Source organism: Podarcis gaigeae (genome assembly GCF_964106915.1).
Source record: "Podarcis gaigeae genome assembly, chromosome: 8".
NCBI classification, from domain to species: domain Eukaryota; kingdom Metazoa; phylum Chordata; class Lepidosauria; order Squamata; family Lacertidae; genus Podarcis; species Podarcis gaigeae.
In genome coordinates, this window is record NC_139684.1 from 74,040,249 (window position 1) to 74,163,171 (window position 122,923).

Sequence of the window (122,923 nt, forward strand, 5' to 3'; positions counted from 1 at the left end):
CAGTTCTCATACTTCCCGTAAAATACCCTTTCTCATCATTCCACACATTCTGCAAATACAAAACAGACTGAGACAGAATACAGATTCTGTGTGTCAGAAGAGTTTATTTTGATCATGAATTTCACCAATAGTGAAAAAGAAAACCCAGGAGGCCTGAGCCCCTCCTCTCACCATAAGCTGTAAATATATTCTGCTGGTACCGTGAATGGTGGAATTGACAAGGAGGAGATCTTTCCTCTCTCCTGACTAGCCTTTGAGGTCAATCTGCTTTGAGCCATCAGAGCATTTGGTTACAATATAACGTAAGATAAGATGGTCAAATTTAATCTTTTTTCCATTAAGGGCGCACACGTCTTCAGTTGCACAGCCTTTGAGTTTCAAAGTCTTAAAGAAAACTAATAAATCTGGGAAATGAAAAGCATAAGGTTTTCATGAGTTCTTTATTAGGTCCATGGGGATAGGGAAGAACATGAATATAAAAGCTTAATGTGTTTGGAACCAACACATGGTATGATTAATCTGTCAGCAAACTATCACTAGTGCCTGCCTTAGGAACTTTAACCTGTTAGCCAATGAAGCCCAGCAGGTGGCTAAATTTGTCGCTTTTACCAAAGCTATACCCAATTGCCTTACACCAACAACACATCACATATGATATGTGTCAGGTAGATCTGCTGCTACTGAGGAACAACCGGGAGCCTTGAAAGCCACTCTGAATTGCTGCTTGAGAAGCAGGACTTGCAATCACAGTCAATAGGCTGAACTCCTTGTTGCTGTCAGTGCAAATCAGCTGAGTGGCACCAACAGGAAGCTGTGCTGGCATCAGGATCCAAGAACTAATTTCTGAGGAAAAATGAATAGTTGTGCACTGGCAGAATGTTTCTTTCTCCCAGCCTCCTTTTTAAAAAACCTTTGGCCAAGGTGTGTGGTGAGACACAGTCCTCCTGGACCAGCACTCAATGGTTCATACTGCTGCGCGGAGGAGCAGTCATGTGCCGGCTGGTTCTGCACCTTCCCTTGTATCCCTCTGCCCTGTTGCCCCTTGCGCATTAGAGGGAAAGGGTGTGCTGTAAGGAGCCTGTTGTACTTGTTTATGCTCCCCGCACAATGCAAAACCCTATCCCTGAGTGAGTCTGCCCCCTCTAGTTCTTACCTAATTATAACAGGTGTAGATTGGAACCCAAAGCAGAATAGAAACTTACTTGTCAGCTGGAAATCCAAGCTTGCACTAGCTTGTATTAGAAATAAGTAGAAATTACCAAAACCTTCTACTAGAAGCCAGACTATAAATGATTTCTACACATTAAACCAATGCTTTCTGTACTTCAGAAATGCAAGGCAGGACAGCGCTGTCTGGGCCTACACCCTCCCTTGTATCCCTTGAGGAGCCTACTGTGCCTTCGTAAACACCCCACACAATGCAAAACCCTACCCATGAGTGAGCCTGTCCCCTCTAGTTCTTAAGTAATTTTAGCGGGGGTAGATTGGAACCCAAAACAGGACTAGAGCATCCTCCTTTTCCTCAGAGAAAGAAATCAAAGCTATATACACATAACACATATAGAAAGCAAACAAAGATTAGTCATTGCTTTTCTGGCAGTGACAAAGAAACAGAGGAGCAGATTTTCTTGGCTGATTGGAAATAATACTCACATGAAGCCGTGGAAGAAAAGTCAATGCACTTGGTCTCATTGCCAAGGCAGCTGACAGTCCCCTGACTTGCGCAATTGGGAGTGTGTCCAAAATCGGTGAGGCCGAAGCAGGCTGGGCACTCTAAACCATTGGGGGAAAGATCCTCACGAGGTGGAACTACCAAAGTAAAAACCTACAGTGAGTATATGGATGCACTTCCTCTCCCCTTCTCTTTATTGTTAACTTTATTTCATTTTTTTCATGGTTTCTAGTAACTTCTAACCATAGCTGGAAGTGCTACCTCCATATTGTACTCTATATTTGCCATCAGCTTTGCAGAACAGTAACATCAGCTGAGCGTCTATAAATAATGATTTTGTGTTTCACCTTTTGTCAGGTATGCTCATTTTCATTGTTTTTTCCGGAGTTCTTACTTTGTACAGTGGTACCTCGGGTTACAGATGCGTCAGATTACAGACGCTTCAGGTTACAGACTCCGCTAACCCAGAAATAGTACCTCGGGTTAAGAACTTTGCTTCAGGATGAGAACAGAAATCGTGTGGTGTCAGCGGGAGGCCTCATTAGCTAAAGTGGTGTTTCAGGTTAAGAACAGTTTCAGGTTAAGAATGGACCTCCAGAATGAATTAAGTTCTTAACCCGAGGTACCACTGTATGTGGTGATCTAGCAAGCTATTTGAAGCTACAGTGGGCTGCATTCTCTTAGAAGTAATCTCCTGTCTCTGTCTATGGGTGCAAGCAAGTAGTTGGCAGACCCAGAACCCAAATTTGGTAGAGCTATGTCCAGATTTTCCAGATTTTTTCCACATCCATGCCTCCAGCCCCAGCCCTTACGTGTGTGAAGTTTGACTGATCATCTACTTCATCCATTCCAGATTCATCATAGAGTCATGGAACTGTTGAGCTGGAAGGGACCCTAAGCGTCATCTAGTCCACCCCTGTAATTCAGGATACCCAACTAAAGCATCCAGGACAGATGGCCATCCAATCTGCTTCAAAACCTCCAATAAGGTGATTCCACACTGTCCTGATTAAGACCATTCCACTGTAAAGCAGCTCTTGCTGTCAGAAAGTTTTACCTGAAGATGCTATACTTTGCCTGTAACTGGGTGGAAGTCAAATGACGGGTTAAAAAGCCATTAAGTTTCAGAGACGCAGATACTTACCATACAGAGGTTCTTTATTACACTTCTCTGTTCCGCAGCAGAAGACCTTCATCTGGAGGTATCTACCATTGGCTGAAGTTAAACTGTAATCACCTGAGTGGCAATATTTAGAATCATCACATCCCCAGAAAGTTGCCACTTTATACTTTGAAACTGCAAAGAACAAAAGGAAACAAATCACAAGACCTGTGAGAATTCTGATTAATTCCTTCCAAATGTATTTATTTTTAATGATGCTTCCTATTAACTAAATTGTTTACTCTTCCATGATAAACTGCGTAATGCACAGTTCTTGAATCAATAGATGAACCTAACCACCCTGTCCTGAACCAGCTGCATAATCAGGGTACCCCATTAGAAGGGTATTGATGGAAGTCTCCGTTCCCAGCAATGTCCTTATCACGTCAAGTCAATCTGGGTAGATTGGTGCCTTGTGAGAGGCCATATTTAATGACATGACCCTGTTGTGGTTTCAGCCCTCTAGCAGAAGACTGGAATGGATTTACAACCAATGCCTGAGCCAAAATTCTACCTACACCTGTAATCAATAAAGTTGTGGCCATTTTTAATCTAGATCATTTTCTGCGTGAGTTCATTCTATCACACCTCACACAGGGGAGGGTGGCACTGCGACTGGTACCAAAACCATGTAGAGCACATTGTGCTCTTTAGAAAAAAGTTGGTATTTAACTGCAAATTATAATTAATAAATTATATTCATTTACACATGAACATGGGGTGAACAAGAGTAATTGAAAAGTTTCAGCTCACGTATATTGTTATCCAGAACACCAGAAACACAGATTTGATTAGAGAATCGATTAGAGTAACAGGGCACAGATGAATTTCTTTTGCATGAAGTTGCATTACGAGGACAGTAGGAACAATTCAGAGATGTCACTGTGTAAAGGAGACAGAGGTTAGTGCAGGAGATTTCCTGAGATGGTAACGAGTTTAATGGTACATTGGGTGGAGATGGAAAGTAAGTCTATATAAAACATGAGAACCCCACATGCAATTATATCAAATATATTTCAGATTTATACATTAAATTTATGAAGGCAAATGCATGTTGATCACCCTAGTGCTGTTTTATAGAATCATAGAATCATAGAGTTGGAAGAGACCACAAGGGCCATCGAGTCTAACCCCCTGCCAAGTTGTTTTACAAACAAGCCAAAATACTTTAAAGTGGGAGAAGGTGTCAATTTCCTAAGGAGATGGCAGACAAGCGGGTAAATATGTTTTAAACTGGAAGGCTGTCACTTTGATAGTAATGATTGGTGCCAATGCAACATTCCCTTCCCAGTAATTAGGAACAGAATCTTGATGTGTGTTGATTGTTTTATGTAGTGAACTGTCGTGTGATTTTTGGATGAAGGGCGGTATACAAATTTAATAAGTAATAAATAAAAAGTAAATTTTGGGCTCTTCTCTCTTTTGCAATGGGGCCTCAAAAATTATTTGGAGGTGTTCAGTACATACTGTCAATTAGAAAATGTATCTATAAATTACTCTAAGAGCAAGATTAAGCAAGATTAAGATTTTGGCTGTTGTCTTTGTCCATGGAGTTTTCTTGGCAGGGATACTGAAGTGGCTTGCTGGTTCCTGCTCCAGGTGGATCACGTTTGGTCAAAACTCTCCACTATGACCTGTCCATCTTGGGTGGCCTTGCACGGCATAGCTCATAGCTTCTCTGAGTTATTCAAGTCCCTTCGCCACAGCATAGACTGCAAGAAGATCAAACCTCTCCATTCTGAAGGAAATCAGCCCTGAGTGCTCACTGGAAGGACAGATCGTGAAGCTGAGGCTCCAATACTTTGGCCACCTCACGAGAAGAGAAGACTCCCTGGAAAAGACCCTGAAGTTGGGAAAGATGGAGGGCACAAGGAGAAGGGGACGACAGAGGACGAGATGGTTGGACAGTGTTCTCGAAGCCACCAGCATGAGTTTGACCAATCTGCGGGAGGCAGTGGAAGACAGGAGTGCCTGGTGTGCTCTGGTTCATGGGGTCACGAAGAGTTGGACACGACTAAACGGCTAAACAACAACAACAACAACAACAAGATTTTTGGCAAAAGCAGTCCTAGGTATAAATGGAGTTTAGATCAGCATGCTATAGAACAAACCTGCTCATGAAATCCCTACGTATCCTGTTTGGTTAAACTCATCTTGGAAGTGTCAGATGGACACAATGAAATTCAAACACAGAAAACCATATGGGAATTGATGAAGTTCTATCACAAGAAGGGAGGGCAGCTGAATGAACCTGTCTTAAATATATTTGATTGCAAAGTGCTTACTAGAATGCTCTGTGGTATTGAATAAAACCATTTTGAAGCTAAACTCTCTCCCATCAGTAATATCAACAGTTATTTGTACAGAATCCAGGTGGCCAACCAATAAGGCAAGAGATGATTGCACTCAGTTCAGATTACTACTCTTTTTCAGACCTGACCTCTTCATTGACCTTTATTCACTTATACTAGAATTATTTATTTATTTATTTATTTATTTATACCCCGCCCATCTGGCTGGATTTCCCCAGCCACTCTGGGTGGCTTCCAACACAATATTAAAATACAGTAATGCATCAAACATTAAAAGCTTCCCTAAACCGGGCTGCCATATTATGGTTAGTCATATTCCTCCATCACATAAATACATGTTTGGAATAGGCTATACTTGGCTGTTATGGCTTAAGTGCTTAAACCTTTGAGTTGACTCTCTCCTACTTTCCTTGTAACACAGATGTCCTTACACTCCATTATGCTCATGTATTTTACTCACTCTCCTTCCATCCCCAGGAGTAAACATTTTCAGTGTCATCGAAAGATGATTAAAAGAATCCAATTCTGCTGGTTCCTACTTACCTGGAGAAAGCAGGGCCAAGAGGAGGCAGGTGCTCAGAAGTGCTTTCTGCATTCTTGAAAGATTTGGAGGCTCAGAGCAGGGATGTACCAAGGCAGAGAACTGATGCTGCTAGAGTCTTACATGGAGATATTTAAAGACTATAAATTCATGATGTGGGCAACTCTTGGAAATAAATGGTTCAGTGAGGTCTGGGAGTGGGTACTGTGTGTTTGCCAGGAAGACACAGAGGGACACAGAGAAATTCAAAGCTCTGTGTCAAAATTGGCTGATTTATTCATCTTTGAGTTCCATTAGCTGTTGCCAGACACTTCTCAGAATTCTTTTTCTATATAATTATTTTTTCAATTTACTCATAACTCATATTAGCTTTATATTACATGGATGCCCTGAAATGGATATACAGCCAGTGCCTGAGCCCAAATTCCACCTACACCATTTGTAATCCAGATCATTGTCTGCGTAAGTTCATTCTATTGCACCACACAGTACTCACTACACAGGGGAGGGGGGAATTGCAGACCTCAGGTGTATCGCCTTCACATGGGGTTGCATTATGATGACAGTAGGAGTATTTCAGAGTCCTCACTGCATTAAAGTGATAGAAATCGATGCAGGAGTTTTTGTGAGATGGTTATGAACTTAATAGTATATTGGATGGAGATGGAACAGTAAGTCTATATAAAACATGAAAGCCCCACATGCAAGTATGTCAAATATATTTCAGATTTATCCTTCAAATTTTAAATTTAAATATGAGAAAAATCAGAATAGCAAGAGTTAAAATACTAAAACAGATTAAAATTGCAAAAACTTTCTAAGCATCTCAGTAGACTTCTCTAAACAAGAATGTTTTTAGTACGTGCTGAGCAGAATACAGTGAGTGCCCCTGACTGTTCTCAGTGCTAGAGAAAGTACTATCAAGAAGTTATTAGGAAGTTACTGGGTCCTTGGTGGACAAAGCAATATACTGGCTATGAAATACCATTGCTGCCTTTCCTATAACTTGGTGTGAGCTCTAATTTGGTTCACAGAAGCATTAAAAACCCCACACACAATAAAAAACTTCCATGACCCAAATCAAAGGACAGCTAAAGACTCAAGGTATGGCAAAGGTGACTGCTTAAGTAGCCAAGCTCGGTAGAGCTTGAGGGAATTGAACAGGGATGGGGACACCATGGTATGCACTGAATATTGGACTATGGAGCCAAAGTTATTACTGAGACCTATTAAAATCACTATTAGAATGTGGAACATTGTTTCTCCTTGTTCCAATTGCATCAGATTGTTGGGAAGGAGACAGGATACTGTACTTTGAGTCATCTGATCTGTTTGGTGAGACTGTACTGAATTGGACCAAACTTGTCATTTATGCCTCCTTCAAATCCCATCTTCAGTGCCATCCTTATCCATATGTCTAAGACAGAATCTGGAGAGATCGGTTGGCTTTTAATTGCAGATAAAATGGAGAATACTCTATTCCAAAGGTTTTTAATATGGGGCATGATCACCACACAAGGATAAATGAACCAGGTTTTCCACAGCTGTTCAAACATGAAGGGGAAAGGGAGGATTTAAATTTTGCCAACCAGACTGGCATCCAGTGCCAGTGGAAGATGACCTTGAGTGTGGTTTCCTGTAAGTGAGCAGAGATAATTTAAGGAGGGGAGGGGTCCAGGTACCTGTTGGGATATGAGTACAACGCAACTGCAAACAAGCAGTTTGATGTTGACATCACATGATGTGACTAGTCCTGGGAAAGAATGTACCAGGAAGTTCTTATCAGGACGGTTCACAGGGATTTGTTCTGTGTGTAATATGAGACCTTCCTGTTGCGCATGTGAAGGAAGTCTTACTGAGTTGCTTGGAGGAGACTGAACTAAACGGACATGTTTTTGTACAGATGTAAAGACAGAAATAAACTATAGATGATGTAGACTTTCTGACTTTCTTCTTTCTCCTGCTGGTATGCAAGGAGCAAAAGGGGTGTGCATCTTCCACGCTGGGAAATGTCGCCTATCAAGATCTCCCTGGACTTGCCGGGATGCCAGCCAGGGTAGATCACCGGTAAACAAGCCCCAGGAACCTGAGAGGGGGGCCAGCCTCTCCCGAGGGGGCTAGTTTTCCAACAGTACCCTCCCATTTGTGCTATTCAGTTATGTGGTCTAATTCTGATTCCCATACAATTTCAAGGCCTCTAGCATTCCCCGCTTCATGATCTACTAGATTGCTGTGTATTAGGGAAGTGGTACCCTTCGCGTCATATGCTAGATTTCTGCATGAGGATTCAAACAAGTTAAGTGTATGTAGGTGTATGTATGCAAGTGTATGTATGCAAAAGAATGTGCCTGAGTGACTTGAAACCAGGTACAGTGGTACCTCGGGTTAAGTACTTAATTTGTTCCAGAGGTCTGTTCTTAACCTGAAACTGTTCTTAACCTGAAGCACCACTTTAGCTAATGGGGCCTCCTGCTGCCGCCGCGCCGCTGGAGCACAATTTCTGTTCTTATCCTGAAGCAAAGTTCTTAACCTGAAGCACTATTTCTGGGTTAGCAGAGTCTGTAACCTGAAGTGTATGTAACCTGAAGCGTATGTAACCTGAGGTACCACTGTAGTATGAATGCCTTTTAATTTACCTTGCAGTTCCTCTTTGGAGATTGCTTTGGGAAAGAGGCCACGGATTGTGTAAATGCCCACATCTTCCCTCCACATGTCCACCAGGTCCCATTCAGTTAATATTTCTGCCACGTTTGGGTTGCAGATTTTGTTCACAGATTGGTGCCTAATTTGGTCCTTGGTTTCATCTCTGCAATTACTGAAGTCTCCACCTATTGTAGTTTGTCTTCTTTTAAAATTGTTCTAATTTTGTGAGTAGTTTCCAGAGAAAGCATTCTTGTGCTGAGTTGGGTGAATATAGATATGTGATGGTGAATGGACGGCTGCCTGTGACACCACAAACAAAGAGGTATCTTCCCTTTGGGACTTCCAAACTTCCCCCAACACTCAGAGGGCCATGCTTGCTTATCAGGATAGCAACTTCCCAAGTTTTTCCAGAATCAGGAATTTGTAGTTGCTTGCCTAGCCAGCATCCTTTGAGATAGGCAGCTTTTTGGTTCTTGCATTGATGTGTCTCCTGCAGGAGAACAATGTCTGGATCAGGGCTTTTTTTCAGCTGGAACTCACCATAAATCAGTTTTGGCACCTCTCAGGTGGGCACCATTGCCATTCTAAGAGAACTGTAAAGTCTGATTGGGAATGTACTATACAAACTTAATGGGCAGGTCTGTATTTTAAGGTATATATGTATCAATTGGTTATCACTGTACTTTAATTGTGCATCTATGCATATTCTGCAGTATCCATAGAATATTTTTTATCTGCTTTTTGGTTGAAATGACCAAGATGGTTTCAACAACAACAACAAAACTTGGATGGAACTGAATTGACTATCAAATACCCATTCTCTTCACTCCACACATTCTACACCTATAAAACATACAGATATATTAATGCAGATGTTATGTGCCAAAACCGTTTATTTTGATCATGAATTTCACCAATTGTGAAAAAGAGAACCCAGGAGGCCAGAGAATCTACTCATATCACTAGGCTCCAATATTCTTCTGTGGAATTCAAAAGGAGGAGACTTTTCCTTTCCCCTATCTACCCTTCATGGTCATTCTGCTTTGAGGAGTTTTCAGGATCGTAGCATTTGGCTTCATATGCTTTTAATATAATTATTTTATATTTTAAAAGTTTTCCTCGAAAGGCACACAAGTCTTCAGATGCACAGCCTTGGAATGTCAGTTTCCATGTGAACGTCCAATCTGGGAAATTAAAAATCATAAGGTTTGCATGAGTTTAGATTATGATGGTTATTTAAACTCATTGTGCTTAGAACCAACCCACTATATGATTAATATGGCTACCAGATATCCTTGGTGCATGCCTTAGAAACCTTACCCTGTGAGCAAAATTAAACCTAGCAGTTGTCCTAATTTCACCCTTTTGCCAATTCCAAATCACTTGCCTTCAACTGACGTTCTACTACATCAGATATGTGGCCCGTAAATTCACTGCTACAGCGAAACAACTGGGATTTTTTTGAAAACCACTCTGAATTGCTGCTTGAGAAGCAGGGCTTGTAGACATAGCCAAGGAGCTGGACCCCTTGTTGAAAGAAAGGTACGGTCCTTAAAAAGTTGGTTATATTGTTTATGTATGCTACCATCGCAGCCAGAATTTTGTATGCACAGTTCCAACAAAAGTGGAGTGGGCTTTAAAACTATTGGTTTTAAACTACCGTATTTTCCGCTCTATAGGACACACTTTTTCCCCTCTAAAAATTAAGGGGAAATGTGTGTGCATTCTATGGAGCGAATACAGGCTCCTTGGCTTCAGCGATAGCAACGCGAAGCCTCCAAAGCGCAGAGGGAGCACTCCCTCCGCACTCCGGAGGCTTCACATTGCTTTCGCTGAAGCCTGGAGAGCGAGAGGGGTTGGTGCGCACCGACCCCTCTCGCTCTCCAGGCTTCAGGGATAGCCGCCTGAAGCCTTCAGAGTACAGCGCAAGTTCCCGCTGCTCTCCGCAGGCTTCGGGTTCCTTTCGCTGAAGCCAGGAGAGTCTTGCTCCGGAGGCTTCAGGATGCCTTCTGCTGAAGCACACCAACCCCTCTCGCTCTCCAGGCTTCAAAGATAGCCGCCTGAAGCCTCCGGAGACTTTGGGTTCCTTTCGCTGAAGGGTAGGTGCCCCTTCAGCTAAGAGGGAGGAGAAATGGAAGAGGCTCCATTTCTCCTGCCACTTCACTGAAGGGTCGCTGCACAGAGAGGGGGAGATTTTTTTTTTCTTGTTCTCCTCCTCTAAAACAAGGTGCGTCCTATGGTCGGGTGTGTCCTATAGAGCGGAAAATAAGGTATATGAAATGGACAGCAAAAAATAAGATGACCAAACTAGCATTGCATCAGGTGCAACCCAAAGGCTACACTCAGATGACACTTCTTTTCCTTTTCCCAATATTTCCTTATCATCTGTTAATTTTTGCATTTTAAGTGATCTTTCACACAACATAAAAGCCAGATCTAGTGGAATCTAGCAGATGTTTAGCACTAATTTAGCACTAATCTCCATGATAATTGTTTCCAGAAAAGAAATCCCTCAGCAGTCATGTTGACTCAAAATTGCCTGGCACCCTCGGGTACAATGGAGGACACTGCCCTGTTGCCGGTGTTGATGTAAGAGTCAGCTGTCAGTCAGCTTTTGTACATGGATTAGGAGGCCAATCTTATCTTGCCCTTTGCCTCAGGCAGCAAAATGCCTGGGGACAGTCCCGTGAATGACTGAGAAAAATGCATTCATCTCTATCTATAGCTATAGGTGTTATGTGGAACTAAGATGGAGACATAAGAATTATCTTGGAAACAGAAGAAATATCTTTTGTTTCAGAGCAAGAAACAAATTTGCTTTTCAGTAGTGGCAATGTGAAAATAACCTAGTAGCAGCTGGGATACTGCAAGTGTTCCTGTAGGACTATATTGGTATTGCACAAATGCCCTTTAGCATCCCAAATGGGTCCTGATGTGGTGACATGACTGCTGAGATTATGAATGTCTATTGTCCATTTGGACTCCAGGACCCAACATTTGCCCCACAGAGTAGAATGCCTGTGCTTGATCAGTGCCTGTGAGATGACCAATGAACCGCACATTAAAGATACTATTGGAGGCAAGGATTCCTTTTTTTAAAAAAAAGTCTTGTCCAAACCACCACCAGCTCTTCAGAGTGTCTGAGACCTTCTTCAAGTCAAGCAGATGGTCCCCAGTCCCTCACCATTCATTTGACAAGAGAGGGGTTTTTTTTTAAAAAAAATTAAAATCTGATTTATTTATTGTGAATTTTGCAAGTAATATACCCCAAAATGTGGAGACACATGGACAATTGTCCTAGACACGGAAAAGGATGTGTTCTGTGTTCGGCAGAAATGGTTAGTTGTTAAATATCGCTGAAGAGGCCGTACCCCTGGGGAAGTTCAAGCAGGGCAGAAGACAGCTTTTCAGAAGTGACGTTGCGGAAACAGGCATCTCCCAGAGCCCCTTCCATCTCCAAAACATCAGCACTGTGCATTGTCCAAACAGGCTCCAGGACCGTTGAGCTTGTTTCAGAGAGCAGAATGCCTGTTATGGTGGGCACGGCCCAGCAAATATCTCATTACAAGACCCTGCTATCTGCTGGTGTGACGGACCAAGGGAACTTTATTTGCTCTGCAGTTGTCATGGTGCTTCTTCTGCTGGGGTTATTTGGGTGGCTGCCTTTTTCTGGGCTGAGACCAAGTGCATGTACCACCATAGGTTGACTATAGCTAGAAAAGAAACAGAAAAAGTAGAGGCCTTTAACCACCTGCCTACTTCCTTTAAAGCAGGTGTGGCAAAACCTTTGCCCTCCAGCTGTTGCTGAGCTACCACTGCCCATCATCCCTGTCTACAATTCCCCAGAGTGGGTTAACAACCAATCCTTCATCCCAGGGAATTCTGGGAATTGCAGCTCTGTGAGGGGAACAGGGGGGTCTCCTCCCAGGAACCTGAACAAACGACAATTCCCAGGGTTCTTTGGGAGAAGTCACAACTGCTTCTCCCAAGTGCTTTAAATGTACAGTGCAGATGTGGACTAAACGCTATCTGTGTATGCCAAAGGCAGAAATCCCAAAGCCTGTCCCTTGCACTGATAATGCTTATTTATTTGGGATCCTTTGGCGTGGGTCTTTTTTTAAGCCACAACAAATGCTTTGAAAATATTCTGCCCTCCCTCCTCGTTTAAGGGCAATTTAACTTGGTGTGCACATTAGCATGTGGAGCTTGCAGAATTTTGCCCTGACATTCCTGTCCACCTGGCATTGCTTGACTACACAGCTCTGGATTCTAGCTTAAATGAGACCTCGGTCTGCTTTAGATTGTTGGACCAGACTACTGAGTTCACCATCTCACTCCACACCCTCTGGCCTGCCAGGGTATATTTACCTAAGGCGAAGAACAGAACAAAGACAAAGCAACCAAGGAAGAAATCCTGGCATGGCGACAGGAGCACAGCATCATCTACTGAAGTTCTGAGCTTTGTGTATATAATCACTAGAGCAGTCAGCATGCAGATTGCTGCAGGCAAAGAAGAGAGTATTAGGGTTGTGGTGTCCTTCATGATCCCCTAACAGCTTATCCCCGCCTTCCCCAACCCAGGGCTCTCCAGATGTCATTGGACTACAACTCCCATCAGCCCCAGACAGCATGGCCAGTAGTCAGGGAGATAATGATAGGAGCCGTACTCCAACACATCTGAGGGGCATCAGGTTGGGGGATGCTGGGAGCATTACAAGCCTTTAAATTCCCCTCCATGCATTATATAGGGGAAGTTTCAGGAGGGAGGAAATGGGAAATGGCACCTGATAGTATTATTGGGATAGTTCTTTGGTCACCATTCCTGAAAACAAAAATTGGCTCAGACTGGAGGGATCTGCTCTTTTGCAGTGAGCACAGAAGCAGATTTCTGGTGGTTCCCTCATTGCGAGAAGCAAAGCTACAGGGAACCAGGCAGAGGGCCTTCTCTTGGTAGTGTGGAACACCCTCCCACCAGATGTCAAAGAGATAAACAACTACCTAACATTTAGAAGACATCTGAAGGCAGCCCTGTTCAGCCCTGTTTTTAATGGGTGACTATTATTCATCTACTACCCTGTTGTTTACTGGGTCTCAACCGTCCTCTATCAACTGTAAGGTTTCCTTTCCTCTCCCCCCGCGCCGTCGCTGATTCTCCAGGGCATTTTTTGGTTTGTTTTTGTTTAGTGCCAAGCCTAAATAAAATGTCTTTAAAGCTCAAACACTCACTCACTGTACGTGTGTGCAATATGGTGTAGTCATTAGAGTGCTCGACTAGGACCTGAGAGGCAAGGGTTCAAATCCTACCTCAGCCATGAAGGCCGCTGGGTGACCTTGGATCAGGTCACCGTCTCTCAGCCCAAACTACCTCACAGGGTTGCCGTGATAATTAATTGCAAAAGTTGAGAACTAGGAGCTCCCCTACCCTCCAACATTTCTCCAATGAAAATAGGGACAACCTATTCCATAATAACAATAATATTATTATTTATACCCTACTCATCTGAATGGGTTGCCCCAGCCACTCTGGGTGGCTTCCAATATATATATATAAACATAATAAAAGGTTAAATATTAAAAAATCTTCCCTATACAGGGCTGCCTTCAGATGTCTTCTAAAGGTTGTAGAGTTACTTGTCTACTTGGCTTGGGGGGTTGCATAACTCCATACCCTCCAACATTTCTGCAATGAAAATAAGGAAGACCTAAGGAAATGTGGGACGGACGTGGGTGGTGCTGTGAGTTAAACCACAGAGCCTAGGACTTGCTGATTAGAAGGTTGGCGGTTCGAATCCCCACAAAGGGGTGAGCTCTCGTTGCTTAGTCCCTGCTCCTGTTAACCTAGCAGTTCGAAAGCACATCAAAAGTGCAAGTAGATAAATAGGTACCGCTCCAGCAGGAAGGTAAACAGCATTTCCGTGCACTGCTCTGGTTCGCCAGAAGCGGCTTAGTCATGCTGGCCACATGACCCGGAAGCTGTATGCCGGCTCCCTCCCGATAAAGTGAGATGAGTGCCGCAATCCCAGAGTCGTCCGCGACTAGACCTAATGGTCAGGGGTCCCTTTACCTTTTAAGGAAATGTGGGACATTCTGGGATCAGATCAGAAACCGAGACGGCTTCTGTAAATCTGGGACTGTCCCAGGAGAATAGGGACACTTGGAGGGTCTGAGCTCTTTGGAGGAAAGGTGGGATGCAAATGCAACAATAATGAATAAAATCTACAGCTGTAATATAAAGGCATCCTGTTACTCTACCACCCTTCGTAGGTGTATGGCGTATACATAATACCTGCAATGAGGTTAGTCACAAACGACATCATGGCTTTGTCAGTATTCTCTTTCAAACAGTGAGAAAAAGAAGTCCACGATGTGATCAAGGCCGTTAAACCACAGCCAATGGCTATTATCAAAAGGGCCCGTACAACAAATAGATATGCTAAAGGAAAGAGAAAATAACAAGTCTTACTATAATGTGTCATTCTACTGAGAGAAAAGAGTTTCAGACTACGACCTGGGCAGCGGTCTCCACCCAGCCATGACCTTGGGCCAGTGCTCTCTCTCATTGTCCCCTTGACAGGGTCCTTGTGAGGCTAAAAACGGGGAGTGTGGAAACAACTATGTCAGGATCGGGGAATTTGTGGTCCTCCAGCTGCTGGTGGTGTCCCAACTCCCCATCATGATGGTGGAAGTTGTCGTTCAGCAACATCTGGAAAGCCAAAGGTTTGCCATACCTGGGTTAACTCCACAAAGCCCCATAGCCCTGACCTGGGCATTTACAGTTCCGCAAGAACACCAGCCATTGGCCAGGCTAGTCAAGGAATTTGTTTGTTTTTCATTCAGTTCAGGCTTTTGTCTAGAAAGACGGTTCTTTTTGCTCAGACCTATGGGTAAAAAGGGGACGCGGGTGGCGCTGTGGGTTAAACCACAGAGCCTAGGGCTTGCTGATCAGAAGGTCAGAGGTTCGATTCCCCGCGATGGGGTGAGCTCCCATTGTTTGGTCCCTGCTCCTGCCAACCTAGCAGTTTGAAAGCACGTCAAAGTGCAAGTAGATAAATAGATACCGCTCCAGCGGGAAGGTAAACAGTGTTTCCGTGCGCTGCTCTGGTTCTCCAGAAGCCACTTAGTCATGCTGGCCACATGACCCGGAAGCTGTATGCCAGCTCCCTCGACCAATAAAGTGAGATGAGCGCTGCAACCCCAGAGTCGGTTACGACTGGACCTAATGGTCAGGGGTCCCTTTACCTTTTTATGGGTAAAAAGCTTCCCCCTAAGAAAGTAGCTCAGTTTTCACTAACTGGAAGCTGATCTTATGATGAGCACCTGTGTTACCTCATCTAGGTGGGTACCTCAAGTCCACAATGGCAGTTTGATAATTCCTCAGTTGTGAGATAACACACTTCCTTTAAAGTTCTGAAAAGCCAAATCCTTCTGAAAAACTACATCCTACAGCCTGATTGGCTAGGAAGACAGACCAGTTGTTAGGCCAAATTCTGGAAAGTTACTCATATCCCTTTCTTTGGTGCCTCTCATTTTCCTTGACTGACACCTGGGCTATAGCAAATATTATAAAATGTCAGCAGCGATCCCTCCTCTAGAAGGAAGCCTGGCTCAGAAAGGGCTGGTGCCAGTGTGATGTAGTGGTTAGGGTGTAGGACTAGGATCTGGGAGACCAGGATTCAAATCCTGTCTTAGCCATGAAATCCACTGGATTGCCACATTGCATAATTTAGGCAGATTGTATAACTGCAACATCCCCGATTGTAACTCATTTGGCCAAGGACACTAAGCGATGTGAACACAAGTTGTGCCTCTTACCTGACCTTGCAGAAACGAGGCCACATTTTTTCTGAAAGCAATAAGTCCAAACCCCCATAGTAAAATTGTTTGTCTCTGCAGAATAGTCCAGCCAGTAGGGAGATATGGTGATGATTATAAGCACCAGGAAGTTGACACAGCCGGCACCATAGTGTAGTTTTTTGTAGAAACCAGGCCGGAGCTTGAAGAACTGCAGAGGGAGGGAGAGGAAAGCTCAAGATCAGAATAGTAACTGGCACTGGTTCTTCAAAGCACTTGACATATGTGATGGAGAGGGACATGTGCAGAGGAGGGTGACCAGGATGATAAAAGGTCTGGAAAACAAGCCTTCAATGAGGAGCGTTTGAAGGACTTGGACATGCTTAGCCTTGAGAAGACTGAGAAGTGATATGATAGCCATCTTTAAAAACGATACCCTGAGACCTCTGGGTATAGGGCAGTATATAAATTCAATAATAAATATCTATAGATAGATAGATAGATATAGATATAGAGATAGAGATATAGATATATCTGAAGGGCTGTCACAAGAAGTGCTGTGAGATTCAAGGCCCCTTCCAGCCATTTCTTTACTGAGGTGGCCTGTAAACAGGAACCCACTGCCTTGGCAATCTTACCTCTTCTGTTGTGTCAGCTTCCATGTCAAATCCACTCCCTGTTCCATGGTTTTCTCTTCATGCTTCTTTCAAAAGGGATCTAGAAGGGTTCTCCCCCAGCTCTTCCAGAGATCTTAGATGATCGATTGTTTCCCCTTAGGGATTCCTCCCCCTTCTCACTACTGCACACACATAAAGTAAAGGCTGAAAAATATTTTCAATGTAGGCAGGTCACATGCGCATCAAACTTACTAGGTCTAACACATCCTCAAAACACACTCCCCACTCTGCGACCAGGGTTATAACTAGTGCTGTTTTTCTAGAAAAAGAGGTGCTAGAACCCATCACCATAAATGCCTCCCTTGTTATAAGGACAATGGTGCCCACCTGAGAGGTGCTGGAACTGAGTTCTGGCGAGTTCCAGCTGAAAAAAGCCCTGGTTATAAGCAACCTTACATGCCTCTAGTCAACAGAGGAAGGGGTTGAGTGTGACAAGTAGGGGGGAAATGCACTTTGTGGTTCCCCACCAAACTCTGGCCCTTCCTCTCTCCTGCATGAAGCAGCCATGAGAAACTAGCTGCCATCATGCAGGTTTAGAATCCCAAGCCATCATTGTAAGTAAGAATAAACAGTGAGTAAAGAACCTTTCTTCCCCCTTTATCAATGGGATCTTTGTGTGTTTTATTTTATATTCTTAAAGCAGTGCGTGTATGAGACATAATACGCAACATAATGGGTGATGGCTACATCTGGCTTCCAAGCTCTTAACTCTGCTCTAAAATAGAAAGCAATTTTATTTTTTAAACCCAAGAATTTCAATCTTGCATCTTCAGCCCACAGCCCACAACCCAATGTCTCTGCTTACTCCAAAAATGCCCATTCCACTCCCTAGCAAGGCAGGTTTCTTGATCGCAAAGAGGCTGTTGAATATGTTCAGGCAAATGCACTTACAAGGCCTCTCTGATAACCCATTATGTTGCTTTCCAGGTGGGGCAGAGATGCTGTATAAGCTGTTATACTTAATATTTCTAGGGTTCTTGTTATCCTGGAAATGTCCTGTGGCTCAGGGCTGCAGTAAGCAGGGGAGCAGAAACACAAAGACACACCCCCCCCCCCCGCAACACACTCTTGCTTTTGGTTTCACCACAATTGAGCCTGAAAAAAAGAAAGCTTCAACTATCTCCCATTCCAGCCATGCTCTCTACGGTCCTCTTTGTTTGCACTCCTCTCTTGTCATGACCCTAACAACAAAATGGCCGCCCAGCTTCCAAGAGTCTTGGCTTCCAACTGCCATGGAATCTTTCCTCCGTCCAGGGAAAGAGTCTTGAGGAGAGAGACCAGAGCAGCTGATTTTCATTTGTTCCTCAGGAGAAATTCATATTAAAATAGTGATTGACATAAGGGTTTTTAAAAATAACGATGACAAAACGGGCGGGGGAGGGATGTGCCAATTGCTGCAGAAGTGTGGAGAACTGAAATTTTCATTTATTTATTGTGTTTACATCCCCAATGTTTTCTCCAAGGAGCTCGAGGTGGCATACATGGCTCTCCCCCTCCTCATTTAATCTCTGCAACAACCCTGTGAGGTAGGTTGGACTTAGAGGCAATGACTGGCTCAATGTCACTCAGTGAGCTTCATAGCTGAGTGAGGATTATGAACTTTCAGATCTTAGTCAAACACTCCAACCACTAAACCGTACTGGCTATATGTCAGGAAATTCAAGCCCTTCTCAGCAGAAGCTGGCAACAATCCCAGGCACCCGGCTTGATTCCCTGTTGACCTCCCTGGCTGCATTCCCCAGCAGGCGCAGGCAAGGTCTCGATCGGTGATTCTTCTCAAACGTGAGAAGAACACACCCCTCTTTCCTGCCCCCCCCCCCAGGCAGGGGAAAGAGATAGACAGAAACGTATTTACATGCTTTTATTTCTGTCTTTGCAGCGTTACAAAAAACATGACTGCTCTCTCCAAACTCCAGCAGTGTTGTGACAAACACTTCCTGTACAGCACATATTACACTCTGAGGTAATTCCGGTGCTTCGCACTGTTTCCCACGGGCAGTCTCAACATTCCCATCATGTTTACTTTTCAAGCTAGGACTTTGCAGCAGCATTGCTTCATTATCGTAACACTATAAACTGGTAAATACGAGGAAACTGAGATAACTGGAATGGGCAGGTTCTTACATTCCTCCTGTTGGGAGGTAGTTGGGGGCTGTCCTGGCCATGAGACGTCACTACATCCAGCAAAACCAGGTGCAAACATGGATGGGACTGGTGGTATGAGGCAGGCGTGGTTGGGGGAGCAGCCTGGAGATGGCAACATCCAGATGTCAACTGTTTTTATTATTTTATTTTATTTTTCAATGTTGCTGGGTAAAAGTGATGTGGGTAAAAAGTGAGAGCAAAGTAATCAGCTGTTCCGGGAAGATGTGGAGGCCACCAGGTTGGCCAAGGCAGACCATCCTAAACCATTATCCAATCATTTTCCAGGGCCCAATGTTTAGCTCTGAAAGGGAAACGTCTGTGGTTGTAGATATGGACTATGGTCTACAATTGCAGCTCTGTGTGGTGGGGTGTACTCTTCTCTGGGGATATTTCCACACACAACCTCTCCTCTGCTGAAGTGAAGCCCAAATGCCGCAGCAGACTCTGTACGCCTGGAAAAGAGGGAAAGAGCAGCTCATAATGAATCGTCCTGCAACTTGGCTGTTTCACGGTGCATTTTTTTTTTTTTTTGTAACTAGTAAAGATGCCCAGGTACAGTGTCACCAAAGTAGTTTCAGGTGAGCACCAACAACTTCAGCCAACCCACCCATGTTAAAGGATGCTACCATGCTGAAATTGTGAGTCATAGCTCAGTGTGCAAACACTCAACAATCCTGCAAAAATATTCAGCATCCCCCAGCTGAAAAGTGGTGGAGGGGAAGTCCCATCTGTAGCCACCGAGAGTCACTGCCCGAGGGGAGAAAAAGCACTGAGTCAGCATAAGGTCGTTATGGGTTCCTATTGTGCATAGTGTCATCTTTCCTAAAGGTAAAGGTAAAGGTAAAGGTAAAGGGACCCCTGACCATTAGGTCCAGTCGTGACCAACTCTGGGGTTGCGGCGCTCATCTCGCTTTATTGGCCGAGGGAGCTGGCGTACAGCTTCCGGGTCGTGTGGCCAGCATGACTAAGTCGCTTCTGGCGAACCAGAGCAGCACATGGAAACGCCGTTTACCTTCCCGCCGGAGTGGTACCTATTTATCTACTTGCACTTTGACGTCTTTCAAACTGCTAGGTTGGCAGGAGCAGGCACTGAGCAATGGGAGCCCACCCCATTCACGGGGATTCGAACCACCGACCTTCTGATTGGCAAGTCCTAGGCTCTGTGGTTTAATCCACAGTGCCACCCGCGTCCCTGTCATCTTTCCTAGGAATGCTGGAAAAAAACAAGCAACCTTTGCTTTGAAAAAGGTTATGGGAACCTATTTATCCCATACTAATGATACTGCTGGTGATGTGTTTGTTTTGAAAGCTTCAACAAATCAAGGACCGCTTTAATGCTCATCAATCTCTGCTCTTCGAACTGGCCAGCGTGGTAACATTCTGCTCAGTGAACAACTCATTGTGGAAACAGGGAAACAGAATCTACAAGTCACTTCCATTTATATTGCAGTTTCAATAGGGAGCCTAGAGAAAGGTGGGCTTTTCCCTACTGAGAGTTCTATGCAGACGACCCCTTGGAAGTTTGATCTCTTTCTGTCTAATTGATTACTCTTTAAATTACTGACATGGCAAACCAAAACCCTGTTATCTTCAATAGCAATGAGGAAGCAGATGGTAAAGCAAGAACTTCCTTTTGGTATGTAAATTCATCTCTATTCTTTTTATGTATTTCATGCTGTTTGTATCAAGTGACATGTGGGACTGGTCAGTTTCAGATACTCTCTGTTTCTAAATTTCCCCATTTCCACTTTTCTTCAAGAAGTCTGCCTGAAAATCTGCATACGTTTTCACAGAACAAGATGCCCTTTCACCTTGCTGCATCTTATTATGGTGCCCTTGTCTAGACTAGCACTCCAATAACAACAACATGAAAAATAACAACAACATCAATGCACAAATTCAGTTTCTCACTCCCACAAATTATGTGGAGTCCCTTGCATTTGGGGAAATCCCAGGGGTCAGCACACCCTGGGAAATCTACCTTCATGATCATGTCAGGTGAGAATGTAGACTAGATCTCCTAGACTCCCAGCTTCACCTACATCCCATTCCTTCCTACGTGAGCCATGGTCCCATTGTGTGTACTCACCCAAGAGAAAGCACAAGATGCAGACAAAGCAAGCTAGGAAGAAACCGCAGAAAGGTGTGAGGCGAGTGCCATCTGTATCTACTTCGGTTCTAAGCTTCATGTCTGTAATCACCAGAGAGCACGCCAGGATGATTCCTGCAGGCAAAGGGAAAGAGGCGTTGGAGTGATGCGTGTCCCTCCTTGCCTTTGGAGCCTGGTTTCTCTTTCTGTCCCTGTTCATCTCCTCCACTCTTCCCACATTCCACCATCTTCAGCTGACCAGAGGTCTCCCTTGCCATTAAGCAATCCCGCCCATTATTCCATGCTGCCGTGTTGCTGCTGGTTGTCAGGACTTCAAAGCACTATGCAGGACTCTCTTCAAGCACCCAACTGGCTGGTTGTCAGAGTTTGTAAAGGGCTGTGTGAGGTGCTGTTCACAGTGCTTTGCAAATCCTTTGTTGGCTCTGCACCATCTTTACCTGCACACCTGATTTCATATATGCATGCAATTCCAAAGTTCATGTAATCAAAATCATCACACGTCTGTCCAAGACGCCATTCCCACCTTCCACTGCTGTTTCCTCATCAAATGTTGTAAATTATAAACACCAGTGGAGTAAAGACCTGTCTTACTTGTTGTTTGTGATGCTCTAGGTATGCAGCTAGCACAATATAAATATAACTGTCATAATGTACAGTGGTACCTCAGGTTACGTATGCTTCTGGTTACAGACTCCACTAGCCCAGAAATAGTACCTCGGGTTAAGAACTTTGCTTCAGGACGAGAACAGAAATCATGCTCCAGCAGTGCAGTAGCAGCAGGAGGTCCCATTAGCTAAAGTGGTGCTTCAGGTTAAGAACAGTTTCAGGTTAAGAATGGACCTCCAGAACGAATTAAGTACTTAACCCGAGGTACCACTGTACTTTGATCTGTTATCATTACTATGGACATCAAGCACTGTGTACATTTACAGCCAGTGTGGTATAGTGGTTAGAGTGTCAGACTGGGACCTGGGAGACCAGAGTTCAGTTCTCCACTCAGCCATGAAGCTCACTGGGTTCCCTTGGGCCAGTCACTGTCTCTCGGCCTAACCCACCTCACAGGGTTGTTGTGGGGATTAAATGAGGATTGGGGAGAACCATGTACACCCCCTTGAGCTCCTTGGAGGAAAAGAAGTGGGATATAGGTGCAATAAATAAATAAAATAAATACATTGTAAGAATGTATTTTATCACTATAATCAAGAACATCAGCCAATGTGTACATTGACTGAATTAAATTAACAAGGTTTATTTAATGTTTCATTAAAAATAGAAATTCTGTGCTCAGATGATCCTGATCAAGGATTCAAATGACCTCTCCTGACCTCTATATATTATGCCAATGGTGCAGAATCGCACATTTCCTCTGATTTAGTATGCTTTATTTTTGTTTTGTTAGGAGCAAGATGCTCTTTGAGGCACTGAAGGCATACATCACAGTAAATGGTGTTCATCTCTCCCTGGCCACAGGTTTCTGAGGTTTCAGAGGCAGTGCCACATGCTTTCAAGCATACCTGTGCTGAAGTTAGCCAGAGAAGAAATCAGGGCTTCACATATCTGCACGGTTGCAAGGCGAGAGAGGAGATCCCGTGATGAAACCACAGCAATTAAACTCATAAGGACAGCTAATATTGAAAGGATCTGAGTAGCCTCCATATATCCTGGAAGGATTTAAACACACACACACACACACACACACACACACACACACACAAATTATTAAATATTAAACTTCCTTAGACTAACTCAGGCATTGGTGACTCACCAGTGGCCCTCTGGTTGTCACTGGACTGCAACTCCCATCAGCCCTTGCCAGCCTGGGCAATGACCAGGAATGATAAGAGCTGTAGCCCAGCAACCTCTGGAGGACCACATGTTCCTCACCCCATTTCTGCCCCAACTAGAATTTTGTGTGTCCAAGACCTTCTGCATCTTCCTTCCTATATTTTTGGAGATTTGTTCCAAGCAGTATCACTCCATTATAATACTGAAAGGTACTCCTTTCCAATACCCAGAGCCAACCTACCCATGAGACAAGGTGAGCTGACTGCCTCAGGGAGAAGAATCCCTTCCCACCTTGCCCCTGATGTAGACCTTGCCTCACCCCTCTTCCCTGGCAGGGAGGCGAGCACCATTTTGGGGACCACCTCAGGTTCCAAAATGTCTTGGGCCACCCTCCAACATCTCATTTCAGATCATTGGCTTTGACCATCGTGCTGAGGTCCTGAGCCTTTCCCCCAAATGATATGTCCCTGGCGAGTGTTTTATTATTTCATGATTAATATCTGTCGCGTAAAGCAATTCTTCTTGTCTCAGAGAGAATTACATTTTTTTTTAAAAAAGCAGTGAATGTCAAATTGAAATGCACAAAAGATTTTTTAAATTAAAAAATACCTAAAAATACTCATCCTGCAACAACTAAAAAAGGCCACATCTGATCCCAGCCCAGCTAAAGGATGGACACCAATTAAGAGCAAAATGTCTTTGCTAACTGGATGTTCTGCCTTTCCATATAAAATGTGCAAAGCAGCAAACAAGAAAATGCATAGTGAAAGATAACCAATCAAAAGCAACAATAAACCTGTCAGCAATAGCTCAATGAGAGCTCCACTTCGTTCGGAGGAGATGGAGGTGTTTTTTGTTGGGATCATGATGGAGAAAAAAGAGTCTGGCCTCTCCTGTCTGCATGCTGTGGCTCTGGTGGGAGTTGCTCCCCACAACATCTGTTTACTTATTTAGAATACTTCCATCTCCCCTGCATTGCCCCCAAAGGCTCTCAAGTGGCTTTCAAAATATTTTCATGATAAAAACCATATTCAAGTCTAGTATCAAGAAGAGGAGTAACAAGGTGTCTCTATAGTGCCAGAATTATCCAAGTGGCATTTTTCTGTTCTCTCTCTTTGTCTTCCCTGGTTGATGGCCTTTGACTTCTGCCTACTGGGTAGCAGAGCCCCCACGAATCATCTCTAAGAAAATAGATCAACTGGATCTTGCTCATGATGGAGGCACATGTTACCCTGCTGCTGGATGAAGTGCTAGATGGAAGGGAGAAAAATCCCAGTGTGTCTCCTACCTACAATGGTCCGACCCTAAATTTGGCAAAGTAGTAGAAATGTGCAGACTACAGTATGCAGTTTAAAACATGCATTAATTTGCTCAGTTGGTTGTTGTTTTTGTGGTGATGATAGTGTTGCTAACATAGCATAATTTCAGCTTAGCATACTGCACCATTTATAGCCCTGATAATCAATTAACAATTACCCATTTGGCCCAGGAACTCCCCACCCATCCCCAATATTAACCAAGCATGCCACTTACCATTTATGACAAAAATGGCATCACATCCTAACTGATCACATATGGTCCACCATCCCAACATTAAATATTGAGCATCTTCATAATGATGCCATAGCATTAAGGGAGATCCTATGACAATTACGAGCAAGGTGAGGTTGATGCAGCACAAAGTAAAGTATGTCTTTTCCCGGAACGTTGCCTGGCAGATCTTGAGGAGGACCTGCAGAAAGGGGGAGGGAGTCCAGCATCATCAAGCATCCTTAAAATAGTAAGACATCACATTGATATGTCAGAGCAGGTGTGGGGAACTGCCCTGCTCTGGTAATAGGAAGGAGGTGATAAAACAATGCAGGTTGCTTGTTTCAGTACCATGGAGACCTCCTAGTGAGCAATGTACTCTAATAAGGCTTGGGATGGTGACACTCCAGTCCACGTAGTCTAGGCTACGTCTCCTTTTGAACAACTAGAGTCTCTTAAAGGATCAGCCCTCTGGCCTGATGAATGGCACATCTCCTGCACTCCATAGGCTCCTACCAGATGTGTTCTCTGTGCCATTGGACCTGCAAGGTGGTTTGGGAGGTGCTCATAGGAACAAAGGAAGCTCCCTTATACGGAATGAGACTATTTGGTCCATTTCAGTAGAGAATGGTCCATTTGAAAGAATGGGGAAATGCCCAACAAACCTCAGTCTGCTCTCAGAAAATCCTCACATGCCTGCCTTCTTACTTCGAACCAGTTGAGAGGGTAGTACTATCTGTCAGTTTCCAGGCCTTCCTTAGTTTTCGTGTTTACCCTTGTAGAACATAACTTGGGAAGCCGATGGGGACAAAACTAGCATTAGTTGGCTCTGCTCTGGGATTCTTCTGAACAGAGTTCCACCTGCCCTAACTGCACTACACATTTGAAGCAATATCATGTCGCCTTAAACATACACAGCTTCCTCCCGGCAGAGGGCCTTCTCAGTAGTGGCACCCGCCGTGTGGAACGCCCTCCCATCAGGTGTCAAGGAAGTAAACAACTGTCTGATTTTAGAAGACATCTGAAGGCAGCCCTGTTTAGGGAAGTTTTTAATGTTTGATCTTTTATTTTTTATTTTTTTCAAATCCTGTTGGAAGCCACCCAGAGTGGCTGGGGAAACCCAGCTGGATGGGTGGGGAATATATTATTATTATTATTATTATTATTATTATTATTATTATTATTATTACTCCTCCAAAGGATCCTAGCAGCTGTGGTTTGCTAAGCGCGTTGAGAGATGTTAGGAAAACCCCTTTCCTCCCCATGCAGACATACAGTTTTCAGAGTTCCCTGGAAGAAGGATTGATTGTTAAACCCCGCCAAAGTGTTGGACCCTCCGCTCCTGGAAAAGGATGCCAACTGCCTGTGCTTCCCTGTTCATTTTCCACACATTTGTCCCTAGGAGAAAGGGGTAAAGAGGAAGGAGAGGGGGGGATGACTGGAAGGCAGAGGGGCAAGAACTATATGGAACTTAAGAACACAAGAGGAGCCTCTTGGATCAGGCCACTAGCTCATCTACACAAGCATAATGTTCTCTCAGTGGCCAACCAGATACCTGAGGGAAACATTCAAACAGGACCCAAGAACAAGAGCCCTCTCCTCTCCCACAGTTTCCAGCTACTAGTATTCAGAAGCATTACTGCCGCTGGAAAAAAGTTTGTGAATAAAGGAGCAGCTTGCCGGAGTCTTGCCTACTCTGTCTTCTTGACCAGATGCAAGATACAAAATGATTTGGTAGCATATTCTTGGGTCTGTGGATTGGGATGTACCTTATTGCTCAGTATCATCTCTCCCTATAGTTGGTTCTGTCCTTCAGCATCAGATCACAGGAACACTGTCTCCTTTCCTCTGTGCTGCTCATCTAGCAAGCATGATTCTGGGTGGTTTCCTTGTCTGCCTTTGTGATATTTCCAATGATGTCACACACACCTCTTTCTGCCTAGACCTAACAATCCCCAGCTCCCATGGGAACAATGAAAGTCATGTTTTAATAGCAATGTACTAGCTGTCCTGAGGGACGCAGATGGCGCTGTGGGTTAAACCACAGAGCCTCTGGTGCTTGCTGAACGGAAGATTGGCAGTTCAAATCCCTGCGACAGGGTGAGCTCCTCTTGCTCTGTTCCAGCTCCTGCCAGCCTAGCAGCTCAAAAGTATACCAGTGGAAGTAGATAAATAGGTACCACTGCAATGGGAAGGTAAACAGTGTTTCCATGCGCTCTAGTTTCCATCACAGTGTTCAGTTGTGCTAGAAGCGGTTTAGTCATGCTGGCCACATGACCCGGAAAGCTGTCTGTGGACAAATACTGGCTCTCCTGGCCTGAAAGAGAGATGAGCGCCGCAACCCCATAGTTGCCTTTGACTGGACTCAACTGTCCAGGGGTCCTTTACCTTTTACTAGCTGTCCTACACAAAGTTTCTTCTTTAGAATGAAAGAAGCCTCTGATTTCATACCACAGGTAGCCAATGTGGTGATTTTAGCACTCAGAAGGGTCTGTTGGCAGTCTTTCAGATATTTGGGGCCTCATTTAAGACTTTAAATATCCATGTGAGCACCTTGAATTGGGCCTGGAAACTCTTCTCATCTCTTCCTCTCCTCTCCCCCCCCCCTCCAAATGCCAGAATAAGCCTCCCTTGTAGCCATTGCTTGGCTGCAGAATTATACTACAAAATTCAGATAAATACATGTTTTAAAGGATGGCTGTGTTCCTGCTCACATATCATTGTGCAAAAGGCAAGTGAGGTAAGCTTGCCTCTAACTGCGAATTGAATCAAATTTCTCCCTCATGTTCACCAGACTAAAAATAGTGCAAAGTTGTCCAGAAATATGGGAATCTATCAATTCCAGTTTCTCTCAATTTCTTATTCACATTTCCACATCTGTATGTGATTTTAAAAAAACCCACAAAAACAAACAAAATGTTTCCGCATGAAACATGGGAAATCCTCCTGAAAATTGTGTTTGCTTCATAGTTTCTTCGTAGTTGCAATTTTACCAAATTATTAACATTATTTCAAGCAGCTTCCGACTATATAATACATGTTCTTCTACCATTCTATCTAACATAAGCATTTTGATGCACACTTTGCCCCTCTACACACACTTACTTCTGTACCCATTGTGGGTTTGGAGTCATATTACAAACTTCAGAGAAGAGCAAATTTCAAAGGATAGCTGTGTTTCAGTTCATGTACTGATTTGGAAAGTGAATTGTTCATGCTGAAAACTGAACTGACTTTCTCCCTCATCCCTAGCCAGAAGTGAACATTTGGAGAGGTGTGGGCTTTTGAATAAAATTAACGCAGAGACAAAACTAGCCACGAGAAAGTGAATAATAAAGTGAGTGTGCAGATTGAGAAACATCCATTCGACAAACAGTTTATTTTTAATGCTGGTATGTGTATCTTGCTGAAGTCCTTCAACATCTCCAGTGACTCTGTTAAGTGACATCACCACACAGAATTTAATTTTCCAGACAGGCTCCAGGAACTGGTATGTGGCTTATGGAGAAGAATGCCTGCGATGATGGGTACAGCCCAAAGACTGCACAGGAGGTATCATGTGATCCAACAGTGATGCACTTTGAACCCACGGCTGGTGTTATTTAGATCTTCATTATTTTATTTCGAAAGAACCACCTCCTGTGCTGCAGCAGACTCAGGGTTCCTGGGTGCAGGGAGAGTAGAAAATTTAAAAAAAACCATCACTAGTCTGGCAAGACTGCTGTTCAGAATCCACTAAGCAAGTAATAACAATAATTTTAGATTTTCAGCTATATGATTAGATTTATTTAGCAAGCAAAGGTGTCAGAGCTTCAATTCTCAGAGCGACTTAACAGCCCATCCCTCTTCCCAGAGAACTCTGGGAATTGCAGCACTGTGCAAGGGTCTCCTTACAACTCCCAGCACCCTTAACAAAGCTTGCTGAACAGGTGTTGCTCACCAGGGGTGCCAACTTGAAAAAAATAATGGGGGACCCAGGTAAGCCCCACCCCACATAATCAATCACAAGATGACACACCATTTGAATGGCAATGACCACCAACTTTGCAGGGGCCTGGATTCCTCAAATATTTTATTGTGGGGGTTGAAGGGACCTCACCCCCTAGGAGTGCCATAGCTGCTGTGCCGCTCACTGCTGGTGGGCAACGCCAAGTCTCCTGCAGCTCTCCCTTCTGACGGCTCCTAATCATAAAAGTGAGCTTGTGCCAGTCAAGTCTTCACGTAGTGGGCTGCCCTCTGAAAAGTAAGGTGCCTGGCAGGGTTGGAGTGCCCTGTTTTGCCGCCTAATGTGAAATGGGAAGGTGCAGCCAGTGTGGTGTAGTGGTTAAGAGCAGTAGACTCGTAATCTGGTGAACCAGGTTCACTTCCCCGCTCCTCCACATGCAGCTGCTGGTGGACCTTGGGCTAGTCACACTTCTCTGAAGTCTCTCAGCCCCACTCACCTCACAGAGTGTTTGTTGTGGGGGAGGAAGGGAAAAGAGATTGTTAGCCACTCTGAGACTCCTTCGGGTAGTGATAAAGCAGGATATCAAATCCAAACTACTACTACTACTACTACTACTACTACTCTTCTTCTTCTTCTTCTTCTTCTTCTTCTTCTTCTTCTTCTTCTTCTTCTTCTTCTTCTTCTTCTTCTTCTTCTGTTGCTCCCACTGCTGCCCCCTTTACCTGGGCATAGCTGTCAACCTTCCCTTTTTTTGGTGGGAAATTCCCTTATTCCAGCTCTGTTTCCCACTGCTTCCTGCTGCTATTCCAGATTGTTAGATATCCCGTAGACTGTCCCTGGGACAGGTGAGGCTGCTGATCCCTTATTTTCAAATCTGAAAGTTGACAGCTATGTACCTGGGTGTCACGGTGGCTCCCACAATGACCACAATGGCAGCAGGATTGCGAGATCTTGCAGGGTAACTGCCATTTCTCTGCTGCCTGTGGGGTGCCCACTGCATGGGTGAGCCACTCCTGTGTATGGGCTCTACTTACCTAAGAGGAAACACAGGAAGCAGGCAAAGCACCCTGCGAAGAATCCCAGGTATGGTGCTGCATGAGTCCCATCTGAATCAACCTCAATTGCAAGCTTGCAGTATGTAACCACTAAAGAACAGAGCAGGAAGAAACCTGCAGGCAGAAGGAGGACAAAAAAAGGCTTTGTGATGATCCCATTCTCCTTTCCCTCTTCTTCTGGATGCTTTAATTTTATTTTCAGAATTATCTGGTATGGACACCTTAAACATACATATCCATCAATAGTTGACATAAGGTTTCCAAACACCCAAGATCAACTTAAAATCACATATAGTCAGCCCTATACTCCATGGCTGAGCAACCTTTGGCCCTCCAGATGTTTCTGGACAGCAACTTCCATCAACCTCAACCACTGGCTATGCAGGCTGGGGCTGATGGGAGCTGGTGTCCAACAATGTGTGGACACAGATACTTGACCCCTGCCCTACTCTCACTTTCTTGAGAGTAAGTCCCATGGACCTTAGTAGGCTTTATTCTCAGCAAACATGAATATGATTGCATGAGCAATGCACATATAACAACAACAACAACTTTCTTATTTATACCCTGCCCGTCTGGCTGTGTTGCCCCAGCTACTCTGGGCATCCCTGTCAGTGATAAAGGGAGGAGGAGGAGGAGGAGGAGGGGAAATTGCTTGACATAATGGCCTTCATGAGCCCTGGGAATTTAGAGGCTACTTGCCTCCTGCTTTCCAAGCCAAGTGTGGGGTACCTTTGCTGCTTCCACCCAGATGTTGCCAAACTGAAGTTCTCATCATCCCTGCTTATTGGTCATGATTGGTGGGGCTGTTAGGAGTTGTAATTCAGCAGTATCTGGAAGGATAAAAGCTCCCCACAACTGCTCTAGGGAAAGACTATCACTCAGGGAGGAGGCCTCACCGTATGGCACAGGATTCCTGTCCCCTTTCACATTTGCTCCCTTTTGCAGTGTTTACAGTTGGTCCTTTCTCTTCAGTCCTGAATCAACACTCTTCCAAGGCTCACTGCTCTGTGATTTTTAGCTGGTTTGTGGGGGGGGGGGAGGTCAGGAGTGCTGTTCTATCATATATTGCTATTATGGCTTACACAATACCTGCGCTGAAGTGGGCCACAGAAGAAAGCAGGCTTTCGGATACCACCTTTCTCATGACCTGAGCAAGAAGCTCCCATGACAAAAAAAGGGCAACGAAATCACTAATTAAGGCTAGTATCAAAAGGAGACGGACCACATGCAGATATTCTAGAGGAAGTGAAAGGAGGGGGAAAGAATTAATGATATATAAAGCTGCCTTATACCATATCGGGTTACTTAGAGTTGGAGCAGTGCAGGGCTTTAGGCCATATGCAAAGCACACATTTAAAGCAATATCATAAACAGTGATGGCTTCTGGGAGAGAATTTTGGGAGCCATTGTTTGTTAAGGGTGCTAAAAGTTGTTAGGAGACGCTTATTCCCCTCACAAAACTACAATTCCGAGAGCAATTGCTCTGCCCAGGGAAATCCAGGAATTATAGTTTTGTGTGGGGAATAGGGCTCTCTCCTGACATCTCTAAGCACCCTTAACAAACTGGAGCACCCAGAATTCTTTGGGGGATGTCATCACTGTCTAAAGTGGTGTCACATACCCTCCAACACTTCTCCAATGAAAAGAGAGGTGTTCCCTCCAAACGTTTCTCCGATGAAAATAGGGATATCCTATTCCCTACCCTCCAACACTTCTCTGATGAAAATGGGGATATCCTAAGGAAAAACGGGATACTCTGGGATCAAATCAGAACCTGGGATGGCTTCTGTAAATCTGGGGCTGTCCCTGGAAAATAGGGGCACTTGGAAAGTCTGGTGTCATAGTATTTTTAATGTGTGGTGTGAACATAGCCTAGGAGTGGACAGGTGAGGGTTCGAGTCAACATTCAGCTATGAAGCTCTCTCACTGCTTCATCTCACATATCCTGTGGTGTCCAGTGGACGCTCGGGTTGTGAACGTGATCCATGCGGGTTGCACGTTCGCAACCCACAGCGTCCGCAACCCACAGCGGCGCGTCTGTGCACACGCAGGTTGTGATTCAGCGTGTCTGCGCATGTGCAAAGCACAATTTAGAGCTTCTGTGCATGCGCGACTGCCAAAACCCGGAAGTAACCCGTTCTGGTACTTCCAGGTTTCGGCGGTCCACAACCTGAAGCATCTGTAACCCGAGGTATGACTGTACTGGTAAATTCTGAATTGCAGGAGCTAATAATGAGATACCCTGTAGCCACACCCCCAAGGAAGGTCCAAAAACACATCTGGGTCCAAAAACACAGCAAACCTCCCCCCACCCCCAGCTCAAAGAGCATCAGTACTATTATAGCATGATAGCCAGTTTCTTGTGAACCTCACATCCTCAATCCCCTGCAATTTACATGGAACAGAATGTATACAGCCCCGATCATTCCTAACTCATTTGTCCTGGGACTCAAGAAAATGGAAACCAGTCTTGTGTCTCTCACCATTGACGGGGAGAAAAACGTCATCACACTCTAGCTGATGGTTGCATATGGCCCACAATCCGAAAACAAAATAGCCGTCCACATAGTCGTGTCGGAGCCATAAGGGAGTCGCCATGACATTCACGAGCAGCATGAAGTTGATAAAGCACAAGGTGCAGTAGGTGCTTCTGTAGAAGGATGCTGAGCATATCTTGGCAAGGATCTGAGGAAGGAGGAAAGCCCACATCAAGCCATCCTAAGAGAACAGTAAGGCTTTCGTGGTGGCGATTGGTACAATGATGGAGAGCATTTATTATTTTGATGGGAGGCACCCAAAGTGGCTGGGGCCACTCTGGCAGATAAAGTTGACGGATTATGCCGAAATGGCAAAAATGACCGGAAGAATCAGAAATCAGGAAGACCAAAATTTTAAGAAAGAATGGGGGAAATTTATAATTTATCTATAATACCATTGTAAACAGTGAAAATTGTTAGTAGGATTGGAATAACACTTGTAGATTAATGGTGAATTTTGGATGTAACAGAGATGCAAAAGATTTGGATTATTATAAAAGGTGCAGGAGGAAATGACTAACAATAGGACCCACAAAGCAGAGGAGGGAAGTCCAGGAGATTCTTTGGAATCTTGTTTTTAAGTTGTATGTGGGATATGTGATTGTAAAACTGTAATTTGAAAAACCAAATAAATAAATTAAAAACAAAACAAAACTGAGTGGCTGGGACGACCCAGTCAGATGGGTGGCTAATAATAATAATAATAATAATAATAATAATTTGTTGATAGACTGGCTGACTGACAGATAGACAGACAGAGAGATAGAGTTTTAATTCTAATAATGTCTAATAGCTTTTTAATGACTGTTTTCAATATATGCTTTTAGCTGTTTCTATTTTATCTGTAAGTCACCTTGAGTCCCTTCTGAATAAAGAAGGGATATCAAGATGATGGTATCCCTCTCCTGCTGTTGCATCCTTACTGTAGCCCTTTCCAACTTTGTATTTCAGACTCGTGTCTCTTGAGAACTGCAGTACAGGTGGGGGCAACATTTGGTTTTCCAGAAGTTGCTGAACTATAACTCCCATCAGCCCCAGCTAGTGTGGCCATTCAGCAATACCCAGAGTGCCAAAGGTCCCTCACTCCTGACCCCATAGGAAGAATGAGAGGGTGGTGAGAGAAAGAGAAGGGAGGAGAGATCAAAAGGAAGCAAGAGGCGGAAGAAAGAATACATGAACGATAAAGGAACCGTTTGTTTGTGTCCGAGCCTTGCCTACTGTGCTTACCAGGGGCAAGAAAGCAGGCAATCTGGCAATGGATCTTTGGATCCTATGTATTGTCAGACACTTCTTAGTCACTATCATCTCTGCCAGGAGTTGTTACGGATCTTTGGCATCGGAGAATAAACAACTGGTTTGAGGCCTCCTTCGCTCTGTGCTGGTCACCTAGCAACCACCACCTGATGTTTCCATGCCTGCCTTTGTGATGTTTCCAGTGATGTCACACACATTCTGCAGAAGCGGATTTAGGGGAGCATGACTGGTTCTCCCACACTGGGTGCTGAGCCGAGAAGGTGCCGCAGGGGGTGCCGCAACAATGGCTTAGAATGGAAGGCGAGAACCAGGGGACACTGAATTTTGGTGTTGCATACGGCGCTGCTGAAATTTGAAGAGGTCCACCACTGCATTCCACACGTCACCTCTCTTCCTGCTTGTTCCTGGCGTTCCCCAGCTTCCATGGAAGCAACTGAAGTCATTTATATATATATTTATGTTATATTAGTATGCTATTCCATGAGCCTATTGGCCACGATACAGCTACGTGGTGCCAAGTGACCTCCATCTATTTATTTGTTTATATGCATTTATAAACCACTTGATTATTAAATCTCTGTGTGGTGTACAAGGCTGCTGCAATTCTGCAAAAGCATAAAAACATGGAGCTGGATGCATAATCCACTGTCTCAAAAAACTCAGGTTCTGGTGCTCACCTACTGGAATGATACAGAGAAGACTAGCAGGAAACTCAGGTTTCTGATTTAAGGACCAAGCAGGTTCCCAGTCCTTCCTGTTGCGAATATATGCTCACAAATGTCTGGGGAGTGCCTAGAAAGGTCTCATGAACCATAGGAGCTGCTCAGCTTGTGCATTTGATACATCTGAAGTAGCAGTTAAATATCTGAAAGACCATATACATCCCTTACTGACTGTCTCAGGCATTAAGCTCTGCAATGGGGGTTTATTTGGTAGTTGCATCACCCTTAGAAGGGCAGAGAATAGCAGCCCAAAGAGGACTTCCTCCATGACATCCCCTAAATTGTGGAAATCTCTCTTATTGGAGGGGATCCAGCATCTTCAGGATACAGTTTCTGGCACATGCTTAAGGTGAACAATTTAAAAATTAATATTTTGTTTTTCATGACCCACCTGAATTTATGTTGTTGTGTTCCATCTTGGAACGGTATTGTGTGTTTTAAAATTGCAGTGATTTTTATCCATTTCAAAATCGCGTTTTGTGTTTGCTGTCACCCACCCTGGCAATGTGGGGATAATAAAGCTTATCAACCAATCATATGCTTACATTACTTAGACCAGGGATCTAAGCAGCCATGGACACAAATAATGCCAACTCTGTCCCTATATCTGCTCTGGCAACACACATTACAGGACCTAACCATGTCGCCCATAGCATCAGGGGGTTCGTTCGCTTGCTTATCTTCACAGATCACCCCCCGAAAGAGGAAATGTATCACCAGGACAAATGAGGACACAAATCGGCAGAAGTCTGGCACACACCAATTTATATGTACAGCTGCAAACTTAGAAATCATGGCTATCAGTTAAGTAGAGTCATAATGTGTCCTATTGGAGTGAGTAAGACCAGGTGATCTGTGTGCCTGCTCAGCCTGAAACTTCAAGGTCTTTCCTGCATCTCCCCCTTTTGATGGTTCTTTATCTCTAAACCAGACTTGGGTTGGGCAGTCCTTCAAATAGACGGCACCTTCAAATGGAGGACCGTCCAATGAAAAGTAGGACACCTGGACATCATTGCCATAGGCTATGGCTCTAGTCTCTTTTTCCCTTGGTAATGTCTACCATTACAAAACGTGTGGCGTGAAACCATTACAAAACATGTGACTGAAATTGACGGACTTTGCAGAATTGGATAAATTTACAGGGAATATTCGATATTTTCGAGACCAGAAGTTCATCGAGAACTGGGGAAAATTTACACATTATCTGAAAAGTATATGTGATGAGCAGACAACGCTTGTAGGTTTTCAAGATGTTCTGTGAAAATATAAGGAATATTGAAAAAAAGGGAATAAGATCGGGGAGGTTATAATTTAAAGGCAACAGAAAAATTAGAAATGTGTAAACAAAAGAAAAGATTAAAACGGAAGATTGGCAGAGAAACTGAGGGAAGTCAGAAAAGAAGACTATGTAACAAATTTCGAAAATGGTTGTATAAATTTGTATTTGAAAATGAATAAAAATATTTTTAAAAAAAACATGTGGCGTGGCATGGGACTACCATGGAGAGAATTTCCTGGCCATACTTAATCAAGCAAGGTTGAGATATGGCATCACATGTTTTCAGTTTTGACACCATCAAAAGGAGCCAAGCTTGATCCCCATTCACAAGTTGCTCCATCACCCACCCACCACTAAAGCATAGGGCCAGCTGGTGCCCGTGGGGTCTAGTAGGGCAGAAGGCAAGGAGACCGACATTAGTTGGCGCCAGAACCAATGACAGCCAGAGCCAACTCACTCTAATTTTGCTCCCGTTCTTCTGCCTGCTAAGTTCTACAAGGGCAACACTGAGCTTGAGGGCGAGGAAGCTGACAGGCAGTTCCACCCACCTGAACTGGTTGCACATACAAAGGTAAACAGGCGGGGACTGGCTGAGGGCACACTGAGATTGGCAGGGCAGTGGCCCATTTACTCAACTGGGCCAGCCTCCCCTGCAAAGCTGTCATATTGAGGGTTGGGTCTGGGTGTGGGGAGGGGGCTGAGGATGGAGTATGGCCTGGAAAGAGTCCCCAGGGGCATATAAGGAGGCCTGGAGGGTCAAAACTGGGCCACTGACTACCACCCCTACACTTGTGGAGAGAAGTTCTTCTGAGAGCCAGGTGGGTGAAGAAGGTTCTATGGCAGTTACCGACATTTGGAACCTGGCTAGGAGATTCCAGAAAGCTGAGCCGAGCTGGGGATGTTCTACAGAAGAAGGGGTGCGTCCCACTGAGCTTGTTGCTGTGGCCAGAGGAACTGCTGGCCGCAGAGGGTGAAAGCAAGCATCTAAGAAGCAAGCCTGAGTCACGTACATGGGAAACAGAGGACTGGTAAGTGGAGAGGAACCAGAAAAATAGCCACAGCGGGAAACAGATGCATGACAAGGATAGATACTTTTTTAGAATAGCCCTCCTCACACGTGTACCCATAGAGGTCTTCCCAGGTACCCCTACAGCAGGGATTACCAACTGCCACAGGTGGGAAAAGGTAAATATCATCTCAAAAATCCACTATGCAGGAGAATTGGCTTCAGGATGGTGATGTCAGAGCGAGGGCAGTAGAAGGAAGTCCTTGCTCTGCCTTCATTCTGGACATCATCTGCACAGGAAGAAAAGCTTTGGCTTCTGCTCTGTTTTTATCCAGTGCTAAAATCTCTCTGCTGAAAGCTGAACCCAAGTTTCCTTTGGTTGTGTCTCTTGACAGGGCCTCTGCTGTGTTTGTGACTCTTTCCCACCGCTTAAAGATGCATTTTACGAAGAAAAGTAAGTATGAACAGCACAAAAGATTTTGACGGAGACATCTCCATTTATTTAATGTGCCTACTATTTAATATGAGTTAGATACAGAAGTGTAGAAAGAAATAGATCTTATGATAAAATAAGAATAATTTTATTAATTATACCCCACTCGTCTGCCTGGGTTTCCCCAGCCACTCTGGGCAGCTTCCAGCACATAAAAAAACATAATTAAAAAGCTAAACATTAAAAACTTCCCAATACAGGGCTGCCTTCAGATGTCTTCTAAAAGTTGTGTAGCTCTTTATCTCCTTGACATTTGATGGGAGGGTGCTCCCTGGACAGGGTGCCACTATCTGTCTGTCTGTCTGTCTGTCTGTCTATCCTATCTCTATGACTTCATCTGCGTTATTCATTTAAAGCAGTGCCATGACACTTTAAGCAGCAATGGCTCCCCCCCAAAGAACCCTGGGAAGTAGCACCTTATGTATGCATAGCAGATATCCTGCCATTAATCTACAGCCCGTCCTTGAGTGCTTTTGCCTGGCTGGAATGTGCTCTTCAGCTGGGACCATGCCTCTTGTTTGTCTGGAGAGAGGCGAATGGCCTTTGTATATATGCAAACCACTGACTCTTGGGTGACTTCAGCGCAGCCTCCTATAAAGAGTTAAGTACAATACCTGTTGCTTTGCCTACTTTTGCCTCAGTTCCTGTCCACCTTTGCTACGTGGTCCCTGGAGAATTGTCTATGGGGAAATGAGACTCTTGTTGTAGGCCCCTTTGATCTTGGAGGAAAGCTTGGTGGGAAACAACAGGAGGAAGCAGCCCAGATAGCAGTTTCAGCCCCTCACCAGCAGCAACCTGAGGCCAGAGCAATGGAACAGAAATGAGCAGATGGTCAGGGGCTACATCTGGGAGCTCTTGGAGGAAACTGATTTTCTAGATCTATTTCAGTTGAGATTTAGGCCTGATTTAGAAACAGAAACTGCTGTGTTTGCCCTTTATGATAAACTCTCATGGGAAAAAGACAGGGGAGATGTGCTCCTGTTAATTATCATCAAACCTCTCAATGGCTTTTGGAGCAACTGTCTGAGTTAGGCCTGGGAGCCACTGCTTGGTGGTGGTTCTGGTCTTACTTGAGTGGTCATTTTCAGAGGGTGATGCTCGGGGAGAGCTGTTCAGCCCCATAGAGCCTTCAATTTGGGCTTCCTCGGGGTTTGATTTTATTCCCCTATGCTCTTTAACATCTACATGAAACTGCTAAGTGGGGTCATCTGGAGGTATGGAGTATTTTGCCAGCAATATGCTGATGACACACAGCTCTGCTTATCCTTTACATCTGCAGGTACTTGGACCCTTGTCTTGCCTTGGTAATGGACTGGATGAGAGCCAATAAACTGAAGCTCAATCCAGATAAGGCTGAGGCACCATTACTGGGTGGTTCCCTAGACCAGATGAATGGGAAGTTGCTTGCTCTTGATAGGGTTACACTCCCTGTGAAGGATCGGGTATGCAGCTTGAATCCTTTGCTCAAGCATGCTGGTTATATGAGACTGGTGACCCTACAGATTTTTATTTTTTTTTTAGTTCGATTTATATTTACAAATTCCAGAGCAGTTCACAAGTCACGCTGTCACAAATAGAACATCATCATCGTCATCATATGAGCAGACCTTTCCAGAGAGGATGCAAGACTCTTCTTTTCCATAATGAAGGTGCCTGGTGCCTAATATCCTAGTATAGGATTCTATGCTGGCATTGGATGTTAGCACACTATTTAGAATACTGCTGCCTGCTTGTGTTTTTGATGTGGATGTTTGGAATTTAATGTTTTCACGAACCACGTTTTATGGATGCTGGTGCTTCTGGCTTGTTAGACGGGGGATAAAACATCTCACTCCCATCACCCCTTCCCATCCCACCTCCCGGCAGAAGTCAACTTTTCTGAAGATAGCCATTTGTCCTTCCGGTACAAGTTCTTCATCAGAATATTCAGCTGCGTTGGCCTGGCCAGTTTGTTTATCAGTCTTCTCTCTCCGTCCTGGATTGAGATCTTCCACAAGGATTTCGTCACCAATTTGGGCCTCTGGAACATATGCATAAGCAGAAGATGCAAGAGAATTAGGCTGAACTCAAGTAAGGCAGCCCCCTTCCCTCCCTGCCTCCCTCCATCTTTCCCCACCCCGGCAGTGCACCTGGGGGTTGGTCTTTGAATTTTGGCAACCCATGTCAAGGATTGGGGAAATGTGTTGCCAGGTCCGACCCTACCAGTGAATGGCAAGGGAGGAGGTGGAGTGGGAAAGTGATGTAGGGTGGGGCTATGGGCACTCCTGCACCCCCTAAGTCAGGGTGGTCCACTATGCAGTCCTGAAGGCCTGTTTTGGCAGGCCGGCAAAAGCTTAGTTTACCAGCACCGACTATAAACGGCCTTGGGTGCCTGAGCACCCACAAACTAATGTGGGTGTTCAACATCCACACCATGGGGTGTCCAATGTGACTTCCAGTGCCTTGCAAAGCACCAAATGTCACATCTGAGGCCTCATGGGTGTCAGGAATGTGCCCCCCCCCCCCGAGCGCAGCAGAAGAGTTAGCCTCAGAAATTGAGCTGAGTGAGCAAGGGGCTGCCTCTGGGGATGAGAGCTGTCTGTCAGAGTTTAGAGAAGACAGCCTGCCCCCCCCTCCTTCCCAGAGAACAAGCTGTTAGCTCCCAAAGAGAGAAAGAGCAGGAAGTCGGCCCAAGTGTTGCCAGGCAACCAGCAGATAAGCCAGAGTCGGAGGCTGTGTCTTCTGGGGAAGAGATAGGCCGGTCATGCAGTCCCCATATGAGGAGGTTGGAAAGAATCAGAGAGCAACAGAAGGGAAGGAGAAGAAAGGCGGGATTTTGGCATCCTTCCTTTTGGGGGAGGGACGATGAGTCAGACTGAGCAACTAAGGTTAATGAGAGCAGGCAGAACGCCATGCTCTGGATGTGTTTTTCTTGTAAATAAACTGACAAAGAGTCCTTACTGCTTAACAGGCTGCTTGCCTGCCAGATATCATTATAATGGGGGCCCCAGGTGCTGCTGCAGTGCATGCAACGTGACGCAAGTTGATGCCCTTGGCTTAGTGTTTTCCCCACTTTGGGAACAAGGTGGTAGGTCTCTAGGACCCCGTCAGTGTCTCCCACTTCCTTCCCAAAGCCTGGTACCACAATTAGTCCACCCGCCGTGTGACACGGCAGTGTGTGGCCTGCAGGTCTGAAGTACCCTTGTGGCCCACTTGGTATGAAAAGTTGGACCGCTCTGCCCTAAGGGGTAGTCAAGAACACTTTCCTATTACCAGTGTTGAAGGAAGATTGAGGTGCCCGCCTGATTGGCACACAGGAGCGGGATGCCATCTTGTCCTTTGCCTCAGGTAGCAAAATTTCTTGGGCCAACACCATTGTCAGGGAGTAGCTGGAAGATGAGGAGTGGTTGGAGGCTTCAGCCAGGGAATTCCCAAGGGAAACTCAAGAGGAGGAGTGCTCAGAGCCAGGAGGTTAGTAGTGGAACACTGGGGAAAGTTCAGAGGGAGGGAACTGGGAGAAGGGGCTGGATGCTGAGGGGGGCAATAGGGTTTAGTGAGCAGGGAGAGCCTGTGACAAGCAGAAGTTCAGACTCCAAGGCTGCTGAAGAATCCCAGGAATTGCCATCTCCTGCTGCAGCAAGCCCCTATCCCCCCCTGGTCTCCAAGAACATGCAGAATAATGAGAGCAAAACAGTGGCCAGAGGTGTGCAGACACAGTTTGAGACAGCTTGGAAAACATATGGGAAAAGAGGAGCCTTAGAAAGGGTGAAAGGCAGGGCCCTTCAGCCCTGGCAACTGTCCATAGAGGCAAGACCTGCTGGGAAGGGTTGCTGAGTTGTCTGCCATTTCCTTGAATAAAGAGTTAACTTCACTGACAATTGACTCTGCCTCTTCCTGCTGATGTGCTTGGCTGACTCCAGCCCTGGCACCTGTGTACTTGCACAATCTCCCTTAAAAATGCTTTTCTGTGCTCATTCTTTGGTTGCAGAACAGTGCTGCAAAATTCACAGGAGTGGGGATTGTAAAGGACAGTTGTGTTTCAGATTCCACGCTGGCTTGAGGAGTGTGCGTGAGGGAGCTCCTCATTAAGATGCAAATAAATTTGAATGACACCCCCCCCTTCCCTACTGTTCTGTAATGCTAAGAACCGATTCTCTCGCACATCTGTCTTTCAGCATCACTCACCTTTGATTCTCCCCAGACATCCTCCTTGTCATCAGAATCTTGATGTCAATCAGCACATTGTTTGGCTTGGTGGCAGCTGCCTGCGCATTGCTGTCCAGCACCAGCTTAAGGCTATCCAGGTGGCCAGCTGTCACTAATTTATGCACAGGTACTGCTCTCTCTGCAAGGCTGATTATTTGCCCTTAGCATTTGTGCAATACTTCAGTTCTACTATGCCCACGTTGCATTATTGTGATCTTTACAGCTCCCCTGTTAAGTAAGTGAGCATTATTCAGTGCTGGGATGACCCTCCCAGTTTTATTGCCTCGTAATTGCTGCACTCCCCATAGCCTTGGATGTGATAGAACTAATGTCTCAGGGCCATTGGTTACAGCCCCACATTGGGCAAAATATTCCTTCATTGCAGAGGGTTGGATTAGATGGCCCTCATGGCCCCTTCCAATTCTACAATTCCATGATTCTATGTTTTATTTCCCAGTTTATATAACACCCAAGTAAGGCTTTAAAGTTTCACCAGCCTCTTCAGCAGGCAAAGAGGGAAGGAAAAGTTGCAAACGTCTAGCTTGTTTGCAGCTTAACTCCCCTTACTTGATCTGCTAGTGAGAGTGTAAGTAGGATGTTGCAGTTAGGCTATTAGGAAATTTATACAAATAGGATATTAGCAGACAGAGGGAAAGCAAAGAATTATTGTAGAGGAAACAAGGAGATAGAGAACTTTTTTCAGTTCAAAGGCCACTGAGGTCCAAAGTATTGCTGGGAGGGCAGGTAAGCCTTGCCCGCAAAATCAATCACAAGACATATATACACTCATCATTTGAATGGCAAAGGCTATCAACTTATTTGGGGGGGGGGGACTGTCCCCCTCCAATATTTTATGGGGGGGGGCAAAGGGACCACAGCTCCTATGCTTCTGGGCAGTCTTCCAGGAACCCCATGCCAGTGGTGGGCACTGCCCTCTGGTGTCACATTTCAATGACGCATTATGAACGTTAAAGGCAGACCGTAATGTGTCCGTCTGCATTATGAAACCCATTCCTTAACGCTTCCTTAGCGTTATAAACCATGAGTGTAGATCTGCCCTCACAATTCTCTATCCTCCAGCCAGGCGAGCAAGAAGCACGGTCAGAGTTCAAAAATGCATTCCAGCCAGGCAATTGCATTCAAGGAGGGTGTGAAACAGTGTCAATAAGGGGTGTCCTGGGGAGGGGGCAGATGGAGAGGCCTGGAGGGATGCTGTTGGCCTCCAGGCCTGAGTGAAATGTTAAATGTGGGCCGAGGATCTTCAGTGCATTGAATAGCATACTGCAGGGTACGGCAACTCCCTGCAGGAGAAGGGTTTTTGTCAGGGCTTTCTGCTGAGTGCTCTTTTTTCGTACCCACAGGAATCATTTCCCTGGTCACCATGGTGTTGTACGGCACGTCAATCTCACCCAACAGCATCTTGGGCAGCCCAATCCCTCATACGACCTCTCCAAAATATCTCTCCTGGTCCTTTGGGATAGGCTGCTTGGCCAGCTTCCTGTTCCTGACAAACAGTGAGTTTTCCTTTTGCGCCCTGATATACGGGGGATGCAGAAAGGAGGAGGGAGACAGAAGGGAGGGAGAGGAGAAAAGAGAAGGAGCCGGCTGCTGAAGCCATGCCATGCTTGGCTCAGTATTTTGCCGCTGTGCTTTCTAGATGTTGAAGGGACTCTGCCCCACCCCAAAAATATTGGGAAGGAGCTGGCATCCCAGGGGGCTAGAAATTCTTTAAAAATATTTAACAGCTTAAAAGCATAGGCACAAAGTCCCAAAAGCCGCGGCAACAAAACTACTGCAGCAGCAGCAGCAGCAGGCACTCTCCTGGACCAACCCTGCGCAAACCGCCTTGCTCTGAAGGACCCCAGCCTTGCCTCAGAGCGAGCCAGAGGGGAGGAGGAGCCTGAGGCTGAAGGCATGGCAAATGGTACCCACATGTTAGTGGCTGCAAAAGTGTTAACAAGGGGAACAGCCAAGCAGGAGCCAGGGCAGTGGGGAAGAGGACAGGGGTTGGTTCTGAAGGGACATGTGCAGAGCCAGTACATCCATGAAGCAAGTTTAGGCGACCGCCTCGAGCAACAGGATCCACTGGGGCAGCAGATCCAACCGCCAAGGAATACGGTGGCAGCAACAGCTGTGGCACACTCCTTAGAGGCCAGATCTGCTGCCACTTGATGAATAGGCGGTGTGGCTGGTCTCCTCTTACTCTTGTTCCTAATGTAGACCTTCGTTTCTCCCTTGTTCTTGATGTGAATCTTCACTCACCCCTTCTTCCCTGGCTGGGGGCGGGAGGCACCTCAGGTTTGCCTCAGGTGCCAAACGCCTTGGGCCAGCCCTGGCCACATGCGAAAGCCAGCAAGTGAGTGGAGAGCCTGGGGGCCATATTTTACACCCAGCCATTGCCTCAGTTTGCTAGAGCTGGACTTGCATGCGTCGATGGGGGGGGGGGGTGATGACTACAAGCACATAGCTCTGGTGCTGAAAAGCTTGCACTGGCCGTGCATAGATGACCGGGCCTGCTTCAAGACACTTGCACTGATTTACAAGGCCTCTAGCATCTTGGGTATAGTATAGTCTGCCCTTATACCCCTTCTTGATCACTAAGATCTTTGAGGAGTCTCTGTCATGGCTGACATGGCTCAGATATACAGCTTGACACTAACTGCAAATGATGTATTCAGTGTTGTGGGCTGAAACCTGTGGAACTCCCTCCCACCTGACATTAAGATACAGACCCCTCTTTGCTGAACTTCAGGCCCATGGCAATGGGCTTCTTATTCCAGGAGTCATTTTAAGGTAGTGTTTGGTTTTATGATAGCTTTTTTTTATTTTTTATTTTCTGGGTCTCTGTTTGGTTTCTTGCTTAGAAATGCTAATGATTAATGAAATAATAAATAAGTCTACCAACAACTTGTGTTCTCCCCAATCTCCCCCACCCACCCTGCCTCAAACAGTACTCCTGTTCATCCTGATAGAACTTGAGGGAAACAACAGCACGCATGATGACCTCGAGCCAAAAAAACGTCGCCTGATCTTGGTCACATAGAAGAGTGCAGAAGCACATCGGACTTGAACCAATCTAGAATGTCCACATTTAAGGATTCTGATGCAGGAGTTTTTTCTCCCCCCCATCGCTGAAGAAATACCGTGGAAGGAATATCCAAAAAATCTTGTTATATCAGAATGCAGGGGTTTTTTTCCCTAAAAAAGAAGATTTTTATTTATATATTTTTTTTAATTAAGGATGCAGAGTGCAAGAAAGAAAACCAAGCAAGAATAACCATATGCTTCTTGCACATCCTGCCTGGATCCACAATGGTGTGAACAGGGAATCCCAACATAAAGCAGAGTCACAAGATCCGAAATTTACTGTAACAGGAAAGGGCCAGGAGGCCAACCAACTTCTTCAAACCCCAAGTGTGCCATTCAGCTATTATTATTTTTTACTGAGAGCTGAACCATTGAAACGAACATCCACGTGGGGACTAAGGGTCCTGTGTTCTGTATTCCTAGGCACAGGTCTGGGCTTTCCGGGTCCGAGTCCAAGGACTTTATTTGCTTGTTTATTTTTGATGAAAACAATTACAATTTGGTGGTAAAGATTGAGTTTACCTGAGGAGAGAGGCAGTGCAAGGGTGAGAGGTAGGTATCATTGAGCCCAAACTTTGGTTCCTTAATTTCGATGCATTTACTTTGAAAATTTGTTCCATACAAACCCACTGCTATGAAATTTAGATTTGGTAAAGATGCTAACATGGAATGCAAAAAGTTGTGTGTGCATCTCTCTCTCTCTCTCTTTTAATGTTCCGACACCTAACTTTTTCCATTCTCCTGGGGTGGACTTTGATAATGTAGCGCCCTGTGCAAGGCTAAAATCTCTGAACCAGAGGTGGGTGGAGATGGTGGAGGGGCGATTTGCAGCCCAAGGCTGATGTGGTTGCAGCTCTTGGAGCCCAGCCACCGAGGGGGAATCTCAGTAGTCAGTGGGGGGGGGGGCAGCTTTATTGCAGATATTACAGATGACTCCTTTTGGAACATTGTCCAGACCCATCAGATATTACTCAAAACTCTATTTGCAGAACTTTCTTCAAAACAGAACAGAAAAAACAGTAAATGGTATATCAAAATAATTCCACACGATATCTTGCGCAGGTCCAGCACATATTCAGCATCTGGGGGGGGGGGGGAGAGATAATTCCAAACAGAGCCAGTGTGGTGTAGTGTTAAGAGCAGTAAACTTGTAATCTGGTGAACCAGGTTCAATTCCCCGCTCCTCCACATGCAGCTGCTGGGTGACCTTGGGCTAGTCACACCTCTCTGAAGTCTCTCAGCCCCACTCACCTCACAGAGTGTTTGTTGTGGGGGAGGAAGGGAAAGGAGAATGTTAGCCGCTTTGAGACTCCTTTGGGTAGTGATAAAGCGGGATATCAAATCCAAACTACTACTACTACTATTCTTCTTCTTCTTCTTCTTCTTCTTCTTCTTCTTCTTCTTCTTCTTCTTCTTCTTCTTCTTCTTCTTCTTCTTCTTCTTCTTCTTCTATAACCAATAGTCTCTCTCCTTACAGTCTCCATTTTGCTTGGAGCCATTTCCTCTCCCTTCAGGGGACTCGTTTACACATCCTTACTCCCACAGAGCCTGAGAAACAGATTCAGCCACCGCCCTTCCAAGATTGAGAACTTGCAATTCAATAGCCTCTTATGTGATCTAAGGTTAAACACTCATGTCAGAGCTACCAGAGAACAATAACAGTTAATTATCAATGCATCAAGAAGTTCAGATATCACTTAGTATACTCCAGTGGCATTTCCCCATGTTACACCTTTTCAGCAATACACAACAATTATATTTAACAGGAATTTTTTTTGGGGGGGGGATTATAGAGTGTTCTTTGACACATTCCTTTACAAATTTCTGGGGTGCTTTTTGCACCCCCTGGGCTCAGTGCTTCATGTGGGGGAACCAGTAACACTGCCCAAATCTGCCTCTCGTTAATTCTTCTGTGGATCAGGCCACAGTTATCTCTGGGAAGTGTGGGAAGTGTGGGGGACAGGACAAAAAAAGAAAGAAGTAGATATGGGACAGAATCTACAAGTGGATTCATGGACCTTTGAAGTGTCAGGCATGGCTTTAGCCCAAACGTAGAAGAGTTTTCCTGCACAGCAAAGAAGCTAGTTGAGGTGGAAATGACTAGTCAGCTAGACTCAGAATAACTATTTACAGGATTTATTAAAAGGAAAAAGAAACCAGCAGAGTCTCTGCATACAAAACAAAGTAAAATAAATCCTTTCTTTCTCTCTCTCTCTCTCTCTCTCTTAACCATACACAGCACTCCTACTCCTAACACACCTAACACAAACTGTGCTAGCATTCCTAGATAACAGAGTTGAGTGCTGGTCATTAACCAATCAGAGTAAGTAGTTTCTAGGTCAAGCAGACCTTGGCTTTCTGCCAAGAGTAAATTGACACTGCCTTGAGTTAATTGTGTGAAGCCAGAATCTGTAAGTTTTCATGAGAATCAATTAACAGAAACTGAACATGGATATGCCCACACACTGTCTCCTAAAGGCACAATTCCCCCCCCCCCCCGATCTGCACTGTAAGGTTTCCCGATTGAACAAAGAGGCCCAATCTGGCTGTTTGCCTTGGAGACATTGGCCAACCCTCGGCAGCCTTCAACTGAGTTTTCCCATTTCCTCAATATGCCTGTTAAGGATTCGTGTGTGTGAACTTATTTACTCAACATTTCCAAACTTCACCTCAGCTTTTGCATGGATTTCAAAGCTACAGCAACACCTAATGGTCGCAGCGGTGGAAACACACTAGTGTGGGTATGGCAAGGTCAGGGTGTCCACGTAAGGCTAAGCAGTGATGTGGTGAGGCACCAAAACCGACAGATGAGCCCATATCTATGCACTGCCCCCCATTCAGGGCACATGGTGTTGAAACTTTGCGGTCCCAAAACTGTCTTAACTGAGGGCAGTGTGCGTGATTGTTAACCAAAGAGATACAGCACAGTAATAGGCCCGATAGGAAAGTCTGTGGCCACATCCATGCCATACATTTAAAGTGTGTGATTTCCCCACCACCGTAAAGAATCCTGGGAATGGCAGTGTGTTAAGATTACTGGAAAATGCAGCACTGCAAGGGGTAAACTACAGGTCCTAGGAATATTTGGGAGAAGCCATGTGCTTTAAATGTGTACACCATCTGTGCCAGATCTCTCCCCTGAGTGGTGATGCACTGAACTGAAGGGGGCATGGCTATGTCCAACCAGCCTGGCCACTGGAATCTCTAGGACAGGAAGTGGGTCTGAAATGCTTCCTCTCTCAATTGAGTTGTGCTTGAGCATCATGGTCTTTTTGTATCCTTGGCTGGCCTGGCCACTTTGTACCCTTGGCTAGGCCTGGCCACTTGATCCTGCCTCCTGGCTTTGGTGCTTTGCTCACTGATTTCTGGCTTGTCCCACAGTTCCTGGTTGCCAGTTTCTGGCTCCCCTCTGATGGCTATCTCTAACCAAGCCTCGGCAACATGCCACAGTGCTCTGGAAAGAAGCGTCAGTCCTTCATTCCAGACATGTGGTATGCGTCATTTCTGTTATTACAGTGGCACCTCGGGTTACAGACGCTTCAGGTTACAGACTCCGCTAACCCAGAAATAGTACCTCAGGTTAAGAACTTTGCTTCAGGATGAGAACAGAAATTGTGTGGCGGCAGCAGGAGGCCCCATTAGCTAAAGTGGTACCTCAGATTAAGAACAGTTTCACGTTAAGAACGGACCTCCGGAACGAATTAAGTTCTTAACCCGAGGTACCACTGTACATCTGTTGATACAGCACTCCACTTCAGGGAGTTACACAGATCTCTGCCCTGAGGAGTTTACAATCTAAAATATATGGGCATGAGGGTGGGGGGGAGAGATGAAGCAAGATCAGCACACTGCTTAATGAGGAAAGTCACTCTCCATGTGCTAACAAGCACTAAATAGAAATATTCATATTTAGAGCAGGCAAGGGACATGTGGAAGGAGGCTTTGCATATTGCTGGTCTACTGGGTTGAAGGAGTTCAGTGAGTCCGAAAACCACACTCACATGATATATTTAAAACATTATGATACCACTTCAAGCAGTCGGGGAAGAACAGTCAAAGAATTCTGGGAGTGGTAGTTTGTTAAGGGATCTGAGAGTTGTCAGGAGACCCCTGTTCAGGACCTCAGGACCTAAACAACCACCTTTCCCTATACAAACTATTATCTGTTATCTAAGGCCCCTCTCTAAGTTCCCACACCCAAAGGGGTTCAGATGGTAGCAACAGGAGACTGGGCCTTTTCTGTGGTGGCTCTCCAACTGGAATACTCTCCCCCAAGAGGCTCACCTGGTATCATCATTACATGTATTTACGTGCCAGGCAAAAACATTCAGCCTTACCCAAGCCTTTTGGTCATTAAATAATCTCTGGCCTGTTAAAGCTAAGCGAGGGGCCAGCTATTATGGTAATTTTTTTATTATGCTGTCTGTTATTTATTATGCTTTTTTATTGTGCTCCATAAAATACGTTCTTAATGTTGTACACTGCCTTGGGATCTTTTGATAAAGGCTGGTATATAAATTGAGTGGTTGTTGTTGTTGTTGTTGTTGTTGTTGTTGTTGTTATTCTCCCCCATCACAGAGCTACCATTCCCAGAGTTCTCTGTGAAGAGATATTGATTGTTAAACCATTCTGAGAACTGTAGCTCTGTGAGAGAAATACAGTGGTACCTCAGGTTAAGTACTTAATTCATTCCGGAGGTCCGTTCTTAACCTGAAACTATTTTTAACCTGAAGCACCACTTTAGCTAATGGGGCCTCCAGCTGCTGCTGCACCACTGGAGCACGATTTCTGTTCTCGTCCTGAAGCAAAGTTCTTAACCTGAAGCACTATTTCTGGGTTAGCGGAGTCTGTAACCTGAAGCATATGTAACCTGAAGCGTATGTAACCCGAAGTACCACTGTAGAAATCCCCTGAGAACTCTCAGCACCCTTAAAAAAATTACAGCTCCCAGAATTCTTTGGGGGGAAGCAATGACTTTAAAGTGCTATCGTGGTGCCTTAAATGTATGGTGTGAAGATGGTCTAAAAGCCCTTGCACCCTATCAGCGAAGATGCACCCACCCATTAGATAGTTAAGTCAGGCCTGCTTGGCCAACAGAAACCCTACTGATGGCTATGGGATGTTCCACGGTAGTCAAGGTAACCAAGAAGCAAACGATGGAACTAGGAGTGGGATTTGACTCTAAAGAGAAGGCTTTTAAAGAGGATTCCAGGTTGTGAGCTTTTCATAAATCGAGAGGAGGCAAGGGTAGATTGCCATTTCTGGCTATGTTGAGAAATCCTGTCATGAAACCACTGTTCAAAATGGGATCCGCTTAGAGAAAGCAAGTGCCAAAATAGAGGGAAGCCCCCAGACCTACTGACAGAGCTATGGGGTGGAACGAAGTCTTGGCTACAGGGTTCACAGTCTTCACTATCCTTTTGCTTGTCTGTGCTGTCATGGATCACCACTGGATCCTAGTCGAGACCAAGATGCAGAATTACTACAGCGGCATTTGGAAAGTCTGTATCAAGCAGGTGTGCTCTGATCTCATTGCCGCTTCACGTAAGTTTCCCACACCTGCGGACAGCCCCAGATTCTTTTCCTCAGGAATTGGTCATTCAGAGGTTCACCTATAAAGAAGGATATAAAAACCCACCTTTTCCCCATCCTACCTTGTGCTATTTTTTTTAGAAAAAGAGGCCCCAGAGCTCACCACAAACTTCTCCTTAGTTCTCTTAGAATGGCAATTGTGCTCACCTGAGAGATATGGCAGCAGAGCTCCTGGGAGTTCTAGCTGGGGAAAAAGCCCTGCCTATATCACAGCTGAATTGTAAAAGATAAATAATGCCACTAGTGTGGGGTTGGACGAGTGGATTTCCTAAATGCAGAATCTGAGAGAGAGGTGGGGGGGGGCTTGCAATACCTTCCAATGTGGCCCTCTAAGTCTCACAGTCTGGCCCTCAGCAGTCTCCTTAGAACACACCTCTCAGTGGCCCTGCTGTGCCTCTCGAGTGTTTTTCACCTGACAGGAACATGTCCTTGAAATGTGGCAATACCTCTTGCTTGTTGGGATAGAGAGGGGTGATTGTTGGTCTTACTGTGTGGGGAAGCTGGCCTAACTGCGCAAAGGTGAAACTTCGATAGTTGCTCAGAAGGGAGTGAGCTTTCAGTCTGAAAAAGGGTTCCTTCTATAAAAGGTACATTTCCTTGATGGAGAATTTGGGTTTGGGAAGAGACATGGGAGTGTGTGTTTGTGTGTGTGTGTGTGTGTGTTGTGTATGAGAGAGAGAAGGTGACCATGGAAGAGCCTCGGTATTTCCCCACCTCTAATAAGTCTTCCTTTGTTTTCTGTTCCACCACTGCAGCCAATGTCTATGGTGCCCGGACGCTCCTGATCTTAGCCCTTTTCTGTGGAATTGTTGGGGCCTCATTTATGACGTTCACTTACCGCTACTCCTCCCCTTTCACAATATACCGCTACCTGGTTGCTGCAATGGGATCTTTGATTGCAGGTATATATATATATAAAGAAGTAGAAGAATGTTGCATTTCAGGACACATACAGAATGAGCTTACATTAAGTCAGTCCATCTGTAACCTGATTGGGGTGGGCAGACAGCAGGTGGGAATGCTAGGTCATTTGTGTGGGAATGGGGTGATGGTTATTGTTTTGCTACTTTGTTTTAATGATTTACTTGTTTTTATCCTGTATTTTTGGGATGCGGGTGGCACTGTGGTCTAAACCACAGAGCCTTGTGCTTGCCGATCAGAAGGTCGGCAGTTCGAATCCCTGCAATGGGGTGAGCTCCCGTTGCTTGGTCCCAGCTGCTGCCCACCTAGCAGTTCGAAAGCATGTCGAAGTGCAAGTAGATAAATAGGTACCGCTCCGGCGGGAAGGTAAACAGTGTTTCCGTGCACTGCTCTGGTTTGGTAGAAGGGGCTTAGTCATGCTGGTCACATGACCTGGAAGCTGTACGCCAGCTCTCTTGGCCAATAAAGCGAGATGAACACCACAAACCCAGAGTTGTCCACGACTGGACCTAACAGTCAGGGGTCCCTTTACCTTTATCCTGTATTTTATTCTGTGAACTGCCCTGAGATGTTATGATTAAGGGTGGTATATTAATATTAATAATAATAATAATTTTCAGTAGAGCAGCAAGGACTTCTGCCTTCTGGTGGGAGAAATGAAGAGCATGAGATGTGCCAGTGAGAGGACTTTCTGAACTCCAAGGACCCTCAGCCAGTGCCCAACTCAGCTGACCACTGACACTAGGCTTGGGGCGATCAACAGTCAAGCTCTCTCCCAAAGGAGCTCACCCACTTTCTTTCTCTCTCTCTCTCTCTCTCTCTCTCTCTCTCTCTCTCTCTCTCTCTCTCTCTTTTAGCTGGGGAACCGCAGATAACCTCCTGGCAAAGCCCAAGTTCCTCAGGGCACAGTTTGGTTTGGTTCAGGGGGCCCAAACCAAAAACTGGCCTAAAAAGTAGAAGCTAGATTGTTGCAGTTCTGCTGTCTCTCTTAAAACATTACAGGGGACCACACACTAAATTCCTCCTTGTGTTTTCCCTCCAGCTGCCTTGGTGTTCTTAGCTCTGAGCATTTACACCATCCGTATCTCCACACACTCCATCAGCAGAACAGGCAATATCACATACCTGTGGTCTTTTTACATGGCCTGGACCTCCTGCCCTTCCTTCATTTTAAGCGGTGAGTCAGGAGGGAGAAGATATTCTGTCCGATTTGCATTTAAGGACAACTCTTGTCAGAATTTTGTGACGCAGTTCTTCAGCCAAACAACATTGATAAAAAAAAAATGCATATATATTTGGAGAAAGTGTGCATTAAAATGGATATATTAGTGAAAATGATACATAAAAAAGGCATTGTATTAGGAGAAAATGCTTGCAAACAACAACAGCACCATGTTAACTGCATACAAAATGTGTTTATTAAGATAAATTTGCCCTATAGTATTGAAGAATTTGCATTAGGATTTTTATTTTATTTTTTACTGCAAATTGCTGCAGAAATGTGGAGACCTGAATGTCACATTGGAAAAAACGAGAAACTGAGAAGAAACCAGTTGACTGATACTTCCATCCCTAGTGGTGAGGGAAGAGGATAGTGTTTTAGGCTGCTTGTAGTGTGGTACGTTGGGGAGGAATAATAAGAAACTGGCTGCTCTGAGTGCTTAAACTGGGAAGGAGTTGCCATGCAAGTTTCTGTACCCAATACAAGCTATGCATCCAGCTCCTGTGTCTTGTGGACCTGCTGTCTTGGCAGTTCTAAAACCCTGTTCCTGTTGGAGATAAGCAGTGTCCAGTGCACAGCGGAATGATGAAAAGTATGTGCCAACATGCTCTATATTACCTTATTTACACTTCAAAGCTGGTAATTTACAGAAAAACATTTTCCCTCTGCCGGAGCAGAGAAAGGCATCCTCTCTCCTCTAAAGCACGGAGAGAATCAGACTGAACTGCAAAGAACAGTGAAAAACAGGAAACCAGTGTACGTCACATCCAGTCTCCTGTCCCGTGAGAAAACCCAACAGCACTTGACTGTGGAATGTAAACATTGTCTTGTGACAAGCACTTCGCTGCTCAGTGAAGGAAGCAGAAACCAACATCCTCCCCCTTTCTGTGAACATCACTGGGCAGCGTGTTCGTACAATATCAGTACAAACCCAACTTCTGCATATAGGTACAGTGTTGATCCCTTGATACAATCTTGGACAATACATCAGCAGGAATTTCATTACCTGGCATATAGGACACCGTTACGAGTCCCTTTTGAATACGTTCCCTAGCATGTTGCAACTTAATTGCAAGTGCTTCGTGCTTTGCTTACAACCTTCAGAATTCAGCAAAGCCAAACATGCTTTGTTGTCCTGGTAAACCTGGATTGGACATTTGACAGGAATTTTCATGTCTTTGCACAATTGTAACAACCATTCACAATCCTTAAGTGAATAAGACAGTGCATTCAGTTCAGCTTCACAAGTACTTAAGCTAACTGTTGTTTGCTTCTTGCATGACCAATCAAATAGACCCTGATTGTACTTATAGCAAACTCCAGACGTACTTTTCCTGTCTGTAGTGTCACTTCCAAAACTTGCATCTGCAAATATCTCAAGACCACCAGACTTCTGATTGTTAAATCTCAGTCTGTAATGCATAGTGCCTTTCAAATACCGCGCTATGCGTTTCAGAGCTTTCCAATCCTTAACAGTAGGATTGTTGACTTGTCTGCTTAGCAAATTACAGCTAACAGCAATGTCAGGTCTTGAACATCTGGCAATGAAGTTTAGCTTGCCTAGCACACTTCTGTACAGTGTAGTATCAGAAAATGCTTCTCCAGTGTCATCTACCTGATAACCTGTTATCATCGGTGTGTCCACAGGGTTAGCATCCATCAGGTTTAGTTTGCTTAACACATCAGCAATTTTACGTGACTGGTGTACTAGAATGTTACCATCTTGATCTCTCTCTATTTCCAGAGATAGGTAGTTGTTTACCTCACCAAGATCTTTCATGTCAAAGTGCTCTTTCAATTGAGCTAGGGCATTATTGTACATTGTGACATCCTTCCAAAAGAATAAAAGATCATCAACATAAAACAAACAATACAGTTTCTTTTGCCCCTCCTCTTTGACAAATACACATGGATCAGCTTTCCCTTGCTTAAAACCTAGAGAAAACAATACTTCAGTGAGTTTTGTGTGCCAACACCGTGCACTTTGTTTGAGACCATAAAGGGACTTCTTCAGAGCACAAACAAATCCCTGTTTTACCTGTACGCCATCAGGTGGAAGCATATAAAGTGATTCACCTAGAGATCCGTACAGAAAAGCTGTATTCACATCATGGTGACTAATGTGTAGATTCTCCTCTGCAGCTAGCTTGAGCATAAGCCTAATGCTCTCATACCTCACGGTGGGTGAGTAGGTCTCATGATAGTCTTCACCTGGTACCTGTGCAAAACCTCTGGCTACCAATCTGGCTTTGTGTCTGACTATCTTGCCATTTTGATCTGTCTTCGCTTTGAAGACCCATTTGCTTCCAAGCAGTTTCATTCCTGGAACTACTGGAACAAGATCCCATGTTTTGTTCCTTTCCAAGGAATCAAGCTCAGCCTTCATGGCATTTAACCATGGCTCAGCTTCCTTTGAATCCAAATCCTGGATTTCTTGGAAACTTGAAGGTTCAAACACCTTCTTGGAGCTTTTAACAGCTGTTACTGCTATCTTAGCAAACTCATCAGCAAATCTCTTTGGAGGTCTGCCTTTTGTTGCTCTCTGTGACCTGCGAATTAGCCTTAAGTCTTCAACACTCTCCTCTTCCTTCTTAGGAGAAAAGTGACCTATTGTGAACAATGGTTCCTCTAATTCTTGATCAGAGCTTTCAGAGGGTCGCATAGAGGCTTTCGCACTCTTGAAATCCTCTGAATCACCCGATTCAGTTTCAGACTCAGACTCAGAACCTTCATCAGTGGGTGTGGGTTGTTGCGGTTGCTTTTGACTATCCTCAGTCTCATCACTGTCATCAGGATAACATTGGAAAATTCCCACATTCTCCCCCCACTTGGCATTGTACTCAACACTTCTTGTGAGCTTAATTGTCTTAGAGTCAGTCATCATTATTCTGTAAGACCCTTTCTGATAACCTAGAAAGATACCATGCAATCCACGCTTGTCTAACTTGGAGCTTTGTGGTGAGTGAACCCACATGTCTGAACCAAAAATTTTCATGTGTTTGATGTATGGCTTCTTGCCAAACATCTTCTCATAGGGGGTACAACCAATCGCTGAAGATAACCTGCGATTATAACTGTAAGTGAAACATGAGAGAGCTTCGGCCCAATAACTCTCTGGAAGATTGGCATCATGCAGCAAGGTTTTTAACCCTTGAAGCAATGTCTGATTTGCTCGTTCCGCAAGTCCATTCTGCCATGGCGAGCGAGGACTAGACAAATCGTGTTGAATTCCTTTCTCAGTCAGAAAAGCTTCAAACTGCTGAGAAGTGAATTCTCCCCCGCGATCAGTGAAAAGAATCTTTACCTTCTTACCATGCACATTTTCCAACCAAGCACAGAATTCCTTGAACCTTGGAAAAGCCTCTGATTTCTGCTTGAGATTGTACACATAAATATACCTGGAAAATGCATCAATGAGAACCATGAAGTACCTGTTTCCACCCAAAGAGGGCGCTAGTGGTCCAACCAAATCAGCATGAACAACCTGGTATGGTTCTGTAGCTTGCCTACTAGACACCTTACCTTTCGCAGCCATTTTTACCTTGTTTGCTGCGCATGCCTTGCACTTCATGTGGTACCTGCAGGGTTTAATAGTCATACCTTCAACCAAGGCAGGCATTTTAGATACTGCCTCAAAATGCAAATGACCAAATTTTCGATGAAAATCGTGAATACATTCTGCATGCAAACTTTTGTTAGAACCTGCAATGCAACAAGTGTCATCCTGCACAACATCATCAAAATACAAAACATACAAACGATCAACATATTCAGCATGCAATACATAATCATTTTTCTTTGTGATGATGCACCTTTTGTTCTTAAAGGAAACGTCAATTTTCCGCTCATTCAGCTGTCCAACGCTGAGCAGATTATGTTTGGCATCTGGCACATAAAACACATCCTGTATCGATAAGTCCAAACTGTGAAGAACAACAGTTCCGTAGCCTTTACTGGGAATTGTGTGGTCATCCGCCTGGTGAATCGCACCTTCCTGCGGTGTAAAAGACACGAACAGTCGCTTATCGTTGCACATGTGATGCGTTGCAGCCGAATCAACAACGAAGAAAGATCTAGATGTCTTCTGGACCTCTGCAACCTTTGGAGTGAAGCGTGAGACCATTGCCTTGTGCTGCGTTGTCCTGGACACCGGACCTTTGCCTTTGCCTCGGCCTTTTCCACGCGATGAGCTTTCGCTGCGCTGCTCTGTCTTGGCCCTGGGATATCTGCATTCCCTCTTCATATGGCCTAGACGTCCACACGCGTAGCATTTCACTGCCTTCAAAGCTTTGGTGCCATCTGGTGGTTCCACTGCACTATGGGATGACGTCTGTGAAGTCTCCCCCTTGCCCATGCAGCTATCACCCTGGCGGTCTGCTTCATTCTGAATCATGGCAGTATCACAGGCTACTCTGAGTTGAGCATTTGGCTGATTGGCTTCAAATTCCCCACTTGCCTCATCCAGCCTTCTGCAGCTAGCCATCATGACTTTGGCATTAGCCTTCTGCGTCATCTCTGCTGCTTTAAATCAGGCTGCTTTATACATGCTGCGTCTGTGTACAGCTGCTTCAATCCAAAAGCAAATTCAAAAACAGCCTCTGCTTTGTGAACCTGTGCCTTTCTGCTTAACTGCTTTGCTTATCTGCAGCTGCTTCAAACCGCATTCCAAAGGCAAGTTCAAAAGTGAAAGTTCTCTCTGCTGTCTTAAATTCATGCTGCGACACTGCTGCAGCTGCTTTACTTTCGATTTCCCCCAGCATAGGAAAAATTTATCCTTCTAGCCTTTTGCCTGTGCCACGGCAAAACCGGCTATAAAAGTTCAAAGTCCAGCCATAAAGCCATTAATTAGAAGCTGGCAGGCTGCCCGGAGCTGTAGCACATACCTCATCAAATCATCTTGACGCGCAGAGATATCGTCCGACCCGGCCCTCTGCATTCCGATCCTTTGCCGGCACTCCAATTCTTTGCTCCTTTGTTCCTTTGCCAGGAGCCCGACTTCTGGAGTCCATTCTCAAAACACTGCGTTTTTCTGGGCCCGGAACCAAATGTTGGAGATAAGCAGTGTCCAGTGCACAGCGGAATGATGAAAAGTATGTGCCAACATGCTCTATATTACCTTATTTACACTTCAAAGCTGGTAATTTACAGAAAAACATTTTCCCTCTGCCGGAGCAGAGAAAGGCATCCTCTCTCCTCTAAAGCACGGAGAGAATCAGACTGAACTGCAAAGAACAGTGAAAAACAGGAAACCAGTGTACGTCACATCCAGTCTCCTGTCCCGTGAGAAAACCCAACAGCACTTGACTGTGGAATGTAAACATTGTCTTGTGACAAGCACTTCGCTGCTCAGTGAAGGAAGCAGAAACCAACAGTTCCAGCCTCACAAAAAGTCCTGGCAGCAAGGTGGCCATTTTGGGGTAGCATCAGTTTATTCCTATTATCCTAATGTGTGTCAGGCACACGGATGCCTTTATCCCAAATGGGTATCGTTTACCTTTTATGGTTGGTGTCACATCACCTTATCGTTCATCAGCTGGATAAAAAATGGTTCCAATCGAGAATTTGTGTAATTGCATTCAGGGCCACTGCCATTTTCACTTTTGGACTTTGAAACACCTGCACCTGCACATTCCTCTGTATTTTGCTACCTGTTAATGCTAATTCTTAAGGGATGTGGATGGCGCTGTGGTCTAAACCACTGAGCCTCTTGGGCTTGCCGATCAGAAGGTTGGTGGTTCGAATCCCCGCGATGGAGTGAGCTCCCATTGCTCGGTCCCTGCTCCTGCCAACCTAGCAGTTTGAAAGCACACCAAAAAGTGCAAGTAGATAAATAGGTACCACTCCGACGGGAAGGTAAATGGCGTTTCTGTGCGCTGCTCTGATTTCGGTGTTCTGTTGAGTCAGAAGCAACTTAGTCATGCTGGCCACATGACCCGGAAAAACTGTCTGTGGACAAAGGCCAGCTCCCTCAGCTTGTAAAGCGAGATGAGCACCTCAACCCCCGAGTCATCTGCGACTGGACTTAACTGTCAGGGGTCCTTTACCTTTTCTTTTCTTTTCTTTTCTTTTCTTTTCTTTTCTTTTCTTTTCTTTTCTTTTTTTAATGCTAATTCGGCATTTTTATGCCTGTTGATCTAAGGCCATGGTTTTCATGCATCTACTTCTTTTTGTAATATGGATGTATATTTCTTAGAGTCAAGGTCATTCAGTTCCTGCTGCCTTCCCCTCCCCTTTTGCTTTGTCTTCTTCAGTGAATGTGTTTCCCCTCCCTTCTCTTTTGTGTTGCCTTTGGCTTGGACTGTATTCTGAGCTGGCCTCCCCATGAAACAGACTGGAGTCAGGATTGGAAGGGCTCATATATGCCTTGATGAGTTGCATTTCCCACCTCTGGACACTAGACGGCACAAGATCTCCTCCCCTGTATGCACCAGTTCAGACTGTCTGCACATTGAGCATGAAGGGGCAAAGGGGGATACACGGGGCATTCAGCTAGAACATGCTTAGAAGCCTCCCTGCCACCAGAAACCCTGATCTTAAAGCCAAGCATACTTTGGCCACATCCACAACATACATGCAAAACACGCTTCGATCTGTTTCACAGTGATAGCTGCACTCGCCAAGTATCTTTGGGGACTGTAGTTTACTTAAAATACATAAAATGTGCTCTGGAAGAAATGCTGTAAGAGTTCTAATATGAGTGTGTACATGGCTCATGGTGCTGGTAATCCCAAGGTTGTGGGTTCGATTCCCGTATGTGACAGCTGCATATTCCTGCAAAGCAGGGGGTTGAACAAGATCACCCTCAGGGTCCCTTCCATATGATTCTATGATATAGCCTAGAGAGGAAGTTGCAAAAGTATGAGGTCACCACTGAAACTATATTAGCGTTTCAGCTTTCCCCAAGGTCCAGGGGTAGGGGGAATCTGAAATTCTTGTCTTTAATCTGGATTCCACCCTGCCAAGTTCCTACCCAGGAACTGTGCTGGAAATTCAGAATGCCAGATTCATTCTCAGGATTACCAAACTGTCAGTCCTACTCAGGGAATATTTGACCTTATGCTGGTGCCGTCATCTTTTTTTGCTTGAATAGGTTTTAGGTCTCCTTCCAGATCAAGGCAAGCCATTGAGTAGATCCCTGAAACAAGGGATCAAGGAATAAGAAAATAAATTCTAAATGAAATATCTAAATGAAATAATGTGCCGCTTCACCACTTTGTGCTGCTACCGCCACTTCCCTTCCCCACCCTCACCCCTTCTGTAGGTTTGTTCAGCCTGATGGCACATCAACGTTTGCTGGTGCACGGATCCAGTTTCTCAGATGGAGAAAGCTCCACAAGCACTTCGAGCTCCTCAAATTGGACCTCGAGCTCGTCAAGCTATTTGGAGGATTCAGAAGGAGAAAGAAAGATGTCTTTATCAGCAAGGCGGTCCCTTCATAAATAATGGAGAGGGGTGCTTGTCTGTGTTGTGTTTGTCGGGGGTATATGGGTCCCAAGCAATCCTTTGTGCTTCAGAAATTGTCAGTGCATGTACAGGAGATGGGGGTGGGGGGGGGGGAGAGAGGAGATGCCTCCTTGGATGTAAACAAAGATTTGTAAATTGTATGCTGCCTTGTTGGGGTGGCGTGGGGTGGGAGGGAAGAAAGTGTGGTTTATAAATTCTTAAATAAATGAATAGTGCCACTGTCTGGTCTTCAGTCAGTTTGTTTGTTTGTTTGTTTGTTTGTTTGTTTGTTTGTTTGTTTGTATGGTGGATATGTTGCTTATACTACAGCAAGGCAACATAGGTTAAAACAAACAGCAAATACAAAAACATTGCAAAAACACGCACCACAGATGCGTTGACAATTAAATGAAGCATCCTTTGGGGAATCAAAATTCAAATTGTATTTAAAAATCAAGAACAGATATAAGGGGAAACAATCATCGCAAATAACTAAACCTCTGTAAACACCACAAAGTAAAATGCTACAAATTGTGGTTTTATATTCTAAACTGCCTTGTGACCCTTGGATGAAGCACAGTATAAAAATTGTAATTATGATGATGATGAAAAATAAAAACTACGGGTACATTTTACTCAAAGTAGGCCCACTCTGAAATTAATGGACCTTAGTTAGTCCTGGCCATTAATTTCAATGGGGCTACTCTGAGCAGGAATAACATTGGATACAACCCGTAAGATATGATTGACCGTTGGGCCAAAAAAGACAGGAATCAGCTTAGTCTTCTCAGTCACTGCCCCTGTCCCTATTATATTATTATCGTATTTTTCGCTCTATAAGATGCACCAGACCACAAGACGCACCTAGTTTTTGGAGGAGGAAAACAAGAAAAAAAATATTCTGAATCTCAGAAGCCAGAACAGCAAGAGGGATCGCTGCGCAGTGAAAGCAGCAATCCCTCTTGCTGTTCTGGCTTCTGGGATAGCTGTGCAGCCTGCATTCAGTCCATAAGACGCACATACTTCCCCCCTTACTTTTTAGGAGGGAAAAAGTGAGTCTTATAGAGCAAAAAATATGGTAATTATCATTATCATTGCCACCATCAATCATCACCAATAACGCCAGTATTACATTTAAGACCTGCCGTTCACTGATAGGGGCCAGGGCAGGTTAATAGAGATTTAAAATTCAAGATCAAAAACAGTTTAAACAAATCACCACCACAGTAAATAAATCAACCCTGCGCCAGGCCGCTTCCTACCCCCTCAACCCAAAGAAGTAAAGGAAGTCAAGATTCCACGGCAGTTGAGACCAGCCTAGAAGTATCTGCAGGAGCCTTAACTGTTGCACAGAGACTCTAGGAACCACTGTGTCTCCACAAGTTCTCGCTGGTCCTCGGTGGCTGCTTCTTCTTCCTAGCGAAGATGCCCCCAGCCAATGCCTGCCAATGGCTCCGTGTGAGCTTGCCCTATCGAGCCACCACAGCCGCCTCTACTTGCATCAGTTTCCTCCTCCTCTCCATCTCCCTGCTTAGCCCCTCCTGGATGGAAATCATTGCCCCAGACACGAATGGGCCTCCTAACCCCGTGGCCAACAAACTCTGCAACAACGTAGCCTGCACTCAACTGAGCAGGAGCAGTGGTAAGGAGGTGCACCGGTGCCCGGTCATCTCAGTCCTATTCCTCCTGGCACTCCACCCCAAACACAAGCAACTGTCTGCTCTTGTCCCATGGCTGCATGGCTCCAGTCCTGGGGGATCTGCCCTTCAGGAGATGTTTAAGTCAGTTTTTGGATCTCCAGCGAGATCCCATGCCAACATGTACTGATGTGTAAGCCCAAGTGAAGCTAGGTGTTTTGAAATGTTTATTTCATTTATTTCCCGAGGAGATAAACAATTTGCTTCAAATCCCCAAAACAGGAAAAAAATTTAAAGCTTATCTATCTTCAAAAATATTGTAAAATTAATGATTGTTAGAAAGATGTTGGAAAAAGAAAATTATGTGGTTTTGGCAGAAATGACATAAAGGATTAAGTAAAAATGAATTGATGAAAGAGAGAACGTAAAATTACAGTATATTAAAACAAATTATTAAGATAAAAACAAGGTTGGAAGGATTTGCTGAAATAACAATTTGAATTAGAATACAAAAATGGGAGGTGTGAGGAGGTCAAGGAAATAAGTAAAGGAAGTAAGCTATGTAAAGGTTCGATTTGTTCTTTTTCTTTTTTAAATGATTGTATTTTTTCTGTCTTTTTCATTTTTCATTTTTCTCTTTTTTCTTTTTGTAACCTTTAAAATTTTGAATAAATATTATTTTTAAAAAAAATCCCCAAGACCGGGTGAGCTCCCGTTGCTCAGTCCCTGCTCCTGCCAACCTAGCATGAAGGACAGCAGAGACTATGGTATCTTTATGATTTATGGTTTGTTTACACATATATGCAACCTGAGCCTACGGTTCACAGAATTAACAACCCAAGAGAGCTTGCTTCCCCCATAGCTACAGCCTTGGATTCAAACAGAAAACAAACATCGTTTGCTCTCTCTGTTTTGCTTCTGGCTCACATCACTCTACTTCCTCTTCACAGCCCTGGCTTAATCCTCCTAACTACCCAGAGTTGAGGGAGGGTGGAGCTCCACCCAATTGCCATCTCCCACAGAGCTGCTTCCTTTGTTCCCCTTAATGGCCCATCACCCAAGCGATTGCCTTAACAGGACGCTAACCTGACTGTCCCAAAAATTAGAAGGCTTGATTAGCTTTTAACACTTATTTGATCCAGGGATTAGGAGGGGTGTCTGCAAACAACCTAACACTGTCCCTCCAAACTCATAACTATTACTATATATATATATATTCAGCTATATCTATATATCTATCTACTTATCTATCATCTCCATATCATGGTCTGAAGCAATTTGATATGGAGCAGAGATTTGCTGATTATTGTTAACAAATGTCAGGTGATTGAATTTTTAAAAATCCAGACAGTATAGAGAGATTTGGTCTCGGGGCATAGCTGTCAAAATTTTACTTTTTTTAAGGGAAATTCCCTTATTCCGAGTAGGATTCCTCGCAAGAAAAGGGAAAAGTTGACAGCTATGCTCAGGGGCATGATAAGGCACCTCCAAAAGTTCAGCCCCTGAACATGCCGGCCTATAGGGAGCAAGACCCTCGTAAGGTATCTTGGTCCGAAATTATTTAGGGCTTTGAACTCTAGTCCCCAAACTTTGAAGCTGACCTGGGGACAAACAGCTGGTGCAGATGCTATGGCACTGTTGTTACAAGCTGTCGGAAAGTTACTGATAATGATGATTTGTACTAGTGTCTAAAACTGTCAGCGCCTCCTGAGAACTAGAGCTGTCAAGAGTGATGTTTAGAAGGGGAAACCACATCCCATTTGCTGCCTCCTGAGAGTTGAGCTGTTGAGCTGTCAAGGGGCAGCTTTAAGAAGGAAACACTCCTACCCTCTGGAGCAGAGGTCAGGTGCATTGTTATTTAAAGCAAGTAGAGATATTCATAACTGATGATGCATCTATTCGCTTGGTTGTTCTTTTCCTAATCCTCCCCACCCACCCACCTCAATTGTGCCCTTTTCTTCCAATGAGCCTGGGGCAGCATGTGCAATCTTCTCCTCCCTCGCCCATTTTCATGCTCACAACAGCTCTGAAAGTAGATTATGGTGAGAAATAGTGACCCCAACACCCAGTAAGAGATCCAGTAGGGATTTGAACTGTTCCACATCTTTAAGAATGCATCTTCTGTTTAGGGATTGATGGATATTGGAATTATGTATGTCCATATTTTTTGCTCTATAGACGCACCTAGTTTTAGAGGGGGAGAACAAGGGGGGAAAAAATCTCTCCCTCTCTGCGCAGCGCACCTTCAGCTCAGCAGCAGGAGAAGTGGAGCCCCTTCCATTTCTCCTCCTGCTTCGCTGAAGGGGCGCTGCGCAGAGAGGGAAAGCTGCATAGTGCCTCTCCAGCGAAGCACTCCGGAGGCTTCGCACTCCGGAGGCTTCGCGTTGCTTTCACTGAAGCCATGGAGCCTGTATTCGCTCCATAACACACACACACATTTCCGCTTAATTTTTGGAGGGGAAAAGGCGCGTCTTATAGAGCGAAAAATACGGTAGATAAGGAAGGGAGAACCCAACCATGTGGCCAAAGTGTTTTTGTTTTGTTTTGCCAAGTGGGACTGTGTCCCTGAACTCTGATCATGCCTCTGGTTAAGGGTTTCCCAAACTTGGGTCTCCAGCTGCTTTTGGACTACAATTCCCATCATCCCTGACCCTGACCACTGGTCCTGCTAACTAGGGATGATGGGAGTTGTAGTCCAAAAACAATTGGAGACCCAAGTTTGGGAAACCCCATTTGAGCTTCTCTAGATGGAGACCAGAGTGCTGCTGCTGGTCAGTGTTGACAAAACTAATTTAGACAAACCAATGGTCCTTCTTGCTTCCTATGTTCCATGCCCCAGTAATAAACATTCTATACAGGACATTCTATACAAAGATCTCAAAGTAGCTGTCTTATTAGAAAGGAATTTCAGAAATAGACTGGAAAGAGAAGTTGCTGAATTGCAACTTATCAGCAAACTTAAAACCATGGAGAGACCTGGTCTGAATAGACATTGGATTCTTATCTTATTATACATGATAAAGCTATTTTTAGCCATCTCACCCCTTGCTTTTTCCTGTAAGACCAACTGCAGTTGTTAACAGTCATCAACAGGTTTACCACACCTATCAGCCAATCACCCATTCCCACCACCCTTCTGAGTAATACCCCACCCCACCCTCTCACTATATGTAAGGGTTTGGTGACTTCTGTTTCAGTGTATCTGAAGAAGTGTGCATGCACACAAAAGCTCATACCAATAACAAACTTAGCTGGTCTCTAAGGTGCTACTGGAAGGATTTTTTAAATTTTTGTTTCGACTACGGCAGACCAACACGGCTACCTACCTGTAACTTGTCTGGACATGTTTGCTAAGGTTGAACTAGTGTAATTCCTGTCTTCCCCTCCCCTTTGATTGTGAGGAGAACCTGAGCTTACAGGGTTAAACAGCTCAGAGTGTACGCCCTGCCTACAAATTGGGAGGGGGGAGATTATGTGTCATTTCGAGAGTGTCTCCAGCCTTTGTTTTCCCCTCTACTTTCACTTTTGAGGAGAGAGGATGTGTTTTCATGATGCTGTTCGCTGTGATAGATAATGGATAGTCTGCTGTAAATAAAAACTGCTTCTAGCTGCTAATATCCTGAGTGGACTTTATTTAAGCACACTGAAGAACGCACTTGAGTTTCCAGCTTTCTCTTACCGCTGCTTAATCTCTGCGTGTTGCTCAGAGCCTTTGGAATGTGGCCTTTGAAGTCCGGAGGCCTGGCTAGTAACTGCACAGCCGAAGCGGGCTGGACGCCAAGGCTTATCTGAGCAATAAATCTTCTTCATTGGTGACATGTCAGTGATGTAAAGATGATATATCAATGATGCTGTGTGAACTGTATTCTGGGATGTGGTGGGAAGTTTTAAAAGTCAATGTCGCTCCATGCTCTGGATTCACTCGCTGCTGTTGAACCTGTTGCACAACAATAAAGGATCTAAGTCTACTTACTGCTGTTTTGCTCCAAATTGCTTGGCTAGAATTTCCGTCTTTTACTGACCACATGGACCCACGGGGGACTGGTACCCCAATGAACTGGGCTGTCTCAACCCAGAATTTTCCTTAACAAGTATAACTTTTAAAACTCACTTGTAATAAGATGAAGGAGGTTTTAAAATTAAGTATACTGTTAAGTATACAGTAGTACCTTGGGTTACAGACACTTCAGGTTACAGATGCTTCAGGTTACAGACTCCACTAACCCAGAAATAGTACCTCGGGTTAAGAACTTTGCTTCAGGATGAGAACAGAAATTGTGCAGAGGTGGCACAGCGGCAGCGGGAGGCCCCGTTAGCTAAAGTGGTACCTCAGGTTAAGAACAGTTTCAGGTTAAGAACAGACCTCCGGAACGAATTAAGTTCTTAAGCTGAGGTACCACTGCATAAGGTTTTATGGACGTGCATGAACCAGTATATTATAATGGAAGCAAGAGGGGGAGTGAAGGGAAGTCGACCATAAATTATGGTTTAATTTGGTTATTATTATTTTTTCTGCTGCCCCCCCCCCCCGTTTTGTTATTTTTGGAAAATCAAAAAAATGTTATTAAAAAAAATAACCATCCAGGGGTTCTTTACCCTTTTCACCCTTTATGAAACCAGTGGACTTAAGCCACCTGTATGCAGGCATTCTCCAGCATTTCAGACAGGACACAAAGCATGAACAATCCGTATTAATCTTTCTCTCCCTGGCAGGTATCATGAGAGTTTCGAGAATCCTCCTGGCACTCGCTACGGTCACTGGCTTCGTGGCAGCCATCTCCCTCCTCATCTCCTGCCAATGCCTGAGGCGTTGTGGGGGACCTTCCAACATGCTGGTGTCCTCAGCAGCAAGCTTCACCACAGGTGAGAAAGAGATCTCCCCCTAGTTTCAGGAAGGGCTCAGTGGCACAACAAATGCTCACATGCAAAAGGTCTCAGGTTTAAGGCTTCATAGGTCAAAACCAGCACTTTGAACTGGGCCCAGAAACTAACCGGCAGCCAGTTCAGTCGGCCCAGATTTGGTGTAAAATGCTCACCCCATTGAGCAGCCTGGCCATCAGATTCTGCACCAGCGTTCAATCCCAGCATCTGCTGGTTGGCTGGGGAAATCCTCTGTCTGGAACCTTGCAGGGCAGCTGCCAGTCAGTGTAGACAATACTAAGCTTGTGTTGCCTGTGGCTTCGTGGTAGAGGAATTTGTTTTGCATGCAGAAGGTCCTTGGTTCAATCTCTAGGGAGGGCTGGGAGGGAACCCGAGAGAGCCTCTGCCAGTCAGTGTAGAGACCATTGGTAGGCAAACTAAGGCCCGGGGGCCAGATCTGGCCCAATCGCCTTCTAAATCCAGCCCACGGACAGTCTGGGAATCAGCGTGTTTTTACATGAGTAGAATGTGTCCTTTTATTTAAAATGCATCTCTGGGTTATTTCCCCCCTTCAAAATACAGTGGATGCTCGGGTTGCGAACATGATCCGTGTGGGATGCACGTTCGCAACCCGCAGCATTCGCAAGCCATGTCTGCTCATCTGCGCACGCGCGGGTTGCGATACAGCACTTCTGCGCATGCGCAAAGCACAATTTAGTGCTTCTGCGCATGCACGCCTGCCAAAACCTGGAAGTAACCTGTTCTGGTACTTCCGAGTTTCGACAGTCCGCAACCCAAAAAAACACAACCTGAAACGGATGCAACATGAGGTATGACTGTATAGTCCAGCCCCCCACAAGGTCTGAGGGACAGTGGACCGGCCCCCTGCTGAAAAGGTTTGCTGACCCCTGGTGTAGACGGTACTAAACCAGATTGTCCAATGGTTTGGCTCAGTATATGGCAGCTTCCTACCTTCCTGTGCATTCACAAGGCTTATTTTGCATGCTTAAAGTCTCCATTCAACAGGTTCATGAAAAAACCTGGATCAAATGGATCCCCCATCCCTACTCAGGTGGCATCTCTAACTCACTTTTACTCCTTGTTAGGCATCTTCGGCTTTGTCACAATGGCCTCATACACAGTCGACATGACCCAGAAAGATTTGAGTTCTGTCGGCCACCTTCACTTCACATGGAGTTTCTGCCTCGCCTGGCTGGTGTTCACCCTCTATGTCATGAATGGTGAGCTTTGTTAAGCCACAGTTTCTTGGGGCATCCCTACTGCGAAACCGTGGTTCAAGTACTGCTAACAGGCCAGGCTGTTATATTAAGCCATAACTTATTAGAACAGCAAAGTGGAAGGTGGATCGGAGCCATAGGGCACAGTCCAGCAGGACATCCTCTCATGTAAGCCCTATGGCAGGCATGGTCAGTCTCTTAGGCCTGTGACCTCCTTGGGAGTTTTGAGTGAGTGCCGAGGCACTACCCCCTCTGATCAATTCTCTCCCTTCTCCTACAGGTCAGATACCCCTCTGGGGGACTAAAAGAGAGTTAAAGTTTAGGTTTCCCAGGGTATGTGGGTCAAAGTCAGATGCAGTGGAATTAATCAGAGCCTTGCCTTGAACAGGACATAGAGCTGAAAGAGGAAGTTGGGGAGGGCGTCACTCTACCAACTCCTTCCTTCTAATCTCTGCACTTTTTGAGAAAGAAAAACTAACCATCCTCACCATCTCATAACCAAGAAGGCTTCGTGGACAGCAGGGGAAGATCACAGGGGCATCGCTGTGCCCATGGGCACTGCATTGGTGACCCCTGCCCTGTTGAAATGAACAGGAACCACACAGGCCCTTTTGCAGAGCTCATGTTCTTTCCAGTTTGGCTTACGCAGGAGAGCTTCCTTGATCCCCATAATTTAACAGCTCTCAGTGTGTTTCCCATTTCCAAACCTGGGGACCCAAATGCTTTCAGTGTGGCTTGCATTATTACTGTTATGCACTGCGAGGATGAGTAATTGGGAAGTGCCTGTTACCCTGAGCTCCTAGGAGGAAGGGAGGGACAAAACTGCAACCAATCAATTCAGTTCAACTTAAAAAAATAGAAAAGGAATATGGTCCTTCTTTTCTCCCCGCAGGTTTCTTTAGCTTGATGACACATTTGCTGACCATACAATCTGGCAGCGAACAACATTTCAACACAATGCTCTTGGAAGGGAGCATGCAGCAACCTGCAGCTGGGGACCACACAGCTATGGGGCTGTCAGTTCTCCAAGGTCAGGGCCTGGCTGCTCCACCTGCAAGAAGCCCCCTCTCAAGCCCATCCATCTGTCTTAATTCCACCATAATCTAAACTCTTCAACCTGATAGTTTCTCATTTCCTCCCATGCTATTTTTTATTTTATTTTATTTTGAATCCGCATTGTCTATTAAAAAAAATTATCCATCCTACTGCTTCTCTTGTATTTTTTTTTTTTAATATTCCAATGTCTGATTTTTTAAAGAAAAACCAACACCTAAATCTTGCAATAAAGTTGTTTTGCATTTTCAGTGCCTGGTCTGTAACAGTTCCTTCTCTCTCCCCCACCTCCCACCTCCTTTTAGGTAAGTACAGCCAAAGAGAGCTGCCCATTTCGCCAGGAACTTTTAGGGTCTCCTGACAACTCTCTGCACCCTCAGCAAACTACAGTTCCCAGGATTCTTTGGGGGAATGCCATGGCTGCTTAAAAGTGACATGGGGCTGCTTCAAATGTGTAGTGCAGATGGAGCCTTGGAGTGCTTTAAAAATTATAATCCATCGCTCTAAACGGGTTTCCCCCTGACTGTGCTCCCGAGTACGATGTGGTGTTTCTCTTACGTTCTGAAAAAATAGGTGGCATCAGCACAGCATATGGAAAATTGTGATAGATTAAATATTTTCCAGCATGGCGGATGTGTAATAATAGTGAAACTGTCAGCTACTAACTTTCTAAGAGGCAGAGGAGCCCTATTAGGAGGGAGGAGGAAAGTGACAACTCTTGTAACTGGGTGTGCCATGCATAGAAGTGTGTGTGTGTGTGTGTGTGTGAGAGAGAGAGAGAGAGAGAGAGAGAGAGAGAGAGAGGGAGAGAGAGGGAGAGAGAATTTAAAAAATAACCCTATTAAAAACAGAAGTGAAAACACTTCAAACCATTTAAAAGCATACAAAAATGAAGTAGAACACCCATCCTCAAAAGACCTTGCCACAACGGCCAGTTAGTGGCCTAAAACCTGTGGGAACAAAAAAAAAGTATTTGCCTGCTGGTGAAAGGAAAGCAGAGTGGCAGACAATCTAGCCTCCTGTGGAAGGGAGTTCCACAGGCCCTCTCTTTTGTCCTCACTGAGCAGGCCTGTGAAGGGGGTGGGGCCAAGAAGATCGCAAAGCCCAGGCAAGCTCACATAGGGAGATAGCCTGGACCTAAGCTGTGTGGAGGGACGTGGGTGGCGCTGTGGGTTAAACCATAGAGCCGAGGGCTTGCCAATCAGAAGGTCAGTGGTTTGAATCCCTGAGATGGGGTGAGCTCCCGTTGCTCGGTCCCTGCTCCTGCCAACCTAGCAGTTCGAAAGCATGTCAAAGTGCAAGTAGATAAATAGGTACCACTCTGGCGGGAAGGTAAATGGCATTTCCGTGCGCTGCTCTGGTTCGCCAGAAGCGGCTTAGTCATGCTGGCCACATGACCCGGAAGCTGTATGCCGGCTCCCTTGGCCAATAAAGCGAGATGAGCGCCGCAACCCCAGAGTCGTCCGTGACTGGACCTAACGGTCAGGGGTCCCCTTAAGCTGTGTGGAGACTAATTGCCTTTCTTTTCTTTCTTTTCTTTCTTTTCTTTTTAATTTTATTTTATTTTCAATGCAACATTACAACAAAAATTACAAACATTGAATCCAAAATAAAACAGTACAAACAAGAAAAAAATGCAAGAGAAAAAAGAACAACCCCCCCCCAAAAAACCAAAAACCACACATCTACAAATAAAACCATATCATCATTCTAATCTAGTCGTTACATACATATACACATATTGACTTCCTTCCTTTGTTCCAAGACCTCAAAATTTTTACTCTTTCTGAGTTGTTGTGCCTAATGTAGATTACCTCTATCTTTATTTTTTTTATAATATTTTTTATTGAATTTGTAAAGTACAGAAAAAAGAATAAAGAACATATTATAAGAGTAAAGTAGAAAGGTTACAAGTTTTCTTGTTCTTTTTTCCAAATCTACTGGACTTCCCCACATCCTCCCAACCCTGCATTCTCTGTAATACATAACATCAGCAATTTGTTAACTTATTTCATTACTTGTTGTATCCTTCGTTTTATCATGTTACCCAATTTCAAATGTGTTATAACCCAAATCATGTACATTTTCATTTAAACACAATAAAGTTATTTCATTATTCTATCTCAGACTTCTTGTGCCTTAATTTTCATTTCTTTAGTTTAACCTTACTGAAGCTAGAGTTTCCTAAAAGATGCATTTTTTAACATTCATACAGCTTATAGTGTTTTTCCAGATAGTCCTTAAATTTTTTCCAGTCTTCCTCGATTGTTTCTTCTCCCAGGTCTCGGATTCTGCCAGTCATTTCGGCCAGTTCCATGTAGTCCATCAACTGCGTGTGCCATTCCTCCAGTGTGGGTAAATCTTGTGTCTTCCAATGCTTTGCAATCAGGATCCTTGCTGCTGTAGTAGCGTACATAAAAAAAATTCTGTCCTTCTTAAGCACTCTCTGGTCCACCATGCCCAGAAGGAAGGCCTCTGGTTTCTTAGGTAAGGTAAATCTAAGTACCTTTTTAAGTTCATTATGAATCATCTCCCAAAAGGCCTTCACTTTCGGGCAGGTCCACCAGAGGTGAAAGAATGTCCCTTCCGCCTCTTTACATTTCCAACATTTATTATCAGACAGGTGATATATCTTAGCAAGCTTGACTGGGGTCATGTACCACCGGTATATCATTTTCATAATGTTTTCCTTCAAGGCACTACATGCCGTAAATTTCATTCCGGTGTTCCATAACCTTTCCCAGTGTTTTTGGGCCTTCTTAACAATCTTCTCGTCCCTTAGTAAGGTGTCATTCATTTTCCATCTAAAGGATCCGGTTGTATTTAGTCTCAGTTCCATTTTCAAAGCGTTATGGTCGGAGCAGGTTTTTGGGCAGATTTCCACCTTTCTAGTCTTGGGTGCCAGTCCTCTAGTTATCCATATTTGGTCGATTCGTGTCCATGTCAGATGAGCTTCAGAAAAGAAAGTTCCTTCTTTTCCTAGGGGGTTCTTAACCCTCCATATGTCAATTAAGTCCAGATTGTCAGTCATTTCAAAAAAAGTTTTAGGTAGTCTGCCATCTTTCGTTATGTTAGCACTTTGCGACTTATCCATATTTACAGACACAACCCCATTCATATCACCCATCATAATAATGTTGTTGTAGTCTAAGTAGTCCAGCATAATCTCATGCAGCTTCCTGAAAAATTCCGATTTTCCTTCATTTGGAGCATATATTCCTAATATCAAAAATTTTTCTCCTTGTGTCTGAATTTCAATCGCCAAAATTCTGCTGTGTTCGTCTTTAAATAAAAATTTCGGTGACAGGCTCTCCTTTGCATATATCACCACTCCTCTTTTCTTAACTTTATCCGAAGAAATAAATTCTTGGCCTAGTCTTTTATTAATTAGCACTTTTCTGTGGAGCCTTGTCACATGCGTTTCTTGCAGGCAAATAATGTCCAATTGTTCTTTTTTCAAAATATGAAATACTTTTCTTCTTTTTTCCGGAGAATTTCCGCCATTTATATTCCAACTGAGAAGCTGCAGCGACATCCTGGTCTAATTGGTGGGTCTACAGTGGGGTGTCTAGGTTTCCCTCCGATCCCGGAGGTGGTAATGCTGGTCCAGATCCAGACGGCGTAGGCTTTGGAGATGGTCCCGGTGGTGGTGGTGGCCAAGAAGCTGCGGCTCCTTTCTGGAGGTCCTCCTCGTGGTCGTGTAAGAACTTCTTTTGGTCCTCAGGTGTTTTAATTCTTACTTTCCTTCCTTTGTAGGTAAATGATAGTCCTTGCGGAAACTCTCACCTATAAGGGATTGTGTTGTATCTCAACAGTTTGGTCAAATCTGTATAAGTGGTCCTAAGATCCAAAAGATGTTTGGGTATGTCTCTGTAAATTTCAGCCTTTTTACCTTCTATCTCCAAAGATTTTTTAAAATGTAGGCCTAGTATCTTGTCTCTTTCCTCTCTTGATCTCAAAATAACCAAACAGTCTCTGGACTTATCCTTCTTTATCAATTTTCCCAGTCTAAAAGCCGTCACAATTTTAAAATCCTTGTCTTCCTCAATCCCCCAGAATTTGGAGAACAAAAGTGTTAAAAATCCCTGTAAATTTCCTTCCTCCAGTTCTGGGATGGCCCTTAACCTGAGATTATTTTCCTTACTTTTCAATTCAACCAATGACAGGTAGGCCTGTTGTTCCCCTACCTGTCTTTTCAGAGGCCTTACTTCCCCCTTGATCTCATCAACCTTTTTGTTCGCCTGTTCTGCTTTTTGACTGGCTTCCACAGCTAGTTTATAGTTTTCAGTCGTGGCTCCTTGCAATTTCTCAATTGCCTGGGTGTGCTGGGAAACCTGCTCAGATAATTTACTAATAGAGGATGTAGCTTGGTCAATTTTTGATGATTGATTGTCCACTTTTTGATTTAAAATTGCCAGTTGTTCCAAAATTTGTTTCAGGACTATTTCAGATCCTCCAGTTGCCATATCTTCTGCAGCAGGCTCTTCAGCTTCCACCTCCTGTGCTGTCAGCACAGTTGGGACGGATGATCTTCGTTGATGAGATAGGGTTGTTTGAACAAGTTGAACTGGTTTCTTTTCTTTTTCTTTAGCTTTAGCTGCTCTTGTTCTCCCTGAGCCACTCATTCCACACCTGCCTCTGTTCAAGGTCAAATTTTCTTTTGTTCCATAAGTCAAACAAGTCCAGAGTGTAAACAATTTAACCACAGAGAATCACAATAAAGTACAATTCCCAGGCCTCTATGTCTCCACAATCCTCTAGGTGGGGGTATTTCAAAGTTTCAAGGAAGGAGAGAACTCTTATCCGCCATTGAAGTTCTTATGTTCCCTATGTTAAATCTTAGTAGTTCCAGAGTACAAAAGGAAGGTTCCCCGGGCTTTCTATTTCTTGAAAAAAGGCCACAAGGTGTCAAGAAAGGTCCCAGCAACAGTGTTTAAACGTTAATGTCTCAGTCTATGTATCAGTTTAGACTCCAATAACAGTATCAGCAGTTTGACAGTTCTCTTTTGCGCACTGACAGCCCGACAGCTGGGTTGTCCCTTTTAACTCCGCATAGCTCAAAATTAGGAAGAAAGTTCCAAAAATAAAGTCCACAAATTTTACAAAGATTTCCTGCTTGTCTTTTCACTACAAAGTCTATCAAATACACCCTCGTTTTACTTTTACAGTCCCTTTTAAGCGCTTCAGCGCTCTTCTGAACCGTTGCTTTGATCTGGTTAGCAAGATCGGGAGACGGACTTCCTGTTACTCGCCTCCCGTTTTCAGCCAAATTTCAGCCAAATTCCAAAATTTTAGTCCGATGTTTAGTTCCCCTTACTCACGGGTATGTTGCAGCCAATTTCGATGTTTTCAAGAAGAAAGGTCGGCGCTCATCAGCAGCAGCGCGGCTTTGCATCCACGAAAAGAGCGATGAACTCACAGCGCCGCTCCCCCTTTCACGTTCCGGAGCCCCTTACGGGGTTCCTTCTTCGTTTCTGGGGGGGCTTTTGGCGCCCGCCGAGTCCCACAGCCACAGGCTCGCTCTGCCTGTGGTTTTTCTTGATGGGTCTCCGCTTTGCCGCAGCGGACGACCCTTTTTCGCGGAGCCCCTCTTCACAGGGTAAAGAGGACCGCCATTGCTGTTTTGCGCCACCTCCGGAAGTCTAGATTACCTCTATCTTTATACTTTTTACACATGTTTCTCTTTCTTTAACCCTGCAAAGCATCATTCATTACATACCGATATGCTTACTCCATATTGCCTTTCATTTCATATATTTGCCTCTAATCCAGGTGAACTCTGACCCCCGACTCCCAGAGATCCCAGACACTAGCATGCACGCACACTGCCTTGTGTTCACTGAACAATCCCCTTTGGATTTGGGATGTTTGGGATGCTGTTGGGGGGGGATGTGAGAGCTGTGACAGTTTCCACGATGTTTGCATCTGACTGTTTGTTGTTTAGTCATTTAGTCGTGTCTGACTCTTCGTGGCCCCATGGACCAGAGAACGCCAGGCACTCCTGTCTTCCACTGCCTCCTGCAGTTTGGTCAAACTCATGCTGGTAGCTTCAAGAACACTGTCCAACCATCTCGTCCTCTGTCGTTCCCTTCTCCTTGTGCCCTCCATCTTTCTCAACATCAGGGTCTTTTCCAGGGAGTCTTTTCTTCTCATGAGGTGGCCAAAGTACTGGAGCCTCAGCTTCACAATCTGTCCTTCCAGTGAGCACTCAGGGCTGATTCCCTTAAGAATGGATAGGTTTGAGGAAGGAGTCTAAAGGGAAATAGCAGCCGTTTTCTATCTTTCTTTCTATCTTTCTCCTTAGGAAATCAATATGGCGTTAAAAATTTACAGCTGGAATGTTAATGGGATGAACAATAGGGGCAGGAGGAATAAAATTGAGCATATCCTAAAGAAAGAAGGCCTAGATATTATTTGCCTGCAGGAGACGCACATAGCGAGGAAACATAAAAGAGTCTTGACTAACCAAAGACTGGGGAATGAATTTGTATCGTCAGATCGGAGTAAAAAAAGGGGGGTGGTCATCTATATTAATAAACAAATCGAAGCGAAACAATTATTTAAAGATGAAGAAGGAAGGATAGCAGCAGTACAAATTAATTGGCAAGGAGAAAAGGTAATAGTAGTGGGGATATATGCGCCGAATGTTAATAAGTCAGAGTTCTTTAGGAGGCTAGAAGGAAAGTTATCTGATTACGCTGATCAGAAAATTATACTTTTGGGAGACATGAACGGCGTGGTGTCGTTAGAGCTGGACAGACAAAGGGACACGAAAAGTACAGAAGGAAAGCTACCTAGAACCTTTTTCTCTTTGGTCCAGAACTGCAATCTAGTGGATGTTTGGAGATTTAAATACCCCTTGGAAAAACAACACACTTATCACTCAGAACCCAATGACTCATTTTCAAGATTAGACCAGATATGGATCTCGGCAGAATTAATCCCAAGAGCCGCAAGGGTGGGGATACAGGCTAAAACAATCTCCGACCACAACCCAGTAAAAATGGAATTGAAGGGGCTGGAAAGAAGATTAAATAGATGGAAAATGAAAGATTATTTACTGGACGACCAAGAGATAATAGAGAAAGCTCAAAACAGGTTAAAAGAATATTTTGAAGATAATTTAGGTAATGGTACAAAACCAAAGGTGGTGTGGGATGCAGGCAAGGCGGTGATGCGGGGCTTCTTTATCCAACAAAATGCAATCAAGAATAAAAAGAGAGAGAAAGGGAAAAAAGAAATTTTACAACAAATATTAGAGAACGAACAGAAATTAACTAAAAATCCCAAAAATAAGAAAATAAAAGAGAACATTAAAGTTTTACAATCCCAGTACGCGATGTTGATAAATAGAGAGATAGAATGGAAAGTTAAGAAATTAAGACAAAGGAACTTCGAATATGCTAATAAATCTGGGAAGCTATTGGCTTGGCAAATAAAAAAAAGGAAGGAGCAGAATACAATAAACAAAATTGAGGTAGAAGGAGAAGAGATAAATAAGCCCAATGAAATAAGGAAAGCCTTTTTGGACTTTTACAGAGGACTCTTCAAAAATACAGAAAGGAATAATATGAGGAAAATAGAGAGATATTTAAAAGCTAAGAACATCAATAAGATTTCCACAGTAGAAAAAGAGAAGCTGAACGCTCTAATTGAGATAGAAGAAATCAAAGCAACAATTAAGAACTTAAAAAATGGGAAAGCCCCAGGCCCGGATGGGTTTACCGGCAGATACTATAAGGAGATGGAACCAGTTCTGCTGACCCCATTGCAAGAAGTAATGAATAACATCCTCAAAGAAAGAGAATTACCAGAGTCGTGGAAGGAGGCATTGATCACATTAATTCCTAAACAAGACTCAGATTTACAGCAGATCAAAAACTATAGACCGATTTCCCTGTTAAATATAGACTACAAGATTTTTGCGGGAATCCTAGCAAAGAGATTAAAAGACATTCTGGTAGAAAGTATACACAAAGACCAAGCCGGCTTTGTGCCGGGTAGGCAAATGAAAGACAACATAAGAAACATAATAAACATTATAGAATACTTAACAGACAGGTGCGATAAGCAAGGTTTGTTGTTATTCGTGGACGCCGAGAAAGCGTTTGATAATGTAATATGGGATTTCCTGCTGAAACAATTGGAACATATGGAAGTGGGCACTGAATTTTACAACGGGGTAAAAGCAATCTACACAGAACAAAGGGCAAGACTCATAATAAACAATGTAGAGACTGCAGAAATAATAGTAACAAAAGGAACAAGACAGGGATGCCCACTGTCCCCATTACTGTTTGTAATGGTATTAGAGGTCTTACTTAATTCCATAAGAGACAACAAAAAAATAAAAGGAGTAAGGGTCGGTCAGAACGAATATAAAATTAAAGCTTTCGCTGACGATCTGGTTGTAACAATGGAAGATCCATTAGACTCAACAAAAGAGGTACTTGAAGAATTTGACCAATTTGGAAAAGTATCGGGCTTCAAACTTAATAAAAGGAAAACAAAAATGATAGTTAAGAATATGCACAAGGACAAAGTTGAAGAACTACAAAGAGAAACGGAATTAGAGGTGACTAAGAGGGTGAAATATCTAGGAGTATGGGTAACGCCAAAAAATATAGATTTATTTAAAAATAATTATGAAATAGTATGGAAAGGAATTAAGAAAGATATAGAAACGTGGGGCAGGCTCAGATTGTCATTTTGGGGTAGAATAGCCACAATTAAAATGTCCGTACTTCCAAGAATATTATTTCTCTTCCAAAATATCCCAGTGATCAAAGGTACAAGGATATTTAAAGTCTGGCATAGGGAGATCTCAAAATTCATCTGGCAGGGGAAGAAGCCCAGAATAAAATTTAAATTGTTGACGGATGTGAAGGAAAGGGGAGGCTTCGCCCTGCCGGATCTGAAATTATATTACGAGGCATCATGCCTATGCTGGGTGAAGACATGGATCAATCTGGAGGACAGAGAAGTGTTGGACTTAGAGGGCCACGACAATCGATTTGGGTGGCACGCCTACTTGTGGCATGGGCGGAGGAGAACGCATAAGGAATTTGGAAATCACATATTTAGGGGCCCACTGATTGAGGTATGGGAAAGGTATAAAGACGTGCTAGAACCAAAAACACCCCACTGGCTGTCACCATTAGAGGTTATGTCCGTTAAAAAAACCAATATGAGGGCCAATTGGGCTACATATGAACAACTGGTCATGAAAGAGGAAGGAAAGTGGAAAATGAGGCCGTACGAGCAGGTCAAGAACCAAGTTTATGATTGGCTACACTACTTCCAGATAAATGACATGTTTAGGAAAGATATCAAAGATAAAGGATATGCTGATAAAAACTCTAGATTCCAAATTGAGATCCTGGAAAATAATATAAAAACTTTGTCTAAAATGTACAATCAGTTACTGGACTGGAACCTAATTGATGAGGACGTCAAGTCGGTAATGACATACTGGGCCAAAGACTTTGGCCGCAACATCTACTTCGAAGAATGGGAAAAACTATGGAAACAACATCTTAAGTTTACGGCTTGTGTGACACTTAAGGAGAATCTAATGAAAATGTTCTACCGTTGGTATATGACTCCCGTTAAATTAGCCAGAATGTACGGATCCTGTAATAAATGCTGGAAGTGCAAGGAAAGAGAGGGGACCTTCTACCATATGTGGTGGGAATGCCAAAAGGTTAAAGGGTTCTGGGAGAGTGTGTATAATGAAATGAAGAAAATTTTAAGCTATACTTTTGTAAAAAACCCGAGGCATTCCTGCTGGGATTGGTAGGAAGGGAGATAAAAAGGAAAGATTACAAGCCGTTTCAGTACGCAACAACGGCAGCAAGGGTCCTGTTAGCTAAAAATTGGAAATTAGAGGGTTTGCCGACAATTGAGGATTGGAGATCAAAATTACTAGATTATGTGGAGATGGATAAGATGACAGGGAAAATCAGATATATAAAAGACCAGAGGTTTGTAAAAGATTGGGAAAGTCTTACGAAATATCTGGAAAACTTAAGCGATGGACAGATAACACTAGTGGGTTTTAAGGGAGCTCTGTAAGAAGCAAAGGGTAATGTCTAAAGAAAAACAGATGAACTAGAACGATTAACGGCACTACAAAATAAGAAATGCGGAATTATTTGCCTTTATTAATACGGATGATTTGTGGAAAGGTTGAAGGAAGCCACTTTTAAAATATGTGTGATATTAAGTGGAATATTATAGTCTGTCTTGTATCTTGATTTATGTAAACTAATAAAAATTACACATGGAAAAAAAAAAAGATAGGTTTGATCTTCTTGCAGTCCATGGGACTCTCAAGAGTCTCCTCCAGCACCATAATTCAAAAGCATTAATTCTTCGGCGATCAGCCTTCTTTATGGCTGATTGTTTATCTGACTGTTATGTTGAATTAAAAGAAGAAAATTGCCAGCCTGGTCAGCTCCTCTTTGTGGAATCAGGGGAGAGGTGGGGTGTGCTGTGCTGCCTGGGGCCTCAGGAAGCGATCAATCTTAGGTCAACCCTGAGAACTTTGCAGCATCTCCCCACATAAACCACAGACACTTTAGTCTCCCCCCACAAGCACCACTTCCCCAGGATGGGGGGCACAGAGGACGATAGGTGCTAAAAAGAAAGAAAGAAAGAGCTGCAGTAGAATTTGGGGGTGACGTGGCAAAAGGAGGAGGGGGTCAAATACACAGGGAGGAGGGAAACGGGGAAAGCAGAGCTGAGACAGACTATAGAAGAAGACCAATAAGGCTCCTTCCCTTGCAACCAGAGCTCTGTCCTGACCCCACGCTGAGAAGGACCAGCCTTTCCTCCTACAAAACCTCAAGCCAGCAGCTCCTGACACACGTTTTCCTGCTCTGGAGTCCTCAGCATCGCTATCTGACCAACACTTGTTCTTTCTGCAAAGAGAGCCAGGTAAGGATGGCAACAGTTCTGCTCCTCTCTAACCCTCCCTTTTTAGAAAAAAATAAGCAGGCTCTTCCCCAACCTGCTACACCTTCAAATGCTTTGAAGAGACAGTTTCCACCAGTGCCCCCAGCCAGTATGGTCTAGAGTAAGGTTTAGGGAAGTTGCAAGGGCAACTTCCAGCCAAATATAAAAACAAAGACGACAAACATTAAAACTTCCCGATACAGGGCTGCCTTTAGATATCTTCTAAAAGCTATGTAGTTCTTTATCTCCTTGACATCTGATGGGAGGACGTTCCACAGGGAGGGCACCACTGCCAAGAAGGCCCTCTGCCTAGTTCCCTGTAACCTCACTTCTCGCAGTGAGGGAATCACCAGAAGGCCCTCGGCACTGGACCTCAGTGTCCGGGCTGAACGATGGGGATAGAGACGCTCCTTCAGGAATACTGGGCTGAGGCCATGGACTTTAAAGATCAGCACCAACGCTTTGAATTATGCTCGGAAATATACTGGGAGCCAATGTAAGTCTTTCAGGACTGGTGTTATATGGTCTTGGTGGCCACTCCCAGTCACCAGTCTAGCTGCCACATTCTGTATTAGTTGTAGTTTCTGAGTCACCTTCAAAGGTAGCCTCTCATAGAGCGAATAGCAGTAGTCCAAGCGGGAGATAACCAGAGCATGCACTACTCTGGCAAGACAGTCCACGGGTAAGTGGGGTCTCAGTTGCGTACCAGATGAAGCTGGGAGACAGCTGCCCTGGATACAGAATTGACCTGCACAAGCAATCCTCTTGGGTGTCATCCTTATATGCTTTCTGCATCATAATTATTGACAAATATCTCTGCCCAGTTCACAAAGCCCCATCCCTCCTTCAGCCTGCTTGGGGTGCAAAAGTCCCTATTGCTGCAGGTGGAGGCAGGAGAGGCGAAGAGGACATCCCTAACAGTTGTTCTGAGATAGAGATTCTGATAGGAATGGTTTCCTTTGCTCCTGCAGTGGCGAGATTTTGGCATTTGCAAAATTCGTTCTCCTTACACTGTGAGTAAAAATGCCATAGGATTGCCCACTGCTGTGTTTTGCAATGGTGTGTGTGTGTGTTCTGATTTGAACTTTTTCTATGGGTTATTTCTGTATATCATGGCATGAGTAAAAGTTGGAATAAGGCTGCATTCACACCATACATTCAAGGCACATTTAAGGCACGTAGAGCTGTTGTTTCAGTTATTGGATTTTATATTGCCTGCTGCTGCCCAGGAAACCCTTCAGAGAGAAAGGGCATGCTGTATACAGTTAATAAATAAATGGGCTGAATTAAAGGGGAAGAATTGTAGCTCAGTCACAGGAGCCAACTCCAAGGGGCCATGGGGGCTTTGGCCCCCACAATAAAATATTTGAAGAGGCCAGGGACCCACAAAGCTGATGGGCATTCCCATTCAAATGGTGTGTGTGCACTGCATCATGGGACTGATTATGCAGGGTGGGGCTTACCTGGGCCCCCACAGTATTTTATTCAAGTTGGCACCCCTGAGCTCAGTTGAAGAGAAGCAAGTCCCAGGTTTGGTCCCCACAGGGGTGGGAACACGGCCTGTCTAAAAACCTGGACACCTCATTTCCAACTGTGTACTGCAGACAATACTGAGCCAGATTCATCTCAGGGTTGGCTTAGGAAAGACAGACTAGAACAATGGAGAGCCACTGTAGACCAGAGGTCTTCAGATGTAACCCATGGACCACTGATGGTCCATTGAAAGGTTGCAGAACATCTGAAATTATCTGTTCTTGGCCCTGAATTTGATTGAGGCTGTATGCACAACATACACTTAAAGCCACAGTTAATGCACATGACTTCCTGCAAAGAATCCTGGGAACTCTTTTGTTAAGGTTGGTGGGAAATGTAGTTCAGGAGGGGAAAACTACTGGATTGATATGTGTACCATCCCATTGAAAAATAACGCTTCTGAACCTTCTGATCGGCAAGCCCTAGGCTCTGTGGTTTAACCCACAGTGCCACCCGCGTTCTGAATGCAAGCACACAGTTATTTCTTTGAAAACTGAAGAGGTAACACTTCAAGAGGAAATGTTCAAGGCCAGCCCTTTGCCTGCCATGCTGGGTTTCTGTTTGCAGGGACTTTTGACTGCAACAGATATATTAAATATGTAACCCCCCACAAACACACTCACACACTTCTGAGGTCTGAAGCGGTGCAGTCTATTCTACTACCTTGGCCTGCTGCATGCAGAGACCAGGACTCAGAAGCAAAGTTCCTTTGATGTCATCAACACTCAAAGTGTGAAGGCTCCAGGAAGTGGCTTAAGGTTAAATATGAATCTGACTCTATGAGCTGTCATCATAACCACTGAATTCAACCCCCCTCATCATGTCCCTCCAGAAAGAAACAGTTTTATTTACTTAGCACATTTCAACCTTGCCTCTCCAGCCAGTGGCTTTCAAACTTTGTTCTGGGGGACCCCAGGGAGGACCATCCCCAAGGTGGAGGGGTCCTGCAGCAAAACACTATTTGGAGAGCCCCACAGCCAGCCGCATGTAACAGCAGCAGGTTTCTCCAAGGCAGCCTGGGAAATTTTATTGGTGGCCCAAGCTGCGAACTCTGGATATTGCCCAAGAATGATACACACTGACACCATACCTGTAGGAATGTCACCCTCCAGTGTATACTCACAGAAGAAGAAGAGAAGAGTTTGGATTTGATATCCCGCTTTATCACTACCTGAAGGAGTCTCAAAGCGGCTAACATTCTCCTTTCCCTTCTTCCCCCACAACAAACACTCTGTGAGGTGGGGCTGAGAGACTTCAAAGAAGTATGATTAGCCCAAGGTCACCCAGCAGCTGCATGTGGAGGAGCGGGGAAGTGAACCCAGTTCACCAGATTACGAGTCCACTGCTCTTAACCACTATACCACACTGGCTCCAAGGGCCTAAGGACTTGGATCTCAGGAAATCTATTGTACTCCCCCTCCCCTGAATCATGTTGCTATCTATTGCTATTGCTATTTATTTAAATCAGAACCACAGATTTGAATTTAGAATTCAATAAGAAAAGTCACAAATACCAGACTATGGCTTTATGAAGGTGAGTTAGTTCAATCTAATTATTATTATTTTCAAAAAATAAAAATAAAAATTGGTTTTCCAAAATTTTCAGACAAACAAACAAACAAACAAACATCTTAATTGTACTTAATCCAATCTTAGTAACATTTTTAAGTGACTTCCTCAAATCCCCCTGGCTGAATTTCAGTGTATATCGTTGTTAACAGTTTTCCAAAACCAATTTTCTCATAAAATTAACTTACCGGTAATCACTTAACATCTTTCTTTCTTTTCATTTTAACTTTAAACATGTTATTCTCTAACAATACATATATAAATTCTAAGCCTATCTGATATTTGCAAATTTTTCCAATTAAGTTATCTTAACATATTTAACTAAATAGTCTTTGAATTTCATCTATAGTTCAATCTAATTAAACTGAGGCTCTAGTAAAACCCTGATTTCACAAAATCACATTAATGCAATCAACAGTAAATATGAGGTAAAAATCATTATAATTGCATACACTTGAAGATGTTTTGCCAGTAATCAAATTTACCACAAGGGATTACTAAAACTATTAAGCACCAGGTATTTTTTTAGTTTTATTAATTATGCATGGGTAGTTTAATGTTTGATGTGTGAAATTCATGCCATTATAAGTCTTTCAAGTTACACGACATCATCCTCAGTGTAGACCCATTGAAATAAATGAACATGCCGAAGTTTGGTCCATTCATTTCAAGGAGTCTACACTGAGGAAAACTTAGTTGGCTACAACCCCACTTTTTTTTTTCATCCAAGGCAGTAAATACTAAAATAAATGTTAGTAAAATACAGTTTACTCCACCTGGTTAGTGGTCCCTTCACTGCGCCACCCATGGCACGAATGTCTGTGAACTGATCCCTCCCCACCCTGTGCTCCAAATTACACCACCATGGTTGCTTCTTTGCTGGGGGGCAGGCTGTTTGCCTATGGCACCTTGTTACCCAATGTTGTTTCCATGCTTTCTGCTTCTGCGTTAAATCCCATTCTCTTGATTGTTTTTTTTTTTTTAAAAAAAGATATTTTATTAAAGTTTTACAAAAAGAAAAAAGTTACAAAATAAAAAAGAAGGAAAAGGAATAATACAAAAAGTACAAAAATACATAGGAAAAAAATGCAAAATACAAAGAAAATAAATAGAAAACAGTTAAAAACAAATCAATCTTTTCATATCTTAGATTTCATTTACTTATTTCCCTGACCTCCTCACACCTCCCTTTTTTTGTATTCCAGTTCACATGGTTAATTCAGCAAATCCTTACCCTCTTTGTTTTTATGTTAATTCTATATCTTAACATATTATAACTTTATATTTTCATCTGTTATCAATCCATTTTTACATGTTCTTATTAACCTTGTTGCTAAGGCCGCTTCATTTCAATCCGACATCATTTTAACATTCATTAATTTTACAATGTTTCTGCAAATAGTCTTTGGATTTCTTCCAATCTTCTTCCACCGACTCTTCTCCCCGGTCTCGGATTCTGCCAGTCATTTCCGCCAGTTCCATATAGTCTATCACTTTCATCTGCCATTCTTCCAAAACCCCATTCTCTTGATTGTGCCCTCAGGGTCCTTCCAGGCAAGAAACCAGCCTACGGGGATTCATTTTGCCAAGGCTCTTCCATACAATCGTAAGGATGCTGCTCTGCAGAATCTTAAGCATACCGGTGGCTTCCATAAGCATCATTGCTTTGTTCATCGCCCTGACCACCGATTACTGGCTGGTGGCTTACGGACCGGCTGGCATTGCCCACAGTGGCCTCTGGCAGGAGTGCATGGATGGGAACTGCTGGACGCCAACCAAGGCTAATGGTAAGAAGAATGGTGGCAGCTGCCAAGGGACACCACCCCATACACAAAGGTTATGGGTTGGGGGGGTCATCAACAAGGTTCTATGGGGCACGAGTGTGCCTGGTGACATCTGCTGTGGCACTCTCAAAAACTCTCGGTAAAAAATCCCCTCAGAAAATCCACCATGCATGTGGTACACGCAGGACCAGTTATCAGAACACAATGCGTTCTCAGGAAATCACTCATTAGGTTAGTGTTTCCATTGATTTCTATGGGAAACTTTCTAATGCAATCCTGACCACAGAATTTTGATCCTGAAAACACCCAGGAAAACCCTCTGAAACCTTGCAAAAGGCAAACAAGGAAGGGGGGGGCTCTCTTATTTGTCCAGTCTCCCTCCCACCCACCATGGTTTCTGACAAATGGCTTCTACAGACCAGAAAAAACACAAAAATGAGGTTTGTTTAAGGCTGCTTATTTGTTTACAGTACTGCATACAGGTCTGGCAGTTTGGATATCTGCATCTGTGGTGTGTATAGAGAGGTCTGGGTACTAACTCTTCCTTCTTTTTCTTTTTTTATAAATATTTATTAATTTTTTTAAAATATAGGTGCAAAGATAATAAACAATATAACATATATCATAACATAGTTTCATAACTTCTTTGGACTCCCTCACGTCTCCCGCTCCCACTTGCATCATTACAAACTTTTGCCAGCAATTTATCATCTTGTTTACAATCTTACTTCCCGTTCATTTGAATATAATCTAATGATTCTCCAAAAGGTTTATCTTTTCCTCAGTCTCACTTATCGTCCTAATTCCATCTAATTTAGTGGTGCTCAATTATTTATGATCTAGCATCCTTCTTAACATTCGACCAAATTACAGTATTTTTGTAGATAAATCTTGAATTTCTTCCAGTCTTCTTCAACCCTCTCTTCTCCCAGGTCTCGGATTCTGCCGGTCTTCTCGGCCAGTTCCATATAGTCTATCAGTTGCATCTGCCATTCTTCCAGTGTGGGTAAATCTTGAGTTTTCCAATGCTTGGCGATGAGTATCCTTGCTGCTGTTGTTGCATACAGGAAAAAAGTTCTGTCCTTCTTTATCACCCTCTGGCCGACAATACCCAAGAGGAAGGCCTCTGGTTTCTTAGGGAAGGTATACTTAAATACCTTTTTCAACTCATTATATATCATTTCCCAGAAGGCCTTCACTCTAGGACACGTCCACCAGAGGTGAAAGAATGTTCCTTCATTTCCTTTACATTTCCAGCATTTGTTATCAGACAAATGGTATATTTTGGCAAGTTTAACTGGGGTCATGTACCATCTATATATCATTTTCATTACATTTTCCTTCAAAGCATTACATGCAGTGAAGTTCAACCCAGTGGTCCACAACCTTTCCCAGTCCTCGAACATGATATTATGCCCAATATCCTGCGCCCACTTTATCATAGCCGATTTAACCATTTCATCTTGTGTATTCCATTTTAACAGCAAGTTATACATTCTTGAAAGTACCTTAGTCTTAGGTTCTAAGAGTTCTGTTTCCAATTTCGATTTCTCCACCTGGAACCCTAGCTTTTTGTCATTTTTAAAGACTTCTTTAATCTGAGCGTAGTGTAACCAGTCTCGCACTTTATCCTTCATTTTCTCCAAACTCTGCAATTTCCAATTGTCTCCATCTTTTTCTAATATTTCCCAATATTTTGGCCATTTGGCCTCCATATCGGGTCTTTTTCGGGCCTTAGCTTCCAGAGGTGAAAGCCACCTTGGAGTTTTGTTTTCCAATAAGTCTTTATATTTTGTCCAGACATTAAACAGTGCTTTTCTGACAATATGGTTCTTAAAGGCCTTATTGCTCTTAACCTTGTCATACCATAAGTATGCATGCCAACCAAAAGCATTGTTAAAACCTTCCAGATCCAGTACGTCAGTGTCTTCGAGAAGTAGCCAATCTTTTAGCCAGCAGAAAGCTGCGGCCTCATAGTACAACTTTAGGTCTGGCAGGGCAAAGCCTCCTCTTTCTTTCGCATCAGTTAATATCTTAAACTTAATTCTGGGCTTTTTGCCCTGCCAGACGAACTTAGAGATGTCTCTCTGCCACTTCCGGAAGCACTCCGTCTTGTCTACAATCTGTAGTGTTTGGAACAGAAACAACATTTTTGGCAATACATTCATCTTGATAGCAGCAATTCGGCCTAACAAAGAAAGTTTCAATTTTGTCCAACTGTCTAAGTCTCTCTTAATTTCTGACCAGCATTTTTCATAGTTGTCCTTAAATAGACGCAGATTTTTTGCTGTTATGTTTACCCCTAGGTACTTTACTTTTTTAACCACATTTAATTCTGTCTCTCTCTGAAACAGTTCTGACTCTGTATCTGTCAAGTTTTTTTCCAATACCTTGGTTTTTTGTTTATTTAATTTAAATCCCGCCACCCGACCAAAGTCTTGAATCAATTGTAATACTCTTTTCGTACTAGATTCTGGCTCCTGCAGGGTCAAAACTAGGTCATCTGCAAAAGCTTTAAGTTTATATTGTTTCGCTCCGACCTGAATTCCTTCCACCAACCGGTCCCCTCTAATCATATTCAAGAGCACCTCCAGAACCGAAATAAATAGCAAAGGGGAAATAGGGCAGCCTTGTCGTGTTCCTTTTTCAATTTTAAACTCTTCAGAGGGGTACTAACTCTTCCTGTTTGGATAAGTGAATTTTTGTATAATGAACGTTTAGGTAGTGGGACCTGTGTGTACTTTTTGATATAATAATAATAATGATAACAACAACAACAACAACAACAACAACAACAACAACAGATGGGGGAACTATATTCACCTCAAGCCAAGGTTACATTTTGTAACCTTAGGCAAATATCCTCTTTCTCACACTTGGTCCTCTTTCACTGAAGCCTTTTCAGTTTAAACTGGTAAATTACACTTTAATAACTAAACCTTCAAGCTATGGTCAAACATCATGGGTGATATCCAACCTTGGTTATGCCCAATAAGATCAATTGTGGCAAGTAACTATTGCCTTCCATGGGTCTACTCAATGGGCATAACGAACCTCTTCTCTCTTTTTTAGGCTTCTGGAAGGTTCCAGGTACAAGGAATGAAGACACGCTCAACTAACTCTTTCCCCTCAATGCTTTGATTTACAGAATACATCCTTGCCACACGTGCGTTCCTGATCTTGGGCTCCCTGGCAGCTTTGGTCTCGGTCATTTCTCTCACCGCCTCCTTCATGCCTTGCAACTGTGGCTTTCTTGGCGGAGTTTTTGTCACGTCCATCGTTGCCTTCACAGGTGGTAGGTGTGCCAAAGGTTATGAGGAAGAACCTGCTCACGGTCGCAGGTGCTAAATAGCCTCATGGCTATGCCCCACATGCTGTCAGCTTCCACTAGCCACAATGGCTATGGTCTACCTCCTCTATCGGAGACAGTATGCCCCTCCAGACCAGTTGGTGGGAATTGCAAGTGAGGAGGCAGTGGCTGTGTTCTGGGCCTGCTTTTGGACCCCATAAGCCCCTGGTTTTCCCCTGGGAGAAATGGACGCTGAACTAGATGGGCTTTTCAGCTGATGCCGTGGGACTTTTCTTACATTATTATCCCGCGAAGAGATCAGGCATGGCTCTAGAACTGAGAAAGAGGATCTTGTAAGGGGGAAAGGACAACTGGAGCATAGAAAGGCGTGGGGTGTTTTCATCCTCTAAGGCCGAGCTTAAAACATTTCAAAGCCCTTTAAGGGAGCTTCCACACCAGCAGGAAGGAAAACAAGGGCCCTCAGCAAGGGCAGTTTTTCAAATTTCAGCAGCCCCCTGTGGAAGGCCAAAATTCAGTGCACCCTGTCACCTGCCCCTCACCTTCCATTTTGCTCAGTTTGCTATGTTACAGTTTGCAACACCCCACAGGGGCCCCTAAGCTAGGCGCCCAGTGTGGCAGAATCGGTTGTGCTGCTCTAAATCTGCCTTGGCCCCTATGGTAGGGTTGTCATACCTCCGGGATTCCAATGACGTACTTAGCGTCTATGGCAGCCTTTCTCAACCTGTGGGTTCCCAGATGTTGTTGAACTACAACTCCCATCACCCTTAGCTAGCAAGGCCAGAGCTCAGGGATGATGGGAGTTGTAATCCAACAACATCTGAGGACCCACAGGTTGAGAACCACTGGTCTAGGGGAAACTTCGGGAAATTGTCCAAATGTCCAGCTTTTTGAAATCTCCACTAAAAAAGCTCAACAACTTTTTGTGTCCGGATTTTTACTTCTAGAAATATGGCAACCCTACCCTGTGAGACAGAGCCTATGCATCAGCTTCATAGTTGGGAAAGGATGAGATAAGCCTCACATTGCAATCCTGATTTAAACCAACCATCTCTATGCCTGTAATGAAAGCAAAGGGAAAACCCATCAGATGTAGTAGGGCCCATGCACCCTTAGTGCAATAACCTACAGTTTGCACTTGGATGTGTGAACTGAGTGCCATGATCTTTTTAGATGACGATGATGATACAAGAACATGGAGACACCAAAAATTGTGTTATGATTGAGGAGGTACAAAATTTCTCTCCGTTGTGTTAGATCCAGTAGAGGCTGCGCCATTAGAGCCAATGGGGCACACTGCCCCACCAACCTGTCTGCCCCCAGGCAGCCCTCACCTGCCTGCCTTCTGACTTATGACCAGTCTATGGGGAGGCCCCGGCTGATGGCTTCCTCCTCCATAGCCTCAGTGTTTCTTTTGTAGAATTCAGCAGGGAGGAGGAAGGGGACAAAACTAGAATTAGTTGATTCTCTCCCATCACTGCCTCTGGCAGTGCCACCTACTGTTCGTCTTCCTGCCTTCTGCCCTATTGGCATCAATGGACACCAGCCAGTAGGGTTAGATCTGCAACATACATACCAGCCATCCCTTGATAATTGAGTGGTGAGATTGCCTGTGTGAACCAGTGCTATGTTGGCTGCCCTGACTCCTCTGCTCTTTTGTAGCACTCTTCACTCTGGTTGGTGTAGTCGTATTCACCACTGAATCCTGGGGGAAGAACAGGGACCCTCAAATCCAGCTCACCTATGAATGGTCCTTCTATCTTGCCTGGGTAGCATTTCCCATGCTGTTCCTGACTGGTGAGTAGGGAGGGTGGGGAAGGGAGTGGGGAAGAGAGTCACTTCGCATTTAAAGGCAAACTTATCCCATTTGCGCTTTCTGAAACAATACGCAAGGTGAAACAGAAGCAGCCTTTCACATTTGCACTCCTCTGAATTTTGCAATGCATTTCTCTGGCAATTCAATGCGTACAAAAATGTGTACTAAGGCGAAATGTACATGGAGATGCATGTACCTTGGGTTACAGATGCTTCAGGTAGCACATTTTCAGGTTGTGCACCACGCTGAACCCGGAAGTACTGGAACAGGTTACTTCTGGGTTTTGGCGCTCGCACATGCGCAGAAGTGCCGAACTGCAACCTGCGTGTGCGCACACGCGGCGCTGCGGGTTGCAAACATGCCTCCTGCACGGATCACGTTCGCAACCCGAGTGTGCACTGTATTAGTGAAATCAACGTGCAAGAATGCATTGTGTTAAAGGAAATTGCTTTGCAATGATGTGTGCATGAGTGAAAACTGCATACAAGCATGTCTATTTTAAGGAGAAATTTGCACTCAAATGCCAGTGAATTTTCATGACTGCTTAAAAAACAACCCCACAAACTGATTCAGAACTGGAGAGAACTGAATTTAAGATTGTGAAAATGAGCAACCAAAATGGGCAGACTCACCTACATCCCTGGCATTGCGTAGGCAGTGTGAACGTTCATTCCAATGCCTTTTTGCCGCCACGTAGAGCTCTGCAAAGTAGGTAGCTCTATAGCAGCACCTGACATGTGTGACATGCACTGTCAATGGACCTTCGGCAAGCTACCTGAGGTTCTGGGTTCTGCATTGCACAACCACCAGCCTATAGGCAGTCTCTGGATAAGTAAGGAAACATTCGCTTCACACAAAAGGAAGGCCTTTGCACATGCTCATTAGCACTTTGTCTATAGGTCTCTTTAAAAACAAATGCTTTCCCTTGGATGGAAATGAACTCTGCACATGGTCAGAGGCACCCAGCCTCCCGTGAGAGTCAGAAGGTTGATAAACAGAAGGTGTCAATGCCATGTGAGGCTGGCTCTGGCTTCCTGAGGCTGTTCCACTTTGAATTTATTTCTTCCCTCTCTTGCTCTCTCCTCTCATTGCAGGCATCTTCAGCCTTGTTGCACACTTGTGCCCTTCAAGGCCTGGCTATGAGAATGTGTGAGGACCTGGTTCCTAAGAAGCAAAGGCAACCTTGTGATGCAGTCGACACACAACACACAAAGGAAGCCTGTCCCCAACCTTTCCCATGCCAGTGAAATCCCCTTCCAAACTGTCCCAATAGTGCTTTCATCCCCAATCGATTCACAGCGCCCCCTATAGGGCACCTGAGCTGCCTTGCCTTCAGGGAGCTTTTTCTGCATTGCCTTGTCTACAGGTTGGGCATCTGCCATGGAATCACTGGTTGCAAACAAATGATGTTTCGCAGGGGCCACCAACCAAACCGCAAACCGATGTGGAAATGTGGAGAACTAAATGTAAGGCTGGAAAAATAAAAACAACACACCGACAGTTTCTCTCATCCTTGCCTTTGCCTCCTCCTTAATCTCTAACCATGGCAAAATGTAGAAAATTCAGGGCGGGGGGGGGGGAGGGGACAACATGACCAGGACTTCTTCACACAGTGTAGATATGGAACTTGCTCCTGTAAAAACTTGTGATGGCCACCAACCTGGGTAGCTTTAACATAGGGTGAGACAGGTTCAGGAAGGGTCTCCAGCTATTACCCACAATGACTATGATGTATCTCCACTGGTGGAGCCAGTATTCTTTCAGATATAAGTTACTGGGAACACTAGTGGGAAGAGTGCTGCTTTGGGGGATTCCCATAGGTATCTGGTGGGCCACTGTCAGAAAAGGATGCTAGACTAGATGGGCCACTGGCCTAGTCCAGCTGGGCTCTTTGGGGGTTTTTTTATGCTCTTGCATTGGGAAAGGATTGAAAGGAGTTCCCTGGGAAGAGGGATTTTAGTTCCCTGGGAACGGTAGCTCTGGGATCTCCTGACAACTCTCAGCACCTTAAGCAAACTACAGCTCTCAGAATTCTTTGGGGGAAGCTATGACTGTTTAAAATGGTACCATGCCACTTTAAATGCGTGGTCTGAATGAGGCCTTAACTTTGTTGTTGTTTATTTGTTTAGTCGTTTAGTCATGTCCGACTCTTCGTGACCCCATGGAGCAGAGCACACCAGGCACTCCTGTCTTTCACTGCCTCCTGCAGTTTGGTCAAACTGTAGCTTCAAGAACACTGTCCAACCATCTCGTCCTCTGTCGTCCCCCTCTTCTTGATGTCTCCCAACATCAGGGTCTTTTCCAGGGAGTCTTCTCTTCTCATGAGGTGGCCAAAGTGTTGGAGCCTTGGCTTCACGATCTGTCCTTCCAGTGAGCACTCAGGGCTGATTTCCTTAAGAATGGAGAGGTTTGATCTTCTTGCAGTCCATGGGACTCTCAAGAGTCTCCTCCAGCACCATAATTCAAAAGCATCAATTCTTCGGCAATCAGCCTTCGTTATGGTCCAGCTCTCCCTTCCATACATCACTACTGGAAAAACCAAAGCTTTAACTAAAGCTTTCTTTCTAGGGCTCAAGCAGAAAGAAATTTTGTGCAGACTCATAAATCCTGAGGGGGGAAGGGTTGTTTTCAGGTTTCAAAACTGCCTTTCTGAATTTTAAGCTTTTTAAAATTTCATTTTTCCACCATCAGGTTTTCCGTTCTATTTACAGACTGGCCCATTTACCCAGAAACAACTCTGATTTGGTTCATGGGAACTTAAGAATGCTTATGCTGCCTCTGATTGTTAGGCATTCCATTCTGAAAAGTACCAGGGTGAAAAAAAAACTCGATACAGCAGTCTCGAACTTGGATCAATGAATGCGCTGGGTTATGCTTTGGACTGCATGCAAAGCGTTGTCCAAAATCACTCAAACTGACTATAGGGGAAATCTGGCTGGGTGGTTGGTGGCTTGCTCACGTCCTGAGTTGGCAGAAGGAAATACTGATGGGACCTCCTTCGCTTCCTGTGGAAGAACCCTCCAGGAATCTGGAGAGGTTCCAGAATGCTGGAGTTACTATGGGAGCATTGGTCTTCCAACCTTCATCAGTAGAACCTTTGGCTGGAGCTCAGACACCCAAAAGGTTGGGGAATTTGGGGTGCTGAATGCAGTTCTTTTCCAAGGGAAATGAGCCCCGAGGCTAGAAGATGGGTGCTTGCCTTAATTGCCTCCGTCAACCCCAAGATGAGGGTCCTGCTGCCACTTCCAAATGGCCCTTGCTTACGTGGTTCAAGAAGCTAACGAATATTGAGAGGCTGAGGATAGGTGGCATTGCTATCTCTTGCCTGGAGACCATTCTGCTTGTGGTAGTGATCTCAACAGTATCCTGGGTCAAGCGGTTTGTTCGGGGAATCTTCGTGTTCCAGGGATTGTGGCAGGAATGCTCTTTGGGGAACTGTGTCTATCTGGCCGACACACCAAGTAAGGGCGACATAATGCTCAGAATTTTGAACTAGAGATCACTGTAGAAGGTCTCAATATTTCCTGCCAGTGATAGAAGCATTTAAACAGGCAACTTGATAGTTCCTCTCCTTCTTTGTAAACAAAGGAAATACTTAATTCTTATTGCCTCTCCTTGAGGGAGCGGGGTTTGCTTCTGCAGGTTTTCAAAGTACTTGAATGGGGATAGAAGCCAGCTGTGGAAGCACCTAGTGGCTAGTGCCTGAGTTATTATCAACCCACCTTGCCCCACAGATTTCTGGAACAGTTTTGCAACTATTTTAAAAGGAAGGACAAGGCAATTTAGCCCTCCTTTGTGTATAAAAAACAGTGTGTGGCAGACGCTGTTCAGCTTGCTGGTGGGTATGTATATTTGCAATTCAAGTGCAAAAAGGGCTCACATCACGGAGTGGAAACCCCACAAGATTGCTCTAAAGAGTCTCCGTTCATCCTAAAAGCAGCATCGGGCTTTGGACATTTCCAGTACACAAGAGTTTCGTGTTCTTACCCAATATTATATGAGCCTTTTGCTCCATCTGCTGGCTAAGTCATAACACTTCAGGAAAGAAACTTCAGAAAGGAGACTTTTGCCAGTGGCCACGTCTAATTGGTTTTTAAAGTTTCTACCTATGCAGAATCCCTTCCACATGGACCTTTCTGCTGAGGAATCCCTGGGCATAAATTACAGAACCTGTGTGCCTTGTGGGATTTCCACGCACGCAGAGGCTGCACACAGGGCAACACTGTAAACTGAGAGTGTGCAGCCTCAACCATGCTGCCATGCATTGCTGGCCAGGCCAGCTCCAATTCTGAGTGGACACTTATCAAAGCGCCTTTTTGTAAACTCTCTCCCACAATTGTGGGGCACTTCCTGGCAACAAGGAAGGAAAGCAGAAGGGCAATCATTGCAGAGAGACACCATTTTGATTTCCCACAATGCTCCCTGTGTAGTGTTGCTCCATGCCAGGGGGCTGGTCCACTGTCCCTCAGACCTTGTGTGGGGCCAGACTATATTTGGGGAGGAGGAGGATGAACGAATTCCTATGCCCCACGATTAACCCAGAGATGCATTTAAAGAAAAGGGCACATTCTACTCATGAAAAAACATGCTGATTCCTGGACCGTCCGCAGGTTGCATTTAGAAGGAAATTGGGCCAGATCCGGCCCCCAGGCCTTAGTTTGCCTACCCATGCTCCATGCTCCCTAACCTCCAGTAAATTTGCCACAGTGCCCTGGTAGGGTATTCCATTGGGGATTTAAAATAGGGGTTCCCTAACCCACAAGTCTGGCACTGATCAGAGAATCCAGGGCAGGTATACTTAAAAATTTTTCCCCCAGCATCAGCACATGTTAATGTCACCCTGAAATGGCATGGCTTTTCTGCAAGGGAAAGATTCCCCTACCCCAAAGAGCAAGAGATGCATTTATGTCAAATATGCATGCATCGTTAAACAATAAACATATATGTTTCAAAGATGCTCTGAGGTTTGAGGATCATGTGTCAGTTCCAGTAACTGTACAGGCACTAGCCAATCAGTTCCCGCAACACCCTTACACAGACATCTGTGAATTCAGTTTTAGTCCCCTTTCTGGGAAAGGGAAATCATGGTCCCCAGGAATACCTTGAATTTGAAGCCCAATTTAAAAAAAACAAACAACCCTAGTTTGATCAGAGATGGGTACCACCTTTCCCGGTGGGTTTTGCCATGCAAAGCAAACAGCAGGCAGAATCAAGTACAGAGGCAACTTGCTTAGCGTTGTGCCAAAAGGAATAGAGGAGGAGTCCAGCTGGATTAGACCAAATGTCCATCTATCTAGTCCAGGATCCCATTGCCCACACTGGACGAACAAATTATTCTGGGGAGCCCAAGCCAAGTATGTGAATGGTACACCATCCATGACCTCACGGGTGCTGAGAATAGGCAGGAAAGGAACAGGATATTGGGAAGGTGAAAAATAATCTAGTCGTAAGTCCATAAGAAGAGCCTGCTGGATCAAACCAGCAGCCCATCTGGTCCATCAGACTGTTCTTATGGCAGCCAGCCAGATGCTTATTTAGGGGAAGCCCAAAAGCAGGGCCTAAGCTTAGCTGCACTCTCCTCTCCTGTGGTTTCCAGAAACTGGTATTCAGAAGCATCTGCCTCTGAGAGGTAGAACATAGCCATCAGAGTTCGTGGTCAATGATAGCCTTATCCTCCGTGAATTTTTAAAAAACAATGCAAGTCAGTTGCCACCTCTGCCATCCAGCACCAGTGAAGGTTGGGCCATTGTGAGGAATGGGGCAGTGCCCCACCGACCTCAGCTTGCTCTCAACCTACCTCCAACCCCTGGAGGGGGGTTATTGGATTGTTTTTATTTTGATTACCGTAGGTTCCGGCGTATAAAACAACTTTTTAACCCCGGAAAAGAGGTTAAAAAGTCGGGGGTCGTCTTAAACACCGGGTATGGGCAGCGTGGAACGGAGCCCACTGCCCGCTGTGGCTCCAAAGCACCAGCAGCGGGTGGCAGGCTCAGATCCGCACTGGATGGCTTTCTCCCGACGCAGAGCTGCCCAGCGTATTAGGCGACTGGGCTTATAAGACAAACCCCCAAATTGCAGCTGCCAATTTGAGGGGGGTCATCTAATACGCCCAGTCGCCTAATACGCCGGAATCTACGGTATGTATTTTGTGGTTTTATATTTTGATTTTATTCTGTTAAATGCTCCGAGACCTCTGGGTATAGGGCAGTATATAAATTCAATAAATAACTACAGCTCCCATCATCCCTGACCACAGGTCATGCTGGCTCGGAAGGATGGGAGTTGGAGTCCAACAACATCTAGGGACCCAAGGTTAGCAAGGCTGGTTTGGAGGGTCACAGGTTCCTCATCCTTGGCATTCACAGCAGCAGAAGTTCAAGCAATCATCTCCTCACCCCTAGCAAGGCAGGGCTGGGGAAGGCACAGGTCAAAACCTGGTCTCCTGAACCAACCGTGAAGAAAACACAAGACTGGAGTCACACAATATCTAAGCCAGTCTTGGTCATTCCTCTTCATGGCCACAGATAAATATATCATTGGACTTCTGTTATTTAAACATACTGATGCAGCAGTTGAATGTTGGTTTGTACAACTGTGCACCACTTAAGACAATTTTTGAAACGTTAGGTGGTTTAAGAATTACTTTTAGAATAAATTATAATGGTGTCACTCTGCCCAGGCACCTTTCTTTCAGTGACTGCATCGGCTGTTAAAAACGGCCAACCGATTTAGTTTCAGTTCCAGAAGTTCCAGTAAGGACTGTGGTCGGACTGCCCTGCCTCAGGAACAATCAGGAGGTGTTTCAGAACTGTGGTAGCCCATCACCTTAAGAGAATTGCTCCATCTGCTAGGATGGCGCTTGGGCTGTGAGCCTCCCTCTTGCCAGTGTGGTGTAGTGGTTAAGAGCAGTAGTCTCGTAATCTGGGGAACCGGGTTCGATTCCCCGCTCCTCCACATGCAGCTGCTGGGTGACCTTGGGCTAGTCCCACTTCTTTGAAGTCTCTCAGCCCCACTCAACTCACAGAGTGTTTGTTGTGGGGGAGGAAGGGAAAGGAGATTGTTAGCCGCTTTGACTCCTTTGGGTAGTGATAAAGTGGGATATTAAATCCAAACTCTTCTTCTTGTGGAGCAATTCAGAGATGGGACCGCGGTGGTAGTGGAGGAGCTGAGGTCTGAGATTAGGGACCGGGGCAATGAACAGAGGCCACTAGGATAAAGTTTCTTTCTTTCTTCTCTCTTAGACTATATTTACATATCTAGATTTTTTATGCTGCTCTCTGCTGCGACTTCCTATGGGTCTGTGGTCACTGGGACACTTTGCCTCACACCCATCCAACCGCCAAAGTGGTGGACGACAACGTGGCCCACGCTAACCATCGGCCTCTGTTTTGTCTCGGGTAAGAGGAGCCATCTTCTGACTCTTATTTAACCCGCCACCTCCCCTTTTCGTTCCCCAAAATGACTTCGTGTGGTTAGCACCCGACTGTCCAGGAAATGTGCAGGGAAGAGCAACCAAAATGATCAAAGGGGATGGAGGAAAGGCTGCAGCATTTAGGACTTTTTAGTTTAGAGCCGTGTTTCCTGAAGTTGGGTCTCCAACTGTTTTTGGACTACAACCCCCACCATCCCTAGCTAGCAAGACCAGTGGTCAGGAATTATGGGAACTGTAGTACCAAAAAAAATCAGAAAATCAGGTGGAGACCCAAGTTTGGGAAACACTGGTTTAGAGGAAAAGGAAGGGTAACTTGATAAAAGTGTGTACAATTATGCGTGGCATGGAGAAAGCAGAAAGAGGAAAGTTCTCCTCCCTCTCATATAACAGAAGTAGGGAACAACCAACGAAGTTAAAAGATTTGGGATAGATAAAAGAAAGCACATCTCCATGCAGAACATAGTTATACTATGGTACTCGTTCCCACAGAAGGCAGTGATAGCCACTAATTTGGATACCTAAAATATACAGAAAATTATTCATGTATGCCACTAGTGGCAAGAATGTTACTTGCCCCAAAATGGACAGAAGCAGAAGTCCCAGTAAAGCAGTGGTGGCCAAACTTGGCCCTCCAGCTGTTTTGGGACTACAATTCCCATCATCCCTGACCACTGCTCCTGTTAGCTACGGATGATGGGAGTTGTAGTCCAAAAACAGCTGGAGGGCCAAGTTTGGCCACCACTGCAGTAAAGGAAGAATGGATACAAAAATTTATGGAATAAGCAGAAGTAGTGAAACTTACTGGAAGAATGAAAAATCAAGGTAACATTTTTTATATACCGGTATATAAAAGAATGGAAATGTTTTATTGAATATTTACAGATAAATTATAAACAGATAAAAACACTGGCAGGATTATTGTAACAACCTGCAGTTATATAAGAGTATATACTTAAAGAAGATGAATAAATGAGTACATTAAGTTAATTTGGATATGCGGAAGATATTAAAAACAAATTTAAGGAACCACAGAAAGAGGGGGTGGGAGCAGAGTTTTGAAAAGTCAAAATGAATGTAAAATTAGTGAAATGTATAAAACTAGTGGAATGTATAAAATTTGAAAAATATAGATAAATAAAATGCAAAAAATAATAAAATTTGATGGCTTTAAAAGAGGACTGGGCAATTTCATGGAGGAAAAGGTTATCAATAGCTTTCAGCCATGATGTTCTGCCTCCATGATTGGAGGGAGTAATGCTTCTGAATAGGAGTTACTGGAAACCACAGGAGAAAGGGCTCCTCACAGGCATCTGGTTGGCTACTCTGAGAACAAGAGGCTATATGAGGCATTGGCCTCAATCAGCAGGCACTTTTTATGTTCTTATGACCAGTCACAAGAATGGGTTGCTGAGGCCAAATAAACAGACTGGTGAGATGGTTTCTGGAAATTCAGCAGTGTTACATGACAAATCCCCCCCCCCCCAATCTCCAAGCAGTGTGAGGTTCCAGGAATGCCAGATGCTCTGTGACCCCAGGTCTGAGTTTCTAGTGGGACAATAAGGCACAGCAGAGACTGTGGTGTCTTTATGGTATATGGTTTATTTACACATGTATATAACCTGAAGCCGACAATGGAGGCGACTACAGCATTCCTGCCGTAAGAGGTTGCTCCTCTTATAGGCACAGCAGCATCCTTGCCCTGGCAGCTTGCCTTTTCCCAAGAATTGTCACAGCTCACCTGTTCTAATCTTGCTAACCTAAACCCTGGTCTTTTGTAACACACAGAGAGAGAAGCCCCACTCATCTGAATTATCATACAGAGTTTTTTGATGCTTTGTTGTACTAATGAGATTTTACACATGTTGATTAGGTAGCGTTAAAGGGGTGGCTTATACACAAATTAGCAAGTTTGCCTGGTTTAATTAACACTTCACACATGCTACTTCCAGGGGGTTTGAAGCTGTTTTCACACATGACCTAATACATGCATGGATCTATCTTAAGACAGAACCATACGGTCTGACATCCTGTTTTAACATACCAGTTAACCAGTTAACATACTCAGACATTTATGACCCCCCACAACAGACCTAAAACAATATGATTACTCCACTGTGGTCCTTTCAAATGATTTGTGTTGGATTGCTAAATAAGAAGAATATCCGCTTTTATTTTGAGAATAATAATAATAATTTATTATTTATACCCCGCCCATCTGGCTGGGCCTCCCCAGCCACTCTGGGCAGCTTCCATAAAAACAAAAAATATCGTAAAATATCACACGTTAAAAACTTCCCTGAACAGGGCTGCCTTAAGATGTCTTCTGAATGTCAGGTAGTTGTTTATCGCTTTGACATCTGCAGGAAGGGCGTTCCACAGGGTGGGCGCCACTACCGAGAAGGCCCTCTGCCTGGTTCCCTGTAGCTTTGCTTCTCGCAACGAGGGAACCGCCAGAAGAGCCTCGGCGCTGGACCTCAGCGTCCGGGCAGAATGATAGGGGTGGAGACGCTCCTTCAGGTATACTGGACCGAGGCCGTTTAGGGCTTTAAAGGTCAGCACCAACACTTTGAATTGTGCTCGGAAACATACTGGTAGCCAATGTAGGTCTTTCTAGACCGGTGTTATATGGTCTCGGCAGCCGCTCCCAGTCACCAGTCTAGCTGCCGCATTCTGGATTAGTTGTAGTTTCCGAGTCACCTTCAAAGGTAGCCCCACGTAGAGTGCATTGCAGTAGTCCAAGCGGGAGATAACCAGAGCATGCACCACTCTGGCAAGACAGTCCGCAGGCAGATAGGGTCTCAGCCTACGTACCAGATGGAGCTGGTAAACAGCTGCCCTGGACACAGATTTGACCTGTGCCTCCATGGACAGCTGTGAGTCCAAAATGACTCCCAGGCTGCGCACCTGGTCTTTCAGGAGCACAGTTACCCCATTCAGGACCAGGGAATCCTCCACACCTGCCCGCCTCCTGTCCCCCAGAAACAGTACTTCTGTCTTGTCAGGATTCAACCTCAATCTGTCGATTAGAAGAAATGCCAAGGCAGTTCACAAACTAGTTATAGATATGTAATCACACACTGTAGTTTGTAAGGGTCCTGAGAATTGTTCGGTAACCCCTATTCCTCCCAGAGCTATAATTCCCAGCGTTCCCTACGAAGAAGCATTTGTTGAACTACTCTGCAAATTGTAGCTCTAGAAGGGGAATAGGGGTCTCCTAACAACTCCCAGCATCCTTAACTACAGTTCCCAGAATTCTTTAGGGGAAGCTACAGCTGTTTAAAAGACTAAGTGCTGAAGAAATCAAGTGCTTCACCTTCCCATTCTTTGCTATCTTGTTGGCTCTCACCTTCCAGGCTTCAATGGAGCGATGGGCCTCTTCAATTACATGAGGGCAGCCACAGAGATGACCAACACTTTCCTTTCGTGGTCCCTGGCACCAGGGTGGTTCTCTGTCATTCTGGCAACCATGGCAGGTACAAGCTATTCAAAGCCCTGGGGGGTTATGGAAAGATGACAGGAAGACTTCCTGAATGCAAGCAGAGAAGGGCTCAGTGCACACTAGGCAATTAATTGCAACCCCAGCTGTAAAATCTGGCTCCCTGAAACACTGGATTTAGCATCCTGGGATGCAGCAAGAAATAAGTGGCGGCTGGTCCGATGGGGCAAATGGGACACTGCCCCACAAGCTTCAACCTGCCTTTACCGAGCCTCACCCCCACCTGCTTTCTTACTTACACCCAAGGGCCGCATTGCCTCTTGGCAAACTTTCCAGGGGCCGCCTGACAAAAGTGGGTGGGGCCAAAGCAACAGAGAAGGCAAAGCCACCAACACTATACATTACAAGTGTACAGTCAAGTGGCCAGAGCCATGAAGTTAAGTGGACAGGCAGGCAGGAGGGCAACTTGCACCCAGCAACTGAAATGGGCTCCTTTTGGCTTACAGGTGTTTGTCACTTGGTGGCAAAGAAATGGGAGAAGGATGAAGATACCACAGAGCTTTTCACAGGCATGACTATAAAGACGCTGAAAGAGGACTTGTTGGAAAACCCTGCCTCTCAGGGTGCCCTCAAAGGGAGGCCGAGGGGGGCCACATCAAAATCTGTGACGATTCTGTGAACTCAACGCTGCGAGATATACAAGTGGCATCAAGTTTGGGCGGGTAGGGTGCCCTGGTTGCGTGAGGGCAACCATGCACCCAATGGCATCTGAGCTGTGGGAATTAGGGTGAGAAGACACCTTGGCAAGGGGTTACTTTTTTGCGGGAGATTCCCAGCAAGCATCAAACATCATGATGACACATTCAGTTGCCTCTAAGCTAAAAATGATGGATGTCGGCATCAAGGGACACTGCAGTGATACTTCACATCATGCTTCTGAACTTTTTTGTAAACACTATTTCTTTGCTTTATATCCTTCCTGAATAAACTCCTTTAATATGCTTCATCCTATGACTGTTCTTCTAGAATCACCTCTTGACAGGTGCTATAGCAGGAGTGGGGAACCGCTGGCTTTCCAGATGTTGCAGGACTGAAACAACCACCATCCCTGACTGTGGGCCAACACTGGCTGGTGTGAGCGGAAGTTAAGAATCCAACACCTGGAGGGCCCTAAGTTTCCCATCCCTGTAATAGAGTCTAACGTAGTGGCCAATCAAGCAAAATTGGAGGTTTTTAAGCAGATAGCCACCTGTCAGGGATGCCTTAGCTGTGATTCCTCCCTTGCAGGTGGGTGGCCAACACCGGTGCCCCTTCCAACTCTATACAGTTCTCTTAAGTAGAGAACCCAAGCAGACATGCAGGGTCCAAATACAGTGGTACCTCGGGTTACATACGCTTCAGGTTACAGACTCCGCTAACCCAGAAATAGTACCTTGGGTTAAGAACTTTGCTTCAGGATGAGAACAGAAATCGTGTGGCAGCGGCACAGCAGGAGGCCCCATTAGCTAAAGTGGTTCTTCAGGTTAAGAACAGTTTCAGGTTAAGAACGGACCTCCGGAACGAATTAAGTTCTTAACCCAAGGTATCACTGTAATACAATTATTCTTTTGTAATGGGAAACAGCCATAGCAAATGTTTTGTATGCAGAAGGCGCCAGGTTCAGACCCCTGGCCTTTCCAGGTAGGTATGGAAATATCCTCTGCCTGAGACCCTGGATGACAATACTCTGTCTGATGGGCCAATGGTTTGACTCAGACCAAGTCAGATTCCCATGTTCCTACAAGATACCTGTTGTGGAGTCTTGCGGAAATCTTCTGAAGAGCTCTTCGCTCTCTTCTTACCTTAGTACTTTAAATGAAGTATGTTAAGTTTGGAGAGCAAGGGCCAACTGCAATTTGCAGATTCAAGTATCATAGCAACCTATGAAGAGTGTTGAAATGCAAACCAAGGCCATGGATGCAGGATCAGGCTAATGGCCCATCTAGCCTTGAGCAGTGGAGGCCAGGGAAAAAAGAAAATATTTTTTTTGGGAGGGCGACCACTAGAAAAACAGGGGTCAGTTCCTCCCCCGTTTTCCAGGTTTTGTAGGGGGTCCGACAGGAAGCTCTGGCTGGCAGCAACCATGCCAGTTTCGCAATTGCAAGGTGTTGAGTTTTTTTTTCCTGTTGTTGTTCCGTTGTTCCCCTTTAGAGGAGACACGTGCCTCCCCATTTCAGACGTTACATTGCCGACTCGAAGGTAGGATGACACGGAGTTCGGTCGGGTGCAGTTAAACCCAGACCGACACCACAGACGGCGCGCTGTTCCCGCGAGCAGGCCAGCCCTGCACGCATCAATTCGCACAGTACAGCCGGATCCGTAACTGGGTGAACAACAAAAGACACGCGTCACGACCTTTCACCCAGTTTCCTCCAGCGCGCGCGTGCAGCCTCCCTCCCTCCTCAAGCCTCTCCCTCTTCAACAGTAACTTAGACGCCGCTCTGATTGGCCTCCTTTCGTTTCGGAGGCGGAGTGTGGTGGGGAGCGCGTCACGTAAATACCGCTGGTTGATTGGCCTGGACAGATGGCATAATCTCCGGAACCCTCGCGCTCCACCCCCCATTCCAATGCTGTGATTGGTGAAAACGGTACTTCAGTCATCCAATTTGAAAAAGCAGTCGCTTTGCCTTCGTTCCTTCCCCTCTCGCCCTCCCATTATGCCCTCCTACCGAGTTCCTCGATTGGCTTGCGGAAACCCGAAAGAAACTTCCGATTGGGCACCACGGACAACTACACACCTGACCCTCTTGAGGAGCTTTGAAGACACGCTCACGTGATTCCCTCCTCCCCTTCCACATGCGCACGGATTGGACCGCCTGGTCATCTTCCCGGTTGGCTGGGAGAACCCGGTGGGCGTGGTGAGGAGGAAGCTAGGCGGCTGCTGATAGGGCGACTGAGAACGGGGCAAGATGGCGGCGGCCGGGCTGAGGGCGATGGTGGGCGTGAAGAGGGTCATTGATTACGCCGTGAAGGTGCGCGCGGCGAGGCTGGGGAGGGCGGCGCGCGGGGAGGGAGCCCCTCGGAGGCCTGAGCCCCAAGAGAGGGAGCGCTTCTCCTCCGGAGGTCCCCCTAGCCCAGACCTGCATGTTAACACGACGCTGAGCGTGTGGCGCTCACACGTTAACGTTGTCACGTGTGTCTGAACCCCTGTGTTCACGGGCAGTCTGCCTCAGAATATTACATGTTGGAGGGGGCGGCTTTTTTTTTCTTCTCAAAACGGTTTCCCGGAGGCATTTGCCTGGTGCTGTCGGCTTCTTTTCTGTCCTTGGCTGATTGTTACTAACTTTTTCAGTTATTTGTTTCTGAAGCAGTTTCAGCCGAGAAAAGCTTACAGCGATCCGTATGACTAGAAGGCCCTCCTCCTCATGTTTAGCATCTGAAATGCATGGCACAGGAGGGGGGGAAAGGGGGACCGAGAGGGAGAAAGGAAAGGAAAGGAAACCCAGGCACTCATTATTTTATTGCGTGAATTCAAGGTGGCGCGTATCGTTCTCCCCTTCCCCACCTCCACATTTTATTTTCACAACGGCCCTGTGAGGTAGGTCAGGCTGAGAGACGGTGCCTGGCCCAAGTTCACCTCTTGCTGACAAATGCCTTGGTGGAGGAGAAAGCTGCCAGTGGCAGTCAGCCGTGTTAGCAAAACGAAATCTCCTTTTTCAGAGACGGTATAGATAAGTTTTTCACCGTAGAGTACTGTAAAAGAAAAGAAAAAAACTTTTTTGCAATAGAGTATTGTATTAAAAGGAGATTTGAGGGAGGGAGGAGAGGTGACATGGAGATGTTTGTTGAAGGAAGCCTTTCTTGCCATCATGTTGCATTAAACACTGCCTGGTTTGATTCTGTACTTGTATCCCTCAATCCCTTCGTTAATATTTGTTTCTGATTCAAGAATCTCAGCTGGACCTTGGACCTGAGAGCAGTGTTCGAAATTCCCATTTTTCTAGACACATTTTGCAAAAGGGAATTTTATTAAGCGAGAACAGTTTTTGAGCCTTTGGTGCAATACTGACCCTAAAATTTGAGATTAAAACTGCAGAGTGGAAGGAAAGGAGGATCTTTTTCTGCCTCCCCACTTCCAGCTACTCTCTGAAGACTGGAAAAGAGACCCTCTTTAAGAATATTAGGAGAGGTGGGCAGGGGAAGGACTAGATGGTGTGAAAAATGAACATAATATTTTCGCTGCAATTCATTCATTTTCAGCTTTGTATTCTTGTTATTTAAAAAGTGTGCCTAGACATTCCGTTGTTGCGCTCATAACCTGGGTTTAAGGTGTCATTTAGATCCTAGCTTTCCTATTTCAGTTTCTAACACTGCCTGAGAGATCAGGGCTAAATTTCCATACTCAGTGGGTGTGTCTTTCGGCAACTTTTGTCTCTCATTCTCAGGTAAATGGGAATAACAGTGACCTGTTTGTTGTCAGGTGTCATGCTTATATCCTGTGTTTCTTCCACGGAGCTTGATAGCTTGTATTCTCATGGAATTACTGGCTTGAGGCTAGCCAGGAAGCTTCATGTCTTAGTCAGGATTTGAAACTGGGTTACCCAGATACTTCACCTTGGAATCAAGACTTTGAGGGCTTCTTCAGACCTTCTGATTTTCTTATATGAAGGCGTTTCCATGTAGGGAAGCTGTGTGCAGGTTAACATTTGTGTGAGGCACTTGTATGTGGCTCTCCTACTGAATGCATGCATACTGGGAAACTGCCCTCCAGCATGGATAAGTTGTGAATGCATATGTAATAATAATAAAAAATAATAATTTTATTATTTATACCCCACCTGGGTTTCCCCAGGTGATATTTGCACCTGCGAATCTACATGCAGGTTCAGTGATACTTCACTGTTCAGTGATAGTTTTGGTATCAGAAGGTCTTAACATCTGAAGAATCCGTGGTGCTGGTCAGCCTAATGCAGTTTTCTTCAAACCTTGGCCCTCCAGATGTTTTAAGACTACAATTCCCATCATCTCTGACCACTGATCCTGCTAGCTAGGGATCATGGGAGTTGTAGGCCAGAATCATCTGGAGGGCCAACGTTGAGGAAGCCTGGCTAATGTGTGGAGAAAGTCTGCAGAACAATGCCAGAAGGTTCTAACTGCTGGAAGGTTCAAATGGGTGCCTTGCAGCTGCGTGTGAACACAATCCCTAAGCAGCCAGTGTGGTTGCTGATTGCGCGAAGACGTGTGTGCAAGCAGCCGCCTTCTTTTTCTGATTTTAAGTCTATGTTTACAAGATCTCTGTGCAGGAGCCGGCTGTTTGATCTTGGGCCTTCCTTACGCAAACAGAAGCTTCTTCCAAAACACTTAAACCCATAAACATTGAGGAGGCATACAATGAGTATTCCTGTTGTTCCTAGGTTTTAATGCTCCATTTCTTTCTCCCAAAAGAGTTGAGGGAACTTATTTGAGAGTGCCTTGGACTTCAGCTGTGTGTTTCCTGTAATTCCTTGTGTGCTTTTGTATTGTACTGTGGATAAAATTCTCCTTGGGAGTAAGTCCCATTGAATTCAGTAGAACCTATTTCTGGGTCATCATAGTTAAGGTTGCAGTATTTGTGTATGAATGTGTTGCTGTAATTTCTTCTCTCAACCAAAGATATTTCTGCATTCAACTGGTTCACATGTTATGCTAAGCCAAACCACGGTTTAACGCAAATGCACAAGCGTGAGAGTTCCCAGAGAGGAGATTGTGGCTGCTTTGAGCAAAGCCCAGGTTTGGCTCAACATGGCATCTGAATGCAGGCTTGTGGCTTATCTGGAGGAGAAAATAATGAGCTCCGGTTTGAATAACGTGCTAAAACACGTTGCTTGCAACAGAATCAGAGAGGAAGAGCAAAGTGGCTGCAATCTGCGCCCCAGCAGGCTGCACATTCATGCATTTGCACGAAGCCATAGTTTATCTTAAACAATACATGCAGACCAGCTCATTGCCTTCACAAACTGTAGGGATGAGAGGATGAGGAAAGAGTAGAACCAAACCAATCAACTTGAGCACCCCAAGGTTAACCAGCCCAAGGCATAGGGGGGGTGAGTGGCTCCTAAGTGAATAGTTTTGTTCTTTCTCTTTTTGGTCTTCTACCCCCTGCCCCCATCTTCCTTCACCTGGACTGAGATTAGCATTTTGTGAAACTGACAGTCTGTGGATGTGCTTCAACTTCTGCAATCTTGGCAGCCCTTTTTGGAGCAAACCCCAATTGCTGAAATCGCAGCTGAGCGTATCCATGTACCAATGGGTCATGTCAGAGCTTTCTCTGTGTAATTTCATTCCCATGCATGACCAGAGATAATCAAGTGGAGAAAAATCATAATTGAAAATGACCACATGAATCGGAGAGCAGAGAATGGCTGGAGGGAATGGGATGAGGTTGATTGCAGCCACCGCCACCCCCCCCCCCAGCCATTTGTGTCATCTTTGTTTTCATTTGTTTTGTCAAAATCTTTTAATTGTTCCTCGCTTCGGGAATCCAAGATGATTGAAAGGCAGGCTAAAAATAAACAAGCAAACAGCCCCCACAGAAGGCTGTGCATAAGGAATAAATTGCAGCCTTATGTTTGTTGCAAAATTAGTGGATGGCAAAGATATACATATAGTCTTGGCTGAGAGGTTTGATTTCAGGTGTTGCTTGTTGGCTTCCCACTAGCAGGAGAAGGGCTCGGCTAGGTCAGACCAGTGGCCCATCTAGTTCAGCATCATGTTCTTACAGTGGCCAAACAGATGCCCATGGGAAGCACAAGAGCAGGACCTGTGCGCAACAGCTGGCATTCCGAGGTACACTGCCCACCATGGTGGAGGTAAAGCAGAGCTTTAAAAGGGGGCAGGTGATGCTTTGGTCCAAACTACTGAGCCTCTTGGGGTTGCCAATCGGAAGGTTGGCGGTTCGATTCCGTGCAATGGGGTGAGCTCCCGTTGCTCTGTCCCAGCTCCTGCCAACCTAGCAGTTCAAAAGTATACCAGTGCAAGCAGATAAACAAGTACGCTACGGTAGGAAGGTAAACAGCATTTCGGTGTGCTCTGGCACTCATCACAGTATTCTCTTGCGCCAGAAGCGGTTTAGTCATGACCCACATGACCTGGAAAGCTGTCTGTGGACAAACACTGACTCCCTTGGCCTGAAAGTGAGATGAGTGCTGCAACCCCATAGTCGCCTTTGACTGGACTTAACCAGTCTTTTACCTTAGCCTTAGCCGCCTTGCATTTGTCTAATCCTCTGTGAAAGCCATTATGGATCTAGTTGGCCACTGTGAGAACAGGATGTTGAACTAGCTAGATGGGTGTTTGGCCTAATCTAGACGGGCTCATCTTGGGTTCTTATCTCAATTAAAAGAGAGCAAGCTCTTACAGCAAGCATGCATTAATGCAACTCTAAACTATTTGAAAACTTTGCTAATGTTTGCTACCCTACCTGGGGCTGATGATGCCCTGTGTCCTGCATTCAGCTTCTGGATCCTCACAGAGGAGGAGTGGGAAAGGTCCCCAAGAGCTTCTTCCCCTAGTTCCAGATCTTCCTTAGCTGCCTCCATGACAACTTTGCTCCTCTTGCAGGTGCGGGTGAAACCAGACAAAACAGGCGTAGTGACAGATGGAGTCAAGCACTCCATGAACCCCTTCTGCGAGATCGCCGTGGAGGAAGCCGTGCGCCTCAAGGAAAAGAAGATCGTCTCGGAGGTGGTAGCTGTGAGCTGTGGTCCACAGCAGTGCCAGGTGAGGAGGCATTCCCCAAAAGGAGGAGGCAAGGCAAATAGAGGGCAAGGGAAGGAAATCATTGTGTAACCAGAACCCACAGCTTCCATTGAAACTGTTGATCAGAAGGCAGGGAAACCAACAATAGGTGGAGCCAGTGGCAAGCAGAGCCACCTGACTGGTTGGGGCAGGTGGGAGCTGAATGAGGACAGATACGAGATTGGTGGGACCCTGCCCTAATTTCCATCCTCCACTGGCCTCTATATAGGACCTCACCCCATCAATGGTATCTCAAACCTGAGTTCCATTCCCAGATGGTTGAGTCGGTCACTTCTGCTTTATCCCAAACTGCTGCTATTCTCTCCCACCCCAGACTTTCTCCTCTTTTTTTTTGCTTTTATCCCCTTTTCTCCTCAGCCTTTAATTCATGTCAAAATTTTGTTTATGTGACATTTGGTATCTGGTGTAGAATTCAATTCCTGGAAATACTTTAAGAAAGTCTAATGTCTAGCTGTTATATTTGTCAAGCTGTGCATTGGTTGCTTACGCACTGTAAGCAATTAAACTTTCGCAATATAATAGAATATACATTACTTTCAAAAATGGCAGGTTAGCTCAAAAGCGAAAAGAAGAACTTGGGTGGTGGTGGAAGGAGATTCAAACTATTGCCTCTGTAGTCTGCTAAATTCCTGCAGATGATGTTTTATCTAAGTTTAGCTGCTATAACAACAAAGTGGGCAGCTCTTGAAATTGCTTTCCTTTACTGTGTCATTTAAAAAATCCATTAACTTGTTCGGGAATGACCAGCCTGTTGTTTTTTCAAGGAAAGAAAAAGGACCCAGTAATTTTGTCCCTTGGAGCGTTGTAGAGGAAGTAGAGGAAGTAGAATGGGCTTCTAGATAATTCCTCAGTCACCTTGGCAAAGTCTTGCTTGTACTTCCTTAACTGAAGACCTTATAATTTGCACTTGAGGGGTTGGTGATCATATTAGAAGAACTCAGGTCCAATAAGTAACTAGACCTGTAATTCAGTTGAGCTACATATAGAAGCATATATGGGCTGAAAATGTCAGCATATCAAGGAGACTTAAATTCCTGGTTACATATGTCTCTTCCCTTGCTGCTGCCAATTCTGGCTAAGTGCTGTTCAGGAGTACCAATGATCTAGTTCCTGCCTAGAGGTGCACCTAATGTCAGCCTGTTGCAGGGGGCAGCCAGGGCCTTCATACCCTGCATGTGAACACCTGCCTGGCTGTAGCTCCAAACAGAATGCTGGACTCGATGGGCTGTTGGTCTGAGCCAACAGGGCAGTACTTAAGAGTGGTCTTAAGAGTGGTCTCTGACAAACAAGTGGCAGTTACACAATCATATCTCGGCTTAAGAAGCTGAGATACGTGTGAGCTTCAGGGACCTGCCTGCAGCCACTTTGTTCTCCCCTTCTTGCGAGTTCCTTGTCTGGACATAACAGCAAGCTATGATTAGCCGTGGCTTCTTGGCTTGTTCTTGGCTCATTCGCAGAAAAGGAAGAGCAAAGCAGGAGCAAAGGGGTTGCATGCGGGTACATGAAGCTTGTGCGCTTCTCGGCTTATTAAGCCGTGGTTTGATTATGTAAATTCAGCCCTGGGGAGGGGGGGAGGTTCTTAAGTCTAGTCATCTCTTGAAGCGCCTCTACTTCACCTTTAAAATACATCTTTTCTAGATGTGTCCTTTTGGGGTGGGGGATGGACGTAACCAGAAGGCATCCTAAGTACTGAGGTTGAGTAGAAACAGTGAGAACTTTAAAGCCTTGCAGATTTATAATGGTATACTCTCTCTCCTCCACTGTACTTGTCTGACCACATGATGCATCTGATTAAAATAGACTGTAGTCCAGGAAGGCCTATGCTGTAATGAATTTGTTTGCCCTTTGTATCGCACGGGGCTCTTTAAGGCTAAAGCAAGAGTGGAAGAGCTTGAGGCATGAGGCACCCTTCAGGGGCCTCATGCCTGTGGTGGATTGGCAGAGGAGGTGACTCGTACTTTTGTACATTAGGCTACAGATTACCATGACCGCTTCTACTGGGTTGAGTAAAACTGGAGATGTAAAATAAGAAAAGCCTGGCATAGAGGATGCTTTGCAGGGAGCCCTGTTGAAGTCCTCCAACACCCTGGCTTTGGACCCCTGGCTAAAATGAGGTTGCTGGTTTCTTGTGAGCCTGGTTCTGAATGAAAGCGGGCAGGTTGTCGTCATTGCAGGAGGGCAATGTAGCAAGAGAAGGGCTAGCTCAGCTGTGGTTTGGAGTTTTCATCCTCTGCAGTTCCTTCAGTAGGAAGCTTGCTCGGTGAGTTTTACCCATGGTACTTTTCTTTTCTTTTCCTTTTTAATTTTTAATTTTAAAAGTATAAAGATTCAACATACATATGCAAATACAGAAAGAAAGGGGGTGGGACAAGAAAAAAACCCTAAAAGAACTAACACTACAAATACCCGTGGTACTTTTCTGCTGTAATTTGGGATCGGGAAGGAATCTTTCCTGCCACCAATATTGGCAAGTGATTTTTAAAAACCTGCCTTCCTCTTATTTGTGGGGTGGCTTAAGATGCAGTAAGCATCCTGTACGTTCTAAAGCAACAAAGGTCGCCAGCAGACCAAGGAACTGGTGGCATCAGCGTACTTGTTGGGGCACAGCTCCTCTCCTACCTTCCCTAAGTCTGCTTGACTTGTGCGGCCTGAGGGAGGACAGAAGTGAAGAAGACCCGTAGTTCAACGGTAGAGCATCTGCTTCGCATGTAGAAGGTCTCAGATTCAATCCCCAGCATCTCATGTCTGAATCCCTGAAGTGAGAAAATACTACACAGACCAATGATCTGATTCAGTATTGGGCAGATTCATATGTTCCTAATAGCAGGCCAGGGAGTTTGTGCCATTAGCTCTTGAAAGGACCATTAACCAGCCTGAGTAAACTATATTTTTGCAACATATATTTAGTATTTCATTCCTTGGAAGAAAGGCAATATTTAAATGACTCAGAGTAGGCACGCTGGAATTGATGAACCTAAGTTCATCACTGCTGTTAATTTCAGTGGGTCTGCTTTAGTAAAAGTTAGTTGACTACAACCCTATTCTTCTAAGAACACCCCCCGAAATCCCTGCTGACAGCCTACGATCAAATTAAGGGTCATTAGCTGAGTCATAGAGCCCATGATTTGCAGGCAGAAGGTATTGGATGCAATCTCTGGCATCTCTGAGTAGGACTGGAAAATACTATTGTTTGAGGGTTGTATCCGGACTAAGTTGTGCTCAGAGCAGACCTATGAAGTTGATAGACCTGTTAGTCATGTTCATTAAATTCACTGAATGTACTGTGAGTGTGGCAAACGTTGGATGCAGCACTGACTCCTTGCCTGTCAGTGTAGATCAGGGGTTCCCAATCTTTTTGGGCCCCCAAGAGGCACATTATCTATGAAATTGCTGCAGGCAGTGCAGTGCACCCATTTCACAGAAGAAAAGTGGACAGTGCTCAGATACACACCCTTTAAAAAAAAGGAGGTAAAACACCTGCATGCACCCTAAATCACAGACAGAAAAACGACAGGCAACTCTCTCTGCCCAACCAGAGAGAGAGAGAGAGAGAGAGAGAGCGCCAACTTTCCCCTCTCAATTTAAATAATAAAAATAAAAATTGAGGGGTGCAAGGGGCCACGGTGAGTGAAAATATGGCCCTGGTGTGACTCAATATGGGATAGTTTAGTATGTCCTTATTCAAGTGGTCTGCTTTTGAGGAATCTGTTTGCTGTGGGAGCAGCTTTCTCCCATAAATACCCTCTGTACAGCTTTGGTCTGTGTTGCATGGACGGATGGAACAGAGTGGACTCCTCAGGGAAGGTCCAGTATGACACTGGGGGACAGCTTTCTTGCTCCTTGTCTGGTGACTAGAACTGGTTGTCCCAAATTCTTTTCTCCATCCTCCATTTGAAATTGGTGCTCAGGCGCACCTAATTGCTTGTCCCAAATTCCTTTCTCCAATTTTCTGTTGGGAAATTGGTGCTCAGGCTCCTTTCTGTCTATGTGCCAACTTGCTGAGTGGCCTGTGATCAAAATAATTAATTCTAAATCGAGAGCTTTTTACAGCTCAGGGGGCTGAGTGCAAAGAGATGAGGGATGGACTAACTAACTGGTGTTAGTTAGGCTGGTGGCCACCAGGTGGTACCAGCGGCACACAAGAGAGAGCTCTGTAGATATGCTGAGAGCAGCATGTTGAAGATGCTGGAGCCAAAACCCTTTCTTCTCCAAATACTGGGTACCAACCTTTGACAGACTTAACACACCTGAAGCAATGGAGAAGCCTGCCTTTCGCAGCCTATTGAGGTGTGCGGAGTGTAGTTGTCTGGGCTAGAGCATTGCCTGTATGAACATTAAGGGTGGTTTTCTCGTCCAGTGAGCAGCAGAGAGAGAATTAGGAGTTTGACAAATGAAAATGAGGTTCCCGTAACTTTACTAGTTGTGTAGACGAGGGGGTTTCAGCAGGGCACACTGTTAAAGGTGTAGGACCACCATCATCTAAGCACCTCACTGGGTTGTTAAGAAAAGGGGCTCTATTTAGAGAGCATCATAAGAGTTAAAAGGGACCACATGGTTGATCTAGTCCAACCCCCTGCAATCCAGGAATCTTTTTGCCCAACCTGGGGCGTGAACTCACAACCCTGATTAAGAGTCTCATGCTCTACTGCCTGAGCTATCAAGGCCTGTGAGTCTAAGGCAGACAGAGACAGACTTCAAGCTTTCCAAATTTACCTTTCTTTCCTTTTCCTTTTCTTTTTTTAACCACCATTTGGAGCTGGGGGCCAAACAGTGACTTGCGAGTAAGACTAGGTCCAAATGATGACTTAAGCAGCAGCAGAAGCAATTGACTCCTGCACCCAGGATAACTTGCATAGATGCAAGTAAAAAAATTGCATCTGAGTTAATTTGTATCTAAGCAGGAATTCTGACAATTCTATATTGGGGTGGGGGTTGTGATGGGGGCAGTTTTTTTGTTGCTTTAATTGGGAACCTTTTCCAGCTGACTGAAAATCATCCAGCAACCTACAAACCAATCCCAATGTACCTTCCCTTTGCCCCCATCTAAGGGGAGCCCAAATGCAGAGTGGGAACCGCCAACAGAATTTTCAGCGGACACAGTTAGTCATAACACAAGAGATGAGAATCTGCATCACCTGCTGGAATTCCCTCTGTCTGTTAGAGAGAGAGAGAGAGAGAGGAGGAGGAGGCGGCAGGGCTCCCTTAAAGGTGCTGACATTGCAGTCCTGTGCACATTTACTCACACGTAAATCCCACTGTCTTCAAGAGGGGTTGGCTACCAGGTAAGCCCATAGGATCGCCACCTGCACAGCCCTCCCGCAGCCAAAACCCAGCTTTCTGTTCTGCCCTCGGACAGCTCCCAAGAAAGGCCATGGCGCGGGGGGCGCTAGGAGGCAGACGCTCCCCACTTTGCTTTTGAGATCCCATGCGGCGTGTGTCTGTGCGCAGCTCCAGCCGGTGAAAGTAACCGGTTTGGACATGCCTCTCTTGCCTCCCCCTGCCTCTCCCCAGACCTGGCTCTGCTCTCTTTTCTCTCAGCTGCGGCTTCCTGACAGCCCCACCGTCGCCAGCTATTTTCTGCACTGCTGCCCCCGCTTCCCAGTGACCTTCACTTGCTGCGCTGCTCTCACAATCCCCCCATTTTTTTTTTTTTTATAAAAGCAGCCCTTCCCTTCCCCCTGCAGCAGCAGCCAAGCTGACGTTCCTCAGTCTCTGAGATTGGGAACAAATGCGGGGCTTTTCTTTCTCTCCCAAGGCCATCTTCTCTCTGCCCTCCTGCTTCTGATTTCTGCCTGCGGTTGTGTAAAGGGCTGGCTGGCGCAGTGATGGGTTTACTATTGCAAACTCAGCAGCTGCATCTGTTGGGGGGGGGGGGTAGTGCCTTGGCTCCGTTCCCAGTGGGGCAGGCATCCCCCTTCCCTATAGAGGCTATTATCATTGTCATTAACAAAGCTGCAAAAGAGAACTCGGATTTCTTCATGCCAGGACTGTGTATCTTGAAAGCACAGCATCCAGTTTTCTTTATATTACCGGTCCCGCTCAGGGCAGCATAAATCTTCCAAGACCTCCACCCAAGACTGGTTTCTTTCTCAAGATGACTGCGTTGATTCTCGACCCGCGGTCTTCTTAAGCACCGCAATCTTTCCTTCGTGAGAAGTGGTGTTGGGCCACTTACGGGGCTTCCCAGTGTTGTTGGGCTCCCAAAGTCCTATCAGCCCTAGACAGCATGACCAATTATTGGGGGTGATGGGAGTTGTAGTCCCACGGCGCCTGGCAGGCCCCTGGGGTAAGGTGCGTTTAATTGTTAAACAAGCAAATAGGCCTGAGAGGAGAGTTGGCATCACAAATGTATTGTTTTTCCTAGGAGCGCTCTTCTTCTAGGCCTTCCCGAGGGGCCTTTCTGGGACAAGAATTAATACCTTAAAATTCTGAGGAAAGCAGATGTGTGTGTCAAGTTCAAGGCTTCCTTCTTTATTGTTCCTTTTGCCTCCTCCCTCCAGGAGACGATCCGCACGGCCCTCGCAATGGGGGCCGATCGAGGGCTGCATGTGGAGGTTCCTGCCAAGGAGTACGAGAGCCTCAGCCCCTTCCATGTTTCGAAGATCCTGGCTGCGCTTGCCAAAAAAGAAGGAGTCAACCTTCTGCTGCTGGGGAAGCAGGTAATAGAGATGCAAGTGTGTGTGTGTGTGTGTGTGTGTGTGTGTGTGAAAGAAGGGATGAGCTCTTGCACAGGTAAATGGTGCAGCATGGAAATGAATGTGCACCCACCATGTTGCTCTCCTTACGAACCTCCGGAGATCAAGTTTCCGGAGAAGGGCCGGTGCACCCAGCAAGCTGGCTCCTGTTAAAGCCTGATCTCATCCCTTGCCTTCTCATGCCAGGAGTCATTCCAAAAGACAGCTTTCTGCATGGGTGTGCCATCATGGCCGAGGCATCATTTCCATAAGAACATGGGAACCTGCCTTATACTGAGTCAGGTTACTGCTTCCCCCAGAGCATTCTTGCCTTCCTTGCTTGCCAGTGGCTTTCTCTCTCCCTTTTTTTAAAATAATATTTATTAAAGTTTCAAAAAAAAAAATATTACAAAAATATAGAAAAACAAAAAATACAAAATACAGAAAAAGTAAAAACAATTAAAAAGAAATCCATCTTTCCATGTCTTGTCTTTCATTTACTTGTTTCCTTGACCTCCTCACACCTCCCTTTTTTGTATTCTAGTTCAATTGATTATTTCAGCAAATCCTTTCCATTCTTGTTTTTATCTTAGTAATTTATCTTAATATACATTCTGACCTGTTAACAATCCATTCTTCCTTAACCCTATATAGCATTGCTGCAAAAGCCACATTACATCATTCCAACATCCTTTTAGCATTCCTTAATTTTACACTGTTTCTGTAGATAGTCTTTAAATTTCTTCCAATCTTCTTCTACTGACTCTTCTCCCTGGTCTCAGAGTCTGTCAGTCATTTCCGTCAGTTCCATATAGTCCATCACCTTCATCTGCCATTCTTCCTGGGTGGGTAGATCTTGTGTCTTCCAATACTTTGCTATAAGTATTCTGGCTGCTGTTGTTGCACAGTGGCTTTCTCTCTCAGCCCTACTTGGATATGCCGAGGATTTGAACCCGGGACCTCCAGCGTGCAAGGCAGATGGTCTGCTGCTGAGGTACGGCCCTTCTTCAGAACGGGGACATTAATATGGCCTCTTATTACGTAGCGGACATAAGAGAAAAAGGAACTGGCAGGCAAAGGGGCAGAGTTAAGAGAGGCTGAACCTAACAGACCTGAGGGGTGAAAGGAGCAAACATCTGGGTTGCCAGTTGCAGGTTTCCAACAGTATATCTGGACTGAAGCTGATTCAGGGAGATTTATGAAGTGATCTCCGAGATGATTGGAAAGCAGATCTGAGACTTGGGAAAAGGAAGCAGTGAACAGCAGGGAGATGCTGCTTCCGCAGCATCACCTTTTAAAGCACAGATGGGGAATCTCTGCCTCCCTAGGCCAGAGTCAAATCAGGCAAAGCAGCAGTTGTGGATCTTACCTTTGTACAGCTGGCTGCATTCCAGACATGCAAGAGCCTGATCTTCCTACATATATATATATATATATATGCTTTCGTAGATTTTCACGGGTACAGGAATGCAGGTTTTGGTGTCCTCGGGTGTCTTCCCGTGTAAAAGTTGGGGTGTCTAGGCGACGTTTCGACGAGGTCTCACTCGTCATCTTCAGGCTGGTGCTTTCGGCTTCTACAGTATTTATAGGAACTCAAACATTGAGATCCCGCTCTGTTCCAGTAACTAGAAGCCGAAAGCACCAGCCTGAAGATGACGAGTGAGACCTCGTCGAAACGTCGCCTAGACACCCCAACTTTTACACGGGAAGACACCCGAGGACACCAAAACCTGCATATATATATATATATATATATATATATATATATATACACACACACACACACACACACACACACATACACACACACACACACACACACAAAAAAAACCAACAACCCAACAACAACAACACACGCTTCCATCTAGGCAAGCCAGAGACAATGCTTCAAGAAGGCATTTCAGCCAGGCAAAAGCACATGATTTGAGGCTGCTGGGCATCGCAAGTGGGAGATGTGGCCTGGGAAGAGGGAGTCTCGCTGGAGAGTCCCAAGGGCCAGGTCCCGAGGCCTGGATAACCACATTTGGCCTGAAGTTCCCATCCCCTGTGCTGAGAACTCTGCTTCTGCACCCGAAGGATGCAAGGTCTCATTTTGCAGAGGCTGTTACTTGTCAGAAGGATGGTCATTCTCATTTCATCTGGCTCGAGGGGAACATTTTGTCACTCAGGTGCTCAGGTGACCACAGGTACCCTCATTCCTGTTGGGAGACCTGCCCTGACTTGAGCCTCCCAAAGAGAGTGCAACCAGTACATCCCATGTTACAACTTTTCACCACTTACGATGGCCGGAGACCCTGGCATTTTTGGGCCGGATGCAATTGCTGCAGAGTCCCGAGAGAGGTGCCCACAGGGATGCTTTTGGGCTGCTCTGTCCCCTGAAGGGGAAAGGTTCTTTGCCCTGAAAAACAGCTGCACTTCCTTGTCCTTTGTGTGACACCTCCTCTCTCCAATCCTTTTTCACCCCTTGCATGTTTTTCCAGGCCATTGACGATGACTGCAACCAGACAGGGCAGATGACCGCAGCGTTTCTTGACTGGCCTCAGGTACTATTGGATGGGGAGGGGGCGTGTTATGTGGAATAGATGGAAGTGAGCAGCAGGGCTGGCAGGCAGAGAGCAGGTGGCCTATTAAGGAAGACGCATTTGTTTTCCATACTCGAGGAAGCACAGCTTGAAGAAGGGAGCCCATCCAATAGGCTACAGTGATGGTATGAAGGACTGGGGTTTGCCGGCAGTGGTTGGGGCAGAGCCAAGAGTGGGTGGGCCTTTCCTTCCTGTTTGCCATTTTCCTTTCCCCTGTTTTTCCTTTTCCTTTCCTTTCTGGCCTGAGGGCAGCTGTGTGACCATCCTGCTTTGAGAACCAGCGTGACGTAGCAGTGAGAGTGTCTTGACTAGGATGTGGGAGACCAGGGTTCAAACCCTCACTGAGTCAGGAATCCCACGGGGTGACCTTAGGCCAGCCCTGGCCTCTCAGCCTAACCTACCTCACAGGGTTGTTGTGTTGAGGAGGAAGAGAACCATGTATGCCACCTTGAGCTCCATGGAGGAAAAGGTGTGATACAAGTGCAATAATAAATACAAATAAAATAAAAGGAAGGAGTCGTTCGGCATACAGGCAGCCCCCTCCCCCCTCTACGCAGGGATTACGTTCCGAGGTACCGCACTCCTTGGTGAAATCATGTATAATTGAAAAAGCCTGCAAACACCCTGTTCTGCTCCCCATGAGCCCCTGTTCCACTCTTTTTTTCAGTGACATATTTATGTCGTTTCTGGGTCACTTCCAGGTTCAGCGCGATGTGCATATACACGGTCGCGCACATATTGACTGTGTGTAAACGGGCTGCCGATATATAGGTTTATAAATACCAGGCCAGTCACCTATTTTTGTTTGTTTTGATTCAACAACCACTCTAAGCTAGTGACCTAATTAATGTGCCAGTGAAACTCTGGACTAGCTAGGAGGGGAATGACTGACTGAACTCTTCTGAACACAAAGTTACCAAGTTGCCCCCAGAGAGCCACGCACATCCCAGGCTCCTTCATGATGCGGTTCCAAGAATATATTAAGCATGCAGTCTTCAAACGATTTAATGGCTCTCTGCCTAGGCCCTTGGGTTGTGCATCCCTGCCTCTTCTGCCGTGGATGCCAGTGGCTCATAATAGAGATGAACGCCGTGCCCTGGGCTTGAGCTTGTGACGGCATCAACCAGTCATGGCAGCCTCAGCTTATTCTGAGGTATGCCTGAGGGCTTGTCTGGGCTCAGTTGCCTAAGGAGGCAGGTTGTTGCGATTCTCCATTGTGGTTTAATGTGCCACCCTGGGCATGTGGGTGATTGGCAGGGTAAGAAGTCTGAACCCCCTAAATGATTTCAATATTCGCTTAGCTTCTGTCATTTTTTAAAAAGCTGGTGAGTGCTTCAAGCATGTTCAGTTGGTATAGCAACTGGCAAAACTCTTCTGAGGATGTGTACTTGTAGAATTTCATGTAATGTGTTACTTGCCCTGCCTTTAATCCAGCAGCCCTTCTCTCCCCATTGCAGGGAACATTTGCTTCACAAGTGACTCTGGATGGGGACTGGCTGAAGGTTGAGCGGGAAGTTGACGGGGGTCTGGAGACGGTGCGTCTCAAGTTGCCAGCCGTGGTGACCGCTGACCTGCGGCTGAACGAGCCGCGCTATGCCACCCTGCCTAACATCATGGTATGGCCTGACAACTTTTCATGGGTATTCCGTGCTTGGCACAGCAAACCCTTAAGCAGAGCCTTGTTCTGGAGATAAATGACACACACACCCTCCCCATTTTGTATCCATTTGGGTCCGGAGGACATGAGGACGAGAAGCAAAGGGCCCCAGTGACAAAATAGTAATTGAGCCCTTGACTTCCCCAATTGATTTTCACATTCAGCATTTCAGCAGCAGCAGGTGACAAAATGGGCAGGGGAGCAAACAAGGGTGAGTTGTTTAAGTGCGCCTTGTTTTTATTCCCACCCCAACCCAGAAAGCCAAAAAGAAGAAGATTGAGGTAGTGAAGCCGTCCGACCTTGGTGTAGAACTTACCCCACGGGTGAAGATTGTCAGTGTGGAGGACCCTCCCCAACGTAAGGCAGGAGTCAAGGTGGAGACGGTAGAAGATCTGGTTGCTAAGCTTAAAGAGAGTGGGCGGATCTGAATCTTCAAGTGGCTCTGGTAAGGAGAATACGCATGTTAACTACAGTTGTTGTTGATGGGGTTCAGCTCCCAGCAGCTCCTGCCCAGCATATCCAATAGTAAAGGATGGAACTGAAACTAAACCTGAAATCTGTTGCAGAAAAGAGTAGCCTTTTCAAAAGGAGTGGCTCAGATGTCAGAAGATCAGGAAGAATCCATCTGGTGATGTTGAAAAAGATTGTCTCCTGTCTTCATCCCCAAAGACGAGCAAGAAAGCTATTTTCTAGCATTTCCCTTCATCCCAGGTGCATTTTCTCCTCAATGGGGACCTGTAAAGCTAATTACATGGAAGCGTGGGCTCATTTTGGAGTGTCTAAGGCCTTCTATCTAAACCGAGTGAGGCTTGCTTTTTTCAGTAAGAAGTGTTCAGTTAGTGCAGAGGATAATCTTTTTGACTTTGAGAATCCCAAGCAAGAAGAGGCAATTTGTTCAGCAGCGAGACCCACACACTTGTTGGTCCCTCCTTGGATTCTTTTTATCACTGAGCCTCATCTCACTTAAAAGTGAAAATAATGTAAGAACTGCCTTGCTGGAGACTGACATCTGTCAAGTCTAGCATTGTTTCCTGCAGCATCAAGGTAGTTTGCCCCTTGGAAGTGCTTGAGCAGAGAGTGAAGGCAGTAGCTGCCACCTGTTTTCCGTTCCCTGCATCTAGTGTTCAGAGTTAAACTACCTCTGAACATGACAGTTCCACCTCACCCCTTGTTATTCATACCTGTTGATTCCCCCCATTTCTTCTTAAAAGCCATCTGTGCAAGCGGCCATCATGCCTTGTGGTTCCATAGGGTTGTACCCTGGGTAACTCACTGAGTAAGTTATACTTGTTGCACTGGCGAAGGAGTTTACGGCAGCGGAACACTTTTTGCAAGTGGTAGCGTGAGCAGGTTGCTGGTGACTCGGTTGTGCAATAGATTGCTCAGTCTGTTACACACTGAATTTCTGCTAGCACATTTGTTGCATTGTATCCCGCTGTTGCACAGTGCTGAAATCCACCCATCCGCTGGCCCAAGAGCCGTTGCACTAGCAGACTGAGAATGTTGTGCACAGCCCATTGAAATCGATGGACTTAGGTTAGGTATGCCCATTAATTTCAGTGGGTCTGCTTTGAGTACAACTAACATTGATTGCAACCTGTGGTTTTAAGTGATCTCCTGGCGGGGAAACATTTATAGTCTCTCTCGAACTTACCTCCCACAATTGGCAGTACCCAACTGTTGGTATTTGTATGAGAGGGAACAAAATGCCCACTCTCTCTGTCTCTCTCTAGCCATTCATAATTGCCTAGGTGCATGTGTCATTTACCCCCTTTAGGTGTGTGCGTTTTCCTTACAGGAAAATGCTCCAAGCCATTATGTAGCCCAGCACTATTCGTGTGCCCTTGGAAGTCCCTCGCTGTATTTAGTGGAACTTAACTCCCACACTAGGGACGCAGGTGGCGCTGTGGGTTAAAGCCTCAGCGCCTAGGACTTGCTGATCGAAAGGTCGGCGGTTCGAATCCCTGCGGCGGGGTGCGCTCCCGCTGCTCGGTCCCAGCGCCTGCCAACCTAGCAGTTCGAAAGCACCTCTGGGTGCAAGTAGATAAATAGGGACCGCTTACCAGCGGGAAGGTAAACGGCGTTTCCGTGTGCGGCTCTGGCTCGCCAGAGCAGCGATGTCACGCTGGCAACGTGACCCGGAAGTGTCTCCGGACAGCGCTGGCCCCTGGCCTCTTAAGTGATATGGGCGCACAACCCCAGAGTCTGTCAAGACTGGCCCATACGGGCAGGGGTACCTTTACCTTTACCTAACTCCCACACTCCATAGGGTCTTCCCGCTGGGTAACAAGAACTTTGCAGACTATTCCAAGTGTGATTGTACCATAGATTGATATGTGCCTTTATAGTTGCTGTTCTTCACCAGAGAGATAGGTATGTGTGTATATAAAGTGGGTGTTTGTATTTGTATGTGTGTGTGTGTATGTGTACACACACACACACACACACACACACACACACACGAAGCTAAATCTATGGGTTCTTCCCACTGCACAAATCAATTCTGCAAGAACACATGAAAGCAGAAATTCATTTGATTTGATCTGATCTGTGGTCAAATATACCTTGACAAGTGTTCTGGAGGGTGCAGTATTAGTGCATGCAAATAGTATGCTTGAAAAGAAAAAAATTAGAAGGTCATGATGTGAAGTGGTTAGAATCAGCACAATGCAGCTGAACCAAGAGAGCCGCATAGCTTTTGTTGAACCCCAATTGGAACAGAGTTCATATTTTTTTATGGTTTGACTCCCTGAAATGCAGCCCTGCGTACTTTTCAACAGAGCGCCTGTAATCACTTGATGCTTTGACAGAGATTAAAAATAAAGCCGCCAGTTCTCGGGAATCATTTGAAATGCAACTCTGGCTTCTGCTTTTAGGATAAGAAGGCATAATCGACCCGTCCTTTCTCCCTTTCAGCTTTGCCTGGAGCCGCTGCTGCTGCTGCTGCTGTCGAGGTGGGTATGGCCCTTGGGGAAGGGGGCGCATCTTCCCACCTCACTGGGTCCCTCCGACTTCCTAACCATGCTGCCTTCCAGCTCAGCTGGCCACTGATGAAAGCTGAATGAGACTTTGATTCTATTTTCTGTATTAATGATTGGTCAGATTGCAATAAATGTCCTGTGATTTTCGAAGGTGCTCTGAGCAAGCGTCATGTCACTGCTGTGGTTATTTTTTTGGAGTGGGGTGGAGGGATTGCGTTCCCAATTGCTTACTTTGCTGTAAGTGGTCTGCCCTGGGCATGAAGTGGTATAGTTGTGCTTCCAGTGGCATGCGCTTTGCCAAAGTGGTGTCTGAATAGTTCTCCTGCACATCGTAGATGGAGGCTAACTTTGCCCTGTTAAATTGCCATAGGATTCACGAGCATTTATAAGGCTGGGCCCCAGCATCTGGTTACTTTTGGTCCTTAGCTGGGGGAGCTCACAGAGAATACCTCTCCACTTGCATTCATAGAATCGTCAAGTTAGAAGGGACCACACAGGCCATCTAGTCCAACCCCTTGCAATGCAGGGATCTTTCGCCCAACGTGGGGATCAAACCCACAGCTCTGGGATTAAGAGTCTCCTGCTCTGCCAACTGAGCTGTCCTAGTCTATCCACGAGGATATCTCTGGAATCAGAGGACGCTCTGTTAACTGCCTCCGTTGTTTGCCTCCAGCAATTCTGGCATCTGAAGAAGGAAGTTACAGCCTCTGCAAAGTTTTATGTTCTTCTAAAACGAGTCTCGAAGGTGCTACTCGACTCGGCTGTTAAATAATGATAACCTGAGACTGACATATCTGTCCTAGTGCATTTGGTGTCTGGAAGCTGCTTCCACTTCTGCTGCTGTGACGAAGGCCTGGTTCACGCTACCAGCCAAAGGGGTGCAAAAACACTTCTGTGAGCCTACTATTTCAGATTGGAGGGAGGGAAGCGCATGGTTTCCCCATGGGGCAGGGCATGAATTCCCTGCACAAATGAAACAAGCATGTTGGAAAAGTCTAGGCTAGAACTGTTCCCACTGATAGCCTTATCCTTCATGAATTTGTCTAATTATTTTGTTAAGCCATCTAAGTTGGTAGCCATTATTGCCTCCCGTGGGAGTGAGCGCCGTAGTTTAACTACATAATTATTTTATTTCATAAAATTGATATGCAGCTTGATTCTAGGAAAAAACTCAAAACTATGTTCTGCGTAGCTATGTGGGTTGGCTTCCTCTCAAGTGGTCTTTTTTTCCTTGTTCTGCAAGCACCGCCAGGTCCCAGAATCCTGCCAGTCATTCCCCTTCTCACAGAGGATTTTTGGCAAGTCTTAAGAGGTAGCAAAACTCCGTCTTTCATGCTTGTTAATCTGCCTTGCACTGGAAGGAACACACTAGGGTGTGTCTTAGGAGAATTGCTCCTTGATGGTGAATGACGGTCCTTTATTCTAATGAGCCAGTAGCCAGTCCTCCCTATGCTTGCCTCCCTTTCCAGCGATCAGTAGCAGGTTGGGGACAGAGTCTAAAGCAGTCAACCAGGCAACT

General features: G+C 45.1%; 9 protein-coding genes and 2 long non-coding RNA genes across 17 annotated transcripts; 7 read left to right on the plus strand and 4 right to left on the minus strand.

Annotated features, from left to right (window-relative positions):
• Positions 1 to 1,709: 1,709 nt before the first annotated feature.
• On the minus strand, positions 1,710 to 3,631 carry LOC310851861. The gene is made up of 3 exons (XR_014567892.1): positions 3,588 to 3,631; positions 2,817 to 2,969; positions 1,710 to 1,809 (listed from the first exon to the last, which is right to left on the minus strand). It is a non-coding gene; the product is annotated as an uncharacterized lncRNA (long non-coding RNA).
• A 5,562-nt stretch (positions 3,632 to 9,193) lies between these two features.
• Positions 9,194 to 18,002, minus strand: LOC310851735 (uncharacterized protein). Of its 3 annotated transcripts, XR_014567803.1 has the most exons (7): positions 17,690 to 17,953; positions 16,760 to 16,942; positions 16,143 to 16,332; positions 14,617 to 14,763; positions 12,699 to 12,830; positions 11,597 to 12,043; positions 9,194 to 9,514 (listed from the first exon to the last, which is right to left on the minus strand). XR_014567803.1 is itself a non-coding variant. In XM_083754401.1 (6 exons), exons 2-6 carry the CDS (start codon positions 16,781 to 16,783, stop codon positions 11,955 to 11,957), a joined length of 582 nt encoding a protein of 193 aa, XP_083610527.1. In that variant the 5' UTR covers positions 16,784 to 16,942; positions 17,690 to 18,002; the 3' UTR covers positions 11,537 to 11,954. The 3 variants fall into 3 exon arrangements, 2 of the variants coding, with proteins under 2 accessions (XP_083610527.1, XP_083610528.1); XM_083754401.1 differs by lacking the exon at positions 9,194 to 9,514 and having other exon boundaries at positions 11,537 to 12,043; positions 17,690 to 18,002; XM_083754402.1 differs by lacking the exon at positions 9,194 to 9,514 and having other exon boundaries at positions 11,537 to 12,043; positions 16,760 to 16,920; positions 17,690 to 17,982.
• A 32-nt stretch (positions 18,003 to 18,034) lies between these two features.
• Positions 18,035 to 20,676, plus strand: LOC310851825. Of its 2 annotated transcripts, XR_014567848.1 has the most exons (4): positions 18,035 to 18,126; positions 18,262 to 18,324; positions 20,253 to 20,417; positions 20,541 to 20,676. It is a non-coding gene; the product is annotated as an uncharacterized lncRNA (long non-coding RNA). The 2 variants fall into 2 exon arrangements; XR_014567849.1 differs by lacking the exon at positions 20,541 to 20,676 and having other exon boundaries at positions 20,253 to 20,517.
• On the minus strand, positions 19,074 to 26,290 carry LOC310851715 (uncharacterized protein). The gene is made up of 5 exons (XM_083754375.1): positions 26,138 to 26,290; positions 24,372 to 24,570; positions 22,568 to 22,714; positions 21,033 to 21,167; positions 19,074 to 19,395 (listed from the first exon to the last, which is right to left on the minus strand). The coding sequence occupies exons 1-5, from the start codon at positions 26,153 to 26,155 to the stop codon at positions 19,286 to 19,288; spliced, it is 609 nt and encodes a 202-aa protein (XP_083610501.1). The 5' UTR covers positions 26,156 to 26,290; the 3' UTR covers positions 19,074 to 19,285.
• A 1,440-nt stretch (positions 26,291 to 27,730) lies between these two features.
• On the minus strand, positions 27,731 to 33,312 carry LOC310851711 (uncharacterized protein). The gene is made up of 5 exons (XM_083754372.1): positions 33,137 to 33,312; positions 31,856 to 32,057; positions 30,462 to 30,608; positions 29,349 to 29,483; positions 27,731 to 28,032 (listed from the first exon to the last, which is right to left on the minus strand). The coding sequence occupies exons 1-5, from the start codon at positions 33,212 to 33,214 to the stop codon at positions 27,971 to 27,973; spliced, it is 624 nt and encodes a 207-aa protein (XP_083610498.1). The 5' UTR covers positions 33,215 to 33,312; the 3' UTR covers positions 27,731 to 27,970.
• A 2,062-nt stretch (positions 33,313 to 35,374) lies between these two features.
• LOC310851726 (uncharacterized protein) lies at positions 35,375 to 44,613 on the plus strand. Of its 3 annotated transcripts, XR_014567792.1 has the most exons (7): positions 35,375 to 36,192; positions 36,566 to 36,624; positions 38,530 to 38,733; positions 39,991 to 40,113; positions 40,844 to 40,975; positions 42,210 to 42,362; positions 43,800 to 44,041. XR_014567792.1 is itself a non-coding variant. In XM_083754389.1 (6 exons), exons 2-6 carry the CDS (start codon positions 36,606 to 36,608, stop codon positions 43,889 to 43,891), a joined length of 600 nt encoding a protein of 199 aa, XP_083610515.1. In that variant the 5' UTR covers positions 35,384 to 36,192; positions 36,566 to 36,605; the 3' UTR covers positions 43,892 to 44,041. The 3 variants fall into 3 exon arrangements, 1 of the variants encoding a protein (XP_083610515.1); XR_014567793.1 differs by lacking the exon at positions 39,991 to 40,113 and having other exon boundaries at positions 35,381 to 36,192; positions 40,818 to 40,975; positions 43,800 to 44,613; XM_083754389.1 differs by lacking the exon at positions 39,991 to 40,113 and having other exon boundaries at positions 35,384 to 36,192.
• Positions 44,614 to 48,940: 4,327 nt separating this feature from the next.
• Positions 48,941 to 59,230, plus strand: LOC310851702 (uncharacterized protein). The gene is made up of 4 exons (XM_083754357.1): positions 48,941 to 49,479; positions 50,283 to 50,429; positions 51,491 to 51,625; positions 58,932 to 59,230. Exons 1-4 carry the CDS (start codon positions 49,305 to 49,307, stop codon positions 59,111 to 59,113), a joined length of 639 nt encoding a protein of 212 aa, XP_083610483.1. The 5' UTR covers positions 48,941 to 49,304; the 3' UTR covers positions 59,114 to 59,230.
• Positions 59,231 to 60,417: 1,187 nt separating this feature from the next.
• On the plus strand, positions 60,418 to 68,053 carry LOC310851667 (uncharacterized protein). Its single transcript, XM_083754287.1, has 4 exons — positions 60,418 to 60,755; positions 65,464 to 65,613; positions 66,717 to 66,851; positions 67,741 to 68,053. The coding sequence occupies exons 1-4, from the start codon at positions 60,539 to 60,541 to the stop codon at positions 67,953 to 67,955; spliced, it is 717 nt and encodes a 238-aa protein (XP_083610413.1). The 5' UTR covers positions 60,418 to 60,538; the 3' UTR covers positions 67,956 to 68,053.
• A 10,549-nt stretch (positions 68,054 to 78,602) lies between these two features.
• Positions 78,603 to 90,352, plus strand: NKG7 (natural killer cell granule protein 7). Its single transcript, XM_083754469.1, has 5 exons — positions 78,603 to 78,839; positions 83,503 to 83,746; positions 86,892 to 87,038; positions 88,713 to 88,847; positions 89,961 to 90,352. Exons 2-5 carry the CDS (start codon positions 83,572 to 83,574, stop codon positions 90,017 to 90,019), a joined length of 516 nt encoding a protein of 171 aa, XP_083610595.1. The 5' UTR covers positions 78,603 to 78,839; positions 83,503 to 83,571; the 3' UTR covers positions 90,020 to 90,352.
• A 1,589-nt stretch (positions 90,353 to 91,941) lies between these two features.
• On the plus strand, positions 91,942 to 100,740 carry LOC310851665 (lens fiber membrane intrinsic protein-like). Its single transcript, XM_083754285.1, has 4 exons — positions 91,942 to 92,327; positions 96,108 to 96,263; positions 99,652 to 99,771; positions 100,241 to 100,740. Exons 1-4 carry the CDS (start codon positions 92,054 to 92,056, stop codon positions 100,411 to 100,413), a joined length of 723 nt encoding a protein of 240 aa, XP_083610411.1. The 5' UTR covers positions 91,942 to 92,053; the 3' UTR covers positions 100,414 to 100,740.
• Positions 100,741 to 102,592: 1,852 nt separating this feature from the next.
• ETFB (electron transfer flavoprotein subunit beta) lies at positions 102,593 to 121,552 on the plus strand. Of its 2 annotated transcripts, none has more exons than XM_083754247.1 (7): positions 102,593 to 102,745; positions 107,313 to 107,471; positions 114,011 to 114,169; positions 116,665 to 116,727; positions 118,224 to 118,382; positions 118,681 to 118,868; positions 121,340 to 121,552. In XM_083754247.1, the coding sequence occupies exons 1-6, from the start codon at positions 102,683 to 102,685 to the stop codon at positions 118,849 to 118,851; spliced, it is 774 nt and encodes a 257-aa protein (XP_083610373.1). In that variant the 5' UTR covers positions 102,593 to 102,682; the 3' UTR covers positions 118,852 to 118,868; positions 121,340 to 121,552. The 2 variants fall into 2 exon arrangements, with proteins under 2 accessions (XP_083610373.1, XP_083610374.1); XM_083754248.1 differs by having other exon boundaries at positions 102,665 to 106,751; positions 106,936 to 107,471.
• The last annotated feature ends 1,371 nt before the right edge of the window (positions 121,553 to 122,923 follow it).

Coding starts and splice junctions, on each gene's coding strand:
- LOC310851735 (XM_083754401.1), bottom strand. CDS start 16,783: ATGGAAGCTGACACAACAGAAGAG. Junction 12,831..14,616: donor TGTGACTAACCTCATTGCAG/GTATTATGTATA, acceptor CTTTGCCTGCAG/CAATCTGCATGCTGACTGCT. Junction 12,044..12,698: donor TGTTCTGTTCTTCGCCTTAG/GTAAATATACCC, acceptor TTTCTTTTCTAG/CTATAGTCAACCTATGGTGG.
- LOC310851715 (XM_083754375.1), bottom strand. Junction 22,715..24,371: donor TGCCATTTTTGTCATAAATG/GTAAGTGGCATG, acceptor AAATCCTTCCAG/GATATATGGAGGCTACTCAG. Junction 21,168..22,567: donor TCTGGCTAACTTCAGCACAG/GTATGCTTGAAA, acceptor CTTTGCCTGCAG/GAATCATCCTGGCGTGCTCT.
- LOC310851711 (XM_083754372.1), bottom strand. CDS start 33,214: ATGATAGTGACTAAGAAGTGTCTGACAATACATAGGATCCAAAGATCC. Junction 29,484..30,461: donor TGTGGCCCACTTCAGCGCAG/GTATTGTGTAAG, acceptor TTCTGCCTGCAG/GTTTCTTCCTGCTCTGTTCT. Junction 28,033..29,348: donor CTTCCTGTGTTTCCTCTTAG/GTAAGTAGAGCC, acceptor CCCTGCACCCAG/GAACCCTGAGTCTGCTGCAG.
- LOC310851726 (XM_083754389.1), top strand. Junction 40,976..42,209: donor TGTCACTAATTTATGCACAG/GTACTGCTCTCT, acceptor TCGTACCCACAG/GAATCATTTCCCTGGTCACC. Junction 42,363..43,799: donor CTTCCTGTTCCTGACAAACA/GTGAGTTTTCCT, acceptor TGCCTCAAACAG/TACTCCTGTTCATCCTGATA.
- LOC310851702 (XM_083754357.1), top strand. CDS start 49,305: ATGGGGTGGAACGAAGTCTTGGCTACAGGGTTCACAGTCTTCACTATC. Junction 50,430..51,490: donor AATGGGATCTTTGATTGCAG/GTATATATATAT, acceptor TTTTCCCTCCAG/CTGCCTTGGTGTTCTTAGCT. Junction 51,626..58,931: donor CCCTTCCTTCATTTTAAGCG/GTGAGTCAGGAG, acceptor CCCCTTCTGTAG/GTTTGTTCAGCCTGATGGCA.
- LOC310851667 (XM_083754287.1), top strand. CDS start 60,539: ATGCCCCCAGCCAATGCCTGCCAATGGCTCCGTGTGAGCTTGCCCTAT. Junction 65,614..66,716: donor AGCAGCAAGCTTCACCACAG/GTGAGAAAGAGA, acceptor ACTCCTTGTTAG/GCATCTTCGGCTTTGTCACA. Junction 66,852..67,740: donor CACCCTCTATGTCATGAATG/GTGAGCTTTGTT, acceptor TTCTCCCCGCAG/GTTTCTTTAGCTTGATGACA.
- NKG7 (XM_083754469.1), top strand. CDS start 83,572: ATGCTGCTCTGCAGAATCTTAAGCATACCGGTGGCTTCCATAAGCATC. Junction 87,039..88,712: donor CATCGTTGCCTTCACAGGTG/GTAGGTGTGCCA, acceptor GCTCTTTTGTAG/CACTCTTCACTCTGGTTGGT. Junction 88,848..89,960: donor TCCCATGCTGTTCCTGACTG/GTGAGTAGGGAG, acceptor CTCTCATTGCAG/GCATCTTCAGCCTTGTTGCA.
- LOC310851665 (XM_083754285.1), top strand. CDS start 92,054: ATGGGTGCTTGCCTTAATTGCCTCCGTCAACCCCAAGATGAGGGTCCT. Junction 96,264..99,651: donor CGGCCTCTGTTTTGTCTCGG/GTAAGAGGAGCC, acceptor CTCACCTTCCAG/GCTTCAATGGAGCGATGGGC. Junction 99,772..100,240: donor CATTCTGGCAACCATGGCAG/GTACAAGCTATT, acceptor TTTGGCTTACAG/GTGTTTGTCACTTGGTGGCA.
- ETFB (XM_083754248.1), top strand. CDS start 107,157: ATGTTTGCTACCCTACCTGGGGCTGATGATGCCCTGTGTCCTGCATTC. Junction 114,170..116,664: donor TTCTGCTGCTGGGGAAGCAG/GTAATAGAGATG, acceptor ATGTTTTTCCAG/GCCATTGACGATGACTGCAA. Junction 116,728..118,223: donor CGTTTCTTGACTGGCCTCAG/GTACTATTGGAT, acceptor TCCCCATTGCAG/GGAACATTTGCTTCACAAGT.